This window comes from Gastrolobium bilobum, unplaced genomic scaffold, assembly GCF_033153095.1.
Source record: "Gastrolobium bilobum isolate Gb01-03AN ecotype WA unplaced genomic scaffold, APGP_CSIRO_Gbil_v1 utg35430, whole genome shotgun sequence".
NCBI classification, from domain to species: Eukaryota; Viridiplantae; Streptophyta; class Magnoliopsida; order Fabales; family Fabaceae; genus Gastrolobium; species Gastrolobium bilobum.
Genome location: NW_026896674.1, coordinates 89,088 through 233,266, shown reverse-complemented (window position 1 = coordinate 233,266; position 144,179 = coordinate 89,088). Strand labels below are relative to the sequence as shown.

The following is a 144,179-nucleotide window of genomic DNA, read 5'->3' as shown; positions in this document are numbered from 1 at the left end:
ATTCAAACATGTTTCCGTTTTTATTTCCTATTAATTAGGATTGATTATGATTGATTAGGATTGATTATGATTGATTAGGATTAATTGTGATTGATTAGAATTGATTGTGATTAGGATTGTGATAGGATTGATTAGTCATCGCTTAGTCATTCTTAGCGATTCTTTCTTGTATAAATACTCACTCATGTAATTTATTCAATATCAATATACAAAAACTTCTTTTCAATAGATAAATATTAGATAAAGTTATCTGGGATAGGTTATTTTACTTATCATTTTTTCTGCCTACCTTTATCTATCACTCTAATAGACCGTTAGATCAGAATCTAAAGAGGAGAGAGAAAGATAAATATTAATTAAAATTCTGATCTAATGGTCTTTTAGAGTGGTAGGCAAAGGTGGGCAGAAAAATAATAGGTAGAATCAATGTTGTTAAAATCGAGATCTTAAGTAAAATCGGATGAGAATTAAAAAATCGTAAAACGTACAATCGTAATGTAAAAAAATCGTAAAAAATTGTAAAACCGTAAAAGCGTTTGGAATATTAGTAAAATCGTTTTGATGAAAAAAATTGTAAAAATGTAAAATCATAGTGATAAATCGAGATTTTAACAACAATGGGTAGAATAACCTATCTCAAGTTATCTAAAGTAACTTTAGAAAAAACGGATCATTTTTATATATAAATAAAGTTGTTTCAATCAAATGTAATTATTTTTACTTATAATAAGGTTATTTAATGATTTTTTATAATTTTTATACAACAATCTTAAATAAAAAATAAAAAAGGAACAAGTAGAGCATTATATACAATACATAACACTAATATTTTAAAATAATTATACACTTATCATTTCAAATACTTTTCATGTACAGTAAACGTTTATCTATAACAGCTTTAAAGATTTGAGATTATCAAAAAAGTAAGTCTAATCCGTTCGATTAAAATTTGAAGTTAACATTTAATATTAAGATTGAACAATATCATCAACAATTGTTTTTGTTGCTTTTATTTTGTTAGCAATATATCAGTAGATATATTTTTTTCGCTTAAATTCTAATCATTTGTTTTAAAAACTACCATTTCTTGTCCAGTCCAGTTTGTTAACCAGTTAATTTAAAACCCTCATCTAGAAAACTCTTGATCCACTCTAACGAACAAACAAATTCAACGTTTAGCATCTTTTTTTTTTTTTTGGGGTACATAAAGTTTAACATCTTTAATATTGCGGATAGGGGTCGCAAAAAATTCTTTTGAACCAAATCAAACTATATCTTAAAACTTAATTGAATTGAATCACAAATAAACAAACTATGTTTTGAGGGAGCACAATTTTTGTACTACGGGAGAGTATGTACTCTCTTAGTAAAAATAGAAAAAGGTAGGACATAGGTGTCAATAATTATAAAAGAGTGAGTGAATTGGTTATATTATTTTTTTACCAAATTTAATAAAAGATTTACTAAGTCTTCACTATTACAGAAGTACCAAATATATTTTCATTTTTCGGGGAGTGTGATGGTTTTTTTATTAGATGTTTTCATTTTAAGTCAACAAATTTTTTTTTTACTGAATCTTTCATGTGAAATTAGTTAAACTGTTAATTTAAAAATGTTTAATATTATCAAATGATGGTAGCTCAGTTAGCGCATGAGAGCTAAGTAGATAGGGATGAGAGCATGTGTTCAAATCTCTCCAGTACTATCTTTAGAAGGGATTTAAAGCCTTAATTCTGGACCCGCACCGAATCGAATTAATTGCGAAACAATGAACCGATTGAAATATTTTCAAATAAAAAAATGTTTAATATTGCACAAAGCTAAAAATGGATCAACAATACTCAAACTCAGGTACAAAAAGGACATTTAATAGAAGCTCCACCACTAATTCACTGTTAACATATTTTTATTATTTATATAATATTTGATTATTTAAATAAATATGTAATACGGAAATATATTTAGGTTACGTGACATAATATTATAAAACATTTACTAATTCTTTATTTATTTAACACTTCATTTGTTATAATATTATTACTCATGTAAGTAGAAAGATGTTCCAATTTTAAATTAATGATTTTTTTTTTTAAATTCTTAAGTAGCTGTTAGTGGCAACGAGTTTCAATTGCCACATGACATGAAATCTTAGGCCACCAAACTCGCGATCACTGGCAGTGAGTTTTTGGTGGCCTATCGTTTCATGCCACATGGCACGAAATTTTACTGTAAAATTTAAGAAGACTATAATTTTGAGCTCGAGTGTCTGAATCTGGTCAAAAAATATCCAGAGATAATTTGGTCAAAAAATTTAAGAGACTAAAATTTTCGAGATCTATGCGCTAGCAAATATCCAGAGAGAATTTGATCAAAATTTTTTTTCCAAAAAATACTTCAGTGTGCTTCGTTTGACAAATTTTATCTCTTTAAATGACGTTATTTAATTCCTATTCTTATTTTACCTTCCCACACTAACAAATAATCCTCCATGAATTTTCAGCGCACAGATCTCAAAAAGTCATGTATGTGAAATAAAAAAAATTTGGACACCCGAACCAAAAGTTATGGTCAAACGGTCTAACAGGGGCTTACGCCCAGCCTATAGTAGGTCAGTCTCGACCTATTATATATAGTCAAATAGAACAAACTCAGATTTTTAAAAGAGCCTATTTATAAAGCATATCATAGGCTTTTTGTTACTTGCTGAACTTATAAGCTTACAGGCCAATCTATATCATATATATTATTTTAAATAAAAATATTATTTTAATAATTTTGAACAATGAAGTAATATTATTTTAATTATTGAATGTTTAAAACTAGCCTATGTCAATACTTTTGCTTTTTAAATATAAGTCATGCTAGACATATAATTTGGACCTACACAAGGTTAACAGATCAGGTCAAGTCTAAAATATTTTATACAAGTTTTGTCTATTTAAGTCAAAGTACAGCCCGACCCAACTCATTTACACTATTACTATCAACAAGTTTCTCTAATTCTGCCATGTGGTAGTTGAAACTCGCTGTCACTTGACAATGCGTTTTTTACCGTGCTATTTTGACAAAAAAATTATCCTCTGATACGTACCGTATATTCTTTTGGAAAACATGGCATATTGGTCCATGTTCTCTCTTTTTTTATTAAAAATTAAATAATTTAAGAATGAGGGCTTTTAATTATTTTTTATAGTGATTTTAATTATTCATTATTTATTGTAAAGCTTTTGAGCTTTCAATATTAAATTCATTCACTTTTTCCAGATTAATATAAATTAAGAATTTATGAAAATATTTTATTAATCTAGTGTTGTTTTTGTCACTTCCTTTTTTGTCATATGTTGCAATAGGCAATGTGGAGTTACGTCATCCCATCTCCATATACAAATACATGCTAAACCACGTAAGAGGCACAAATTGGATAGCTTTTTTTTGTTTTTATTTTACCGGCAACTTTAGTCTTCTCGATTGCTTACCAGGTCTTCTAGTGGTGTTTCGATCCAAATCTTTCGGTTTAATTATTTAATAAATTTTTTTAAAATCTGATCCAATTCAATTATTTCATTCTGTTTGGATTGGATTGATTTTTAATTTTTTTAAAAGACTAAAATTTCAGTCATACAAATCACTAGCTATATCAAAATAAAGTTAGTCAAAGTTATAAACTACTAAAAAATTTAAGTCTTCAAACTAAAACAAGTCTTAAAACTTATGAAAACTTAAAATAGATTAATAGACAATAAAAAAACTAAAACAAGATAGTTTGCTATCAATAACATCCATCTTCAAACTAAAACAAGTCTTAAGTTTGGGGCATAGCCCCTTCCTATTATCAAAAAAAAAAAAAAAACAAGTCTTAAAACTCATAAGATTTAAAATAGATAAGATAGTTTGCTATCAATAACATCCAAGATTTTAAGTCACCATCTTTCAAAAATAATAAATATAAAATACATTGAGTCGGTTTAGATTTGATTGTTTTTCACTAACCAAACTGAAAGCCGATCAAATCCAATTAAAATATGTCATTTTTCTTTTATTTTTGGTTTTTCAATTTTTGATTTATTCAGTTTATATTTTTCGGTTCGATCACTGCGATTTCAATCGGTTTGGATCAGTTGTTGATAAACACCGGCCTACTCCAAGTCCATGCTTTATACCGTTGTATCTTCTATTAATTTCAAATGATTGGGTTTCGTTTAAGCAATTAAACATATCTTCCCCTTGAACAACAGTAATTAAGAGGGTGTATTGGATTGAGATTTCAAAGGATTTTATCCCTTGGTATTCAAGATTGAGATAAAGTCATGTGGTATTCGATTAGGATTTTAAAAGATTATTTTAGAGTTCGTCCGTCTAAATTCGGTGGTATTCAATCAGGATTTTAAACAAAGGAAAAATAATCTTGTGGTAATAAAAAGTCTAACAATTTTAATGGATTTTCTATTGGTGTGGATTTCGTGAGACTTTTTAGTGAGAAATATAAATATGATGTCTCTCTCATAATCTCACCCTAACCACTAGGATTTTTTTATATTTCTCTATTGCAGTGTCTTCTTCTTCCTTTGGCGGGTTGACCCGCTCGAAATCGAGTCCAGCCGTGGGAGCTTCGTCAAAGCTCAAGAAAGCATATTCTTGAGCGATTTTCATCACAAAACAACCCAGAAACAAGAAACCAACAAGATTCTAATATAATCCATCTCAAAAATAGCAGATTTTTGAGAGTTTTTGGAAGTTTAAAAAAAATAAATTTTTCAAGCTATGAGTCGCGATTTTTCTTGGCACAAAAAGATATGTTTTTTGTATTAAAAATAACATAAAATAGTGGAAAAACAACGGAGGAACTAAAACCATCAAACTAATTTTCGTTTTACATCAGTAAAATAAGATCAATTTAAAGAAAGATTAAAATTTTCAGAATATAAACTCTATATTTCGTAACAGTACATTCATGAACGAAATTCCTTCGCAATAGGAAACGATTTCAAACAAATTTTGTGTCAATAGATAACTAAAAACTTATTTTTCAAAAGCCTCAATGTTTCAATGTATTGATTGAAAATAATTTGAGAAATTTTCTTAACTTTCATGTAATAAAATTCATAAATTCAGATTTGAAATTTTTTTAGAATACTCAATGAAAATATGCATATGATATATGGTTAGAAAACTCTCATCACGTAGAACAAAAAATCCAAGGTTTTCAAGATCAATTGCAAAAAATTCCAAACGAAATTTTATTATGAACTTTAGGTTCTGTATGCAAATTTAGAATTATTTTAATATTCTATATGAAAATTTAGAATTATTTTAATAAATAAATTTTTTTGGAGTCTTATAATCATATATGCATAGCTCTGATACCAAATGAATAAGATGTTTTTCAACCCATTGGTCAGACCTAAGAGCAGGAATGAGAAAATGCTAATGCATGTAGGACTAATATATGTTTAAATATGTGGAGAGCTGTTGCTAAATAATTTTGAATGTTTATTAAAAATTATATTACATTTTCTTGATTGAGAAAATTATATTAGGTTTTACTTTTTTTTATTAATATCATTGCAAATCTTTGTTATTTTTTTATTGACTCTTGTAATTTTGAATGTTTGTTAAAAATTCTTATGATTTTTTAAAATCTTATAAATCCATATTATCCTTTCAAATATTATAAATTATATTAAAATCTAATTTTATGAAATCTTGATTGTAAAAAAAGTCTTTAAAGTCCTTCCAATTCTAAATAGTCTTCTAAAATCTATAAAAAAAATTATCTCAATTTTTTTTTTAAAAATCCTAATCCAATACACCCCCTAAGATAATAACTATCACTATTCAAATTTTAAATCAATTTAAATATCTCTCATTTCATGATACGATTTAAATTTTAAATTTTAATTGAAACTTTCTTAATCCGTACTAAATCATCAACTGTAGGTGAAATATTGACCTTCTATATTATTTTTATATAAATTGCACGATTCTCAAATTAGTTATTCATCTAGAAAATCCACTAGGATTAGCCTAGTGGTGGGGTGTGTGAGTTAGGTGTATGTAGTGTAAGGATGTGTGTTCAATTCTCATGTAATGTAAAAAAAAAAGTTATTCATCTAGAACACTATTTTTCTAGTTAAACATACAAATAAAATCTTCCAATATAATAACAAATTATCTTAAACCCTGATTCTAGATCGACAATCTCATAGCGATATAATTATAATTCACAATCTGATTCTGATATCAAGATAATTCAAATTCAAGTATCAAGGTGCGTATGTGCCGACGTAAATGTTTAATTCCTACCCCCAAACTCTCACATCTTTTTACACACCTTATAGTCCGGATTCTCTATCTCTGGCACACATAGAAAATCTTTTTATTGTCTCTTTTCAATTACATATATTGCTGCTTGGAAGTGAGGGTTCTATACCAAATAGATTGGTTTAAGTAGTACATGTTTAATTTCGCTTAAGTAAGGTTTTGGGTTCAAAATCACTGTGAATGCAAAAAAATTTCTTTGAGAGAACTAGTCCCATATAACGTGGATGTTTCCGGTTCAAACAGGATTACCTTTCATGGAAGATAGTGTCGTTCATCCGAAAAAAATAAGAAGTGAGGGATCTATGTGCCCTAAACTTCTCATGGTGGAGCATATGGCGAAGGATTATATGTCCAACTTGCCCGAACACATCATTCATGATATTCTTGATCGAATTACCATGCTAGATGTTGCTCGAACCAGCTGTGTATCCAAGCCATGGAAAAGCTTTTCTGTTTCATATCCCTATTTGAATATCAACCAGCAAGACTTTAATCATGTTCCATGTGATCTGTTCAAGAATATTATGCAGAAAAAAGTGAGGAGCATGAGCATCCAGGAAGAAGGTCTGGTTATATTCAAGTTCAAGCTATGCATGGATTTTACGTATGTACGAGAAGCCATAGAGGAGATTCAAAGGTGTGTAAGACTAGTATCCAAGACAAGCACTCTCAAAGAGTTCGATTTCCAAATCATAAACGGTGAATTTGGGGATATTGATAGCCGTTTTTTTCATCGAATCTATTATGTCGAGACCTTAACTATGTTAAGGTTAAGTGGTTTGACAGTCAGAGTCTCCTCTAAGGATATAAAGCTTTCAAACCTTCAAATTCTAATATTAGATAAGGTAATGTTAAGATCAGAAAGTACAATGAATTGGTTCTTTACTAGTTTCTCTCTGATAAAGGAATTAAGACTTGTTAAATGCTATGGTTTGGAGCATTTGAAGGTATCTGGTCTTTGTCACCTCGAAAGGCTTGAGATTGGTTTTTGTGAGATGCTTGTGAGTGTTGAAATCCAAGCACCAAGTCTAGAAAAGCTTGTCTTAACCGAGATTAAGAGAGAAGAACATGATGAATTTCACTTAGCTTTGAGCATAGACTCACAAACTTGTGAAACCTTACGGGAATTAACATTGTGCAATTCCAGCTTGAGAGGCAAAACCTTCAGCCAAATGTTTTCTGGATGCTCAAACGTTGAGTCTTTGGTGCTTGACAGATGTAAGAATTTTTATGGGATAAGCATTTCAAGTCAGAAGCTGAGGAAACTTTTATTCATAAGATGTTTTAATCTTATTATGACTAATATTAAAGCTCCAAATTTGACTTCATTCAATTTTAGCCATAATCTACCTCTTGAATATTGGTATTATGATGATAGTGATGCTGCCTTTTCAACATTACCGGGTCTACGCCAATACTCTGATGAAATCAGCCATCTACAAGAAAGCACTCTTGACTTTCACCAAATGCTTGGTACCAAAAATACATGGATATCTCTTTGGTTTTATAAATTTAAGTGCTCTGTAGGCCAAAAGATGGTTATCTTTTCAAAGGTAAATTAACTTGCAGCCAATTCTTTTATTGTTTATTTCATTTGAATTATTAAATTAATGTTCATCTAATTCACGTTCTATTTTGTTCCAATGGATTTAGAATGGCTGGCATGATGTTATTGTGTTAGAAGATTGGAGTTCGATGGCACAACTTCCACTGATGACTAAGATAAGCGATGTAGCAAGAAGAACAATCATTACAACTATGAGTTTTAATGATCTAGCTGATTACCTGTTTGGGGACAGTAAGAACATCTATAATGTTTTAGCAATCTCATGTACTGATAGAAGCAAATTTTATGAGGTATCAGCACTCCTTCAATCACTTCTGTTTGAAGACTATATTCTTTAGGCATAATTTCATAGGCTTTATATTTTTCAAGGGGATAAGTTATTCTACCTATCTCTTTTTTCTGTTTACCTTTGCCTACCACTCTCTAATATCATTAGATCAGAATCTCAACTAACTTTATCATTTCTCTCTCCTATTGAGATTCTGATCTAATGATATTGGAGAGTGATAGACAAAGATAAGAAAAAAAAAAAAATAGGTAAAATAACTATACTTTAAGAAGTTACTTTTATTAATTGCTATAAAAATAGCGTTCAATAAAAAATTTAATATATACAGGGGTCGGTTATATTGCTTACCTATTTAATCTTTCTACCCTTATTATATTTTTGTATTTGAGACTTTTGATTTAATTTAATTTGCATAAAACCACTTGAAGTGTTTAAGCCTTGTTATTGAATGTCTGCAGGTCCTAGAGAAAAAGCCTAAAATATCATGTATCCAGCGCAGTTCTATGGTCGTAGCAAAAACACAAATGGATTCATTCTTGCCCACTACATGTTGGCCCTCGTACTTTCATGCTAATGGTTTCTTCTACCAAGCTCTACTGGAGGCAGGGATGGCTGCAACTTTAAAAGCAACTTAGTTGTTACTTAAGCCTAAGTATTAAAAGTTTTAACAGTGATGTTAATTCCAAGGTTTCTTCTATCATGCTCTCTTGGAGGAATGGATGACTGCAACTTTGAAAGCAACTTGGTTGTCAGTACAATAATTTGAACCATATATGAATTTAATAAAGGACGATCTGGTGCCCTTTCAGAGACAATTGTTATTTTGTTACTTGGAAATTTTTATTTTATTGTGGTATAAATTTTTTGACTGTTTTTTTGAATTCTTTATATACTACTTGATCGGTTTGAGAGTTTAGGGAGTAGATTTGTTTAGTATGTCAATACAGCAGTGAATCGGTGAGATAATACGAATTAGAACTCAATAATGGAATCACCTTGTAGAGTCTCAGGCAAGCTATGGCTGAAAATCGAGAGGGAGGTGAAGGATATGATTGGCTCTATAAAGATGAAATCCAATAGAGTAACAACAATAAATAATGGTATACAAAAGGAGACTCTCAATAGTGGAGTGAGGTATTTCTAGGGAAGAAAACATGGATTTATCATTTATATATGACAAGAAGCATTCTGAAGACAACTACTGACTATGGATCCAAAATGGTCTAGAATATGCAGCATAACCAAGTAATGAATGTTACGATCCTTACATGCATCAACCTCCACAGATCAAACAAAAGACCAACTATCAATCAACATCACCAATAAGACAATGATGTTGCTTTGGTACTTCCAAAGTAAAAACATCACCAATCTACTAAGCAGCTATCTCACCGAGGACCCATTTAACCACACTCACAATTCAGTACGACCTCCAACAATTCAACGAGAACCAGCCCCTAAAACAGAAGATTAAACAAACACAAGCATTCTCTTCTCATGGTCATAATCAATATCCATAAGAAACAACCAGATTTTCACATCAGACATGGGGCATTGAAATCCCCACAACCAACTTCTACACAATAGGATATTATGTCTATCATTTTTTATGCTTACTCTATTTCTTTTATCATCTCCAACACTGTTAAATCAAAATCTCGAAGGAGAGAAAAGGAGGTAAAGGTGAGTTGAAATTATGATCCCTAATAATAACAATAATAAAAAGACAACCTAGTGGTACAAAGCTCCCGCTATTATGCAGGTCGGAGTTAAGAATCAGATCCATTGTGAGTCTACAATAATTGCATGAATTCAACCTGTAAGGTTTACCTTCAAACTTCTACGCAATAACTAAAAAGAGACAAATTCAGTTGAAAATAAATATACACACAACACAAACCATCAATTCTCATGGTTGAATACACAATTACAAATGTTGGGCCGTACACGGGGAGCCAGTGGCAGGGGAGAGACCATCAATCATGGGTCAAGTGAGCAGTAACATTAAGTGGACTCAGAACACCACAATCAAACCCAAAACATTAAGGCACTAGGTGCATGGGTTATTCCATTTGCTTTCTTAGTCCATTCTTAATTATTGTGGGACTTCACTCACTCACACTTGGATTCCTTAATATCTCCCCCTCAAGTCGTAGGCCCACATTCTTTCCCTCTCAAACAGAAGCTGCTTCTTCGAGTATTCAGGGAATTCATCAATCAGTGAGACTTGGCTACACTCATCAAGATCTTGGTCTCCCATATCTTCAAATACTTAAATCACCACAGTCCAATCCACCATTGGCTCTGATACCACTTGCGAGTCAACCATGGTCAAAGTGAACAGTAACATTAAGTGTCGGAACAATACAATCAAACCTAAAACCTTAAGGTCACTTAGTCAATTCTTAACCAATATGGGACTTCTCTCACTCACTTGAATTCTTCAGCAACTAAAATTCAAAATATATTTGATCAGTTTGGATTGAATCATTTTTCACCAACCAAATCAAAAAATAATTCAATCCAATTAAAAAATATGATTTTTTCGGTTTTTGATTTTTCAATTTTCGATTATCAATTTTTCGGTTTATCACGGTTTGAATCGGTTAATGAACACCCGTAATATATCCTATTGGCAAACATAATTTTATTACGAATACCATTATATTTTACAATTTTCATTATAGACATTAATGTATCAATATAATTTTTTATCAAACTTTAAAAATTAAAATATATTTTTGAGATAATTTTTATGAATACTGATAATTTTATTGAATTATTAAATATTTAATTTTATTGTTGCATAATAAATGTTTATGTTTTTATAAAATTCATAATATATTAGTGTCGTTTCCTTGAAATTGAAACATATAATATTTTTCGTAATAAAATAATTATTTTTCTTTTAAGCTTACATAGGCAATGACAAATTTTACCAGCAGTGCACATGCTAAGCATTTGAATATTGATAATATATTTTTCAAATAAAAAAATGAATATATTTAATAAAATAAAATTTTAAAGTGTATTTTATATTAAATAAATAAAAATATTATTAGAAGATTCGCTTAAAAAAATAATGAGAAATATATATGGGAATGAGATGACGCAATTTCGTATTAAGCCTTGTAATATAGATGACATGAAAAAAATACGCGTAACAAAAAAAATATTAATATTATTTTAAATATTTATTTTTTAATTAATATTAAACTGATGGAGAAGAAAAGGGAATGATGTTATTTTTTGCTTTTCTCGGGGTTTAACTTTTTGGCCCAATGAAATTGGGCTAATTCTGAATCAAGTCCAACTTGTCATTTTTTGTTCATTATTTTGTCAGAAGAAAGGGGCAAAAAAATAAATAAATAAAAGAAAATAAAAGAAAACTTGCCTAGTTACCTTCCTTCGCAAAAATTAAGACGGTACAAGTAGCCGGCCGCAGCAAAAGAAAGCAGAGTGCAACTGCGAACTCATTCCTCCTTACTCAAACCCCTAATTGCTTTATTGTCTTCCAATCACAATGGCCAACGACTCGTCGTTTTTATTCGCCGGCATTCGTTTCGATAGAAAGAAATTCAGCACCGATATTGCCAGGTTCCAGGTACCAATCTCTCTCTCTCTCTCTCTCTCTCTCTCTTTCTCTTCTTCCCGTACGCTTATTCACCTTCTTCTTCTTTTTTCCACAGTTGATGCCAAATATTAATTATTATTATTTTTTGGTTTATAATTGTAAAGAAAAAAGATAGCGATGATAGCTCGGTGAATATTTCGAATGCGGTTGAAGATGAAAGCGAGAAAACAAGAGAAGCAGTGGAAGAGAGAGCACCGTCTGCGAAGAAGAGGAAGCGCAAGGGAACGAAAGAAACGATTGAAGGATTCAATGTGTTCAGAAATTCGACATCTGAGACACTGTCGAACGATGAAGTTCGAGATGATGATGAGTCCATTCAGCTGAAGAATAAGAAGAAGGAACTAAATAGGCAACTTGAGGTTCCTTTTCGTTTTGTTCAGTATGCATTATTCTCAGTGTTCTTAAGTTTGTGCAATGGTTTATCATCATTCACTTCCATTTTGATATGTTTTCAGCGCGATGCAATCTTCAGGAAGAAACACAACATTCATGTCTCTGGTTATAATGTGCCGTCACCGCTTCAAAACTTTGATGAGTTGAGAACAAGGTATTCTTAGTCTTTTAGGTTAAAATATATCTTTGATCCCTATACTCATTTTCAATTTAGTCACTATAATAAAAATACAGTAAATTTCAGAAGCAAGTTGAAAATGAGTATCACTTATAAGGTGGATAAATACTATATTTTTTATCCTTATACTTTATTGTCATTTTCAATTTGGTCTCCATGCTTAGAACTCCATGCTAATATCATAGTCTTATAATGGCAACAAATGTTAGGGACGAAACTGAAAACCATTGTACATGTAGGAACCAAATTGAATTTTTTTTTTATATACATAACGACCTAATTAAAAAATAGGTATAATGTATAGGGAGCCATAAATATATTTTAACCTATCTTTTATGAGAATATTATCCTATTTATCTTGTATTATGTTTGTTATTTATTCTGCTCATTAAAATTACAAGATCACTATGGTTCAGAATCTTAATTAATTGTTTACAGATATAAATGTCGATCATATTTATTGCGCAATCTGGCAGAACTTGGATTCAGAGAACCAACACCAATCCAAAGGCAGGCTATCCCAATACTTTTACATGTATGTACTTTCTATCAAGTTACTTGTCCTATAATTATTTTGCATCTGGTATTTTGATCTTCAGAAGATCGTTAGTGAAGTTTGATCATTATTTATGTTCACTTGATATTGTCCCCAAGTTAGATGTTAACATAATATTGTTTTTGTTGCTATATTCTTTCAATTATTTGGATAGGGCCGTGAATGCTTTGCTTGTGCTCCAACTGGCTCTGGAAAAACCTTTGCATTTGTGTGTCCCATACTTATGAAGCTAAAGGTATTGCTTGTTTTCTCCATATGCATTAGTAGTCCGCAACTTCCCATGTCTTGTGTTCCTATAATCAACTGTGTTTTACAGGATCCAGCTAAAGGTGGCATTCGAGCTGTTATCCTTTGTCCTACCCGAGAATTATCTGCACAAACATATCGAGAGTGCAAAAAGCTAGCTAAAGGCAAAAAATTTCATATCAAGTTAATAACTAAACAGCTTGTAAGAAATGCTGATTTTTCGAAATTTCCATGTGATATACTTATATCCACACCACTTCGTTTACGCTTGGCTATCCGGAGGAAAAAGATTGATCTCAGCAGGTTTGAGATGATGAATATTTAGTCTTATTCGTTTAAACTTAAAATACTTGAACTACTAATCATTACATTACATGCATTTTGGGTCCAAAGGGAGTACCTTAAATGCTTGTGGATATGTTTTACATCTGGTCTCTCTGTGTCACTTATAGTGTAGTTCTCTGATGGTAAATAATTGATTGATTGAACTATACTTTGCTTTGTTCATTATCAATCAATTGCATACTAGATATAAATGTTTTCCTGGGATGGTGTATATGATAACCTTGAGGAACATTTTACCTGTTAGTATTCATTCCATTTACTGCTTTTTATTTAAGTTTACACTTCACTTTGATATGAAGTAGTCTTCTGTGCTACATGTGGTATTGTCAAAATAAATTTCATTAATTTGGTGATGAAATTCAACTTGGAAACAGTTATGGTTATAATGTAGGCTGTTTCTGAAGATCAATAAGCTATTGACCTGCTTTTTTCTTTTCTAATTTTATATCCAAAGTATATCGTCATAGTATCCGCTACTGGTTAAATTCAATCCTGCCCAGACTAGTAGGCACAACTGGTAACTATTTGCTCTATTACCTTCCTTTTTATCTGAGCCTATGTACTAAATGAAGTAAGCAAACACTAATAATAAGTTGATCAGTCAGTTGACTACCATAGACTCATACAGCCAGAACTTCTTTTAAAATCTGACTAGTTGCTTTGTGTTAAGTCATCAAGGCCTCATGGGAGATGTAATGATAAAAGTATTTCTCAAGGAGAATGCTCTCATACAAGTTGGGAGAACCCAATATGTATTGAATATTCCACAATTATTTTGTGTATCCTTTGGCCCTCAATTAGGGGTTATGTAATGTAATGATAAATTTGATTGCGCATAACAATTAAAATGCCATGGTTGAACTGCAGTTGGTGTAGCTTACTTTATAGGTCAACTACTTATTATGCTTTAAGCATTACAAAATTTTGCAGGATGCTTTTAGCTGTAAATTACATTGTGTCTACAGAGTCAGTAATAGATATGTGATGTGATTTAAATAGCTCAATACATTGATATTTTTCTTCCAACTATTTTTGGTTCTGCAGAGTTGAGTATCTTGTCCTTGATGAATCCGATAAGCTATTTGAGCCTGTATTGTTCAAGCAGATTGATTCTGTTATCAAAGCATGCTCGAACCCCTCCATAATACGCTCACTGTTCAGTGCTACTTTACCTGATTTTGTTGAAGATCGAGCTCGAGAACTAATGCATGATGCTGTTCGGGTAATTGTTGGCAGGAAGTAAGTTCATTGCAGAAATTTACAGAACTTGAGACTCCTGAGCATTACCTTAGTATGGTTTTCCTCCATATTATTCTTGTAGTTGATGTCTAATGCTTTTATGTGTATCAGGAATATGGCTTCCGAAACAATAAAGCAAAAATTGGTTTTTACCGGAAGTGAAGAAGGAAAACTTCTAGCAATTCGTCAAAGTTTTGCAGAGGTAAAATGCTAATGTGAATGCTTTAAATAAATAGCATTAGTTGGTCTGGTTTTCTTATTCGTCAAGAGTTTGTGTGTCTCACAAGTTTGAAAGAAATTAGAAACTTCACACAATGTATCATTAATATGTATTTTCCTATTATTAATTTGTCTTGTTTGTGGTCTGATGTTTCTGTTGCTGATTGTGTGCTGCATATATATTAATCTCATATTCAGATATTCTGTTTATTCTGGGTTTAGTGGTTACATAATGTATTGTGAACATAATATGAAATGACTTGGAATACTCATCGCTGTAACTTATACCTTTGGAATTTGTGGAAGGCATGTAACACTGTAGCACCTCCTATCAGCTTATTCGTTGTGGTATTTTTTAGTTGCGTGCCTTTGTTGACCTACTTTTTTTCTGGCAATATTTTGTAGAGTCTAAATCCTCCAGTATTGGTCTTTGTCCAAAGCAAGGAGCGAGCCAAGGAGTTGTACGGTGAACTTGCATTTGACAACATTAGAGTTGATGTCATCCATTCTGATTTGTCTCAAGAAGAGGTAGTTCTCAGCCCCTTTGAACAACATAAGTTTCATGTAGGAAAATATGAAGAAAATCTGAAACAATACCCCCTCCCCTCCAAGAAACACCAAAACAAAAATGAAAACTGATGAAGTTTGTGATCAAGGTCTGGTCCTTGCTAGTTGTAGGGTGGAGATGTCAAATTATGGTATTCCTTGTGACTGCTATTACTCACCATTATCATATTGTTCAAGACAAACCTGTTTTAATATTCAATTATGTTTTAATCTCTAGTTATCGTTAGCAATAGGTACTCCAATACTAAAGCATACTTGTTATTTTATCAGTTATTGTGATTTCCATTATTCTAATCCTGAGTTGTATACAGCGAGAAAATGCTGTTGATAACTTCAGAGCTGGAAAAACGTGGGTTCTGATTGCTACTGATGTAGTGGCTCGGGGCATGGATTTCAAAGGTGTGAACTGTGTGATCAATTATGATTTTCCAGATTCTGCTGCTGCATATGTCCACAGGATTGGTACGTGCAGTTATATGAATATTGTTTTAGATTTGAGAAGAAATGTTTAGATGGGTAATAGTTGTATAGTCTCTCATGGAGCCTTGCGTTCATCATATCCTTAAGTCCCTTAAATTTTGTTAAATTGATTTTGTTTTGCTAATAGAAGATGTTGATTTTTCATTAGGTCGTTCTGGGAGAGCAGGGAGGACTGGAGAAGCAATTACTTTTTACACAGAAGAAGATATTCCGCTTCTGCGGAATGTAGCTAATCTTATGGCAGCATCTGGCTGTGAGGTTCCATCCTGGCTCATGGAGTTGCGCAAAAAGAAATGGAAGAAACACCGCCCTAAAAGAGATTCTATATCAACCAAACCAGAGCTATAAGCCTATGGAATGGGAATATTTTTAACCCTGAAAATTTGGGTAATGTTTATTTCTTAACAGGCCAGGCAGCATTGTGTTAAGTAAGATTTTTTGTTCTCTATCCCAAAAGAAGTAGTTAACGCGATGAAAAGGGAAGGGGGTTGGGTGGCAATTGTCGCCGAGAGAGAATCATCTTTTAGGTGAATGCAATACGGTTGCGGACATTGTTGCCTACACAAGTCTAAACCATGGTAATACGGCTCATTTTTGTTTTGTAGAATTGGACCTTCAATTGCGAATTGTTGCAAGATTTTTTTGGGCCCAAATTCATTATTCTGATTTGCTTCCTTCCTCACTGTATAATGATGATTGACCCAATGGCAGGGCAGTCATTGCTTAGAACATATGCGCAGTTTGTAGTTTATGTTAATTTTTTCTTTTACTTTTTTGGTTGCAAAAGATGCTGAAGTGTAGGTAAATGGCCTACCTAGAATTTGATTTAGGGATCAAATAGTATATAAGCAGAAATAACTATAAACAATTGTTTCTAGTTATTATTGATTTATGACTTGTTTAAGAATAATGTAATTAGTTAAAGCCTAAAACTATTAGTTATAGGGATGGATTGGGGTTTTATGACGAAATCTGATAGAGGCTATTAATACCATCATTAATTACGGAATCACTTTAAGAATAATTGATTATATTATTAACTATCAATTTTATAAATAAAAAAATGATATACATGGATGCTTTAAATTTAATACTTGAGGTGGTAATTTTTTTATTTTATACATAAATATTAAGTATAAACTTTAATTACTAATTTTAAGAAAAACTTATAATCAAAATATTTAAAGAATAAATTTTGGTTAAAAAAATACTAGTGTGAAATAAACTAACGTAAACATACTTATAGTTTCATAAAATATAATAGAAAGATCCATATTTTAAAGTTTTGTAATTATATGACATAGTTTTGCATTGTTTATTAGTAATAATATTTAGATACACTTTTAACTTTATATACATAAGCTATTAATTTATTTGACATATAAAGTGAATTTTTTTAGGACATATAGAAGTTTTATAATACTCACTCTTTATCTTTATTAAAATAGTTTTCTAACTTAATCTTAATTATTTATTGGGTTTACTTTTTATAAAGTTACTTTAGATAACTTTGTCTAATGTTCACCGAAACGACGTCATTTTGGGGTGGAAATCATGGTGTATTTGTAATTTTAATTTATTTCAGAGTTATAATAGTATTTATCATTCTATTTTTTAAATTTTTTAACCCGAAAACGACATCGTTTTGGTGAACATTAGATAAAATTATCTAAAGTAACATTAGATACTTTTTCCCTTATTTAAACTATTTTACAACTTTCTCCAGATAAAAGGGACCGATGGAATTAAAAGAATGTAACTAAGGAAAAGCATACCCCAGACAGACAATGCTAACAGGCGATGTATATCTTGTTCAAGTGGAGCCTGTATCATCCTTTTTGTCTGGAAACAGCTTAGCTTCAACTACATGTTTCAAACTAGACTACCCATCAAATGCTAATGCTTAACCTCTGGCAAGGATCATAACCATCATCCAGCATCTGCAACCATAACTCTTCAAGCATTGTGTAGATTTTGCACCTTTGCGGATGTGAACTATCTTCTGAGAAGAACACATGGATCTTGTCCTTAACTTCTATCCAACTTTGACCAGGAACCTTTTGTACACTCATTTGCTTCATCATGTTCCTTAGTTTGGCAACATCTTCCCAATTGCCGGCAGAAGCATGTATATTAGAAAGTAGCACCAGGGCAGCAGAATTGGAAGGGTCAAGCTTAAGTATATTTTCTGCAGCTCTCTCTGCAATGTCAACATTACCATGAGTTTTACAAGAAGCAAGTAGAGTTTTCCATGTAGTAATGTCAGGGTCAAATCCTGATATCTTAATAAAAGTCTCTGCTTCATACAAGCATCCAGCACGAGCAAGCAAATCAACCATGCAAGAGAAGTGCTCTCTTGTTGGTGGAATCCCTAGTTCCACTTCCATGGTTTTATATAAGTGCCAGCCTTCCTCCACCAATCCAATGTGACTGCATGCACTGAGTATCCCCAGATATGTGACCTCATTAGGCTGAACACCAAGATTCCTCATCATTCTATAGAGATTAAGAGCTTCATGTCCTAGTCCAAACTGAGCATGACCAACAATTAAGCTACTCCATGAGACAATATCTGGGTTCTGGGTTGAATCAAAAACTTCTTGAGCATGTTTAAGTGATCCACACTTTGCATACATGTCAATCAAGCCATTGCTGACAGAAACATCAAGTACAAGCCCACTTTTAACACTGAAGCAATGGACTTGATTCCCAACTTCTAGAGATGCCAATTCTGCACAAGTTCCTAATAAGTTAGTTAGGGTGATATTATCAGGCTTATTTTCAGAAATTAACATTAGTTTAAATAATCTGAAAGCCTCTCCTGCTTGTTTGTGCTGCAAGCATGCTGACAAAATTGCATTCCAAGAAACTAAATTGGCATTTTTGCTTATATCTTTGAAAACATTAAATGCATCATGTAGATTTGAGCATTTTGTGTACATGGTTAGCAGAGAGTTGCATACAGCTGCATCCTTATCGAACCCCGTCCTGATAATGTAAGAATGAATCTGCATGCCTTGTTTGAGTGTCATGGGGCTCCCACAAGCACAAAGTAAGGAGAGAAAAGTAATGCTGTCCGGGATCAATCCCACATGCATCATCTGACAGAAAAAAGATATGGCTTCATTAGCATCAGCACTGTCAGCAAATGCTGCAATAATTGCATTCCATGACACTAAATCAGGGCTTTCAATATGATAAAATGCTATTTTTGCTGAAGGTAAGAATCCAAATTTCGCATACATATCACAGAGGGAGCATCCAGCAAAAACGTTTCTCTCTAAACCAAATTTAGCACACACTACATGTATTTGCCTTCCAAATTCTGGTTTTAAAAGGCTGCTGCAAGCACTGAAAACACTGCCGAATATAAACTCATTTGGCTGATAAACACCCTGCCTGATCATATCTCTGAAAAGATATAAAGCTTCTATCTGATAACCAAGTTGGGTAAATCCTGTAATCATGGAACCCCAAGAAATTAAATCTTTTGTGGCAATCATAGTAAACACATCTGAGGCGTGTGCAATTTGTCCAAACTTTGTATACATTGAAATAAGAGCATTTTGTGGAATCAGATGACGCCCAAATCCTGACTTAATGACATGGGCATGCAGTTGCCGGCCTAAATCTATATCCCCCGCAATGTAGCAAGCCTTAATTATGCTTCCAAAGGTTAACTGGTCCGGGAAATGACCTGATCGCAGCATTTGAACATACATGATAACGGCATCATTCTCTTGACCGTTCTGTGTGTATCCAGAGATCATTACAGTCCAAGAGATCACATTTCGCAGCAGCATTGCATCAAATACTTTTCTAGCATCGTTCAAAGAACCACATTTTCCATACATATTAAGAATATGATTCTGGAGAATGATGTCTGGCTGATAGCTGGATTTTAAAATGTGATCATGGATTTTCCTGCCGTATTCAAGAGATCTAAAGTTGGTGCAAGCCAAGATTAAATTCTTATAGGTGCTTGGTTCTAGCTGTATGCTCGATTTCTTTAGATTGACATCAAATGCTTCAAGTGCTTCTTTGTAATGCCGATGCTTGCACATCAAGCTGATGTAACTGTTGCTTGGTACCTCTGTACTGAGATTGGAGGAAATTGTTGGTTGTACAATAGGTCTTACACAATTACATAAAAATCGAATTTGGCTTCGAATGATCATGGACATGCAATGTAAAACTCTTGTTATAGTTGAGAAACTTGTTGGGTGAGATGGTTTAAGGACAGTATAGTGGTCACGAATGAGGGTTTCTGATTAAGGAAACAAACAAAAACAAAATCCATAGTTGGATGAACCTATTGGGAGAACTTCTGTTTAGCCAGGTATCAAATATAAATTAAGAGAGTGAATGAGTATAAGGTAGTACACTGGCTAAAGCCTCCATCTTGATCTACCTTCTACATCTATATGAATTCAAGAGCCAGCAGCCATTAGAGTTTGATGTTCTCTAAATGAACTAAAAGACATCCACAAATCCAGAAACATCATCAACCAGTTGAGCCATGCCGATAGTCAAAGATGTTATCTTTATTGTTTGACTAGACAATCAAACTGATATTGAATTTCATCCAATCCATCATCAAATATTTCTGCAGGAACCAAAGATAAGCATAAATTTTTTCTACTTATACATCGTTAAATTTATGCAACTAACATAATCCTCGTATGTACTTCTCAAATGTCAATGCGTGTAAGATGAACACGAGGCATGTCAATGATTCAGCTATTTCATGCTCTTGATGACCATTTTTCAAACAGCGAGTATGCAAAAGAAGTGCATTCTAAAATTCTAACACAAGGTGTTGGAAAAACTGTGCTTGCTCATCAATGACATATATGAAAATAGTTTAACGATTAAACATAGAGAAAATTCATCGGTGAACATTTCCTTCCAAATTAAAAATTCGTACGGCATAATAAGATAACTGAAAATAACGCACCTGAAACTAAAACCTTGTAGTCTCTGCATACAAACAGACACTAATAAACGACTCTGACTGCACTCAAAAGTCAAAACATTAGAAACAGAACAATACTTGTTTGTGTTCGCTTCGTTTGCAAAAGTACCCGACAGAACAAATAGTTTTTTTTTCCCCCTTCTTTTGAAGACAAAACTGTTTGTATGTAAATCTTGCGATGGGGCTAAGTGAAGGATGTTCCTTAATGTGTAATGCTTTGGATCTTAGCCCAAAACTTGATTTTTGTTAACAAGACAAAATAAATTCATTGGTGGGAAAGGCCCACAACTTTGAAGGATCCAAACCCACATATTATAGAGGTTACTTCTCACCCACCCTAATACAATAATTCCATAACTAACTTCCAAAAGATTCATTATGCTCCTAATAATTGCTTTTATAATCCTATTCTTTTTCAGCAAAATCATAATTATTCTGACAATAGATCCCAATGTCATTTTTAAATTAATTTTTTTTACTTAGATTCCTTTTATTGGACTGGTCAACCCCAAATTAATAATTAAGCCCCTAACACTATGGGCATAATCACTAATATTGTTGATAGATGGATGGGTACCATCCCAACAGCTATTTGGTGTTAGATAGCAACTCATGGTCGCATTTTTATTTTTATTTTTATTTATATTACTTTTACTTCAAGTGACATCCAAGTGAAGCAATCCATTACCAATGAAAAACCTCCAAAACTAAAGCTAGGCATTCAGTTTGGTAGTACCAATCATAACCTCATTAGTTCCAACGTTTTCCTTAACAAATATGAGGTGTCCTTAAAGCATCAAAGTTTATATTGCATTACACGGTCCTCTTCCTCTTCATTCTGTGCCAACAACAACTGGTCATTTCATTCAACCCTGAAGAAGATGGGTTCAGTAGAAAGATCAAAGAAGAAAACTCATTTATGGAAGAAAGCCATGCTCCATTTTTCTCTCTGCTTTGTGATGGGGTTCTTTACGGGGTTAGCTCCAACAGGTAAATCTTCATTCTTTTCTAGCAAAGTTGCTGCATCAAATAGAACAACAGAATTTGCACCACAACCTAGTGAAATGTCTCCCCGGACAACAAATGTCAATAAAAGTTTGATAGCTCCAACGCCAGTGACCGTGCCGACACACAAAAAAACAACAACAACGAAATTGCATGTAAAAGCACAGCCCCAGTTGAAGCCCAGAAGACTTATAATCATTGTAACTCCGACAAGCACGAAACTTCCCTACCAAGCAGTGTTTTTGAGAAGGTTGGCAAATACTATAAAGCTAGTTCCTCAACCATTGCTGTGGATTGTTGTGGAAGCGAAAACTGATTCCACGGAACTCTCAGAGATACTAAGGAAAACAGGCATCATGTATAGGCATGTGGTTTTCAAGGAAAGCTTCACAGACTTAAAAGCTGAACTAAATCACCAGAGAAATCTTGCACTTAAGCACATTGAGCACCACAGGCTGAACGGGATTGTACACTTTGCTGGCCTTTCCAATGTTTATGATCTCCAATTATTCCAACAGCTTAGAGATATTGAGTATGATTTTTCCCCCTTCTATTTGCTACACTAATTTTAGTTCCATTTTTATATTATTTACATTGATAAATCTTTTGGGCTTTTATTTACGAGTGAGGATATTCTAACTATCAAAAACTCTCACTACTAACTTACTACCCATCACATCACCATTAGATCAAGGAGAGAGAATGTTAAAAAGTTTTTGAAGAGAGAGAAAATCTTAATCTAATGGTGATTAGATAGGTAGTAAGTTGGTAGTGAAAAATTTTGGTAGTTAGAATATCCCTCCTCTTTATTTATTTGTTTATTTTTGTTTTGATGGGGTGAGGAGAATAAGCAGAGAAGAGAAAGAGAAAATGTGTTACCTAGTGTCTAGTGCTTATTTTTATTATATCTTACATCTATGTAGTGGGTGAAGGTTATAAAATAAACAATTTTTCAAATCTATGGAGAAAAGGCTAGTGGGGAAGAATCTTTAGGTGTACCAAATACAAGTGATAATAACAATGGTAACAATCATGCATTTAAATTTCACTCTTCCAAGGTAATTTGTCATTCTACCATGTCCCTTATTAATTATGTATTCATTTGGAAACTGAACAGGGTCTTTGGAACATGGCCAACGGCATTGTTAGCAGCAAATAGGAAGAAAGTGATAATCGAAGGACCTGTATGCGATTCATCACAAGTCATTGGTTGGCATCTAAGGAATATGAACAATGAAACTGACACAATCACTCCTCCCATTCATATTTCAAGTTTTGCATTCAATAGCTCCATCCTATGGGACCCTGAGAGATGGGGTCGCACTTCCTCTGTTCAAGACACCACTCAGGTAAATATTATGATAATATATATATTTATATATATATATATATATATATATATATATATATATATATGCGCGCGCGTTTATCGTTTATGCAGCCGCCGTAGACAGTATTATAAAAAGTGGGCCCCACAGCTTTAAAAAAAAAAAAACAGGATCCGGAAGCGGATCCTGGCTAGCTGTATGTGCAGCTGCAGAAATCATTTTACCTATATATATATATGATAAAATGATTTCTGCAGCTGCTGTACCTACATCGAGCAAGGATCCGCGTCCGGATCATAGGATACGGTAACGGATCCTGAGTTTTTTTTTTTTTTTTAAAAGCCGTGGGGCCCACTTTTCTGTGTCAGCTGTAGATAACACTATCTACGGCTGCTGCAGAAATGTTAAGCCTTATATATATATATACCTTATGAATTGCAATCTAAATTATTTTTCGCCCGTAAAATAAAGCACCAGTGGCATCCTTACTAGGGGTGTTCATCAACCGATTCAAACCGCGGTGACCGAACCGAAAAATCGAAAACCAAAAAAAAACCGCAATTTTTAATTGGATTGGATCGGTTTTCGGATTGTTTAATGAAAACCGATCCAATATATTAATTCTCCTCTACTTACTTTGGTCTTTCTCCAATCGTAATCCAAAAATTTCTAAACCCAAGACCCATTAACCCATCAACTAAACCCAAGAAAAAACCTATTTACTTCTCATTAACAAAATTTCATCTGCGTAGAGCTTCATATCTCATTGTCCCAAAAAAACTATATTATCGTTTACTGATGCTTTTGTATTTCAATTTTTTTTTACAAAGCCAATATATATATAAAAGATGTTATCTGCATGAAACAAATTTTAGGATTTTCAAAAAATCGAAATCCGATCCAATCCAAACCAAAAAAAAATGGATCGAATCGGATTTGAAAAAAAGTCCAAACCGAATGGATGATTATATGACCAAACCGAAGGAATTGGATCGAATGATTTTTGCTTCCAAAACCGATCCAATCCAGATCGCGAACACCCCTAATCCTTACCGTAATGCTTATCTACCAAAAAATTAGATTGGGTCTATTTGGTCTTTTCAAAATAAAACTTTATCTTTAAAACTAAAAAATAATAACAATTGGAAAATTTTGTTAAAACTCATTTTAAAATAGGATATGGATAAATTCCAAACCTTAACTTTAATGAACATGATCATGATCATGCCTTCACTTTAAAATAGGAGATGGATATATTACTTACGTTTAGTTAACGTTTGGCCAACCTCCAACTACACCAGAAAGGAAAAAATCAAAGGCGAAAAAAGTGTTAGATATTAGGTAATATAATGACAACCTGATTGACTCGATGAACTAATCAGAATACTAACTATGTAGTTTTTTCTACTCCTACATAATATCACAGATAACGCATGCTGTTTCCTTTTACTCTAAGATTGAACCCACTTTCAATATTATCTCAATTAGAAAACTTAGTCCGTTTGAAATGACAAATGACAATATATATATATATATATATATATATATATATATATATATATATATATATTGAGTTTGCTTTTTCTATAGTCAATGTAAATAGTTTATCTATATTGAATTCAAAACGATGTCGTTGTGAGACGGAAATCAATGTAGTTTTGTAATTATAATTTATTTCAGAGTTATAATAGTCTTTTTCATTATAATTTTTTAATTTTTCAATCCAAACAATGTCATTTCGAGAGCAAATGTAGATAATTTATCTACAATGTAGAAATATTAAAGCCATATATACTTATTAAAGGAAATATAATATAAAATTGTTAATGTAATTTTACCTATTAAATTAAACTTTTGGATTAAATTAATTTTTTTTACATAATATTATAATCTGTGACCCTTTGATCATGAATTCGATTCTTAATCTAAGTGGAAGGAACCTCTGCATTGTTTATCATTCAATTTCGATGGCTTTTTTTTTTTTTTTTTTTGTTCTTGTCCTTATTATTGGGCTTCTCTTTGTGGTTACCTAGAATTCAATAAAGTTCGTGAAGCAAGTAGTTCTAGAAGATGAGGCCAAGTTAAAGGGAATTCCACCAGAGGGCTGCTCCAAAATCATGCTCTGGCGTTTCAACTTACATGCTCGTACCATTTCAAATCACTAATTTCTGACTACTACATCCGATGTTAGCCAAAGTTAAAGGGAAAACACAGAAAATAACGAATGTTGGAGCAATCCTACTAGACTACCACTATATGAAATTTATACTTTTTTTTTTTTTTTTTTTACTTTTGCAAATTTCTTCCGTATGCATAATTGATAGCAGTTTTATTGATTCTTACTGGTTTCAAAAAATTTTGCTAGCTTATGTAAGTGAGAAGGTCTTCTGTTAAAAAGCAAAAACATTTAAAGCATACATGATGTTTTTTCAGAAAGATTCTCGAGTTTATAGCAAATTTTTTATGAGTATACAAGTAGTAGTAATTTATTGGATCAAGGTTGGGCCTTCTCTTTTGGACCCGAATAGAAATAAACAAAAGGCCTATTGGGCTAACCACATGTAACCTGGCTAGCCCGCGAGAGGACCTGGCTATACAATTGGCTATATGAATCATTTATCTAGCGGAAAATGCTAGAAATGTAATTTTGAAAGAGGAAAAAAAGTGTGCAAAAGTCATTGTTTTTGTTTTTGTTTTTTGTGAAACAAACTAACAAAGCACAAGCTCTTGTATAAAGAATTTGAGTTTCATATATGCATAAAAGAGTGTTAGTATGATCCTGTATGGATTCTGTGATGAATTTGAGTTTTTGTTTCTTTATATTCGTTAAAATTGTAAATAACTTGAGCTGAACCAAACTTCGATTACCTCAACTCAAGCTGAACTTATTCAATTATACAAATTAGTGGTGTGAAACCTTTTGGAATACTTTACGGGATTAGCATTCATCATTAACATAATAACAAAAAGTTTCCTACACACACAATATTTTGTGGGGTTTACATTTTTTGAAGCAAAAAAAAATAAAAAATTACGACACGAAAAACGAATCTCTATAACATAACACAATCACTTTTCCTACGACATAACTTTTATAAAACTCATATTTTATTCAGGAATTGTCCTCATAGTTTGAGATATTTGTATCTCATCCGAAACGACATAATCGATATTCGCACGTGATTATATTTAAAGAATTTTATATTTTCTGATAACAATTCCTATTTGAAATATCGTCTATTCACGGAGAAAATATATTTTCTCGTTGTATGATTATGTTAGGTAAAGATTCTTGATCATTAATTTACAGATTAATGGTTATAGTTTTAATTAAGGAATTTTTAAAACAAAAAAGTAAAAATTATCATTTTGATTATTAGCTATTAATATATAAATAACTAATTGAGATCTTTCACACAGAATATAATTATAGAAGATCCATCTCACAGCATGATTAATTATATGGATTGTGGACATTAAGGACTACCAATACTATCTCATGCTTAGCTGGTAGACAATCAATCAGCTAACGACTAATTAGCGATGGTTACCGTTGAGGGGTGTGATTCAGTGTGGCGTTGCATAGTAGCCGCTCGGCACTTAATTGAATGTTCGTTCAAGTATAGTACCTGAATACGCATAAATAGAAATAAATTAAGTTACAGAAACAAAAAAAAAAATATGAATAAGATGAAATAGAATTAGGATACCAAAAAAAAATAAAAATGAAATAAAATTAAATAGCGGCATAACTTTCTTGGAGATTATTTATTGTGATCGGGACCACTATTTTTAGGTGGTCTCTTAGTGTAAATGAAGGGGTAAAATAAGAAAAGAGAAAAAATAGTAGGAGTAAAAAGAGAAAGAAAAAATTGATGATGTGAGAGGGAGCACCAGATAATTGGGTGATCCTGAACCATAATAAATATTTCCATTTTTTGGGCCGTTTGTGTGACTGACTGACTACCTGTCAACCTTTGATGCGCTTCACATGGAAATTTCTAAGGTACAACAGTGGTATCCTTTTTTCGATGGAGAGCACCAATAAAAAATGTAGAGAGAATGTAAAACTGAGATAAAAAAAAAATAAAAAATAAAAAAAAAATAATAATCCAAATGACAAAATTTAAATGGAAGTTGTACATATGACCGTACCAAAAGTTTGTTCGCTTCACATGTCTAGCTTGGGGAGCGTAAATTTATTATTTATTCCCCTAATAGCAATGCACAACATTATTATAATAATATACACCTCAAGTTCAATTATTTTTTTTTTTTTTTGATAACAAGTTCAATTATTTTTATATATTCATTTGATTACTTTTTTTAACTAATCTAATCTCTTAATTTTCTTTAAATGACATTATATTTTTTAAAAAACAAATTCAATTTATTTTAAATTATTTATGGACATTTTTATGATTTTAATGCTTTTAAATCTATATTTTCCAAATGACATTAAATTAATTATACATATTTATTTATAATTTTATATATATATATATATATATATATATATATATATTTTGTTATAAACAATTTATCGGTTGTCCATATTCGTTATGATCGTCGGAGACGTTGTGACGGTTGAAGATATTATGACCATTGAAGAATATTTCAGTTGTTGTAACTTTTATGTTTTCCGAAGAATATTTCAGTTGTTGTAACTTTCATGTTTCCCGCGATATGGCAATACTTCATTGAGTCTATCTCTTTTATCTCTTTCTCTTCTAGTTATTATTAATTTTACAACACTTTATTAGCACCACTATCTCTGCCATCTAAGATTTTAATCTCTTAACCAAATCGCTTACCAAACAAAACCGAGCAAAAGAAAAAGCTTATAGCTTTCAGTCCAGTATGTAATCCATTGAGTCTTTGTGATTTTTCGATTTATTCCCTTGCTGCTTCAAAACCAAATATAGGCAGAGACCAAATCTAGGCAAAGAGGTATTGACTTCTGGCGAACAGGGCCTCATCTCACAGCTTCTTCCGGCGATTCCATAGGCCAATAACCAACCATGACCAACAACATGCGAATGTGACAATGATGATTACCAAAGATAGACGACCACATCCATGGTTATGGAAAGGATCACAAGGTAAGATTTTTTTTTTATATTCTGATTAAAAGTGCTCAATCAAATCGTTTCCATTTCAATGTTATGAAAAAAAAAATCATTTTTTTTTATGGTTCCAACTTGCGGATATGGGTATAGAAGTGATGTGACCATATTCAAAATAAATAAATAAAAATGACAGTATTTGATTTTAATAAAAAAAGAGAGAGTTACCAAGTGATTTAATTAAAGCACAATTTGATTCATGAACGTGTTATTTTATTTCACACAAATGCACTCAGTGTACCTTAAGCTATAGTTATTTAAATATATATGGTAGTTAGTCATTCTACTTTTCATTGTTTACTTGGCACAAAGCATATTATTTGTTCCACATTTTGAAAAATTATAATTAAGGGCCTGTTTGGTGTGATATATAAGGTCTGATAGTATAAGCTTATACTATACGTTATGACATTTTCAGTTGTTTGACATTTTCAGTTGTTTGGTGTGACCATCGTATAGTATAAGCTTATACAGCAGGACCTCTTATAACTTAATCCGGCCTAGGAGTGGTGGATTAGGCCTGATAAGGGGTTGATGTATTAATATTGCTTACAAGTACAATTCCTAAGAACTAATATATCATTTCAATATTTATATATTAAAATAAAAAAATTTAATATATTAATTTTTAAAATATTGTTGGATATTATCTTATACAATATCATACCAAACACTGGATAGTATTAAAATTTAATCAGGTCTTACACTACCAGGCTTTATTTTATACTATACACCAAACATGCCCTAAGCTACTATTATGATAATCTAGTAAAGTTAATTTTTTTATTTTTTTACGAATAAAAGGTTGGAAGGATATTATTTGATGGCTAAGGTGCAATGTATGTTTTGAATTTGAATGTTCGACCTATACACTACTTTATATGGGTAATTGCGCTGTTCTAAATTATATACGAGGGATTGTAGAATTAAATGAACTATAATATGTTATGGCTGAGTTTGATTTATGATGAAAATGTGTGAAACCTTATTATGTTTCAATTAAATTCCTTGGAAAAAAAATTTTGAAGTTGTTTATGTGATTGGAAAATAATGTATGAGATGCATAAAGTATACCATATGTTGAACTTTATATGAATATCCTATATACTCTTCTTATGTGTGTAAAGGGGCTGCCACCATTACGTGAATGAGTGAAGTGCTATTGAACTTTTGACAATATATATATATATATATATATATGTATGCAGGATCCTTTGACACCAGTGCTTACAAATCAGAGTTGTTGATCTTTTTTTATCTAATGACTCTCAGATGAGATGTCAAATTTCAAATTTGACACTGGTGTCAAAGGATCCTACCTCATATATATATATATATATATATATATATATATATATATATACCCATATTTGTTGATATATGGGTATGCATAAAACCCATGTGTTGATATATTAGACAGGTTTTGCTTATAAATTACAAGTTTGTATATATCTATCTCAACCCAAACTTTCTTTGTATTACTTGGTCTTAATGGATTTCTTATAGTTATAGTTGTATTGTATATATATATTGACATACTGCAAATTTAGAAATTGGTCGTATTTATTGGAAAAATTTGTTGATTGATGCAATAGTTTATAGAATGACCCAACACACTCGTTACTATACAAATATGGCCAGTGGTGATTGTATTGGTATTGGTTTTGGCCAGTGGTGTTTTTTTTTTTCGGTTTATTTGTTGTTATTATTGTAAGGTTTATTTTGTGCCTAGTGTTGCTATAATCTAACTTCTTGTGTAACTTGCTGCTTCTTGAACTTTATGTGATGCTTATTGGTGGATAACATACTTCTGTTTGCTGAGCTTGAAAAATAGGATTTCAAAGTGGAACTATACCTTTCTGTTTGATTTCAAATGAAAGAAAAAAAAAAAACCCAAAAGAAAACAACTATAATACATTTTCTTGTTGGTCTCAGTGCTTTAAAACTGTTGCTGAATTAGCTCTGTATCATTGTATTAACACTATATTACATCTATCACACCCTAGTTAACTGATCACTATCTTTACAAGTACCTTTATAAGTCCAGTGTGGGCGGTTGCAACTTTTGATTTGCATAGTTTTGTTGCTTTGGTTCTAAGATTGCCTGCGAACATCTATCAACTAAATAGGTCTGGCTTGTGAGTTTGCTGAACTGTTAATAATAATTATAACAATTCTTATGGTATATTTCTTTAAAAGTTGGATTTAATGTATGACCATACTTGAATCACTCTATGCATATTATTATATTTATTATGTGTATATGACTTAAGATGTTTCTTTGAAATCGTGGCTATTATATTTTTATTGGATTGATTATTTAACCAAAGTGTAATAGTTCGAATTCATGAATGATATCTACCAATATGGTTTATAGCATTAATCAATTTGGCCTGCCATTGTTCATTGGATGTATGGCACAGGTCTTACTAACAACACGTTATTAAATGTGTTTAATGCTCAATTTATAGTATGAATATTCATAATGATTCTGAATCATTATGAATATTCATATTTATTATATTATTTTTTCATATCCGAATAAGTGAAAATAAAATATAATTTTAGACCCATTGTTTAAAAGCGCCGAAAGCAAACGCTAAATCTGTGAAAGACTCTAGCTATTGAGAGCTATGAGCATCGGGTCAAATCATAAAAAGAAAAGAAGCCAAAAGAAAGTGGCTAATGAAATGAATATGGCAAATTAAAATAAGGGCAAGTGTTATGAATTTCATGTCATTGAAATTAACCTCACTTTTGAGGCTAACAATATATTTGTTGGTTATTGCTCCCGAAGTAGCAAAATCTGAATTATTTTATCATTTGCCTATATACAAAATGATTTTAATACCCCATATGTGATGCATATGCCAATTTCAATACAATAATTGGCAATATAAAAAAATTAATTAAAAGCTCTAGAAGAGCTAATTTGTGATTACCAAGGGAAATCAAATTGGCTAAAATGATATCACATTGAGATCACAAATTGTGGTAAAATTGACTATTATTACAAATATAATTTACCTGCTTTTCGCATGATTGAAAAACATGCCTTGTTAAATCAAAAAGATATCGATTATAATAACTTTATTATTTGGCATGACCGGTTGGACCATCCTAGATCAAATATGATACGAAAAATTATTGAAAATTTACATGATCATGCATTGAAGAATCAGAAGATTCTTCAATTTTATTGAAATTTTCGTACTGTTAGTTCTCAAGAAAAATTATCACCAGCTAAAGTTGAGATTCAATCTCTTGCATTTTTAAAATGCATATGGCGTGAAATATATGGGCTCATTCACCCATCATGTGTACCTTTCAAATAATATGAAGTTAATAGATGCATCTACGGCCACATGTTTGTCTATCTTGACATTTGTGAGATTGTTTGCTCAAATGATAATATTAAGAATACAATAAAGATAATTCGTCTTCATAATGCTGGTGAATTTAAATATTAGTGAAATTATTTATTAAATATCTCCAATTGATTACTAGAACATTGCCTATGAGAACAAAGCTTCATATTTTTGCATGGGAATATGTTATATTTTATGCTGCAGTACTTGCACGCATCATGCCAATAAGTTATAATCTCCTCATTAAATTGGCTTATGGTCAGGAGCCAAATAATATTTTTGATGTGCGATTTATATTCTAATTACTCCATCACAACGCACAAAGATGAATCCCAAATATAATTGGGAATATATGTTGAATATGAATTTCCTGAAATAATGACTGGAGATTTAGTGGATTATTCATGAGGGGAGAGAATAAACAGTTGGAAAATTTATTATTATCTCATATAGATCCTCGCACAAAGTAAACATGAGAAAATATATTATATATCAACTGCCAGATGATTTCACTGTCCAATAAGTCTAATAATCCAACTGTAAATGCTCCAATTCATATTGTACATAATATGGAGACATAAAGACGTAACTTTGATCAAACCTCAAGGGAGGTTCAGGTACCTGAAAATAAATGAAAATGAAGATATCTCTATTGGTTATGTCATTACAAGAAAAAGTTGGAACCGTAAAGATATAGTTGTCGACAATATTTTTGCATAAAATGAAATGATGAAATAAATCGAGGATCTTAAAGATAAATTTGTTGATGATGATTGGCCAAATCATAAAGACGCAATAAAATTTCAAAGGTTTTTGGATCTATAATCCAAACACACGAAGGTGTAAATGCCAATGGGGTACAAATGTGCACAGATTATAATGAAGTTGTTGTAGTACAAGAATTTTACAAAAATCTGGCATCTATTATATGAAAATACATTCTCGTGTGGTGGATGATAGGGGTGTTCATCAACCGATCCAAATCGATTTAAACCGCGGTGATCGAAAATCAAATAAACTGAAAATCGAAAAATCGAAAATAAAAAAAAAACGCAAATTTTAATTGGATTGGATCGGTTTTCGGATGGGTGGATGAAAATCGATCCAATCCAAACCAATCCAATATATTAATTTTCCTCTAACTACTTGAGTCTTTCCCCAATCATAACCCAAAAATTTTTAAACCAAGACCTATTAACCTATCAACTAAACCCTAGAAAAAACCTAGTAGCATCTTATCAACAAAATTTTATCTGTGTAGAGCTTAATATCTTATTGTCAAAAAAAAACCATATTATCGTCTATTGATGCTTTTGTATTTTAAAAATAAATAAATTTACAAAGCCAATATATACAAAGGATGTTATTTGCACAATAATCATTAAACAAATTTTAGGATTTTAAAAAAATTAAAAATCGATCCAATCCAAATCGAAAAAATTGGGTTGGATCGGATCAAATTTGAAAAAAATCCAAACCGAATGGATAATTACATGAACAAACCGAAGGAATTGAATCATATAATTTTTGCTTTCAAAATCGATCCAATCCAGACTGCGAACACCCCTAATACAAAGGCCTACATGAAGAAACATGTTGACCTCAACAGGCGCGTGTCGATAATTAACATTTTATTAAAGAAATAGAAAAAGAATGGTAAAAAAAACAATATTATATTACCTCGATTAGCTAAATTTGATATTACTTATTTTTATTTTTTATAAATAAAAAATTGATTCTCGGAATAATTAAATACATGTATTAAGAGTATTAATATACGAAGGCAAGCAAGTGTTGGATTCAAAGCTGGTGTTAAAGATTATAAATTAATTAACTTGTGATCTCTCTGAAATTTAAAAAAAAAAATTATTAATCCTTCCAAAAGGACTAATATAAATATTCTTTTTAAGAATTAAAATAGGTTCTATATTTTTAACTCTTACCTCAATCAATGGGAAGGCGATAAAGTCGGTTGAAATAAAGTTAATAAAATATGGGAAGGCGATAAAGTCGGTTGGAATAAAGTTAATAAAATAAATATTTTAAATAATTTAATATATGAATATTCTATTTAAATGTACTTATATTTGCTTTTTAATTAAAAAAAATTAATGATTTTTCATTTTATTTTTATTCAATAGATAAGTTCGAATTCGTGTACTCATAGATAATTAGAGTTCGAAGGAATCAAATTAATTACTCATATATATAATGCAATTCTTTAGTTTTGGTAATAAATTAACTATTTTGAATTTTTCATAAATTTTCCAAACTTTAATTTTCTCAAAATTAACAAACAAAATTTAATAATTAACTTCATTTTTTTAATTTTTTAAAATTCATAAATTAATATTTAATATTATAATAAATGAATATTTTAAATTCAATGATTTTCATTTTACTTTATAGTTAATAAAATTTATTCATTCAATATAAGATTTAATATTAATTTATTAAGTTTAAATAATTGATAAAATTAAGATGAGTCAAGCTTTGAAGTTCAAAACAATAACTATTTTTGTATGTATCTCTATTTTGGAAGCCTTTTTTGTTTTTTATTTGTCTCTCTTTAATGCTTCAACTTTCTCTTCTCTTCTTCATGTGATGCACTTCTTCCCGAGGAAGCACGGACACTTGTAAAAACAGGAAGAGTCGGGTCCGACACGCTCCGACACGGCGACACGCTCCGACACGGTGTCGGACACGCGGTTGACTTTTTCCGACACGTTGACTATTCCGACACGCGAATTTGACCGTGTCCGACACGGTCAAATGGCATTTTCGTAATTTTTTTTATTTTTTATTTTTTATTTTTTTTAAAGAATTTATTTTTTCTAAAAAGTTAAAATATATTAATAAAGCTTCCACCTGATCATATCAATTTTATCTTTTTGTCTTTTTTTCCCTTAAGTAGATAAGAGATCATCTCAGCATCATTGTTGTCAATTCCCATCACGCTATTGTTGTATCTCTCTCTAATATGATTTGATCTCTCTATCTGATATTATATATCTCTCTCATCCCAGTTCTTATTTTTTTTATTAAAATTTCCATCTTTATAACGTGTTGATGGGTATTATTAATTTAGTTTCATTTTTTTGTTAAATTATTAAATATTAAATGAAATATACACTATATAAATTAAAAATATTATTTAATATTAAAACGTGTCCCAACGTGTCGAAATCCATAATTTTTTAAGATTGACGTGTCGGAGTATCGTGTCGTGTCGTGTCACGTGTCACGTGTCGCGTGTCGTATCGGTGCTACATAGCTTCTTCCCCTCCCTCCCTCCCTCCCTCTCACTGAGGTCCTTTTATCTTTCTCTTCAAAGAGAACAATCATGTCATAAAAAGTATTATGTTCACTTTTTTTGGAGAAAGTTGATGAGTAAGAGTTACGAATATTTGGTTCTTTTGTGACATATATGTTACACAGCTTTACGATGCCAATATTTGTTTATTTCGTCAAAAATGTGGAAAGCGACCATCTCCTTTGCTCTTCACACTATGTAACATCTTTTTTAAAACTAAATTAAATTTATTCATTTCAGTCGAGATTTAATAATAATTGATAAAATTAATGTGAGTGAGACACTCACATTAATTTTATTCATTCACAGTACTGTAGGGTGGATCTGAGTTCTAAAATATGTAATAGTTATATTAATTCATAAATGAAATAGCTATATATGTATTACTATGCGGGATATACACAAAACGTGGCTCATTTTGAGAATGGTTTAGATATCTATATATATAGTAGCTTATTAACATCTACATTAATAAGCCACTTTTTAAAACTTTTTCGTAATCATTAACTTTATAAAAAAAAATTACTTATTTTTGTGCCATACGTGATTTTTTCTTTATGGATTCTCATAATATTATTAGAAAAGTTTTAATTTTTGACGGAGAATATTTTATCAAAATTAATGACGGAAAATTCGACGAAAAACGTATTCTGTTGATGTTTTCGACATAAATAATATTCCATCAAAAATTGAAGAATGAATTTTAATGGTTTTCGACGTAATTTTTTAATTGAAAAAAAATAGCATGGAAATTCAAAACAGTTATGGATTCTTAGAATTTATATTCAATATTACTGAATATATTGTAATTAGGGGTGCTAAACGAGTCAGGACCTTACAGGGCCTTTGGCTCGGCTCGTGAAGACCTGGGCTTACATGTCTAAAATTGATTGTTGGACTCAGACTTGGACTTGTATAAAAACTCGTTTAATAAAAAAGCATCAGGCTCCAATTCAAAAGCTCGGCCTTAGAGCCTCTCAGGCTTGCCTGATATATTATTTTTTTATTTATTTTTTTATTTTTTATATTACTTGTGATAGCCCTCTCTCTCTTCTCAATTCATTTCATCCTATTTTATTAATTAAACAGACTTTTTAAATGATTTTGTTTTATATTATGCTATTTGGATATACATTAAATTTATGAATATTTACGGAATTACTAGTGCTGTTGATTATATATTTTCTTTGGATAAATTTTTGTTGTCTTATTTTTTTTTTTAAACCGGCTAAACAAGGCTTTTATTTTTTGTAAATGAGTCAGGCCGCAGGCTGATATTATATTCGTAACAGATAACAGGCTAAGGTCAGTCTGATATATTTAAACACAGGCTCAGCCCGTTAAGATCAAAGCTCAGCTCAGCTTGGCTCGACTCGTCAACGCCCCTAATTATAATCTGTATATTAACAGCAGAGATATCGTTCGCTCGGGACACGAGGCCTGGAATCCCTCACTTGTGACACAAAGTTCCATGAAGCTCTGCAGCAACAGCATCATCGGAAACAACAAATAGTCATATCGCAATTTATTATTTATTAAGGGAATGCAGTTTGATATTTCCAAAAAAAAAAAAGGGGAATGCAGTTTGCTAACATAAAGTTAATGCCAAGTAGGTCTTCAAAAAAAAAAAATTAATGCCAAGTAAACAATTTTACATTAAAACTGAATTAATAGTGTACATATTTAACATGAATAGCTGCTGAATATATTTAAAAAAATTACCTTTGCTTAAATAATTAAATGTTTATAATCATTTTTTTACCTTATTTATTATAAGCCTACAATTTTTTAATCGTAGTAAATGCTTAGAGTTTTAATATATTTTAAGCAATTAAAAAACTGAGATTACAGTTTTCAGCATTTAGTATTCAATACTGATTATAAAAATTCAAATATGCCCTAAAATCTATTAATTTGGAAACTCAATTTAGTCCTTAAAATGAAATAATTAGTAATAATAAAATTGAATTGGCATTTTTTTTAATACTTGTGCAGACAAAACATTCCAATAACTCAAATGTTCCATTAAACTAGGAGCAATTACACATATATAAAATCTTCAACATGCAGGAAAGATACACCTTTCCACTAACTCGAGAGTACACACAATAACAACAGTTCAAACTAACTCGAAAGCATACACAGTTTTAGTAACTAGAAAATTAAAGTAAAATACAAATCCACTCTAACAGAAGCAATGCATAAAGGAACCAACCCCAGAAATAATTTCCATATCCAATACAAATGTAAACCACTAACACAAATGGACTGCCTTCAACTTTAAGTGAGATAAACTTATGCGAATTTCCAGTACGAGTTGTCCATTAGAATTGAAAAATTCCAATGGAATCAAAAGAAACTTTGTTGATGAAGATATGACAAATGTGCGGCCTTGAATGTTTTTGGCAGAAGAACGGTAGTGTAGAAATTTGTTTTCCACCTCAGACTTTGTTTTAATTTCATAATGAGAAACCGGGTATAGTGAATTAGGTCCAATGTGACAAATAGTCACTGCATTACCCAGATTCTCAAATACCTTATTTTTTAGTACAAACAGTTTGCCATCAGTTTGCGCTTGAAGAACAATGGTGTCCTCATTACGGCTTAGCAAGACAGAGAAAAATTCATCATATTTAAATGATTTAATTTCCTCATTCATATGATTTTCCTTGAAGTGGAGATATAAGTCGTTTGACATGGCAACAAAGTTGCAACCTAGTTGTGGACATGAACATGGTACGTAGATGCATGTCTTCTCATGCTCATATTTCTTGTTGTACCTTATTATCTCATCACAACCATATGTTGCATTTTGGCATGCTGTTTGAAGTGACACTAGTACTTTCTCTATAGCAAGGCAACGGTTGTAATCAATTGGCATTGTGCAGAAGGGACACTTATGCACAAGTTTGGAACAGCATGAGGAGCAAGCAATATGCCCATTGATGCACTGAATTGAAGACACAATCACAAAGAAATAAACTATCATATTAGATTTTGCATTGTATAAGATAATCAACATAAAAAAATAAGTTAGTAGTCAGATGTTCAAAACTCTGAACAAGAATCAAGCCAAACAACAAAATAAAGAAACACACAATAAATGGGACAAAATAGCGCCAGAAAAACCATGACCAATATAAAATATCATCAAGTGTCAATATCAACAAATGACTAACAAGTGAGGGGTGTTAAAATCTAATAAAAATTTCTCATGTCCTCCACTTCAGTTCTTATATAAAAACTATTCCCGTTAAATTCGACTAGCGAATATAGGGTGGAAGTAATCCTTATACGCGCTTTACCCTTTCATAATTGCAAAGAGGCTATTTTTGACCTTTCAGTCATAAAAGAACAGTTTTACCACTACTCCGGTTCGCATCTTTGTGCATATGTACATGTAATATACACATGCAAAAATATATGCTCCAACGTATATTTAAAGATAGGTTGTTAGAGGTGCTCAACAGTAGGCTTGGCAAAAATGAGCCAACCCATCATAACTCAGCTAAAATGAGCTGGTTGGGTTAGGAAAAATGAGTTAGTAACTCGAGTCAGCCCGACTCGTTTCAACTCAAAAAAATCGAGTCAACCCACGGGTCAAACGGGTTGGCTCGTGGGTTATGGTTTTTTTTTTAATATAAAAGTATAAAAATTAATGGAGGTAAAGTGGAAAGCTAAAACCTAAAATCCCAATTTCAAAGACCCAAACGAAAATATCCTGCAGCTGCCAATAAGTCCAAAACCGTGCATTAAGGACCTTTTTTATAGTATGTGTGACAGTGTGAATGTGGTGCCAACTGCCAATAAATCCAAGTCCAAATGCAAACGAAATTTTCTATGGTTTATCTGTATAATGTCTTTGTATTGAATGAATTAATAATTTAGAAAAAAAAATTAGAATTTATAGTATCAATGAATTTTATTTTATTTTCCATTTTTTCGAGCCAAGGGTTGAGTTTTCTGACTCGTTTTCGAGCCAACCCTAACCCGGCTCGTTATTTCGGGTTGAACGCGGGTTGAGCCGGGTTGGCCCGTTTTGGCAACCCTACTCAGCAGGTAGTAGTTCTGGTGGTTACATAGAGTATTTTCGGTTAGCTGATGTACAAGCTTATATAGGGGTCTTGTACTCTGATGTATGCATGTATGAGAAGTATACACAAATTTATTAGTCTTACACCTGTGTAAGTTGATCATATCCCTTAAAATCTAATATTTTGATGGAGAATTGGCAAGTTGTCATTGACTGTCATATTTTGTTTCATGTTCCACGCGAGCTGCCTTCATTTCATGGAATGGATCATGCCACTCATTTGCTACAAGATTCCAAGCCTGTCACAGTAAGACCTTATCAATACCTTCGTCATTAGAAAAAGATTGAGAATGAGGTTATTGAACTACTATAATCTGGATTCATCCAACCTATTACAAGCCCGTTTTCATCATCGATGCTTCTTGTCAAAAAAACAAGACGGTAGTTGTAGAATGTGCATATATTACCATGCACTAAACTACATAACAATGAAATATTGCTTCCTAAAATGCACGATTGCCAAATTGTTAGATGAATTGTTGGGTGCCACCATGTTCACTAAACTGGATTTATGTGCAGGGCATCACTAGATTAAAAACTTGCCAAATGATATGCATAAAATTGTTTTTAGAATACACAAGAGACACTTCAAATTTTAGGTTATGCCATTTGGGCTAACTAATGCTAACGTTCCGAGGGGCCATGAACACCATTTTCATGCCATTCCTTCATAAATTTGTCATTGTCTTCTTCGATAACATTATGATATGTAACAGTGATCCTAGTCTCCATGGACAATATGTTAGCATGATTCTCTAGTGTCTCTCTCAGCATTATTTCTTCGTTAAACTCTCATAGTGTGCCTTTGGGGTTCGAGAGATTGAATACCTCAGTCACATGTTGTAACCTCAAGGTGTAAGTGTGGACCCAAATAAATTTTTGCAATGGAAGAGTGGCCCTAACGAGCCAATGCCAAGCAACTTTAGATGTTCTTGGTTTAACGGGCTATTGTCGAAGATTTATCCTCCATTATGCAGCAATGGCTTCATCAGTAACCAAATTATGTAAATGTGAAAAAGCAATGTCAAAGACTTTCATTATTTGAACAAATCACCAGAGTATTAAGGATATGTTGTCTCAAACAATTCAGACACCTCCACAACATAAGAATGTTTCAAAACTCCTTAATTATAGCTTTACCATAGAGTATAAATCTAGTTGCACTGATATCATAGAAGATGCCCTTTCACGACAATTTGATGAAGATCTGGAAAGTTCGTCCCTAGCCATGTGCTTAGAACCTATCTTCGATATAGTTGTTCTTTGACAAGAAAATAACCTTAATGCAGACCTTATAAAGGTTCAACAATAGCTTTTAACTGACCCTTGTGCATATCCTGATGCCATGTTTAAGGGTGACATTTTGTTTCACAAGAAAAGATACAAATCTAACACTTTATTTTACTCGAATCTCATTCAACTCCTATGGGAGGCCACATTGGTACCCCACACAAGTTGCTTTGCCTTTTTGCTTTGTACCATATACCAATGCATTATGACATCCACATAAGTTCCAATGGGACCCTTATCATACCCATTCCCATACCTAAAGGCGTGTTTTAAGATTTAACATTGGACTTCATCACTAGCTTACCAATTTCAAGTGGTTTTACTTGCATTTCAATTGTTATTGATAGGCTAACAAAGTAAAACCTTTTTGGTCCCAAACTTCCTATATATATATAGCTTGTGTAGTCTCTAATCTTTTTGTTGATATGGTCATTAAAATCCTTGGTTTCAAATAAAGACAACATATATTCAAGTCATTTTTAAAGGTAATTGTTCAAGTTGAGTGGCACAAAACTTCACACAAGTTCAACTTATCATCTTAAATCTGACAACCAGACTAAGGTGAGGAATCAATCTCTTGAGCAATACTGAGAGCCTTCTGCCATGATCACAACTTCAAATGAGTCTCCTTCTTAAGATGGGCAAAACTTCACTACAATACTACAATTCATTCCTCAATTTGAATTTATCCTTTCAAAACCCTCAATCGCCAACCACTAACCTTTATTTCCCATTACTGTCATGGCTTAGTTCAAAGACAGGCCATTGAATGCATTCTTTGCTATCAAAATGATCTTTTCCATAGCCTCAAACTCAATTCAACTCGTGCTCAGAACCAAATCAAGAACCAGGTAGACAAACACATACGTGAAAGAATTTATAAGAAAGGTGATTTGGTGCTGATTAAACTCCAATGTATCAGAAAATTTTAGTTGCTCATTGATACAATAATAGCTCTCTAAGCAGTTTTTTTTACCGCTTCCCGATAGAGAGATATCAACAATATTGCGTATCGTTTAAAGGTTCTTGACAGATGTTAAATTAGCCCAACGTTTCATGTTATCGTCCTTAAGCCTTTTCTTGGTTCATCATCCACTTCCGTTATTGAATTACCTCCATTTACTTATGATAACAAAGTTGTTGAGCTTTTATTACTGTTGTTGCTTTATGCATGATACAGGTTAAGGGACGTGACTGGCACCAACACCTTATTTATTGATCTCACGCAATGCGAGAAGACAGTACCTGGTGTTGGTGAGGCCAACATCCGGCCTTGGCAAGTCCTAGTATGGGGTCATAGTCAGATCAAACCATGGTGCTTGGGATGGTAGAGGTAAGTAGAAAGAGTTGCGTGCTGATTAATAGTTATAACTTTTGGCCTAGTGGTAAGCGCTTGAACCAACACTTGGTATTAGAGCCAAGGTCATGGGTTCGATTACCTGTGATGACACTGTACAGAAGACAGGAGTTAGGGGGAGTATTGGTGAGGCCAGCATCCGGCCTTGGCAAGTCCCAATGTAGGGTCAGAGTCAGATTGTAAGCGCTCTAACTAAAAGAATTGCGCTCTAACTAAAAGCTATAGTTTTTGAGCTAGTTGTAAGCGCTCAATCCAACACTTGGGAACCCTCGGATGAGCTTTGTCATGTGCATCAAGATCTTAACCTTAATGACAAGGTTAATTTAGAAACACAGGGATATGTTACATGTTAATTAAGGAAATCTGCACATGAGAAACGAGCCCCAACTTAGAAGAATGATTACCCATAGCACTATGTGTAGGTGTTATATGCATATGCAAAAATATATATGCAAGAATATATTAGGAGATAGGTTGTTAGAGGTGCTCAATGGATAATAGTTCAGGTGGTTCCGTAGAATTTTTATTAGCTGATGTACAAATATATGCATGTACGAAAAGTTTCTACAAAATTTACATTGTTGTTGCTAACAACTTGATGGATCTTTTATTATGTAGAGCACAAATGGAAAAGTTGACGGTGTTCTAAATTGATCATTGATTATAGCCCCATTTTGAGATTCAAGATAAGTTAAGTATATTAAGAATATTGACACTAGGGTTACTGATAATCAAATATGTGGCTGCCTACACGTTTTCCTTATGTCGCGATCACCTTTCCACTTTACCCACCATTCACAAACCCTAGTCGCCTTCCCAAGTTCCAAAGCAGTCAATAAAAGTAGCACCAACATTAACCACATCATAAATAAACAACAAAAGACCCCAAATATTCACAATTCAAAGAGAAAAGATTAAGAATTGATATGCATGAAGGAAACAAACCTGGAAAACTGGAATAGTCAAAGGTTCAGAACAGATGTAGCAATCAAGCACGTCAGGGTCATAAAGAGTCGCTTGAATGGACTTATCTGAAACCTTTGGTTCAAAAGTTGGCACAACAACTTTTCTATCAACACCTGCTACAACAAAACCATCATTGGCCTCATCATTGTTCATATCTTCTTCCGCTTCATCACCATCATCCTCTTCATTTACTTCTTCATCATCAAATTCTTCTTCTCTCTCCACATATTCTGCTTCTTCTTCTTCTTCTGTATCACTCAAGTAACCAAGCATTTCCAATTCCTCAATCGGGTTCCTCGGACGCCGAGTGGTGTTGATGGTGCTGCTGGAACTGGTTCCTTCCACATTTCCCTGTTCATCAATCGGGGGTTTCTCCATCTCACAAAAAGTAACGCTCTTTGTAATTTTATGACTATTTGTTCCTGTCCTCAAATAACAAAAGGAACAGCAATATGTATTGTAATATATAGTAGTTATATTAATTCAAAAATAGAATACTATCATTTTATATTATTGTAATATTAAATAAATACTTGTTCACCTTATGTTCACATGTTGTAATTATGACTGTTATTGACCAAACACAAATTAAAGAAGTTACATACATCTTTAAATTATTTGTAATTATGACTATATATTGTTATTAACATCTACCATAATAATCCACTTTTTAAAACATTTTCATATACAATAAAATAAAAATGCATTGATTCCTTTCCTTATATAATAATAGAAAGAGAAATATATGTACTATAATATACGAAAGCAATATTTATTAAAAAAATTAATATATCATTTTTTGTAATAATAATAATAATAAATTAATACCTTTTCAGCCTGGCTAAATATTATATTGATCAAATACACTTTTTTCATAATCAATTAATTTTAAACGGTCAAATAACTATTTTCTTTTTTAGAAAATATAACCGTTAGAGCTAGTTTCCATAAAAATTATAATTCTTATTAATTATATTTATATATATTTATAAATAATAAAAATTTCACACACAAACTATGTAATATGTGAAAATAATTTACAAAATTAAATTAGAGCTTTGTGTTATTCTATATTTCAGAAAAATATATAATTTGAAATAACGCATTGTGCTGTTAACTTGTTATGGCTAAGAAAACACATTAAATGACTAATATAATTTTGGAAGAGCAGCTCCCAATAAATTTAAATTGTATTAGTTAGGCAATTGATGAACCAGTTAAAAGAATAAAAAAGGGGCTAACATAGTCTTGGGAATGACACCCAATTCAATTGGTCCGACAGTACTAGAATTTAGACTAATTAGATAAATCGGTTGAAAAAAAACTAATATAAATTTGAAAATATAATGGATATATGATTAAATAAAATTAGTTTTAGTCAAAATCCTGCCACCTGTCCCTTAAGCTATGCAGATTTGGAGAAAAAATGTTATGGTCTGGGCCCATAGAATTGCTAGCTACTCCCACTCACATGTGAGAGGATAAGAATGGAAAATAAAAATTAAAGCAGGGATAAAACGGGAAAATCAAAAATTGGATTGTGAGAGAGACCACGAGAATTTAAGATGGGACGGGAGCTTAAATTTTTTTTTCCGCAAATTTGGTCACAAATTTGGACGGAGTACTAAAGTAATATTTAATCTTATATTAAATGAAAATTTAAATTTAATGGCTTAGATTTTACTTTAAACTTAATAAAATTTATTCATTTAATATAGGATTTAATATAAATTTATTAAGATTAAATAATTGATAAAATTAAGATTAGTGAAGTTTTAAAGTTGAAAACTGTAACTGTTGAGTAGGTGTGAGCTCTGAAGTATTTTGGAAAAACTTCATAAATTCTCCGATAATTTTGCTTATAATCATTTACCCCTCCTCAAAATTTAAATAAGGATGTAAATGATTCAAAAAATTTATGAGTGGGTAAGTGATAATTGAGAAAATTCATAGGGAGTTTTTTTGAAGTTTTTCCTAAATATTTTTGTGTGTATCTCTATTTTGGAAGCCTTTTGTTTTTTACTTTTCTATCTTATTTAATACTTCAACTTTCTCCTTTCTTCTTCATGTTATGCTCTTCTTCCTTCTTCATGTTATGCAATTCTTCCCTCCCGTAGGTCCTTCTCTCTTTCATTTCAAATGGAACAATCGTGTCATGAAAAGTTCTACTGATCACACTCATATTTTTGGATAAAGTTAATGAGTGATGAATTACGAATATATATATGGAAAAATGAAAATTCAGTCACTAGACCGTCCAGTGCACTAAGTTCTCCCGCGAGAACTTAGTGCACTAAATATTATAATGGTGTTCTCCCGAGGGAACATAGTAACAAATTTTACTATAACTGTGTTCTCGTGAGATAACTTAGTGCACTGGACCAAATTTTACATCCAGTCACTGTATACTCACTAAATCCATATATATATATATATATATATATGAGGTAGGATTCTTTGACACCTAATCTGATAGCCGTTAGATTAATAAAGATCAATAGTGTCACATGCTTGCAAATCAGAATCGTTGATCTTTTTTGATCTAACGGCTCTCAGTGTCAAAGGATCCTACCTCTCTCTATATACATATATTGAAATAATGGAGTGAGTGGAAATAATGGTGTCAGCATCCCTAAACCATTCCAAGCAATTCAAATAGTGGAGTGAGTGGAAATAAAATCAATCTTGAATCTCAACCATTTTAAGAGATTCAAACATTGTAGTTTTAGCAATAAAGCTCAAATTGATTTCGTTATCTTGTCTGATTTTTTAGGTTTCGATCACGGTTGGTTCTTAAAATTAGACTTGATGTTTCGTTATCATTATCTAAAGTAACATTTATTTTTAGGTTGAATGTATCTCCTTCCCTTTTATAATGATTGAGGAGAACCTTATCTTTTGAGAAGACATGTCAATGAGACTATGTCTGGATCTTGAATTTGATTGAAGACTTTTTGTGCTTGTTCTGTTTTTTCAACGTTCTTGTTCTATTAGCATCTTTGTAGATCTCCACGGGAGCATACAAAATAGGAGTAGCTGTGGGGCAAAAGTTGTTACTAGGCTTAGAAGACTTGGGCTCAAAAAAGCCCAGCCCATCATAACTTAAAAACTGGTTAGCTAAGTTTATTTTTTGTTAGGGGGCGTTTGGTAGAGGATAATTTTTTTTTGTCCGGAATCTCGATTTTCAAAAATATGATTTTTACATTCAGTTTATGATAATATTTAAAAATTTAAAATTTAAAAAAAATCAGTTTTCCGAAAATCCTACCAAAAGCCACGTACCAAACCTCCCCTTAGTGTGTTACTTTTTCAGTTAGTTTGTTAGCTAGTTCGTTCTCCTCGTTTATGGAGCTTGATGTATATATATTCTTTTCCTTCTTGTATTTTGTGGTTGAGTTTTTAGATCAATACAATTCAGTTTTCACACACTTTCAGTTCAAGCCGATTCTATTTGTTCTTGCATGTTGGATCTGACCTCATAAAAAAAGTTGAAGTTATTCATCTCATAGGGGTCTGTCCTTCAAGCCTCTCAATCTTGAACTTGCTAGTGACATTCTCGGTTACACCATAAGTGCTCAAGAACCACAACCTTGATCCTTCCTTGGTGATTTCCTTGCTGATTTCTGCCTTTCTCTCTGGTATGCAAATCTTGAACTTTTTCTAGTTACTGATTTGTGGACACGAAATAGAGAATATATATCTCTTAAGTTTACTTTTGAATTTTACTTATGCTTTGTGTAATTGGTTTGCAGATATTTATCAAGGGATTAATGTTTATGTACTAGACAAGTTTATCTCCTACACGTACATAAAAATGTATGAGTCGCATATTTTCTTTTTCTTTCTCTTTTCTTCACATGGTCCCGCATCGACTCTATACACTTTTATGTGTGTGTAGTGTTGGGCAAATGACTTTTTACACAAGACACTTGCGGAACACCTCGGGGGTCAATAGGTATTCTTACTTTTCAGAAAAAACTTTTTGCTAATAGATCTTTAAATTTGTACAGTCTAGACAAAGTTGAACTATTGAGTTCAATCAGCACACCAACACGTTTAGATTGACTTTTCTCAAATTAATTTGCAAATTCACTTCAGATTACAGTCACACAAATATAACAATTTTACTATTTTACTTTAGGTCCCTATATATCCTATTAATTTCTATAGATGTATATTAATAGAACACATACCACTTGACCTTTTATACAGAGTAATTTTTCTATAAATGCAACAACAAACTTTCTTATGGAAAATGTAAACAGGCAATTTTTACAGCACTTTTAATATAACAGAAAACATAATTGATAAACCAAAAATAATGTTACTTTCAGTCTCTATACAGAAAATTCAGAAATTAAATCACAAAAAAAAACACATAATATATCTTGGTTCACACCCCTTTGTGTAAAGGGATGTTACATCCAAACTAAAGCACCTGCGATATTTTATTGAAAAATAACATTTTAGAAGCACGCATCACACACGCTATTAATCAAATTACCAAAAACTTTCTTAGTGCTTAAACTACTCCAAGCTTCAAGAATTTTCTTACGAGTTCACCAACTCCTCTCACACAAGAACTCCACGCTCCCTAGTGGAATCTTGAGGATTCAAGCATCGAGAAACAATCTCAAACCAAGCAAAGGGTCGCCAACTTACATACCTAGGACAGATTTCTCACACACACAATCACTTCACTTTAACAACCAATACAGACTTTCAGATTTATCACAAGTGAATTAATAAAAAATTACAGTGTCCTATCACACTAGATATATCACATATAGCACAAACCAAGCTCCAAGATTATATGATAAATGCAGAAAATCAAGATAAGGATATATGTATTAAAATCTCTAAAATTGATGCAACAAAGAACTTGGATATATCACAATAAAATTATTAAACCAGTATACAAATCACGAATTCTAAGATTCAACAATATACATAATTGAAGTCACAAAATCAGATTCAAAATACTTACTCAAGATATCTCATAATTTTAGAATAATTCTTCTAATCAAAGAATAACAGCGAAAAATGAGTTTTCTTAGAATATACCACAATGGAGATTCACAAGGATCTAATTTGAGTTGCTTATACAAGAATCCAAAATTTCAACAACAAGAACAGAGAAATGTAGATTGGTTCTTGAATTTAGATTCCAAAAGAAATGCTTCCAATTTTCCAATATTGAAGAACAATGAACAAAGTTACAAATCTCATAACAAGACTCAAAAATTGTGCAGAAATTTTAGCAACAAGAACACCGAGTGCTTAGGGTTCAAATTAACAAAAATCTTGATGAAGATTTGGAGTTTTCTTGGAGAAAGATGATGGGAACAAGAGATTCACTCTCACACACTTATAGTTCTTACACAATGGAGCTTCAATGACTTTAATCTCACAAAGATGGCTTTTGATTCTTGAAGAATACTAAAAATGATGAGAGAGATATTTTCATAGAGAGGGAGTGATTTCTGAAAAGTGTTGTAAAGAATGAAGAGAGAAATGTGTTTTAAATGATTCACGACCCTGCTCGTTAGAATGCTCACTACATCAAGTATTTCATTGAGCTGAATTATTCATCTTGCAAGTTTGCTCGCTACATCGAGCATTTTATCGAGTTGAATTATTTAGCTTGCTAGTTTGCTCGCACATCGAGCACATTATCGAGCAACTATTGAAATTCATTAAACTACGAATTTTCAACTTTTAAAGTCATATCTTTACACATTCTTATTTTTTAATATGAAATGCATTAAATACATGTTATGCAACTTAGGATGATAGATAGTGATATAACCAATGTGTTACAAAAAAATCTATATGCATCTAACCCTTCTTGCTTTGCTTCAATCTTCAATTCTTCAACATGTAGTAGATAAATTAGTTCCATTCATTAAAAAAGTTTTTACAACAAAATAGAACAAGGGTTGTTCATATTGCACAGACATATTAATCACTGGCTGCGACGATGAAATTACTTTTTTCCCCTTTTCAACACAATAGCAGTTGACGGGGTGCGTTCCTATTAGTCTGTTGTACCTACACATGTAATACCCTATAATTTTCGCAATGGTGCATGCATTGGAACCGGATGGTCATCAATTTTCTATAGAGCATTGCAAGATTGAGAAGGCTATCCTTGAGAGGCTCTTGTACAAGTTGTGTATGGGTGATCAAACAAAATTGGTTTATATATTGCTAGTCTATATAGCAGTCAGAATTGTCATTATGAGTTAGACGGTAGTAGGAATGTGCATCATGTATTGTTTCTCATGTTTCAAAATTATATATCTTCTTGTGTATTGAATTGGAATATTGTTGATGAATAAATCATTAATAATATTATCAATTTTTTGTCGTGAACTTATCAACGTCTCTGATTTATCACCTTATTCACAGTAACTGGGGTATATATGAGAATGAGATTTCAAATAATTAATGTGTTGTCTCTAGCATACAATTGGGTTTATTTTATTTGGAAAAAACATAATATGAAGGTGGAAAAGTGAAATAAAGCTCCTTCTAGCCGATAAAACAAGAAGGAAAACGTTATCGATAAGTACCAAAAGGAAGAGTTTTGGAACCATGACACAAATAATTGTGAAAGCAAAAAAAGAACCAAAAGCTAGCCAGGCCTACAACCGAAAGTAATAATCAAATCTTATATGTTAATGGTTGCTTCCATTTCATTTTCATTCTTCAAAAGGGCAACATTACTCGTCTGCTAGCTTAATGTTAATGGTGCAAGTAAAGCACATTTAATCTGTGCACAAGGAATGAAAAAAACCACACTAACAAATAAGAAATTAACCAACACCAAAGAATGATTTCCTCCTGTTGAGACCTATGGACGTTCATAATGTGTAGCACTGTAGTTGCGCTTAATGCAAATTTCCAATTTGAGAGGATATTTAGAACCACCAAAATAATTCGAAGGAATCATAAGAAACTCTGATGAGAGACAAGCATCTAAAATGCACCCTTGAACGTTCTTAGTAGCAGCCTCTAACTTCAAACTGCACCCCGAAGACTTAGCTATGATATCATAATGATGAGAGTTAGGCCCAATGCAGCTAATATTGACTACATTACCCAGGCGCATAACATTATGGTTGAGAATAAACATTTTGCCATCAGTTTTCTCTTGAAGAATAATGATTTCATCATCATCAGACTTCAATGAGACATAGAAAGAGTAATTGTATGAAAATTGGGTTGATGAAGCCCCATGTTCATGGCTGAAGTGAATGGATAACTCCTTGTATGAGGCAACAAAGTCACAACCTGAAATCGGACAGGAACATGGTACATGTATGCATTTCCTTTCATGGTTATTCTTGTCACTGTAACTTAATGTCTCTTTGCAACCATACTTTGCATTCTGACATGATATTTTAATAGATTCCAATACTTTCTCAATGGCTCGGCAACGGTTGAAGCCAATGGGCATTGAGCACATGCCACACTTGTACCCAATTTTAGAACAGCAAATAGAGCAAGAAATGTGACCGTTTTCACACTGAATTGCAACATGAAAATTAATAAAGTCATGTTATAACCAAAGTTTGCATCATAAGCTAGAGCAAAATAAATTAAGAAAAAAAGTTGTTTTCCTTTTGAATAGGCTTGCGAGTATTACCGTCAAAAGATCTGAAATTATAAAAGAAGGGAAAAATGTTTGTGTTTATAAAAAATGTTTGTCTTAAGATGGAAATCAACAATTATGATTTAAAATGATACAAAATTTTATCCTTAAAAAAAATAAAAGTTTTCCCCATAAAAGAAACACATTCACACAAAAAAATAACGATGTATTGCCGAAAAAAAACCTTGGCCAGTGGAAAACATCATCAAGCTATTGTCAATTAATACTAAAAAAAAAAGCAAATAGCAATCCAAGAAGACAATATTTAAAGTATAATGTTAATAAAACAATAAACATTAAAAGATTTAATTTATATTTAAAAATGATATTTAAAGGTGAATTCAGAAAAAATGATTTTGCTTAAGTAATATAAAAATATAATCACTTTTAAATATAAAATTACATTAAAATTAATATAATATAAACTTCAAATTAATATATATCATACTCTTGGTTAAAATTCAAATTTATATGCTATGCTACTTTCATTATTAAACATGCATTCTGCTTTAAGACAAAATCAGAAATGCTTTTAAAACAGAAATACTTTCCCATATATCATAAAAACAAAAAACAAAAGCTTGAAATTCTTGCTGCCATAACACGAATTTACCTATCCCATGCTCATGCAAAGCACAATCTTAACAAGTTTATTACAGGGTAATTCAAAAAATAATTAAAGAAACGAAATTTCCAGCAAAATAATGGGAAAGAAGCAGGGACAGACCTGGAAGACAGGAATAGTCAAGGGTTCATAACAAATGGAGCAATCAAGCACGTCAGGGTCAGAGAGCGTCACACAAATAGAACTATCCAAAGCCTTTGTTGCAGAACCAATAAGGTCTTTACTATTAACTTCTTCTTCCTCTTCATCTTCCAGTTGCTCATTATGAACCATCCGAAGCCTTTTGCTGGAACTCTCCCTGTTATCGAAACGATTAGCTGAAACTTTTCCCATCTGTGTGTCACAAAGATAAAACCAGCACGCTCTCTATTTATATATACATATACATATACGAGATGAAACATAGTCCGTTTTGCGCTAGGGTTAGCTTCTGGAAGGTGCCTTTTCAATTCATCGGGTACCTTTTCAAATTCACCATGAAAAGTTGTTCGTATTAATTATAATTTGATTTATACATTTACATCAATTAATTTGTAACGAAAACTTTAATCCATCTTCAATTTTCCTATATGCCCCTGCAGTTCTATAATTAAATTTGTATAATAATTATAAAAGCTGAAATAAGGGTTCATGCAGTAGAAGAATTTGCTCGAGGGGAAGTAGTATAACTTATTTGTATAATCAATTTCTTTTTTTCTTTTTTTTTTTTTTTTTTTTTGGTACATCGTATAATCAATTTCTATACTTTACTTTTTCTTCTCCTGAAATGAAATAAAAGAAAAAGGTGAAGGATATAACTATATAAGAATAATAAATTTTATACGTACTTAATTTTTATAAATTTAACGATTGTGATTTATTATTAAGTTACAATCATTAATTATTTATTAATTTTAATAAATAATAATCTTAAATATACAAAAATCAACGGTTAAAATTTAATGTAAGTTTTATTATTTTTATTTCGGTATACATTATTCTTATCCAGTGTTGTTAAACCCGACCCGGACATCGACCCGGGTACTGGGTCACTGGTCGAACCGGTTGACCCGGATATATATAGATATATAAAAATATGAACATATAAATTCAATTATATTCTTCATATCTTAAATGAATTAAACAAGGTTCACTAAATAGGCTTAAAAACATGAAGCATAAATAAATAAAAATGCATGCTATTACTATGTCAATTTAAATTGCAACTCAGAATCCTCATAAACATACCTCTCAATGACATTGAACTCATATTTTTCAAATTCAACTACACTAAAATGACATATGTCACATTCTCTAATTTATTATTCCACAAATTGCTTCAGTATTGGAAACTAAGAAGTCATTGTAGAAGAGTATACTAGCAAAAAAAATTACAAAAAGTTTTTAAAGTGAGTTTTACATTTTTTTTATAAGACGAAACAATTTTTTTTAAAAAAAAAAAATGCATGACCCGACCGGGTCACCGGTTTTGTCTGAGTTTTGACTGGGTTTGACCGGGTCGATGTATAACCGGTCCAATGCTTGACCCGAACCGGTTTGATGACGGTTAACCGGGTCCCGGGTCGACCCGACCGGATCGGGTCGGGTTTTACAATAGTGTTCTTATCTCTTTTTACAATATAGAGGTTATAAATCCAAGGCATATATACTCTTGAGTAGAGTATTATCGATCAGACATAGTGTAATTTCCATATACATATGAGTATTACCGGTCAGACATAGTGTAGTTTGTAAGAGTTTGTAAATATAACTTTCATATATATATATATATATATATATATATATATATATATATATAGGGAAAAACATTTCTCAAGTAGCTTGAGATAAGTTTATCTCTGGCATCCCAAAATTACGTCGTTTTATTTATTTATTTTCTTATATTAATTGATTCACCTTTGAATGGTTATGATTCCCTTTTTCTTTCTCTTCCTTTATCACCATTGATCCATCTTTGTACGGTTATGATTTAGTAGCCGGAGATAAGATTATCTCAAGCAGCTTGAGAAATCATAAGCTCATATATATATGTGTGTGTGTGTGTGTATTTGGATATTATCCCCCGGTAATCCCAAGGTTCATTATGGATTAATCCGGAATTCAGGATGAGTCTACCATTAAAGCTTTAACCATTTCTAAAGATAGTATTAGAAAAGATCGAACACATACTCTTACCACGTCTTCTCAGCTCTCATACATCAATTGAGCTACTAAACATATTTTTCCCCCTTTTATTTCTTATTTATTTTCGGTTTTTTTCTAATACATTATTTTCCCCTTATTACCAAAAGATCATGATCGCCTATTTTCTCAACTTTTTATAAAGGGAAAAGTTCACAAATGCCCCTGGGGTTTGTTTCAGAATAATCTATGCCCCTGTGATTTTTTTTTATCATATATGCCCCTGGGGTTTGTAAAAAATAAAAAACCACAAGGCATATGTGATAAAAAAATATATCCTTTTGCAAATCACAGGGGTATAAGTGATAAAAAAATCACAGAGACATAAGTGATTATGGAAAAAACCATAGGAGCATTGGTGAACTTTTCCTTTTTATAAATTATGCATCCCTTTACGAAAAGCTGTAGATTCATAACAATTATTCTTATTTTTTATTTATTTAATTTAAATCAGCACAGTGGCGGAGCCAGGTTCTAAATTTAGCCCGAGCCAAAAAAATTTACATATCAAAATATTTATCGTAATTACATGAATTTATTAGGGAAAAAATTTACTATAAATTCTAGCATACAAATCTAAATTATTTACTAAATAATCTCACCTCTGTCAGAAAACACACTGAATACAAAAATATAAATTACATTTCACTAACATGACTCAGATTAAATACTATAAAGAAAAACTCATTCGTACACATTTTTAATAAAATCCTAGAAGAGTGGCCTGAATATCTAATTCTTCAAACTTAGAATTGTAAAATAATATGCTTCCTGAAGATAGTAAGAATGTAAAACCCAAAAACAATAGATAAGCATATGCTATTTTAAGGATATGACAAACCTGAAGACAATTATAAGGAGCACCATTATGTAAAAAAGAATTTTCGCTATCCGAAATTTCTTCTCAGCATATTAAGTACCCTAAACACTTCAGTAACATCAATAAGATGCTTCCTTTTCACATACCTGAATCATTAAAATTAAACAATAATTAACTCACTAGAAAACATAACAAGTTCATATTAAAAAGTACAAATAAGCTAAACCAAGAGTTTATATATTTCCATCTCCATGTAACTTGGCTGATGATTTGCAAATAAAAATATCTGACATGTGCCCATTGTCCACTAATAGATGATTTAATTCTCCCAAAACAAAAACAAAAGAGAAAATTTTATTACATTTACATTCACATAATATTCTATTCAAGTGTCTTGGTGGTAGATCTAACTTTAAATTTGAATAAAAAGAACTAAATAATACTCTTTAAAAAACCCACACCTAAAAAAAAATAGAATTAGCATCATCGAATCCATTATATATAATTTGTTACTGCTTAGTAGGGACCAATATGTTGTTCAAAATGTCCAAGGGTCGCAGGCAAAAAGAACAAACAGATATAGCAAAGATGATAAAGGGCAGTGCCATAAAATGATAAAATAATAAATAGTCAGCTAAGGTTTTTGCTCCCACTTTGAGGAAAGTGGTGCCTTTATCAGCGCTAAATTGGCAGAGAATAGAACAAAAATTGAAAGAGAGGCATCAGTGCTAAATTATCAGCGTTAAAGTGGTGCCTTTCCACTATGAACTTTTTATTGGGGAAAAAAATTGAAAGAACAAAAATTCCTAAAAACTAGTTGGGTTAAAGGTAGGAGCCTTAGCTTGGTCCATTGGCAGAGAAAAAAAGCTGAAAACGGGAAGAAGAAAAAAACCAAATACCTGGTGAGAGAGAGAGCCTGACCTTAGAAGTTAAAGAGTGATAACTTTATTAAATATTTTTAAATTTTATTATATACAAGCTGAAATTGAACACATAACTTGATACAACCTACTCAAATCCTTCATCAAATATATTTTAATTTTAGCTCGGGCCAAATTACAATTTTAATCCGGGCCAAATTATAATTAATTATATAATTATATATAATAAGTAAAATTTGTTAAAATTTAGCCCGGGCCCAGGCAACCCCCAGCCAATACGTGGCTCCGCTACTGAATCAGCAAACGAATAAATGAGATGAATAAAACAATTTTTTTTTCAACTTTCCTACTTTGAATATATAAAAATAAAGAAGGTTATATTTATAACTTATTTTTCACATAACTTCTGTAACACCCCGTGTATACTCGGTTTGTTATCAAATCATCGTATTAAGCAGCGCTTAATTAAAATGCGGAACTAACTTTTTACTTTTAATTATGACGTCATTATTATTAACCAAGTTGATTACTTAATCACTTTTCAAAATAGTGCATGTATGTAAATTGCAAATAGACAGCTATCTACACTGAATAACCTCATAATATAAATAAGTGTGTATCTAAATCACGGAACTACAACACGTAGTCCGGACCATAATCCTGATACAATTATACAACTCAATTCTAAAATAAAACAGAGTCAATCAATGTGGCATGGACAACCCCCATGCTCACCAAATATGGCAACAAAGCCCAACAGAGTCTCAACTCAAATAACATGATAATAGATAAATATAGAACATGTCAGCATCCAATCATAACAACATAAGCATGCATAAACAGTCAACTAAGCTCCGGCCTCCTGCCGCCCGAGGTCTCAACCCCCGAGGTACCTGAACCTGAAAATATGCCCCAAACGTGGGGTGAGATCTCTAAAAAGAAATCTCAGTAAGACAAGGGGTCCCCAAGGACTCTTCCATCCGAAGCTCACTTACAAGTATAATATAAGTTCAAAAACAGTAATTTCAATGCATGTTCATGTTAAGACATTTTTATCATGACAGTATAATCTCTTGCTCAACGAGCTAAATACTACGATTCATTAATCATGTGATGTATGCAAGTGCGGTTTGACTAGCCAGAGAACATGATAGGGTTTATACACGTCTGTTACTTACCAACATGAGAGATGCTGCCTCATGCCTTGCACACCAGGGTTGCTTCCTGATCGTACAAGTACTAACATCACATTCATACATTACTTCAACAGCTATATCCACATGTCTCAGTCATATATCAATGCATATATCATTTTCATAAAAGCATACATGCATATAAACCACCCTCCTATGGAGGTCGGGGGAACAAGCAACATATCAATCCGAGGACACGAAAGCTTACATCTCAAGCTATCCGTCCAAACCAAGAGTTCACATTGGCCCAAGGTCACCAAACAGCACAATCACAGTCTGTTTATATCAGAAATATCATCAATATCCATACTCTAAAGGTTCATTTCATTATGACAACATTTTCTTTTTCGTTTACATCTTTTCTAGTTCATAATTATCAAGCATTAAGTCCCTCAATTAAAGGTATCACTGCTTCCCAACAGTAACACAAACTTCCTAGGACATCATGCCCAAATGGGGACTTTCCTACGCATTAAAACTGGTTTCTGGTCATTTTGACAGGGGGTAATCGCTTACCAACCGATTACCCAAAACAGAGTAATCGATTATTGAACATGGTAACCGATTACAAACGAAAAGTAATCGATTACCACGCGGGCAGAACATATTTCTGTAGAATTTTTCTGCATAATCCGAAGTGGGAATGGCTTCCATTGATCCAAGGTTCGGTTTTGTACCAAAATAGATGTTCATAATCACTTATCAACCCTATATTAACAACCCTAAGCTTGAATGATTAAAGTTATCTCTTTTCATGACACAAACAAGCTATTTTCATGAAATTTCAAAGGGAATGTTCAAGGAATACCTATGGGGGCTCAAACTCAGCAGAAAAATATGCTCTTGGAGCTCTCAAATCTGTCCCAAAAATAAAGTTCTACAAAGCCACGAAATGGTAACCAAAGCTTGTCCTTTCTCTACCTAAATGGCACCTTGAAGCTTCAAATGCCAAGTGAATGGTCTTCTCTCCAACAACTCAGAAAACAACCCTCACACACTCAAGAAAAGAGGCTACCAAACTCAGAAATGCCAAGACTTTCACCCACCCAAGCCTAGAGCACACTCATACAAGGAACTTTTGTGAAGAAACCAAGAGAAAAGATGGTCTCTTGGTGCTTCAATGGAGGGGAGAAGGTGGAGGAAGGTGGCTGCCTCAAGAAGCTCAGAAAATTCATGCAAGGTTTATGATTTTCTGACCTAGGATCATGTGCCCTTTGTATTTATATGTGCGCTTAAGTTTAATCGCGCAGTACTAGCGTTAATTGCTAAGCTTATCATTTTAATCCCAAACTTCATATTCTGAACCTAACCATTTTTCTAAGATTTTTCATATTTTAATTTTAATTTTTTGCAACACTTTTTTGGTACGCATTTTCACGCTGTCAGTATTAAATCTGACACCAGTTCTCATTATTTTGACTTCAAACTTGATATTCCAGTCCTAAATATTATTCTAGGAATATTCATACACTTATTATAATTTATCGGGATACTTCACCGACGCACTTATATCGCGAAGCAGAACTGGTATCTGCATTTTTCGTCAGAAAAGCGACTTCAATATTATTAAGCACTTACTATAATTATTTAAGTCTTCTAATAATTATTCAAGGTCAATTATGCAATTCTTTCCTAAACTCATAATTAATTATTTAAATTAATTAAATTCCTAATTTAACAGTGCGGGTTCTTACAACTTCTCTCATAATCTTTTTATTTTTAATTAAAATTAAATTAATAGCTCTCACCTAATGTTATTTATAATTATTGATTAATTTTAATTTAAGAATAAAAAATAATTGTAAAAATTTATTAAGAAAAATAATTGTTAAATATAATTTCATTGATAGTATAACAAAGGCAATATCTTCTTCTAAGATCAACATTTTGTGGAATGGCAGCATTACTGAGGAGTTTCAGCCATCTAAGAGGTATTCGTCAAGGGACCCATTATCCCTTTATCTTTTTGTTATGGCAATGGAAAAATTGTCTCATATAATAAACACAGCGGTTAATGGAAATTTATGGAAGCCTATTACATTTGGTAAGGAGGGTCTAAAGGTTTCTCATCTTATGTTTGCATATGACTTAATGCTCTTCGCAGAAGCTAGCATGGAGAAATTACAAATTATTTTAAAATGCTTAGAGCTGTTTGGGGAGATATCTAGACAAAAAGTTAGTGATCCAAATACAACCATATTCTTTTCAAAAAATACTCCAGAGGAAATTGCTTCAAATATTTCTGGAGCTGCTGGTTTTAAAAGAGTTAGAAATGTGGGGCGTTATCTTGGGGTCTGGATGCAGCATGGTAGAGTCACTAAGGAGTCTTATGCAGCTATAGTGGACAAAATGAAAGATAAGCTTACAGGATGGCAGTCTAAATGCTTATCACAAGCTGGCAGGGTTACTTTATCTCAGTCTGTGTTGGCTGCAATTCCCTATTGTCAAATGCAATGTGGAAGGTTGCCTAAAAATGTTTGTATGAAGATTGAGAGAATTCAAAGAAGATTTTTTTGGGGGATACAGATAGACAAAGGCATATGCATCTTATTAATTGGGATACCATCACAAAGCCTAAAGTGAAGGTAGGTGTGGGATTAAAAAAAGTGGAGTACATGAATGATGCGTTTATGGCTAAGTTAGCTTGGGTTGTTTATTCTCAACCCCAAGCTTTATGGGTGCAAGTGTTAAGAGCTAAATATGCTAACAATAGAGAGGGGACTGATATCTTTGGATCTAAATCAGGGGACTCAAGATGTTGGAATTATATATGCTTAGCATGGAAGAAACTAGAAAAAATGTTGGTGTAGGAAATCAGAGATGGATCTACTGTTTTGTTTTGGAAGGATAATTGGATTTGCAACACAGGTAGGTTGTTAGATCAGTCATTAACTCTGATTCCTTGGGAAGAAGTGAATAAAAAAGTGAATCAATATGTGGATGAATCTGGTAACTGGAATTTGGAGGGGCCTGCTAATTGGTTGTCTAATGAAATTATCAACCGTATAAAAAGCTACTTGCCCCCTGCCACCAATGATGGTGTTGATCGGCTATCTTGGCATCTTCCTGGGCATCCAAGGCTGTCTGTTAAAGGAATTTATGAAGCATTCACTGATTCTGATAGTAATCAAAGTAGTCCAATAAACCCCAAAGAATTAAATTTTTCTTATGGAAAGTTGGTCATGGGCGGTTGCCTACCAAAAAAATAACTTGTAGGTTTCAAATGGGGGATTCACTATGTTCTGTTTGTGAAAATGAAGAGGAAGATTTATTACATGTATTGAGAGATTGCAAGTTCATCAAGGAGGTATGGCTTAAACTTTTTCCTTATGTCATGTCTAATTGGTTTTTTTCTACTGGTTTGCATGATTGGTTAGTGAACAATTTGAATCAGAAAATGAAAGGCCCTTTTAGTATTCCCTGGGCAATAGTTTTTGCATTAACAACTTAGTTGTCTTGGAATTGGAGGAATGAGAAAGTGCATGGTTCTAGTGGGGTAGATAATACATATAAGATTGAGGTGATTAAAATCAAAGCTGTGGAGATTTTTAATGTTATATACATGAGAGACAATTCTGTTGTGAATAATATTCATTCTGAAGTCTTAATTTCTTGGGTTCCTCCTGAGAATGGGTGGGTTAAGCTTAATACTGATGGTGCTTTGAAAGGTAACCCGGGTAGAGCAGCTTGTGGAAGAATTTTACGTGGTTCAGAAGGTCGATGATAGATGCTTTCTCTTACCGAGTGGGTTTCTGTAATGCAATAACATCTGAGTTATGGAGAATTCTTAAAGGTTTGCAGTTGGCTTGGGAAGGAGGATGGAGAAAGGTAATTCTTGAAAGTGATTCGTTATCTGCTATCACTTTGCTCACCAAGGTTGGTGATGCATCCTGTGAGTCGCATCTTGTGGCTCGTATACGAGAATGGATCTCTAAAAGATGGACGGTTCAACTAGCTCATACTTACAGGGAAAGGAACATATGTGCAGACAGGTTGGCAAATTTTCCGCTGGATAATCCGGATCAGGAGGAGTATATGACATTCCTCTCTCCCCATAAGGAATTAGATGACTTTTCTTTTCTGATTTCAGTTCTGTTTTTAGAGCTAGGAACATTTCTGTTTCTGTTTCGAGATAATTTGTATCTGTTTGTTTGGGCTTGAAGCCTTCTTGTTCACCAAAAAAAAGAAAAAAGAAATAGTCATTCTGCATAAATGGTTAAAAATTATAGTTTTATCATGTGTACAAAAAAAAATATTACATTTTTATTTTCTTGTTTTTGTATGTAACTCCGACAATATTCAAAAATCGGTTCACTTTTTAGAGCCTGGTTGTATCATTTCTTTTATTTTAGGGAAATACTAGTCTCGTATTATAAGAGATTAGTATCTCATGTCATTCACACAAAGCATATAAGACCCGCTTATTTAAAAAATAAAAAATAAATAAATAAGTGGACCCTACATGTTTTGTATCTATGACATGAGATACTAATCTCCTACAACATAAGATTAGTGTTTCTCTCCTTTTTTTTAAAAGTAAAAACTACTTTTAAGTTAAAGTTATAAAAAATTAAAAAAAAGAGTTAAAAGTTATCCATGGTTACATAAATATTTTAAGTTAAAACTTACTTAAAAGCTCAACTCTCATTTTAAGAAAAGTTACATAAAAAAACTCTTCCTGTAAGTTTTTGACTTTTTTTTTTATTATAAAAAAAATTATTATAAAAGTTTTTTAAAAACTTATTTGCTCTGACTTCTGTTTATAAAAGAGAAATTATAAAAAAGAGCATCCACAAGCACTTAATCTATCTAAGTGGAATAAGATGGTTTTTTGACCACTGTAGCCTTTAATTAATAATTAATTACATTTTCACCCCTCTACCAAAATATATCACTCATCTGCCCCTGTTTTACTGTTGACACAGTAAAATACCTGGGTACATAAGTGGTTACTCGGGTATAAAAAAATAGCACTACCCGAGCACCCAGGTGGACTACTCGGGTATTATTCATAATCTGGGAATCAATATGAATTATTTACCCAGGTAGGGATGGGGCTATCCGGGTAAATGTCGCGGGTAGGGTTTTTTAAAAACCCAGTAGCCCCCAATTTCAAAACCCACAAAGGGTTACTCGGGTATAGCTGATGAAGGGGCAAATTAGGTTATTCCCTCACCACTTTTGTTGGACAATCTTCTTCTATTACGATCATCCTTCGTGCACCATCATTTCTGCCTTCAACCGATTGAAAACCAAGAAAGGTACATTTTTTTACTTTTTAATTTTTGATAAACCCTAACCTTGCATTCTGATTTTCGTTTGTGGGTTTCTTTCAAGTGCACAAATATTGTTTAATCGTTGATTACATTTTGCATTTTGATAGTGATTGGGCTGTTATTAATTTAATTTTTTATTCTTGAAATTGATTTTAATTTTTTGTATCCACAATTGATGTATGATCTTTTTGAGTGTTAATTATTTTGTGATTGGTATTTATACAGGTGTACTTGTGTTTTTTCAGTTTCATATTGTGACAAAATGACTGAGAGACGCATTTCGAATAAGATAGGGGTGGATACTGAGAAGAGGACCAAGCACCGACATGATGGGTCGTCATCCTCTCAGCCACAGGCTGCTGTTCATCAAACTCCGAACTTGCCTTTCAGATATTTATTTGAGGATGACACTGATGCACATGAGAGGTTTGTGAAGTCCTTCATGAGCCGCAAAATATGTAAGCCGAAACCACTGGATTCAGCGTTCTTCAACTTGGAGCAGTTCGACATTGGGCTACTTCTTCATCAGACACATCTCCTAGTGCTTGCGGAGATGAAGTGCCTGTATTCGGAGGTTTTGGTGAGGGCTTTCTACCAGAACCTCAACTACCTACATGGCGAGCTGGCTTGCCGTGTCTGCGGGATTGATATTGTCTTTTTTTCTCCTATATGGACAGAGCTCCTCGGGTTTGACTTTGATGATATATGTAACACCCCTTGTATACCTGGTTTGTTAACATGTCATCGTATTAAGCAGCGCTTAATTAAAATGCGAAACTAACTTTTTCTTTTCATTCAATTTTGACGTCATTATTATTTACCAAGTTGATTAATTAACCCTTTTTTATAAACATTGCTTGTATGTAAATTGCAAATAGACAACTACTAAAATACCTAATATATAATGTGTTTCTAGTCACGGAACTACAATACGTAGACCGGACATAATCCTGATAGTTTATACAACTCAAATCTAACTAATCAAACATAGTCAATGTGGCACGGACAATCTCCATGCTCACCAAATAAGGCAGCAAAGCCCAAACAAAGTCTCAACTCGATAATCATATAGAGATAAATATAACATAACAACATCTAAACATAACATCATAATCAGCAAGCATCACTCAGCTAAGCTCTGGCCTCCTTCCGCTCGAACTATCAGCCCCCGAGTTACCTGAACCTGAAAATGTGCCCCAAACGTGGGGTGAGATCTATAAAAAGAAATCTCAGTAAGACAAGGGGTCCTCAAAGATTTCTCCACCCCAAGCTCACTTACATGTGCAATATAAGTTCAAAAGCAGTTTACAATATAAGTTCCAAAAGCAGTGCAATGCAGCATATAATCATGTCATGTGTGTCAAAATCCTACTGGCCAGAGAATATGCAGGAATTACATACGTCTACAACCTACAATCAGTGCAAGACGCCACTTGCACTCCACACACAGAATCACCATCTTGTATGATGCCACATACTCAGGCTTACCGTCTAGGTGGAACAACACATGCATATCATAAGCACTTGCACTTAACAGCTCAACAACATCTCAAATATCAATACATGAAAACACATTATGCATATAAACCATTCTCCAATGGGGTATGGTGGAACCAACAATGGCAAAACCGAGGACACGAAAGCTTACTTCTTAAGCAATCTATCCAAGTCAAGTCCACACTAGCTCAAGGTCCACAAAAAGCACAATCACAATCTGTTTTAGACCAGCAATCATATCAGCATTCATCATCTAATAGTTCAAGACATACGACAACATTTTCTTCTTCGTTTCATGCCTTTAGGCTTCTCACAAAGCCATAAGCCCATAATCCCCTTGATTCTGACTTAGTTAATTATTACCGAGGTCCAACTTAACGAATCATGGGTCCACAAACCCATAATACAGTTATGTATGAACAGAACAGCCACTGTCTCGAAATTCCCAGAATATCCGGATATTTGTCGGGGTCATATCCGGATATCCATATCCGGATATCTAAGACCCCATATCCGGATATTTCGCGACAGAATGCAGTTTTGCATCTTCGCGAAGATATCACTCAAAGGTTCAACTTTTAACCCATATTAACGTCCAAGCATGCATTTTTATACATATTTAGGTTCATGTTCTTGTTGGTTACCTATACATCTCTTTTTACATGCCAAGACTCAACTTTTATCCATAAAACTCATGATCAAAGGTTCAAGAACATACCCAAGGCTCAAAACAGAACAAGAGGGGTGCTCTTGGAGCTCTCAAGTTAGCTTCAAGGTGCTGGCTCCAAGGGTTCACGAAAATGAGCTTCAAGATGAGTCCTTTCTACACAAAGATTTCTTCTTGGAGTATCAACTACCAAGAAAATGGCTTCAACCACACAAGCCAAGGAACCCAGCCCACACACTCTCACTAGACAGCAACCAACACTCAGAAATGGCTGACTCCACCCCCACCAAACACTCTACTAAAGGTTTACAAGGTTTAAAAGGGAAGAATCAATAGAAAAGAGAGAACTTGAGAGGTTTCTCATGCATGGAGAACCATGGAGGAAGGTGGCAGAAGCCCACACTCAGAAACTTCACGTAGGCACAAGGAAATATGACCTAAAAATCTCTGCCAAGCCTATTTATAGGCAGTTTAAGTTTAATCACACTGTATTAGCACTAATAGCTACACTTAACATTTTAATCCCAAACTTAGGATTCTGAACCTAGCCATTTTTCTAGGATTTTTCATATTTTTATTTTATTTTTCGCAGCACTTTGCCGGTACGCGCTTTTACGTAGCCGGTATCAATTCTGACGCCAGTTCTCATTATTTTGACTTGAAACTTGTCATACTAGTCCTATGTATTATTGTAGGAATATTCATGCACTTATTATAATTTTTTGGGATACTTCATCGGTGCGTACTTATACCGTGAGCAGAATCGGTATCTGCACTTTTCGTCAGAAAAACGACTTTCAACATTCTTAATCACTTACAATAATTATTAAAGCCTTCTCATAATTATTAGAGTCAATTATAGAATTATATCATTAATCTCATAATTAATTAATTAAATTTCTAAATTAACGGTGCAGGTTCTTACAATATACCAGACGCAACCTTGTATGACGGAGACTCCCATCATATATGTAGGTGTAATGCCAATGATTACACAAGATTAGGCTTTTTGAGATGGTGTGATGAAATACAATTTTGATGGCTGAGAATAGAGACGAGAAATGAGAGAGATTCGGGGATACAAAACATATAAATGATAACAAAGGTCGAAACCCACTGATATTGGGGTTTCTAGCTGACAAATACCCGGGTAATTGGATGTGTACCTAGGTAAATAATAGCATACCCGGGTATAAACTCAAGTCAAATAAGAACAGTTATATTCCGTGAAATATTCTCGGGTAATTGGGTCTCTACCCGAGTAGCTACGTGGTCAACGGTCAAACAATGATAGATTAGTGTTATGTTTGTTGAAAAAGTTAAATTTTTGTAATAATTTATAAACAGAGTTAATTTGATAATTTATTATTAATTAAAGGATATAATGATAAAAAAGCCGAACTAACGTAGATTCACTTAAAAACGACAAATTAAGCTCTTCCAACATTCCCACACATTTTTTTTGTTTTTTTTTTTAATTCACAATATCGGAATTAAAGTCTTTTTTTTCTCTTAAATTAAGTCCTTCTGATTGGGAATAACATGAGTAAGTAAAAGTTATAGTATTTTTTGTTAGCATTAAAAAAAGATGTCTTTTCACTTGGTGTACAAGTGCAACAACAAAGATAAACCCAGAGGGTCTCCGCATAACATAGACGAAAATCCAATCAAATTCAAAACGTTTGAACCAAACATGTCAGTTTTTCAGAACCAATGGCTATGTCGTCCTCTCACTCAACCCCTTTTCTGCAACTTGTTTTCTAGAACCTATGCAAAAGTGTTACCCCAAAGACTAGGCATCGTTCGGTGCCATTCACTAGCTCGTGCCACCAACGTACCCTCCCCTCCAGGTACCTGTTCTTCTCCTCATTCTACCTCGTTTTTCTTTTCCTAGCATACCCTTTTTCGCCATTTATTTATAGTGTTAATGGTTTGAATTTTCTGGCCAGCCAAATGCTTTCTTTTCTTTTTTCTTTGAGTTTCTCTGACATGATTGTTTGGATTGTTTTGGAAGATGATGTGGAGCAGGTTGTGGACAATACCTTTGGTTCACCTAAAGTGAAAATTTTGAAGCAGAAAATGGAAGTTATTGGCATTACCTTGGACAACTCTTGTTTGCCTGGGCTGTTCCATAACCTGTATTGTCCAAAGGTATCACTTTTTTTCTAAATTTGTAATTAAATTTCTTGACCAGGTCTTTTTGTATGAATTTACTTTTCAAGTGGGTTTCTGAATCTTGTTTGTTTTGAAATCCTAGTGCAAAGGTGGGAAATTAAAGGAGAGGAGTTTGTCTTTTCATATTGTTTCTGATGGGTAAGCAAGCTTCTTCTACTTGCTCTGAGGATGTGGTGATAATTATATATGTTTTGGAGTGATGTGTTCTGGAAAATGGTTGTTGTAGTGAATTTGCAATGTGGAGGTGTTTTCAAGCTAAATGTGGTTGGGCTGGTCAGGTAACATAACATGGCTATATAAATGTGGAGCTGTGGCATACTAACTGTACATGATTATTTGGTTATAGGTTTTTGCAGATGACAAGGAATTGTACAGTAGGGTTTGTGCTAATGGCAAGTCTTATGAACAAATGGCTGAGGAGAGCTTAGGATTGGAACCACTTGGTCCTAAGGTATTCAAATTGCTTTTATCAATTCTAGTAGCTAATAGTACTAGAATAACTGCCAATTTCTTAGAATGAACTGAGCTGTCCCCTCTTTTCGTTGTTAATTGTTATTATGCTAGAGGTCTTCTGAAGGTCTCTTATTCTAATGAAGTAGAAAAAAAATTAATTATCTTATTAAGAGTATTCATCTGCTTGTTGTTCTCTAAGAACAAAGTAAGCACTCTTATGAGTATTCAGGGTGGTAATGCATAGTATTTGCCATTTTAGCTCAAGTAGACATAGGGTTTGACTTTCATATGCTTTTGACATTATTCTTCTTATTCTTAATGGGCATTGTCTAACTAACAGAGGCTTTGCTTGAAATATTGAAATAAGATTCGGCACTATCAGCCTCTCCTTAATATTAAAGGTCAAATTTATTTAAATAACATAGTAACTTTTCTATGACTGAAAGTTCATAGGTTCGAATCCAGGAAATAGCCTCTTTGCAATTATGAAAGGATAAGGCTACGTACAAGGATTACCTCCACCCCACACTCGCTAGTCGGGTTTAACGGGGAGTGATTTTTTTTTTTTTTAACATAGTAATTTTTCTCCCAATATGGCCCATAAGCAACTAATACAAAGTATCTCTGCCAATTTGCTTAACTAGTGGCTTGTTAATTAATATCACAACATTTAAGATTCAATAGAGGTCTAGAATAATAACTTTGGTATGCTCAAGTGGGAGCAAGGAAGTTAAAGCTACTGTCTTGAAAGAGTATAAATGTATATTCTTATTAAAGCCAGTTTCTCTGTGAGTATCCATGTTATGTCAATATATTGCAACTTTCAAGTGTTAGTTGGATTATTTGCTTATGTATTGGTTTTTTCCCCCCCTATTTTAGCTTGTTGCTTACTTTAAGGAGAGACTGATATCAGAGAAAACTCTAAGCAGAAATGCTGTAAGGCAAATGTCTGGCGATCAGGTATTTTCAACAGTGCTATTTTTAAAACCTCCTATTTCTTGTTTTATGAATGTAAAATTTGTTCTTTTAATTTTTTAGAAAAACAGAATCCAGATTGCCGATGTCTATTTGGTGTTCGCTATCCTGTGCTCTGTGGTGCTATATACCATTTGCTTTGGACATAATATTTTCTTATCTGTTAAAAATATCAAAGCAATAGAGACAAAATATAGACTGATAAATATCTAGAATGGTGTCAGAAATTATAACAATAGTTATTATGGCTTTGTAAATGATAGGAATTTATGAAGCATTGGGAACATTAGGATCCTAGAAAATAGTCCAATTCTTTGTTATTCTTGCAAATATAAGTTGTATTTATTTTTCCATGTATATAAATATCAGTATGCTGAGTGCAAAACACTCAAGCAATTCACCAAAATCTCTCTTGAAACTCATTCTCCAGTAATGATTTTAGAAGTAAACACCTGATTTTGTACACAGTTATGGTGACATACTGAAGGGAAACTATGCAATCAAGAAACATAAGGTTTGGTCATTTTAAGCAACATAAAATAACGGTAAAGGTTATTAAGTCGGGGAATAAAAGGGTAATTTATTTCAGAAATAAAATTTCTTCAGTGATCTTACATCGTGAGCATAGTCTTGAAAACTGAAGCAAATGAGTGATGTTAAGTACGGAAAGATTGGTACAGAATGGTTTTGGATATTCAACCTAAAGACAATGGCTTATGAATATAGTTGTTGATGGCAATATAGTAATGACCATATAAACTTATATTGATATTTGATTAATAAATTTTAATTGGGATTAAGCTTTAAAGCTGGTGTTCTGTTGGCAAACTTCATTATTTGCTATTGAACTGATTACTGCCATTTAATTAATAATACTGACTGAAAAAGATATCTTCCATACGTATGCATCACTCTTACATTTTTGTGTAACCAAGAGTATGAATGTGTTTGTCTCCTTGAAGTTGAGACAAATATTATGACAGATGTGCACGTTTTAAGGGTTAATAGTACTGCTAACAAGTGATTTGAAGAAGTAACATTTAGGAATTTAAGATGTTAAACATAAAATTTGTGTCTATGTTTCAACAAGACAAAGCTAAAAAATGTTTCTAGGCTGTTTTTTCATACCTTTAATTTTTTGGTATGTGGTTGTTTATCTTTCCCCACTAGTCTTAGTCACTGAATGTCACCTTCGAGGTGAATAGTGGAGAAAATTACAAATTCTCTTATTTAAACCAGAGAGAGGCAGTGCATATATATTTTTTTCTCTAAGAAATGAACTTTTCTTTAGATTTGTTGGGTTAAAGATCATGAAGTGTGTAACCAAAAATAAAAAAAATCATGAAGTGGATCATGCCAATTATCATAACCATTGTTGTTTGTTCTCTTTGCTGTCTTTGTTGTTTTTTATTTGGTATTTTTTTTAAACATTTTCTGTACGTGGTTTTATTTCTTTAGAACTTTACTAGTTAGAAGTTCTTAACTTCATTGTGTATTACAAAATTTATGCAGACCGTCATTGCTTTTACTTATAAACAAAATGGGTTGCTTGTTGGTTGCAAGTACAGAACAATGGATAAAAGATTTTGGCAGGTAATGTTTCCAGTTTGAACCATGTCTGGATGCTAATGTTTTGCTTTAAACTCGAGTAACCTCATAATATAATTGTCATTGAAACAATAATAGCATTTAGTTTATACCCACTTAAGCTGTTGATTCCTTTATTGATGTACATTGGCTAATGCTAATAACATAGGTGTGAAAATTCACCTGATCAAAATAATTGATCCAAGAAGGCAAACATTGATTAGTTTTCCAAAACAATGATGATTCAAAAAGCATTCATTATAAGATGTGTTATGAAATGACCACAAGCATGTTATATACATTTGATGAAGTAAAGGTGACTATGGTATTGAAGACAGAGACAGAAAGGATGCTGGTTTGAAGCTTAATTTTTCTCCTGGCCTACACATCCATTTGTAGAAAATGTGCAGGGGGAGTTGAGTTATAGATATCTATAACAGAAAATTCTGTCAACAGCCAATATCCATTCCTTGATTCTATCACTCACCAATCAACCCTAATTTAGCAATCACCAGCCAATAAGTCATATTTTATCAGAAGATCTATCAGGGCTAGTTGTTTAGAGATAAATTTATAAAACATGGGAGCCTATAATTGTTATCTGGAACCTTTGAATGCTAAGCTGATTGTATATGGATTAAAGTTTATGCACATTTTGATATGAAAATAAATTTTGTTACTAAATAATCTGATGTTCATTCAAATGCTAAATTGGATGTTCAGGGAAAAGGCTCGGACAAGATACTGTATGGAATCGACGACATTAGTCATGCAGCTGAAATCATCATCGTAAATTTTGTTCATTTATTTCCCGATTCCAATCTTCTTTTGTTGCCAAGCCCCAAATTAAAAATTCAAAAAAAAAATTGTAGATATTCTTACAGTCAAATGACGAAAATAGGTTGAGGGGGAAATTGATAAGCTTTCACTTGAGGAAGCTGGCTTCCGGAATTGTGTCAGTGTTCCAGGTGGTGCACCAGGAAAGGTTTCTTCAAAAGATTTGCCACCAATAGAAAAGGTTTGTGGTATTGTTATAATTTCTTTTCACTTCTCTTTTAAGGCTGAGGGAATGTCAGTTTAATGCCTTAATGATGCAAAACTCACTAAATCAGTAATATTCCTTTTTCTTCTTCATCAAAATCTATCTATTGTCTATCTATTTATCTATCTATTGATCTATCCATCTATTTTGGTTAGATGTGGTTTTAGGTTCCTAATGAAAGGCAATTGGCCCCTCTGCAGTTTTGTCCATGCATTCAATTATGAATTGCCTGAAATAAGTCATGTGTAAATTACCCTCTCTAACTTCTTCAGTATCAGAACATAGGTACACCTTACTTGTAAAATTTCAATGAAGTATTTGAAATACCTATATTAATCGGCTCTTATAATTTTTTTTATTATTCTGTGGTAGTTGAAAATGTAATAATAAGGACAAATCATTTAGTGATATAGATACTGTTAGAATATATTAGATGTGATTAGATATGATTAGATGTCAAGGCCAAGGTAGAGGTCGGACAAGCTTGTCCAATCCCACGAACTGGAGCTTTGGTTCCATCAGCAAGGGTAAATGAAGGTAAATGATCAGAATATGTAAGAGATGTAAAGAGTTCCTTATTACCACAGAGATGATCAGTAGCACCTGAGTCAAATATCCAAGTGCCAAGTGATGTAGATTGAGAAACACAAGCAACAAGATTACCAGTATATGGAGCGGAGGGCTGAGACTGAGGAGAAGCCTTCTTGAGAAGAGTTTGGAGTGCAGCATAGTCCGCAAGTGAGAGAGAAACCCAAACCAAATTTCAGCCAAGCCGCGGCGAACCACAGCCGACACCCCCCCCCCCCCCCCCCAACCCCTATCAACTACCGTACCAACTACCTCTTTGTTTTTGTTTTCCTCTTCTTCTTCTTCTTCTTTTTCAGCCATGGCTTCCTTTTCTCTCTTTCTTCTTCTCTGTTTCTCCTCAGTTATGTGCTTTGTTTGCAATAATACCTGTCATGCTCAAAGCTCCTCTTTTGTTCTCCCTGTTACAAAGGATGATGAAACCCTTCAGTATTTGACCACCCTTTCTTATGGCACCCCTTTTGTGCCCACAAAGCTTGTGTTGGATCTTGGGGGTCCACTCCTCTGGGTTGATTTTGCATCCACAAACACCCCTTCATCTTCTCTTCTCGCAATTCCTCACCGTTCAATCCAGTGTCTCACTGCAAAAAGCCATGAAACTGAGCCTCAGACATGGCTTTCAAACCCTGTGACAGATCAAGACCAGCCATGTCAGATTCTCGCAGAGAACAGCATCACAGGGGGAAAAGCCATGGAAGGAGAGCTTGTAGAAGACCTTGTGGCACTCAAGTCAACGGAAGAGTCAAAATCAAGCAAGATTGAACCCACACACAAGGTTTTCTTCACTTGTTCACCCACCTTGCTCTTTAATGGCTTAGCAAGCGGTGCTAGAGGCATGCTAGGTCTTGGTAAATCTCGCAGATCTTTCTCATCACAGATTTTCTATTCTTTTAGCACACAGAGAAAAATCACTCTTTGCCTCTCATCTTCTTCTGGGTTTGTCCTATTCGGTAGCATGACCTATGAACCTGAAATCCTTAGATCTCTCACGTTCACACCACTTGTCACCGACCAAAACAAGATACACGCTTCACAGGAAATTTCATCAACGTTAACTCCATCAAAATCGGCGGCAAAAAAGTGTCTTTTAACCAAGAGGGAAATGGTGGTACTCAATTGAGCTCGGTTGTGCCTTACACCACTATGCAGAGTTCGATATATGCTAACTTCGAGAGTGCTTATTTGAAAGCTGCTATGTCTATGAACATCTAATCATATCTAATCACATCTAATATATGTCTATGTCTGGGAAGGTGTGTCATCTTCGGATACTAACTGTTTCAAAGGAGATCTTTGATTTTTGGGGCCATTGTCATTCTAAGAAATATTGTGTTATAATTCTGTATTTTGAAAACAGTTCTGTTCTTGCTATTAGTTATTAATCTAATCACAGCAAATTGCATTTTATTGCAAAATATCCAAATATAGCGTGCATATTCTTGGGAAATCTGCTGTGCTGCCTTCACATATAAATTCTATTTATGTTGACTCTATCTTTTATGGTTTTATTTTAAAAAATAGACTATGCATAACATTGAGCTATAGACATTTTTATAACTTTATATGAAACAGTTTTTATGCCACCTAGAGGTCATGAAATTTGTCACACATAAGTTTCCTATGATTGCACACAAACAAAATAAAATTGCATCCAGTAATTCTTTTTCTGGCCTACGATCTCATTCCTTTTTGTCTTTCTACATCCTCATTTAAAGTACATGATATTGGACCACAAAAAAGTACATGATATTCTGGTCTCAACTTATTATTTAAACATTTTTCCGACCAATAAATTTATCTCTTTAATCTATTAATTTGTGCATGCTTGTCTTTATGAAGTCAGGACACTGCATATCAATACATGTGGAACTGCAAAGAGTATTTGGATAAGGTACATATATTAGGTGTCTTCCCTTTCAGTTGGATCTTTCTAGAGCAGAAGTGAAGAGCTTAGTAGTTTGGTTTTCTCTCTCTTTAGGTAGTTCGCATTATCCTGGCAACCGATAATGATCCACCAGGTCAAGCTTTAGCTGAAGAGCTGGCACGGCGCCTTGGGCGAGAAAGGTTATTTATTCTCTCATTTTTTATTTTCGTGATATAGGGATGAAGTATAGGGGTCACCGCCCCCTTGCAAATATGTAAGTGTAAGACTGCATACAAGAATTGTCCTCACCCCACCCTTGATAGTCGGGGTTTAATGGAGAGTGGTTTTAGTGATGAAGTACACAATATACTAGTAGAACTCAAGACTTGGATGTGTGCATATTATGTTGTATGGGTAGCTTGCACAGTTGCACGTAAAACCTAAAGCTTGGTGATCAAGACACAGATATTCATGGTATGGGAACTACTTAATGCATTAGGTTTAAGTTTGATGCCTAAATTGCAGTTTCATCATGAAATAACTTGTCAAATTAGGCAAAGCTGTTCATATCCAACTAAATACATCAAGATGCATGCAGAATCTAGCACTCATATAATGGTTCTAAAAGTTTATTGGATCTGAGGACAGGTTACACATTCTGTTTTGTTCACTGGACTTGGGGCTTGTGGACTAAGTGCTCTCTTTTGCTTTTACGTATTAATTGCATCTTGTTCTTTGCATTTACCTTCTTATTTTCTTTTTCTTTTTGTGGACTTACAGGTGTTGGCAAATACACTGGCCAAAGAAAGATGAATTCAGCTCTTTCAAAGATGCAAATGAGGTATAACTCTGGATTTTCATATGTTATCCCTTTTTTTTTTTTTTTATAAGTTCCTTATAATAATTTGTTTTGGAATGAAAATAAGTCAATAGACAACCTCTTTGGAGCTTCTAAGAAAATGAACTTTTCAGGGCTCAATTATGACATATGATGCTTGTATTTTTTGCCTTTCAAACGCAAAATATGCATTCTTCTTGATATAATTATTAAATTGTGGTTCATGGGCATAGGTTCTCATATACATGGGAGCTGGTGCTTTGAAGAGTATAGTTGAAAATGCAGAGCCATATACAATTGCAAAATAGGTAATTCCATCTAACTATATGAAAATGGATATAGATTTTGGAATATCCTTCATCAAGGTTGTATAGTATGAGTTTGTAATATATGGTGAAATGGATGTCAATTTTGCATTATTGTTTAACAATTGCAACTTTTTGATAATATTGACTTAACTCTTTCAGTGAGTTATTCTAAACTCGTGTGTGTGCGCGTATACATAATTTTAATCAAATTAGTTATAGAGATATCAGATTTATATGGTAGCAAGATTTATGCTAGTTTTTAAGTGTAACGACTCTAATGATTTCTATTATGTTCTTCTTAATTTTATTTTATTTTGCTTTTGACGTGATTTAAATTGTTAAATAAATCACAATTTTTCGAGTATGGCCTTTAGTTGACGTCTTAATCAAACGGATATTACAAGTCACTTATTACATGGTTGGATTATGTAAATACTAGCATATTGTCCCAAAGTTTTTGCCGATTCAGAATGATTTGTATGATTACTTTGAGTAAAAGAGAAAATTGACTCTATAAGTTTCCTGATAATAGTGGGATAAGAATATGTAAAGTTAATTAGGAAGGGTTGGAGAAACCAATAAAGATCGGATACGTGATAATCTGATAGATTGACCCGGACAATGTTTTAATATGAAGTTTCCCAAGAAAAGGAGGGTTTGTTTTTTCGAAATGAAATTAACACATAAAAGATTTTTTTTTTTTTTTTTTGTATAAGTATGAAAATTAAAGCAAGCAAAAACTAGTTACAGTCTGGGTCCATAAAACCCAAACAATCATCTACCACTAATTTACTACACCCAACAGGGGGAAAACTATGCCAAATAGTATTCCAGTCCAAAGGAGAAGCATGTGCAGCCATCCAGTCTGCAACTTTATTCCCTTCTCTAAGAGTATGGGATATTTTCACCTTCCAAATTTTCCCAAGAGCTTCTTTCATTCTGTCTAGCAGCGAGTGACAGGGATGATATGCAGGACATCCTTCCTGGACAATCCTCAAAGCTTCCATAGAATCTGTCTCAAGGTTAACCTGCTGATAACCCAACATTACAGACCATTCTAATCCAATAACCATGCCCCAAAGCTCAGCCAATAACACATTCCCATATCCAATCTTTTTTGAGAATCCAGCAACCCATTGACCAGCAGAGTCTCTAACTACACCCCCACAACTAGATGCACCTCCTTTAACACAGCAAGCTCCATCTGAGTTGATTTTGATCCAATTAGGAGAGGGAGGTTTCCAAGACACTACCACTTTTCTTCTTTCAGGAAGGAGGCCAACCTTCAAAAACAACTCATCAGCCACCACCATATCCAAAATAAATTTCGAGGTTCGATACACCAAATCAATGGGCAGACATCTCGAATTATTGAAAATAAAATTGTTCCTTTCCTGCCAAATTAACCAGCACATGACCCCAAAGAATTTCCTCCATTCCAAATTAGCTTCCCTCCTACTCAGGTTCTCTTCTAACCAATCTTTAAATCCTCCAGCATTATAGAGACTAGTATTCTTCCCCTTGCAGACCAACCTCCAAATATGTTGGGTCCACTCACAGCCTCTGAAAATATGATTACAATCCTCCAAAGGGTCATTGCACCTACTGCATCTTGCATCCACACAGAGATTCATTCTATTCCTTCTGTCATTAGTAAGAAGATTCCCACCTATCAGAAGCCATAGAAAGGCTTTGATTCTTTGGGGTCCCTCCCAGTCCCAAGCCAAATGCCACTTTATACAGTCATTACTAATCAGAGGGGGGGATAGGAAATCATAAGCTGATTTTACTGTAAATATACCTGATGAAGACTGGCTCCATATAACCCGATCAGGACCATTATCAACTGAAGGAGGGTGAACATCTTTAATAATACTGATAATCCCATCATCAAGAAACTGTTCAAATTTAGAGTAATGCCAATCTCCATCTTGATTTATACAGTCCACCACCAGCCACTCTTTATCACCTTCTGGAATTGGACTTGTTACTTTATCAATTAGTCTTCCCACTTCTGGAACCCAGCAGTCCCACCAAAATTTTGTACTGCAGCCATTACCAATACAAATTCTTGACCCATTATGAACACAACTCCAATTTTTGTAGATCCCTTTCCAGATGCTAGACCCATTCCTGTTTTCCTTCAACACAGGGACCAGATCACTGCTCACCAAGTATTTACTTCGCAGGATTTTAGCCCAAAGAGCATCCTTGTTGGTCATCAAACCAAAGCCAATCTTCATGGAGTAGGCTTTATTGACAGTTCTCTGATCTCTCAATCCTAGCCCTCCTTCCTCCTTCGGTCTACAAACTTTACTCCACTTAACCAAGTGCATCTTCTTTTTCTCAGAATTTGATCCCCAAATAAACTTTCTGGTCACCTTCTCCACCTCATTACACACATTAGCAGGAATGATGGTGGACTGCATTGTGTAAGCAGGGAGAGCCTCCAAGACAGATTTTGCCAATGTAATTCTTCCAGCCAAAGAGAGAGAAGACTGGTTCCAAGATGAAAGCCTACTGCTTACTCTCTCTATTACGTTGATGAGAGAACTTCTAAAAGCCCTTTTATGACTCAAATTGACCCCCAGATACTTCCCCAGATCATTAGTAATCCTTACTCCGAGCTTGTCACCAATCTCCTTAGCTCTAGCCACACCCACATTACTTGAAAACATGACTCTTGATTTGTCTACACTAACTTTCTGCCCTGATGCAGCAGAGAACACCTTCAACACCTGGTTAATGATAAAAGCTTGGTTCACAGAAGCTTCTGCACATAAAATAATGTCATCTGCAAAAAACAGATGTGACAAAGGAGGAGCCCTCTTATTAAGGAAAACAGGTTTCCAAGCCTTAGAGTCCACAGCTAGCTGGACTAAATGAGCAAGTCTCTCAATACATAAAACAAACAGGTAAGGAGATATTGGATCTCCTTGCCTAATACCCCTTTTCGGTTTAAATTCCCTGGTCATGCTACCATTCCATAGAATGTTCAACTTACTAGTAGACACACAGTTGCAAATAAGATCAATAAGTCTATTATTGAATCCTATATCAACTAGGGTCTCCTTGATAAAACTCCAGCTAAGCCTATCATAGGCCTTCTCCAAGTCCACTTTCAACATCATCCACCCCTTACTCCCTTTCTTCTTTCTCATAGAATGGACCACTTCTTGAGCTATGATGATATTATCCACACTTTGCCTCCCTTTGATAAAGCTGCCTTGGGTAGGAGTCACCAGCCGAGACATAAAACCCTTCAGCCTTTCAGTTATAATCTTTGTCACAGCTTTGTAGACTACATTACAAAGACTTATTGGTCTAAAGTCCTTCATAGTCTCTGGACTCTCCTTCTTGGGGATAAGACACACTAGAGTCTTGTTAACCTCCTCCACTCTTTTAGGATCCAGAAAAATCTTAGATATTAAGCTACAAACAGAGGTTCCCACTATACTCCAGTGAGAATGGAAGAATACTGCTTGAAGCCCATCAGGCCCAGGAGCTTTAAACTTCCCCATTTTGAAAATAGTCTTCTGGATCTCTTCATCAGTAGGAATTTTGGACAATTCATCTTTCTCTTTACCACTCAAATTAGGAAAGAAGCCTTTCACAGGGTAAGCATCTACTTCTTCCTCTTCAGCAGAAAACAAATTTTCAAAATACTTAACTGCCAAGTTGACTAACTCCTCTTTCTCAGCAACCCAGGCTCCCTCTTCATTTCTAAGAGCAATAATTCTGTTGTGTCTCCTCCTAGCCACTGTGGATGAATGAAAGTACCTAGTATTCTTATCACCATATTTTAGCCAATTACACCTGGACCTCTGGAACCAGGCTAGCTCTTCCCTCACCAGAATCTCTTGAAGTTCTGACCATAGCCTTTTTTGGAGAATTTCCATGCTGTGATCATACCATCCAGACTGATAACTATCAATGCCACTAAGTCTGGCATAGATTTTGTTCTTCCTTTTGATATTCTTCCTATAGACATTAAGATGCCACTCCCTGGCCTTTCTCTCAAAATTACTCCTAGCAAAAATCCAGTCAGGCTGGTTACTCCAACTATCCTTCACCACATCCACAAAACCTTCCACTGTCATCCAGGAAGCCAAGAATCTGAATGGCTTATCCTTATCCTCCAACCTACTGGCCTGATCTTGAATTAATAAGATAGGCCTATGGTCAGAGTTAAAATAGGGCAGATGAGATAGAAAACTATTAGGCCAGCTTAAATTCCAAGCATCATTCGAACAAGCCCTATCAAGTCTCTCTTGGATTTTACCCCTCTTCCAAGTGAAATCTGGACCTTTAAACCCCATGTCCCCAATATCACAGCTAGATAAGCAACTCTGCATGTCAATGATGTTACTGCCAGTGATTTCCCTGCCCCCAATCTTTTCAGAAGCATTCAAAACTGAGTTGAAATCACCTAAAACTAACCAAGGGCCAGCTATTTCCTGAGCAATAACTTCCAGACTCAACCACAAGGATTGTCTCTCCAACCTTCTAGGACTACCATACACAAATGTGACATACTCATATTTCATCTTATCCAAATAAAGCACTTTAGTATGAATAAATTGATGTTGAGCATCAATAATTTCCACCTTCACCTTTTTCTCATCCCAGAGTAACCAGATACCCCCTGAGAATCCAACAACATCTTTTTTGAAGTTTCTAGCAAAGCCAAGTTTCTTTATTAATCTGTCCCCTCTATTGCCACTAATTTTAGTTTCTAACAAGGCCAGAATACTAAAATTAAACCTATATCGCATGTCTCTAATTAAGGCAGGGAATTCCTTTTTCCCCACCCCTCTACAATTCCAAGAGCAAATAAACATGACTTTATTTAAGAGGGAACCCACACCAACCAATTAATGGAAATTCAGAGTTCTAGCCCCCCTAAGGGAGTTAGAATTCAGCTCACGCACCTGATCCACCTGCACCATATGGACCTCTCTAGACACAGCAGCTAACCCCACTCCTTTCCCTTTGACCTTAGCTTGTTGAGATTCATCCATTGGACTACCACATCCCATTGGCAGATCTTTGTTTCTGCTACTCTGCTTATGCCCAGAATCAGGGGCGCCCACCAAAACATTAGGTGGCATATTCTCCATCTCACCCTTTTTCTGAGACCCACCTTTACTATTCTTCACACCACCAGTTCCATTTTTGCTCCTGTTCTCCTTAAGCACACTTTTCTTCTGTCTACCAGCATCCAATTTATTGATCTGAAGGGAAGGGCAAGGATTGGAGTTACCAGGAGTGTCCCCCTTAGTAGATAGACCACCCTCTATACTCTCAGAACCCCTACTAGGAGCACCAATGGGATTTTGAACTATAGTAGCCTCTTCCTTGATGACAGTAATATTAACACTCGGGATATCAATCCTAGCCTCTCCCATAGTGGCCTCAACTTTCTCAGCATCCTGATTCACCGTGACTACCCCAGGATCCTCATTCACACCAACCACCTTTTTCATTGGCACAACTTTGGCTTTCCCCCCTCTTTTAAATCTCTGGATAACCATCCAGCTGCCGAACGCTTCCTCCTCTTTCCCTTTCTCCCTAGCACTATCAATTGCTTTTCCCTCCTTAGGATTCTGGATCCCTGGTGCAGAACCCAACTGTTGACCCTGGTCCCTAAGCTGGTTGTCCACACACTGATCACTCATGTGGCCATACATGCCACACCTGAAGCAAATTAAATGTAAACCTTCGTAACCCACTTGGTAAACCTTTTCCCCAATCTTGAACTTCGACAAGAAGCTTCTTCTTAGGTCCACCTCCACACAGATTCGAGCAAACTTTGCTCTCTCTGTAATGACATTATCACCAAACTCACTTCTGCGAAGTGAATTTCTATCCACTTTCAGAGTCCTTCCAAACAGGTTCCCAATCTTCCATAGGTACTGAGCAGTATAGAATTCAATAGGGAGACCAGGAACCCTTATCCATACGGCCAGTTTCTTAAACCCATCATCATAAGGGTCAAAAAATGGACGCCATCTCTGGATCACAACATAATGATCCGCGACAATCCACGGTCCCTCCTCCAGCACATGCCGATAATCTCCCTCATCCTGGAATCTCAGCAGGAGATGACCATTATCCAGATCAATCAATTCATACGTTGATACCAGATTCCACAGCCTCTGTAACCGAGCCATTAGGAACCTCGCACCAATCCTTTTCCCCAATAGCTTGATGATTAGGGCTTTCCTCCATTGACGACAGTCTTCCTTATGCTGACTCTTGGAAAATTGCAGCGATGGGCAAAGAGGATCATCCTCAGCACCTTGGATCAGAACCTCCTCAGCACCATCTTCCTCTTCCTCCCTACGCTGGACCTCTTTCCAGTCATCTTCGTCAGTCTCTGATATGTTGTCACCTCCATTTAACCTGATTAGCTTGTCTCTGTAAGAGATAAACTTCTTATCAGGCACTTCATGCATGAGCACCACCTTCTCCGGGAAGGAAGATTTGGCACCCTCACTGTCACCAGCCTCCTGCTTATCGAGCATCTCATCATCCATGCTCACATCAGCCATAGCCTCACCTTTCGCTTTCTTCAAACCTCTCAGGATCAAGTCTTCCTCCTCCACCGTTCTCTCACGCGCTCCACGCGCGCCATCCTCCTCTGTTTCCATCTCAGATCTACTTTCTCTCTCTAGCTTCGTTAGAATTCAATTACACATAAAAGATATATACTACAAAAGAATTATGGAAGTGGTAGACTATAAAAGTATATTCTTACAAAGGGTGCAATGCAAATAATAATAATAATAATAATTAAAATTATTTTTTAATTGCGGTTTGGTGATGATAGAATAATAATTAGAATTTATTAATATTATATTAGTATATTATTAAAAACAGGCGTAGAATGTTTTTACAATAATATATTAAAGGATTCTCTTTTTCTGCGGTTACTGCAGATAAGTCATCTGCAGTAAGCCCTATAAGACGTCGTTTTGAGGCGAAAATCATGATGTTTTTGTAATTTTAATTTATTTCAGGGTTATAATAGTCTTTATAATTATAATGTTTTAATCTTTCAATTTTAAAAAGACGTCGTTTGGGAATAAATGCAAATAACTTATCTGCAGTAACTGCAAAAATATTTTTCTGTATATTAAAACTAGGGTTTTATAAGAGTTATGTTGTAGGAAAAATGATTGTGTAATGTTATAGAGATTCGTTTTGCGTGTCGTAATTTTTTTTTTTTTTTGCTTCAAAAGTGTGGGTCCCACGAAACATTGTGTGTGTAGGAAAAAATTTTGTGTAATGTTAAATGATGAATGCAAACCCCTTAAAACTAGGGGAAAATGTATGTCATTTTAAAGGATGTAAAGTTGTGTCATTTTAAGTGAGAGAAAGAGATAGATCATGGGAGGAGAGAGAGTGGACAAAAAAAATAAAAGTGTGGATCTCACCTCTTTGTAAGAGTGAAATGACATAAGTTGTGTCATTTAAAAGGATAGACATTTTTTCCTAGAACTAAAGTCCTTTTAGTAACGAGATAAAATGTATGTTCAAGGGCGAACAGTTTTCTAAAATTGGTTAAACAATATTCCCATGCATAACAAGGGAAATGTTATACTTATAATTTATTTTTGATTTTAATGTTTCTACATTGAATAATGTAGATAAGTTATCTATATTCATTCTCATAATTTTGAGTTAAAAAATTATAATAAGAAAGACTATTATAATCTTGAAATAAATTTAATTATAAAAATACTTTGATTTTCGCTTCAAAATAACATCGTTTTGGACTTAAGGTAGATAACTTATTTACGGCAGAAAACACAAACCCTTTATTTTTTGTTACAATTTTTTATAACTATCTTTATTTTTGTTCGATCTAATTCAAATCCACAGTTACTAAATGATATCATGTGAGAGTCATAATAATAAAAGTGATTGTAAGTAATAAAATATTATAAATATACTTCTTTCGTTTGACAATAATTATCTTATTTTATTATTTCATTTTGAAATTTATAGAACGATTATAAATTTGTCACAGTTAATATAAAACTAAAAAGAACTGATAATTGTACCCAAAAGATAATAATAATAATAATAATAATAAAAAGAACTGATGAAGAATAATGCAACTGAAATCTTCAAAAGTTTTTTTTTTTTTTTTTGGGTACACAAGTCTTCAATAGTTTAATGTGCGTTGACGAAGGGGATTATATTTGGGCCGGGTAAAGTGGTAGAAGGCCCACCAACCTCTTCCAAAACCCATTTAATTTGAATGCGCTTTCTTTTTCTTTTTCTTTTTTTTATTTACAAGTGGCTTAAAGCGCTTTCTCTTTCGCTCTAATCTTAAACTCAAAAGTCGACCGTTGCAATCTGGTTGTTGCTTCTTCATTTTCAGTTCAGTTCTTCTGAATTCACATTCCTCGTTCACTCTCTCTTTGCATTTTTTATTTTTTCGCAATGCGCAATAGAACAACAAAAAAAGCAGAATCTTCCAACGCTTCTTCTTCTGAGCGTCGAAACTGGGAAAACATCTTCAACTTGTTGGTTCAGATGGTGAGAAACCAGCAAAACCAGCTTCAGTCCCTCGCCAAACAACACAAATTTCTCGAAGATCGCTTGCAAATGCAGCACGAAAGATGGGCCTCCGATATTCGCCTTCACAAGGATCAAATTTCCCAGGTAATTATTATTTCTCTTTTAGGGTTTCCCTTATTTCTTCTGAAACCCCCAAAAAAAAATTATTTTTTTTGCCTTTTTTATATATATTTTTTCGATTGTTGTGTAGATGAAGGGGATTTTGATGTTTGAGGAGAAGAAGCGGTTGCTCGAGACGGCGAAGGCGGATTTGACGCTGGGTTCCAAGCACAGAGAGGCTTCTATTTTCAAATGGATTTTGGGTTAGTGTCTTTTCTTTCATGCCAGATATGGGGCTTTTCATGCTTTGATTAATTCCTTAATAATACGTTTTTTGTCCCTTTTTCTTGTTTTTGGGTAAAAGAAAAGCAAGTTTGCGTTTTGATGTTTGTAAGATGAAAATAGGGTTGTCTTTTCTGTTCTTGGTGTTACATCCTGAATTTGATGTTGAAAGTTGGTTTTCTTGTTTCTAGTAAGTAAGCATGGAGAATGCTTGGTCCTTTTTGTTATCATTGGTAGATTGTTTCATAAAATAATTTAGATTTTTTTTTTGTATAAATGTTTGGTTTGAATTTTCGGGTACACTAAAGGCTAATATAGACATGCATGCACTCTAACCTCAGACTGGGATTATTTGCTTAGGAGCGTGGTTAAACTTACAATTTTCTTGAATGCGAATAAGTTTATGTGACCGGTGACCATAAGACTTGGGTTAGAAGGTGAAATTCTCCTACCGATTCTGGATAATTTCTTCTGTTAAAGACACACCACTGACTCTAGTAATATACTTCAAGATTGGGATTATTTGCATTTTCCTAAAGTGGATAACTTTATATGATACATGATTGTAAGAGTTGGCTTAGATGGTGAAATACCTGATTGGCTGATCCATTTTTTTAAATTTTCTGGATTATATCCCGATGGATGATGGATTAGTCCTAGCTTGCTATGAAAAGTTTTTATTTTATTTTATTATAAATGTTAAGCAAATTTAAATTATCAATAATCGTGTCTTCATTTTGGCAACTCAAGGAGAAGTTTTGTCAATTGTCAAAATATAGGAGTTTTAACTATTTTTCAATTTGAAATTATTCTAACCACATTTCTTGACTTCATATTCATTTATCTTTTAATTGCAGAGCTTACAGAGGACGAGTTGGCGGATTTTAAAGCTATTTTTGAATGCCTTTCGCGTGAATCCTCTAATGGAGAAGTATGTTAGTTGTTGCATACTTGTTGAGTTTTCTGATATTTTTTATGTATTGCATTATGCTGAGCAGTCACTTTATAACAGGACCAAGGAACAATATCTAAGGATACTGACAAGAGGAAGAAAGGAACCACAGATAGTGGGAACAAGTCCACTTGGAATGGTGCAGAAAAAGAGAAGTGTTCCAACGATATTGAAGATGAATTAAGAAGGTTAAAAGGCGAACGTGAGAAGGTTGCTTTAGAAAAAAGTTCTGAGGTATCGTCACTCTTGGCAGAAAATACATTTGTGTGGAATCAATATAATTTAATGGAGAAGGACTACACAAATAAATTAAGGAGTAAACAAGCTGAAGTAGAAAAAGCAAAAGAGAAGATAACTATACTTGTTTCCAGCATGGAGCTACTGCAGTGTGAAAATAATAAAAAGGATAGTACAATTTCACAGTTACAAAGTAAAGTGGCTGATATGGAGGCTGAGACAAAAAGATTAAACAAAGAAATATCAGGACTTTCAGTGGAGTTAGAATCTTTAAGAAAGTTCAGGAACAACCAAGTTACACCTGTTTTAAATCATTGCACGGAAGGAACTAAAGCATCTGAATCGGGAATCATTACGAGCAGTAGAAGTAGAAGAAATATCACCTTGAAGAAAGAAATATGTACTCCTGATGCCCCTGCTCCTGTAAAATCCTCTGAAAAGGTATAGCCTTTGCTTTTACTAATTGCTTATCTTCACTTATTGTCCTGTTTATTTTGTCTGCATTGTATCAGTCATGCCCCTTTGCTGGTAGCGTCATTAATTAAAATCTGCTATCTTTTTTTGTGGGCCGTGATTTAGAGTTCAGGATTTTTTTCTTGAAACACTGTATGTAAGTGGGAGAATTGCCCGTTTACAATACACAAAAAATATTCGAGATGAAGTTTAACAAGTGCATGCTATTGTAGGCCTCGCATAAACCATGACCTGTGTGTTAGGCTAGTATAATGAACATGGGGCTGTGTCTGCTAAAAAATAATGTGAATTGTAGGAGCACCTTCAATTCATTGGATTAACATCTGTGTATTTATTTCTATAAAAAAATAAGTGTATCTATTGTAGAGTTGTTCCCATCTGTGATTTGCTTTTGAATTGTCAGCAAGTACTGTCTTCTGCTGTGTTTGCTATCGAGTTGTAACATTTGCATTTTCATGCATTTCACAATCACTTGCTAACCTAATGCGGCCAGTTTAGCGTATACATTGCTTATTGAGCTTCATTGTATTGGCTATATGAAAATAGCTTCACCAGTATATAATGTTTCAGTAGTCAAGGGTGGTATTTTTCAATATGACTTGCTGGTCCTGTGTCTATTCACCAAATAGAAGTGATGTCATGTTGAGCCTAGCTTCCCGTGGGTTGGGTGGGTGAAAGTTTACATATAGAAGGTTTTAAGGTCTGAAGTTTGATTTCATTTGACAATTGAGAAATGAAGGCGTTCCTTATTGTTTTATTTGTTTTCTCTTCCCTGAATCTTAATGTCCAGGGAAATAAAAGCCTGAAGAGGAAAGAAGCCCCAGTTATTCCCCCCTCAGAGACTCCAAAACTGTTCTCTTCCAGCTTCAAGGTTCCAAAACTGAAGCCCTCTTTAAGGGTCAGATGACAGATGACGTCTTTCTGTTAATTTTTAGCCTACTAGGAGATGGTAGGCCCTGTATCTGTATATGGTTTTTGTATGATGCTCTTTTTATGTAAATTATGTATGAGCTGTATTTGTGTTTGGAATAGGTCCGTGCACAGTTCTTCTAATTAACATCTTTGGTGTAAGTTTGTATGAGATTCGACTTGTGAGGTAAATTGTGTATCGGCTTTTAGCTTGGGACAAGTTTATTCATAATTCTTCTAACCAAAATGTCAGATATGTTATTCGTAATAGGATTTTATAAGAGTTATGTTGTAGGAAAAGTAATTGTGTAATGTTATAGAGATTCGTTTTGCGTGCCGTAATTTTTTATTTATTTTTCTTCAAAAAGTGTGGGTCCCACAAAATGTTGTGTGTGTAGGAAAGTTTGTTGTGTCATGTTAAATGACAAATACAAACCCTTTCTTAATATCATTCAAACGAAGTTGGTATAATAATGTTTGTTTCGGTTGGCAAGGACTCTGATAGTTAGCAATCCGGGCTTATGATGCTAAGTTAGCATCATAAGCCCGGTGAAGAAACAAAAGAAACCGTTAAGGACAAACAAATAAAAATATCAGGAGCGCACGAGTTCTGAAACGATTGATGAAGCTTTGATAGCAGAATAGCATGAATGAACAAACAAATATATATGAAACTAGATGATGGTAAAAACGAAAAAGTAAAAATTTGCAGCCATTTTGAAATATTTAATGATTAGCATTTCCTTGAATAAGAATAACAGTTATTGTAATTGTAAACTCCTGCATTTCGTCTCCCAAAAAAGGAGAGAGAAAGAGAAAGAGTAAACATGAACTTTAGGTAGTGTTTGGTAGTAGAGTTCACAAAAGATACCCATGCATCTTACTTTGGTATTTTGTGTAATCCATGTTTGGTACAAGATATTCAAATATTTTTTCAAGCAAACTTATTTGCCTAGTCTTTGAAAAATGTTTGTAAAATGGGATAAAAAGAACTGTTCTAAATGGCACGAAGATCAAGAAAGTAACATTGTTCTTTGACGTTGCAATCAATGTTGAAGACACAATCACTCATACTGTATACGAGGGTTATTCATATTCAAAAAGTACAAAAGGGTTATTTTAGTTTTTTTAACTCATTATCTCATTAATATTTTACTTTCAACCAAACATAGACTTAGAAAATTTAATCGCATTTCTCCAGTAATATTTCAAGTGTCCCCATAAAGCATGTTTGGGTGACTAAGCATGTAGATTAAGTGGCATTCACTTGTTTTAGTTTAATCAGTGATCTTGAGCATGATAGTTAAAATATCAATTTATTAATATTTTAAGCACTTTTATGTTTTTACGATTCTTTTTACGTTGCGGTTTTTTACTCTCTTTCCGTTTTTATGTAAAATCTCATTTTTAATTACTATGATTTTGAGTTCGAGTTCTGGATATACAGTTATGTTACAAACTTGGTATGGATAGAGCTTTGCCACCTTTATGGTCTTAGCTAACTGGACTGAATCAATCGATGAATCTGTGGAGATATTAAAAAAACTTGTTTGGACCTCAAGATTAATTTAAGGGATTAATGTTTCTCATGTTGGAGGAGATAAGGAGATAAAATTATCTCCTATACACACATAAAAGTGTGTATGACTCCATGTGAAAAGAAGAGAGAAAAAATATTTATCCCACATATTTTTATGTGTGGGTATATTATCTCCTACAATATGAAACACCTAAAGTTCATGATAAAATTTCGTTTGAAATTTTTTGCAATTGATCTTGGAAACCTTGAGATTTTTGTTCTATGTGATGAAAATTTTCTAACCATATATCATATGCATATTTTCATTGAGTATTCTAAGAAAATTTCGAATATTTTGGGTTTTATTACATGAAAAGTTTAGAAAGATTTTCAAATTATTTTCAATCGATACATTGAAATCTTAAATTGCTTTGAGACTTTTGAAAAACAAGTATTTAGTTATTTATTGATACAAAAATTGTTTGAAATCGTTTCCTATAGCGAAGAATTTTCGTTCACGAATGTATTGTTACGAAATATAGTGTTCATATTGTGAAAGTTTTAATTTTTCTTTAAATTGATATCGTTTCATTAATGTAAAACGAAATTTGGTTTAAGGGTTTTAGTTCCTATGTTGTTTTTCCACTATTTTACGTTGTTTTTAATACAAAAATCACACACTTTTATGCAAAGAAAGATTGTGACCCATAGCTTGGAAAATTATTTTTTAAACTTCTAAAAAATTGCTCAAAAATCTGCTGTTTTGAGATTGATTATATTATAATCTTGTTGGTTTATTGTTTCTGGATTGTTTTGTGATGACAATCGTTAAAAATATATGTTGTTTTTGAGCTTTGACGAAGCTCGCATAACGGAACCCGATTTCGAGCGGGTCAACCCGCCAAAGGAAGAAGAAGACATTGCAATAGAGAAATCTCAAGCAATTTTAGGGGTTAGGGTGAGATTATGAGAGAGGCATCATATTTATATTTTGCTCCAAAATCTCAAAAAATTTATACCAACAAAAAATCCATTAAAATCGTCAGATTCTTGAATACCACAAGATTATTTTTTTCTCTGTTTAAAATCTTGATTGAATACCAACATATTTGGATGAACTCTAAGATAATCTTTTAAAATTCCAATAGAATATGATGTAACTTTTTTTCAATCTTTTAAAATCTTAATTCAATATCAATGCACTTTTTTATCAAAAAATAATTTATTAAAATCATTTGAAATTTGGATCCAATACACCATTTAGTTTACTTTTGCTTAAATATTAATAACACATTTTATTCTTAATTTTTCTTTTTGTAAATTTTAAATTTAAATGAAATATAAATACCTTCATCAGAAATTCAAACAATTTTTATTTTATCTAAATATAAAAATATAAATTCCTAATCCTTTTTTTTTAAAAAGTTCCGAAGCTGTCAAATTGACACCCTACTTTAAACCAAAACCCTCTTTGTACCTTGACGCTAACACTGTCAATGAACACAGCACACAAACACACACACAGTCACTCTGTGGAAGAAGAAGAAGAAGAAGAAGAATATAAAACAAACCTTTTTTTCCTCAATCATTCATGATTCATTGTTCTCAGAATATGCACCTTCGTTATCCTCACACTCTTCTACGCAACCTTCCCTTATTCTCCTCTTCAAAACTCACTACCATGACCACCCAATCCTTGTTCCTCTCCACTCCATTCTCAAACCTCAAAAAGAGCCTCTCACCTCAAAGGAACTATTTTTCCCCACGCAGAGCCTTCTTTACTGTGTTTTGTTCCAAACCCATTTCAAAAAATCGTCCATCGCCGCTCAGAACCAATGGCTATTATGGTACTTCTCATGTCAGTGTCCCTAGGCCAGGTAAGGTACCCTTTTCTATTGGGAACTAAAGAACCTTAAATGTGTATCAAGTTACTAACTTTTTCTGTTGCTGGTTTCGTTTTCTAAAGCTCATTTGGAAAACCCTGATGAGAATAGGTTGGGGTTGCAATTCAGTATGTTGCAAAAGAAGTTGGAAGCTGTTGGAATTGAAACAGGATTATGTGTACCTGGGCAACATAACCGCTTGCTTTGTCCAGCGGTACCCCCCCCCCCCCCCCCCCCCCCCCCCCCCCCCCCCCCCCCCCCCCCCCCCCCCCCCCCCCCCCTTTTGTTTCTTTTTATTTTAGTGTTCTTCAATGTTGAATGCTTTTTGAACAGTAGAAACTTTTCAAGTAGAAGTTATCAACTGTAGTGTTTTTTTATACATTTGAAAGTACTTAAATTCTATTAGATCTTCTCCCCGAACAATTGTTTCACCTGACCATCATAACTAGGTTGAGTTGGCTTTGGTCTGAAAATTTTGTCTTTCCCTCCCACTGACACACTTCAACTATAGTATGCTGTATATTCATTGCTATAAAGACATAAAGAATTGTGTCTTTGTTTTGGTCATGTTTCAGGTTTGGAGTTGTGTGAAATTTTCGTTCTAGAAGATTGTTAAGAAACTGAGTCTTTTCCCTTTTTTTTGGTATATATTAGATTTGATTTAAAATTTTTACATAAAGTAATTATTTGAAAGGGAATTTTTAATTTGAGTCAAGGGAGTAGATTATGATGTTAAAAATGACAATCCCCGAAATATTGAATTGAAGAGTGTTTATTACTTATTTCAAACCAATGTATCTAACTTGAATTTCTATTGATAGATGAATTTCTTTTTCTTGTTTTGTTTTTTAATCTCCATTTTACTTTGGGCTAGTAGAACTGCACAATGAGAGTAGTTCATTCTCCTTGCATAAATCCCATTTTACATTTCCCAATGGGAGTAGAAAATATTTTTTGTGTTCAGCTTTGTATGTGCCTTGTAATACTCTTATTTTTTGCTAGTGTCAAGGTGGTGAAACAGGAGAAAAGAGCTTTTCTCTTTACATTGCACCAGACGGGTATGTTAGATATCATTTTTCATAAACTTACCTCATTCTATTTGTTTGCTGGTCATACTTCTACTTGTTTTAATTTTGGCGATTTTTGAATTTAAGGGGGTCTGCATCATGGTTGTGCTTTCGCGGAAAGTGTGGGTATAAAGGCAGCCAACAGGTTAGATATTTTTCATTTTAAAGCATGTCATGTTCTGCTTAACACATGTGGATGTGTTAATCAGTTTGTTTTTCTTCATTCTATTGTAGGCCTTTGCTGGTAGTAGTTCATATTCTGCAACACTGAGTCAAGAAACCCACGTTAAAATAAGAAGACAGATTTCAGAGGAGGAATTGCAGCTAGAACCACTTTGTAATGAGGTCATTAAATTTTACCTTACCTAATTTTGTCCCTTCTTTTTATGAATTGTATGTTCTATACAATTGATATCTGGTGCAGATATTGGTCATGATAAAAATCTGTCGTCCGTGGCTTACTATCTTATTTTATACAACCGAATACACTCCTTTATAGGAAATAAAGATCAACTTTTCAAGGGGGCTAGCTCAACCCCCTCCCCTTGTATAATGATATAGAAATATTTGATTTCCTGAACAGCTGAGCCTTTTTTTTTTGAAATGTTAGTGATAGACAACTATATCACCTTAAAGCTCAAGCTGTTGGCCATTTTAATAATTTTATATTAGACTTCTCTAGCACACCCCTTACACAAGAGCCCATTGTGCTTGAAGGGTGGATAATGCACAGGTCCACCTACCTTTGCTAAGAAATTCCACAATTAAATATTGAGGATTGAACTCGTGACGAGTTGGTCATTGGCTGTGACACCATAAAAAACAACCATCTCACCTAAAAGCACAAGTTGTTAAGTGAAGGCCTCTTTAATGATTTTATATTAGACTTCTCTATCAATTAGCAATAGAGATTGTTATTTTCCTCGGTCAAACTACTTGGTTCCTTCCATGACAATTTGTGTGTTTGCTCATGCCTATGAATGATGTAATAATATTTCACTATTCATTAACTTACAAAACAGATAATGAATCTTGAATTTCACAGTTGGATTGTAAGTTTTTCACCACCTACTTTACAAATCATATGCATGAAATTTTGATTAATAGATGTATGAAATATTTCATGTAGATACCATTAATTGAAATAAGGATGCTTCTCCAATCTCTTTCTACATTGAGATTGGCAGCTGCTATATAGTAAGCTTTTTGGTAGTTGTAATGGGCTGTGTATATGTCCACATAGAACTCTTTTTTCCTTTTGTAGAAAATCAGAATCCAAACATGTTTCCGTTTTTATTTCCTATTAATTAGGATTGATTTTGATTGATTAGGACTGATTGTGATTGATTAGAATTGATTGTGATTAGGATTGATTAGTCATCACTTAGTCATCGCTTAGTCATTCTTAGCGATTTTTTCTTGTATAAATACTCACTCATGTAAATTATTCAATATCAATATACAGAAACTTCTTTTCAATATGGTATCAAGAGCGGGTTCGTTCCTACCCTAATTCAAATCTGAAATAACCATCCAACACTTCCATCACCGTCAAACACCTCCTAAACACCTCCTTGAATCTGTCCAACACAGAAACCTAGTCTACTGACCTCCGATCAAGAAAGTGAGGTGACCATTCGACTCAGAAGGATCCGACGAGTCGACCGCCGCTGGACCCATCGCCGTCAACCGCCGCACGCGCCGCCACGCGCCGTCACACGCGCGGCCAGTTTCCGGCGCGTGAGCTCCACGCGCCGCCTTCCCAACGTCTTTTTCTGCCGCGACTTGCACAGACCTTCTCGCCGGCTTCTCCCCTTCCTGTTCCAGAGGTCAGATCAAAAATTTACAAAACTTGATTTTTCATCAACGGTCAACCCTTCTCTTTCTATTCATGGCTTCCTCAAAACACTCTTCCTCTTACTCTGATGGTGTCTTTCTTAGCAAGACTAAGTTTGAACAACTTCAGAGACTTTTGACTCAACCTCCTAAGGCCACTAGTCATGTGGTCCAGCAAGGTACAACTTTCCATGTTGATAGTCAAAATCATTGGATCCTTGATTCTGGAGCCTCTGATCATATGACAGGTAATCTTGGCTTGTTTTGTTCATACACTCCATATTCTGAACCTTCTCGGGTCAAGATCGCCGATGGCAGTTTTTCCCAGATTGCGGGACACGGAACCATTAAACTTTCTGAGCTGATTACTTTGACATCAGTTCTTTATGTTCCTTCTCTGACTTGTAATCTCATTTCTATTAGCAAGCTCACCTCTGAGTTGCATTGCTTTGCTAAATTCTTTCCACATGGTTGTGTTTTTCAGGAACAGGACTCGGAGAGGATGATTGGCAGTGCTAGAGAGGATGGTGGACTTTACTACTTTGAGGAGGATGTGACTCATGAAGCTGTTTTCGTAGAAAAAAACTCTATGTTTCCTTTTGATTCATGTAATGATGTTATGATGTGGCATCGTAGGCTAGGCCATCCAAATTTTATTTATCTTCAGAAGTTGTTGCCAAACTTATTTATTCATAAAAGTCCAAGTTTGTTTTCTTGTGATATTTGTCAACTTGCCAAGCATACTCGTGCTCATTATCCTTCTAAAGTTCACCATGACTCTTCCCCGTTTTCCTTAATTCATAGTGACATATGGGGTCCAGCCCGTGTTAAAAATATTTCAGGTACTCGATGGTTCATTACCTTCATTGATGACCATTCTCGAGTCTGTTGGGTGTATCTTCTAAAGGATAAGTCTGATGCTGCATCCGTGTTTAAAAAATTTCATGCCATGGTTCAAACTCAATTCCAAGTTGCTATACAAATTCTTCGTACAGATAATGGCAAAGAGTATTTTAACTCTATTCTTGGAGAATATCTTTCCCAACATGGCATCCTTCACCAAAGCTCGTGTCCTGACACACCCCAACAAAACGGAGTTGCGGAAAGAAAAAACCGACATCTCCTTGAAGTTGCTCGGGCTCTTATGTTTACCACGAGTGTTCCTAAATATCTTTGGGGAGAGGCAGTTCTCACTGCCTCGTATCTGATAAATCGAATGCCATCTCGCATTCTGAAATTTCAGTCTCCTCTTTCTAGTCTTGTTCGTATCTTCCCTTCCTTCCGAGGTGTCTCCTCCTTACCTCTCAAGTTATTTGGTTGCGTTGCATTTGTCCATATTCCCTCCCATCAACGGTCTAAGCTTGATCCTAAGTCTCTCCAGTGTGTCTTTATTGGTTATTCTCCTACTCAACGTGGCTATAAATGTTATTCACCCTCTCTTCGTAAGGTCTTTGTCTCTATGGATGTCACTTTTTCTGAAAATGACCCTTTCTTCCCCTCGACTTCTCTTCAGGGGGAGATAGGAGTAGATGAAGATCAGTCATGGGAACCTACTGATGTCACGGTATTACCTCTAATTTTGGAAACAGGGGGAGCTACAGAATCCTCACCATCAGGAGCCTCCTCAAAATTGGGACAAGTTTATAGCAGGCGAAAGACTCCTCAAAGTGTGAATAACCCAGAGCCTCTACACTGCCAGGATTCTGAACCATGTTCTAGTTCCAGCACCCCAATACTTGAGTGTCATGGTGAAAATGATCTACACTTGCCCATTGCTCTCAGAAAAGGTACTCGATCTTGTACTACTCATCCTATTTCTAATCATATTTCATATGGAAAGTTGTCCCCAGGGTTTCGTGCTTTCAATACTATGTTGGATAGTACAAAGATACCGAGAAATATACATGAGGCTCTCAATGATCAAAAATGGAGGGATGCTGTCTTTGAAGAAATGAATGCTTTAAAAAGAAATGGAACTTGGGAGATAGTGACCCTACCCAAAGGAAAACAGGCAGTAGGATGCAAATGGGTGTTTACAATAAAATTCAATGCAGATAATAGCATCAACAGATACAAGGCAAGATTGGTTGCAAAGGGTTTCACTCAGACTCATGGGATAGATTATCATGAGACTTTTGCTCCGGTTGCTAAAGTCAATACCATCCGAGTTCTCTTATCTCTTGCTGCCAATCTAGATTGGCCTCTGCAACAGTTAGATGTGAAGAATGCATTCCTAAATGGTGACTTACATGAAGAAGTCTATATGGATCCTCCACCTGGTTTTGAAAAGGGAAATGGATCAGTGTGTAAACTAAAAAAGTCTCTATATGGATTGAAACAGTCTCCTAGAGAATGGTTCGACAAATTCACACAAGCAGTCAAAAGAAGAGGCTTCATTCAAGCACAAACTGATCATACTCTCTTCCACAAACACTCTAAGGATGGTAAAATTGCTATTCTTATTGTATACGTAGATGATATAATTCTTACAGGTGATGATATTGAGGAATTGAACACCTTGAAGAAATTTCTAGCAGCTCAATTTGAACTCAAAGACCTTGGCACTCTCAAATATTTCCTTGGTATGGAAGTTGCTAGGAGCAAAACAGGCATCACTCTAACACAAAAAAAATATGTTCTAGATCTTTTGTTGGAAACAGGAATGTTAGGGTGTTAAACCTGCTGAGACACCTGTGGAACCTAATACCAAGTTAGGTATTGAAGATGGGAATGAGGTGGATAAAGAACAATATCAGCGATTGGTTGGTAAACTAATCTACTTATCTCATACGCGTCCTGACATTGCCTTTGCGGTGAGTATGATTAGTCAATTCATGCACTCACCCAAGGAGAAGCATCTTAGTGCAGTCTATAGGGTGCTTAGATACCTCAAGAATACTCCAGGAAGAGGATTATTCTTTAAAAAAGGGTATAAAAGGACAATTGAAATCTACACTGATGCAGATTGGGCAGGCTCATCAGTAGACAGGAGATCTACCTCAGGCTATTGCACCTATGTGTGGGGAAATCTTGTTACTTGGAGAAGCAAAAAACAAACAGTGGTTGCAAGAAGTAGTGCTGAAGCAGAATTTTGAGCTTTATCTCATGGAGTTTGTGAAGGAATCTGGTTGAGAGGACTTCTTCAAGAGTTGAAGATTTCATATTCCCTACCAATAAAACTATATTGTGACAACAAGGCAGCTGTTAGCATTGCTCAAAATCCTGTGCATCATGATCGAACAAAGCACGTGGAAGTTGATCGTCACTTCATCAAAGAAAAATTAGATGATGGAAGTGTGCGTTTGATATATGTTCCAACCAAAGAGCAAACGGCAGATATCCTTACCAAGGGCCTACACCGTCCAGCATTCGAAGACTTGATTGGCAAGTTGGGAATGATCAATATTTACCTCCCAACTTGAGGGGGAGTGTAGAAAATCAGAATCCAAACATGTTTCCGTTTTTATTTCCTATTAATTAGGATTGATTTTGATTGATTAGGACTGATTGTGATTGATTAGAATTGATTGTGATTAGGATTGATTAGTCATCACTTAGTCATCGCTTAGTCATTCTTTGCGATTTTTTCTTGTATAAATACTCACTCATGTAAATTATTCAATATCAATATACAGAAACTTCTTTTCAATACCTTTTCATTCTGAAATTTTGGGATAAGAAAAGAGATCAAGGAAGAAATCTGTCTCTTTGCAGGGATGTGGTGCAATTGGTTAGAGTGTATGCAACCAGAGTGTCTTCTCCTTGCAAACTATGTGGGATCAAATATATATGTCTTTTTCCTGTGGTGTTCAGCTAATGATTCCTTTTTGTTCCTTTTCTTTTTGGGAAGGGGTGGGGGTTTCCTTTGTTGGCATGCCTGGAATCAAAGTGCTGCTTTTAGCTAATGGCTTTCTCTTCATTGTTGGCCTTGCTTTGTCTCTCTCTTCTTTCTGATATGAATATGTAAAGTATTACAAGATCTAAAGTAGATGTTTTGTTGTCAATATATCTTCTTGATAGTTGCTTATGTTATTAAATGTTTAATTTTGGGTCAATGTGTTTAATAGAGGCTAATTGATTATGTAGTGTATTCATTGTTCTTCACTGCTTACTCTGTAAATATGCAGAGCATGGTTTGTTTTCCTTTGCCATCTTTATACACACACACACACACACACAATTGTGTATCTATTGAACAAGCAACTAATATTGATTGCTGTATAATTGTTGTGCATTTTTATTTGTTGCACTCAATTAAAGTTTCTTCTTTCTTTTCCTTGATATCTGTCAACTGTTTTGGCAAACAATTAAAGTTGATTGCTAATGTCTAAGAGGCTTGCATTTACTCTTAATGTCTTGGCAGCTGAGTCACCATTTTTTAATATTGTTTCTCTTGATTATCCGAGTTTTTTGTATTTAGTTATGGCCTGTTTGTTTTGGATGTGTGGAATGTAAACATGTGTTTACTTAAAGTAAAAAAAGTGAAGCAGTGGGACATTTGCTCCCCATCAACAGTAATTCAAAAGAGCCTTTAGTCATTAAAATTGATATTTGATATATACTCTAATTTGTGTGTTATGCTCATCGTATGGCTTTTATATTGGTAGTAAATTTGATAATTTATTTGTTCATGTCCAAGCAATATAGTGAATAAAACTTTATTTGCCCAATTTCAGCTGCTTGCGTATTTTGCTGAGCGCTTGATTTCAAAGGAGACTCTGCAGAGAAATGCTGTGAAGCAGAGAAAATATGACGATCAGGTGCACTAAATTATGAGCTTAATATGAGTGACATAGGAAATTTTATTTTAGAATAACAATAATCCAGTTAATAAACAAGGTAAGTTTGCTGCAACTGTTATCAAGACAGACAGATTGTACATACTCTTTTTCAAATGATAAAAGAATTAGGAATATAATATTCTAAATATTAATATGTATCTTCAATGTATTGGTTTAGGTAAATTCTTATATTTTCCTTCTGATTATTTGGTTTATTTTGATGAAAGAGAGATCAAAGAGCAAAATTCAAGGTTGGTTTTACTAGAAAAATTATTCATGGCATATATGTAATAATTTTGAATTTGTTGATATGACTGATATTGGTTACACTTTCTACAAGCTGATTAAAAAAGCATAGTGTTAAAATACACAAATTTAACTATTTAATATTCACTTGAAAAGAAATGGTGTTCTACTTATTGATCGGTTAGGCAAGGATTGTCTTTGACTTTTATTTAATGAAGATGATATGTTGAATGTTCAACTATATCCGAGGGCAATATATAAACAATTACTCTCTTAATGGAGCTAGTGTCCCATCCCCATTCTTTTACTTTACAAGTGACTGATCTGTGTTACTAATTGTTTCCTTAACATATTTTTGGTAGATTGTTATTGCATTCCCATATAATCGTGATGGAACCCTTGTTGGTTGCAAGTATCGGGATGTCCACAAGAACTTTTGGCAGGTAAAAGCAGTTGCTGGTGCTGTGCATATTTAAATTGAGTGTTAAAATTGATATGCTGAGATTTAATTAGTTTGAAAAAAAATCAGTGATTGAAAACATCTGAACATATTTTGATGAGCATAACTAAATGGCAAACATCTCTACTACTAATAATGAGAACATAGCAGCTTCCGGTTAAGAGTATTAGTGTTGTTGCCTTTTAGTTATTGGCATGTGGGCTGAGTTTATACTGTTACACTCTTGCAACAACAATTTATGTATATGAATTCATTCGTGGGAGATTCTAATAATTTTGATTAGGGCCTCCAATGTTTATGTTCTCTCTCTCTCTCTTCTTTTTCTGTATAGGAGCTTCACAATGAGTAGCAGTTGGTGAGGACATAAAATAGTTGCACAACACTCAATGGGAAAGCACATTTTATTTTCTCATTCTCTCCCCCTCCCCCTGCCCCCCAATATTTTGACCCTAAAGTTCTAAAAATGTCCTTATTATAGCATGTTGGTTTACTAAAGAAATAAAGTAATGTAAATTTAGATAACTACCCCCAACTTTTTCTTTCTGTTCTCATTATTATTATTATTATTAATTATTATTCAATTTTTGGTAAGCTGACCATTAGGCTAGTAGGCCATTGCCCCACTCCTTATTGTTCTCCTTCTTCTTTCTCCATCCTCTTTACTTATTAATACTTTTGCATCTTATTGTATAATTTGATCATTCTTGAAGTTATTTTGTCATATTGTCATAACATCCTTTTTTCTGTCAGTTGTCAAATTTTTGGTTTTATGCTTGTATCATTTTTGCTGATTTTATGACTATTGCATCTTTTTCTTTTCCCACAATATCATTTTATTTCAGGAAGCGAACACTGAAAAGATCTTTTATGGATTGGATGACATAAAGGGGAAAAGTGATATTATCATTGTATGTATTCTGCCATCTGTAGAAATTATGCAAAAGGTTAATGCTTTGCTTTATTCTTAGTATATTGATTTTATATTATAGGTTGAAGGTGAAATGGACAAGCTGGCAATGGAAGAAGCTGGCTTCCGCAATTGTGTCAGTGTTCCTGATGGTGCACCTCCATCAGTCTCCTCGAAGGAGTTGCCGGCTAAGGAGAAGGTCTTTTTTATGCTTAATTTGCTGGATATATATATATATATATATATATATATATATATATATATATATATATATATATCATGATTCAATGATAACTCTATTTGTTATTTTGCAATGTTAGAAACTGATGCTTTTGTGATAATTCTCATTCTGCAAAGCTAGGATACAAAGTATCAGTATCTGTGGAACTGCAAAGATCAACTACATCAGGTCGGTAATTGTTATTATTCCTCTCTTTCAGATGTACAGTAAAAGCTTTTATCAACTTTGCTCATTTGTTTTCTCAATGTATTGTATTGATAGGCATCCCGGATTATACTTGCCACTGATGGGGATGCACCTGGCCAAGCTTTGGCTGAGGAGCTTGCTCGCCGCCTTGGGAAAGAAAAGTTCGAAATTTTGTCTTGATTTTACTACTAACATAAATTCTTGTTGATCTATTTGAGAAAACCTCTAGCAGTTACGCTTTCAATCCGCAAATGATACCATTTTCTTGGGAGTAGTATCATTTTAGCTTTTTACGTGCTGTGTAATTTTTGAAAGAATTGTTTGTTATATTAAGATAGGTAGTGCCCTTATAAATCTTTATGGTTGTTTATTCTTTGGCATTCTTTTGATTCTTTATATATTGTTTCCAAATTTTCATGGTCACATAAGACACTGGATTTTTTCACTAATCTACTCTGTAGTTTGTTCATTTTTCAATTTTTTTAAATTAATGGGAGGATTTATTTTCTTCTATTTACACTTGTGTCATATTTTCTGTTGATAACGTTGTTCTGCAAGAATGAAGAATAACCTTGCTTTTGTGTGCTTGCAGATGCTGGCGGGTCAAGTGGCCTAGAAAAGGGGCGGTCGATCATTGCAAAGATGCAAATGAGGTCAGATATCAATATGCATGCACAAGTTCCTCTTCACCTGCGCCTTTACTTTCAATCTTCCCTTAAAAAAAAAAACGAAAATATAAAAAGAAAATGATGCATGTGTAAGTTTTCTCTAGACAACTTTTATTTGGATACACTGAACAATGTCAACTGACAATCAAGATGCATGTAATAGACAAAATTGTATTGGTTACTCTTCTTAACCCACTTCATGTTTACATGCATTAACATCTAACATTAATATCACCTTTATCCTAAACGAATAGTATCGGCGGTTGATGCCCAAATAAAAAGCAAAATGTTTACATGCATGGTCTAGTTTATTATTCATCAATACATGCCTTGTTATTGTTAATGTTTATATTGGTTCGATTAGAATTATACATTTTCTTTTCTGGTGCATGCCATTTATGTTGGTCTAGCGCTTATGGTTTTATTGACATATATATATTACTCTGTTTTTTCCCCTTTCCTGGTTTGTTTGTGTCAACTTATTATGCAGAGCCATTTGAAGTTGTTTGTGTGAAATTTTTGCTCTTTGATAACTGAAACAATCTTATCACATATTTACAGGTTCTCATGTATTTGGGCCCTGATGCACTGAAAGAAATGATTGAGAATGCAGAATTATATCCCATACGTGGATTGTTTAACTTCAGAGATTACTTTGATGAGATTGATGCATATTATCATCGAACTTTAGGATATGACATTGGTGTCTCAACTGGGTGGAGTAATCTGAATGAGCTATACAATGTAAGGGCAGTTTATTACATTTCTCTATCTCTTTAATACGTGTTAGATATGTAATATAAAACCATTCATGTACCTTCACCAAATAGTTTAAGCTTTTGGGAGAATTGGTTCATCGCATGGTATTTGAGCCTCTGTCACCAAGTGGTCTAGAGTTCAATCCTTGCCGCCCCTATTCTCCTAGCGAAAAGTTAAATTTCAGCACAAGGTAGGTGAGACTGTGCATTGTCCACTCTTCAAGTTCAGAGGACTTTTGCATGGGGATGTGTTAGCAATGTAATATAAAACCATTATCGTACCTTTACTCAACTGCTCGAGCTTTTGGGAGAAGGCACCTAGATGGTTTTATTATATCTCTAACTTATTTATATTATATCTAGCAATATGATACTAAAATTTTGTTGTATATTTGTTTAGTTTTAGTTTTAGTTTTAGTGTTTTTTTTTGGGGGGGGTGGGGTGGGGTGTTAAGAATTTACCAAACAACATAATGAACCACCCTGAATGCAGCTTGTCCTATTTACGTGGCTAGATTAACACCCGTCTATAATCAAAGAAAAAATTTGAATCATGTAATAAGATATCAATGAATTATTTCCATAAAATGGGATATTAGTGTCTGAATTGGGATTGGAACACTATATTTTAAGTTTAATTCGAATATTTTTAGAATTAGAATTGGTTCAGAATCTTAAATTTTATGCTTGTGTATGCCAAAGAATTAGGATGTGAAATTGTACTTCTGAATTCAATTCTAATGTTGTTTTTTAAATGTATGATCAATGATTTTAGAAAATTATTTACAAAATAAAAAATAATATTAATACAATAATTTTTTATAATATAAGCTATAACTGTAATATTTTTTTTCCTCATAAATAGTATTTTTATAAAAAAATTGGAGTATAGTATTTTTTTATATTATAATAATTTTTTTATAAGAGAGATATAAAAATAATTATAGGTAGGTCAGGATAATATCAAAATATATTATTTTAAACATTATTATAATTATTTACTTTAAAAACTTAAGCTATAAAAAAATATCAACTGAGTACAAAAGTTTCACTATTATTTACAAATAAAAAAATTATATATATATATATATATATATATATATTCAAATAATAAATGTATAAAAACTTAGGTGCTGATTTTATAATTTATAAAAATATTAGTTCTTTAATTTTTCATAGTATAAATTTTTGAAGTTTGAAATTATTTTACTGTAAGGTAAATTATATTGAACATATTTTCAGGAAAAAAATTAATGGAGAGAGAGACTTTAATTTTGAAATTTTAGAATTGACAATTCTTAGGGTGTGTTAAGAATTTAGTAGGACTTGTGTTAATTGTTTTTCAATTCCATGGAATTGGTTTATGGAAAAACAATTCAAGTATGACATGTTAAAATTTGTATGAGACATTAGTTTCACAAGCTAGAGTTGCAACTTGGTAGAATTTTACGTAACTGGTTTTCCGTGTATATATTATATTGATTTATTTCTCATAATTAAGAAACAATGAAAAGAAAGACCCAAGAGAATAGCATCCACTGGATGTTTAAACGCTCTGAATTCCAGAAGTAACTAAGAATATCCAGAAGATATTATATATTATTAAACTATATCTTAATATAGTTTAGAGTATCCCAAAGGATCACTTAGGATTAGTTTCCCTATTTCCTGATTTGTTTCGTTATTTTAGGATTCTCCTATTTAGTATATATAGGATTATTCCCCTATTTAGTATATATAGGATTTAGTGCTTTGTCTTTTGTATTATTGATTCTTCTTACTTTAACTCCATCTATAGCTTGGACCCAATAATTTCAATATGGTATTAGAGTGACACTATCCTTTGTGACATGTCCCGTGACTATTCCGTTGTTGAGTTCCCTTGAAGTTCAGAGCTCTACCTTTTTTCTTTTCTTTTCATGAATGTGTTCCTACACCAGTTTCATTCTCCACTGCTGTGTCTTCGTTCCAGCTACAACTTGCATCTTCTGGCCGCTATCCGCCGCTGACCCTTTGTCGTGTCGTCTTTCCTTCAACTTTCTATCGATTGTCTCAGTTGATGCCTGGTCTCGTTGGATTGTCCCAATTGCTGTCTAATCCATTGAGCTTTGGGCATCCTAAGTTTTCTTATGGTTTGAAGCTTCCAAATGTTGTTCTTCATGACCTTAGAAGAGAAGTTTTAGTTCTTGTTTTGTATACTTGCTTGAAAAGACAATTCTGCCGATGGTTATTAGCAAAGTCTCTTTTCCTTGGTCAAGCTATATTTTGACCAGCTCTTCAAGGTGATCGTCATTCTAGCTTATTGTAGTATAATATAAACCATTAAAAAAGCCTTCACCCAACAGCTTAAGCTTTTGGGTTAAATTGGTTCCTTATATGGTATTAGAGCCTCGTGTCCCGGGTTCGATCCTTACCACCCCCACTTTCTCTTGTGGAATTTTTTTAGCACGGGTAAGTGGGCCTGTGCATTGTCCACCCTTCAAGCCCAGTATAAACAACTTCAATTTTCTGTTGGAGTATAATATAAACCATTAAAAAGGTCCTTACCCAACAGCTTAAGCTTTTGGGTTGAATTGGTTCTTTACATAGCTATACATTTCTGCTGATTGTCATTGTTGGACAAAGGGCTTTGTTGTAAATATTGGTTATTTTATTATTATTAGTATTTGTTGTATTGGGCCAAGCCCATTAGGTCAAGTATTAGGGTTTTTATTCTCTATAAATAGAGACCCCTTTGTACAGATTATACAAACAATTATAATAATATTTTCTGATTACTCTTTTCAAGTTGGTATCAGAGCTCTCGATCTTGAGGGCTCTGCTTCCGCACCTACGAAACCTTTTTATTTTCCAGGAACTTCTTGGACCGAGAGATCACTGTGTCTTTTATTTTTTTCTTTTCTTCATTACTCAGTAACAAGATCAGATCCTTTTGTTTTTCCCTCACTTTTCATCAGCCACACCACTGTTCATCAAACGCTCAAACAACGCAAACAAGGCAGAATCCTTCTCTTCGCGTCTTGGTCGTTTTCCGGCCGTTTTTCAACTTTGACCGACCACAGACAGGATCGCGACCGTCGGACGACCGCACTGCAGAAAAATCAGCTCCGGCGACCACCGCACGCGCTGTCACGCGCCACCACCTTCCCGGCGAGTGAGGCCCACTCGCAGTCACCTCCACCGGCGCGTGTACCACCTTTTTGAGCTCCGGCCAACACTGTTCTGATCGTCTCTTCATTCTAGTTCTAGATCTGTGCTCTTCCCTTTGATCGAACGTCGTTTGGTATTTTTTTTTCGAATTTTTGGCTTCTTGGAGCCTTTTTCGTTGACTGTTTTTTGTGCAGTATGGCCTCTTCTCAAAGGAGTTCCTTTACAAAGTTCTATGATGGTGCATCTTCTACACCTAAGAGAGATGATCGATGGTGTTCTTATTGTAAAAGAACAGGTCATATCAAGGATTTATGCTTTCGCCTTCATGGAAAGCAAACTGTCTTAGAAAAGATGGCAAGGATGCGTGGTCGAGCGCATTTTACTTCCTCTGAAATAACCCTTGCACCTAATGAGACCCAACCTGCATTTCGTCCAGATGAGTTGGAACGGCTCCGAACCATCCTTGATTATATGAGTAAGCCATCTGATACTAGTGCTTTGTCTATGACTGGTATGAGCTCCAAAACTCATTCTTTCCTTTCTTCATGTAATGATTTTAAACATTCTTGGGTTGTTGATTCTGGTGCTACTGATCATATGGCTTGTTGTGCTGACTCCTTTACTTCTTATCATCCTACCATTGGAACTCATACAATAGCCATAGCTGATGGCTCACATACATCAGTTGCGGGTTCTGGTGACATAAACTTACAGCAGTCCTTACATCTTAAAGATGCTCTTCATGTTCCTAAACTCTCCACGAATCTTCTTTCTATTCATAAAATTACAAAAGATTTGAATTGTACTGTAACCTTCTTCCCTACCCATTGTGTTTTTCAGGATCTCGCCACGGGGAAGACGATTGGTAGTGCTAAAGAGCAAGGTGGGCTGTACTATCTGGTGTCACAATCTCCCGCAAATAAAGTAACAAATCACATCTTGATGTCTCATGGTCAATCAACTGCTGATTCTTTGATTTGGCTTCATCATAAGCGCTTGGGACATCCTCCATTTGGTTTACTCAAATCTTTATTTCCGTCATTGTTTTTGTCTAAGCCTGTTGAGTCTTTTCATTGTGATGTTTGTGAGTTTGCTAAGCATCATCGTGTGTCTTTTCCTTCTAGTAGTACTAAGAGTGTTGAACCTTTTGATCTTATTCATTCTGATGTTTGGGGTCCTTCTAAAGTCTCTCATGCTTCTGGAAATAGATGGTTTGTTTCTTTTATTGATGATTGCACTCGTGTAACTTGGGTTTACTTAATGCGTGAAAAGTCTGAGGTACCACAACTGTTCTTTCAATTTTATAAAATGGTTGAGACCCAATTTGGTAGAAAAATCAAGAGACTAAGGACAGATAATGGTACTGAATATGTTAATCACAGTTTTTCCCAATTTATACGAAATTGCGGTATGATTCATGAACTTACTTGTGTTGACACCCCTCAACAGAATGGGGTTGCTGAAAGAAAAAATCGTCACCTTCTTGAAGTGGCTCGTGCATTAATGTTTCAGACACATGTACCCAAATACTATTGGGGAGATGCTATTCTTACTGCAGCATTCTTGATCAATCGTCTACCCACTCGGGTCCTCGATCATGTAAGTCCTATTCACTCAATGACTTCTTTTTTCCCTTCTATTCCAACTTTGCAAAGTCTTCCTCCTCGAGTGTTTGGGTGTGTTGTCTTTGTTCATGTTCATAAACAGCATCGCAGTAAGTTGGATCCTAGGGCTCTTAAATGTGTCTTCCTTGGATATGCTCCTGATAAGAAGGGCTACAAGTGCTATCACCCTGGAAGTCGGAAATTTTTTGTTTCTATGGATGTTACATTTCAGGAATCTGAGTCCTTTTTCCAAGGTCCTCATCTTCAGGGGGAGAATAATTCACCAGAAGACTCATCACCTTCCTTCTTTGAATCTTCAGTGTCTACTCCTTCACCTGTGTCAGTGTCTCTTCCTCTTGTTCCTGTTCCTAATGTGTCTATGTCTGATCCTCCTGTGACTGATCCTCCTATGACTGATACATCAAGTACACCAGAGATACGGAAGATTGTAACACCTGAATTGGTATATCAAAGAAGGAAACAACCCACATTGCCTCAACAACAACCTCAATCGTCTGAACCACTGGTAAGTCCTGAATCTCATATTTCCGATCATGATGTTAATACTTCTGATGACTTACCCATTACTATTGCTTCTGATGATTTACCCATTGCTTTAAGAAAAGGAAAAAGATCTTGTTCCAAGAAATCTTGTTCTTCTTGTCCCTCTTGTACTCAATACCCTATCTCCCATTTTGTTTCCTCTGCTAATCTTTCTGTGCAGCACAAAAGCTTTGTTTCAGCACTAGATTCTACTTCAATCCCAAAATCAGTACATGAAGCTTTGAAAGATGGGAATTGGGCTCAAGCCATGCAAGAGGAGATGAATGCGTTGGAGAAAAATAAAACATGGGAGATTATTGATAGACCCAACGGAAAGAAAGCAGTAGGGTGCAGATGGGTTTATGCCCTGAAATATAATTCTGATGGCACTCTTGAGAGATACAAGGCTCGATTAGTCGCCAAAGGTTACACTCAAACCTATGGCATTGATTATGAAGAAACCTTTGCTCCAGTTGCAAAGATGAATACAGTGAGAATCTTGTTGTCCCTTGCTGCCCATTATAATTGGGATATAAATCAATTTGATGTGAAAAATGCTTTCCTCAATGGTGAGTTAGAAGAAGAAGTCTACATGGAAATCCCGCCTGGTTTTGATTCTGTGAAGGGGAAAATAAAGTTTGTCGATTAAAAAAGGCCTTGTATGGATTGAAGCAGTCACCTCGTGCTTGGTTTGGAAGGTTTACTAAGGTTATGATGACCTTAGGATATAGACAGAGTCAAGGAGATCACACTCTTTTCTTCAAGCACTCCCAAAATGGGAAGCTTACTGTGCTCCTTGTATATGTTGATGATATTATTATCACAGGTGATGATTTTATGGAGAGACAGATTCTGCAGGCACGACTTGCCTCTGAGTTCGAAGTCAAAGACCTTGGGAAACTGAGATATTTCCTAGGGATAGAAGTAGCTCATTCAAGCAAAGGAATTTTTATCAGTCAGAGGAAATATGTTTTGGATCTTCTCAAAGAAGCAGGGAAGCTCGGGTGTAAACCCTCTAATACTCCTATTGAGCAGAATCACAAGATAGGCTTTGAAGAGGAGAGTCCTCCAGTTGATAAAGGACAATAGCAACGGCTAGTTGGAAAATTGATATATCTGGCTCATACTAGACCAGACCTAGCTTATGCTGTTAGTGTTGTCAGTCAGTTTATGCACGATCCAAAGGAGAAACACATGCAGGCAGTAGAGAGAATTCTGCAGTATCTTAAAGCTAATCCTGGTAAAGGATTGTTGTTCCTACGTGATGGCAATCTCTCTTTAGAAGTCTACACTGATGCTGATTATGCTGGATCCGTGACTGACCGTCGTTCTACCACTGGTTACTGCATGTTTCTCTGTGGTAACTTGGTGACATGGAGAAGTAAGAAACAAGATGTGGTTGCCAGATCAAGTGCAAAAGCTGAATTTCGAGCTATGGCTCAAGGCATTTGTGAGTTACTGTGGCTGAAAATTATACTTGATGATCTCAAAATAAAATGTGAGGGACCTATGAAGCTGCTATGTGACAATAAGTCTGCTATTTGTATAGCTCATAATCCGGTTCAACATGATCGGACTAAACATATTGAGGTCGACCGCCATTTCATCAAAGAGAAACTTGATAGCGGGTTGATTACCACTCCATACATTCCCACTGGACGTCAATTGGCTGATCTATTGACAAAGGGACTTCCTCCAGACAGATTTCAAGAACTTACTAGCAAGCTGGGAATGATAAATATCTATTCCTCAGCTTGAGGGGGAGTGTTGTAAATATTGGTTATTTTATTATTATTAGTATTTTTTTTTGTATTGGTCTAAGCCCATTAGGTCAAGTTTTAGGGTTTTCATTCTCTATAAATAGAGACCCCTTTGTACAGATTATATACATAATTATAATAATATTTTCTGATTACTCTTTTCAAGTAGAGATGTCTTAGCTAAAGTCGTGGGTGGACCTATAAAGGTATAGCTCGCACTGAACAGACCCACAAAGAGACTCTGAGGAAATCTCACAGATAGTATCATTAGAGTAGTCTCTTTATATTTGGGTATGTCTTTCCTTAGACCAAAAGTTATTACCTAGACTGTGTTCTAGAAGGCATGCTTTGATTGTATACCTCGTCTGCCTGAAACATGGAGACTCATAGGTACACTGTTGGGCTTGTCCTGAAAGAGCACAGGGCTAGGGTGATAAGTTGAAGGAATTTGTCAAATCTCTGTGAGAGATTAGGTTATCTATAAACTGGAGAAATCGGGATGACATTTACTGGGACTTGGATATAAGAACCATTGGTTGAGTATGTCAATACCAGTTTCGGATTGAAGTTGATGCTACAACTCTAAAATTTCGATTTCGTAAGTTATTTTGCGAATTTAATAACTCTAGCTATATTTAACCAAATGATTAATTTTATACCTTTCTAGAAAGCCCTAGAGGTCTAGTTTCACATACTTAAGTATTAGAGTTAATAGTTATGTTGATTTGGTGTATGGAAACCTCATTAACATGTCTATTAAAGAACGTTATGATATTAAGTAAGAATTTAATTATGATATTAAGTAAGAATTTAATTATTAAGCAACGTCACACAGTTATACTTATCTCATTGGTTATTTAAATAGGTATTGCTTAAAAAGGGAAAGGAACAAGGTTTTAGAAAGAAAAAGTTTATCCGTGTTTTAATTGAACCAATGTGATTGTAATTGCGCTTAATATCATAAAACAATGATAACAAACCGGTTCTAGAACGGAGTGTTACAACTTGCGTCTTTTTCTTAAGGACAACATATTTTGTAATAGCTTAAATGTATTATGTTTAGTACAAATCAAATTTTTATGCGGGCAAACATATTGTTTTAATTTGATTGCTTACTTTGCGTGATAATTAGAGCTACATATGCTTTGCTAAAGGAGCTTAATGTTAGGATGACTCCAACTTTGCATCTAGACAATGATTTATGTCCCCTTGACGCAGATTAAGCCAAAGGGAATTCCATTCCAGGAGGGGGTCGAGGGTTGATCCGACGGGGTGCAGGGGGCCATTGTTGTGCTCGAAGAGACTTGATATTGTTATAGGCTTTAGATTACTTTGTAATTTTTTTTTTTTTATGCTTTGTAGTTTTGACTTAGGCTTGTTAATAGCTGTTGAATTTTAGGATTTTCTAAAGCGATGTGCATTATAACTAAAGCGATGATAAGAATATAATAACGGACTTGCTGAACGTAGCCATATATTGGAATGAACTGAGATAAATTGTGTCGTTAGCTTTTTTTTTTTTTTTTCATTTGCGATTATGCGTGTGGTTCAATCGGTGGTTACACTTATTACATTTGATTAGGAACCTATTGAACTGTACATGCATTTTAGGACTTATTTTTCATTGTTAACAATACTTATCGAATAGAAACTTAATGCGAGCCATAGGAATTGAAAACTTCAGTAAATAAAAGACTCAATTGTCATTTGTCTGCAAAATTATTTTCCGGCGACGAATATCGCACTCACCTTAATCAATTGTGCAAACCATTTAATTTTCTGCAGAAATAAAAATAGTTATTTATTTCAATCGTGATTTTTTTTGTCATGTTTAAATAGTATACATACTATCATCCCTTAAACTTTGTGTAATAATAATACCGAATTACATATGCTACTACCCATTAAAATATAATTAAAACTCTCTAGCAAAAAAATATACATATAATAAAACTTAATTAAGCAAGAAAAGATGAAGCTGCGGCATTTATTAAATAAAAAGGTAATTAAAAGACGGAAAAGTTGTTGGGTTGTGAATTCTCTTTCTGTTTCCTATAATAAATGCTACATCAATCACCGACAATTTTCTCACGAAACAATCATGGTAGGACTCACTCACTTATAAAAAATTAAACTACACGAATATCGATAGATGTATAAAAAAGAAAGCTACTCTCCAACAGCATGAGAGTAATTTTTCATATATATATATATATATATATATATATATATATATATATATATATATAGGAAAATGTTATACTTACTACCTATTTTTCTTACTACTTGTTACTACCAAATCTTAACCGTTGATTTTCGTAAATCTAACGGTTGTAATTTATTGCAAATTAATAATTAGTTAATAAGTATGATCCCATAAATTACAACCGTTAGATTGACGAAAATCAACGGTTAAGATTTAGTAGTAACAAATAGTAAGAAAAATAAGTAGTAAGTATAACCTTTCCCATATATATATATATATATATATATATATATATATATATATATATATATATATATATATAGGGGAAGATTATATTTATAACCTATTTTCGTTTATAACTTTTTACAACATATCTTAACCGTTGATTTCCGTCAATCAATGGTTAAGTTTTCGCAAATCAAATTTATTATTTAATTATTAATTCATAATAAATGACAACTGTTGATTGACGAAAATCAACGGTTAAGATATGATTGTAAGAGTTTGTAAACTATTTGAGGTGTAAATATAACTCCTCCTATATATATATATATATATATATATATATATATATATATATATATTTGTTATGGACAACCATATATATTCTATGCAATGAGGTACAATTTGTGTAACATCTCGTTTGCAATCGGAGTATTATCATTATATATAGCATTAAGCGCAACATAGTTAAATAATAAAATTGATATTACATTAAAAAGTATCACTATTATACTTCAGTGAATATGTGAACTAACTTTTTCCATTCTTACATATTGTCATACATCCTTTTTGTTGCATTATTACACAATATATAACATGCTTTCATTCAAACTTCCCACTTTTATAATATGTAAACCTTTACCAAGCTAATAACTATGGTTAATCACTTTAAGACCTCACATTATTTTGGAATTAGTTATACTACTTCCCTAAGGTCTCTTAACATTAAAACTAGGCGCCAGAACTCATTATAAGTGGATTTAGACCTTTCAAGGAAGGAGTAATCGATTATAGCATGAAAAGTAACGTATTACTCCACTGTATCAACAAGTAATTGATTACCTGCATCCGAATAATCGATTACTGGCTCAAGTAATCCATTATTTCCCTGAAATTAATCGATTACTTTTATGATAGTGACTCGGGTTGTGCTACTGACAGGGAACTATCCAATTACTTTTGGGAAGTAATCAATTACTTCCTGGGTAGTGAGCAAAATAACCCTGTTTGCCATATCTTTGTATCATATTTCATACATAATATTAGCCATTTCAAGGCTTTAATCGTCTAATCCATCCATGGATTTTCACATCAAAGGATTCATGCCAATAATTTACATCACTTGCAATATTACACATAATCCTTCATGAAATTATTACAACTAACATAATACAACATTTGAACATCATATTTACATCAAAAAGTGTCCAAATACCTAAATACTATTCATTCAATATTTACAATCCTTAATGAAAATTATATAAATCTCTCTCAAAAATGTATAAGGCTACACAAAAGTGTATGGCTATGCATCATACTCCTCAAAACATAAACATATACATCCACATATCAAATCTCTAGCATATGAGCTATCGAACTCTATGTTGCAAACATGGCATGTATACCGGTCGTTTCTAAGTAATAAAGTGATGAGTGAGTATCGTTCCAACGAGGACTAATTACAAGCAATAATTCACTATTCTTATCTAAGTTAGACAATTCAAAAGTGGTTTGAATAGGTAACCACAAATTGATTAAAAATCGAACAACAAAGGCAATTAAAGAAATTATTAAAAAGATGAATTTAAAATTAAGAATAAAGATGCAACTAAGGTTTACTCCACCTCTGATCCCCTTTAAGTGAATTAAATTAATTCAATAAAATTCGAACTCTATTGTTACCAAACGATTCATCATCTAAATGATAGTTGGTTAAATCCCTAATGTATTAGTTATTCAACCCTTTAACCTAATTAGAATGGCTTTTTGACCCTTTTGCCCCTCATTAATTAATTAATAACCAATTTGCCCCTCCCCCAGAACTATCCACCATCCTGCCCCCATTTAGTCGATCAAGTTGCACTTTTAATCGACTAAATGGGCAAAATTCAGAAATCAAGAAACACGAATTTTAGTCGACTAAATATTCACCTTGATCGACTAAATGTCGAGCACATTTAGTCGACTAAGGCCATTATTTAGTCGACTAAATATCGCGGAAAACCCTATATCCAGACCTCTCTCGGTCTCATTTGCAATATTTTCGAAATCAAAACCCTTCTTTCTCTTGTTTGTCAGTTGTGATCCTTCCAATCACCCTTCCATTTCATCCCACCATCTCTAAAGCATAGTAACTGTGAAATCATTGTCATTTCCCTTATTTTCTGATTTGTTTCCCCCAAATCCGAACCCAAAATCCTAAAATCCGATTCCTACCCCCAAATTCGTGTGAAAGATGAGCTCAAGTCCAAACATGTATGTTACCATGATTTACTATGATGGAAAGCATTATAAAGGCCCCAACGGTGTTCAATTTGAAGGAAAAATGAAAATGTTGAAAATCAAACGGGACACTACGTACAATGAGCTTAAGGGGAGGATTCACCAAAAATTGGGGCTACAAGGCAGCCAGTGCATTCAACGGATGATCGCCAGGGTAGAGTCTACAGTTGGTAAGGATGCTATATTGTACATTGGTAATGATATATGTGACGATGAAGATGTGGAATGTGTCATAGATGCAATTGTGGACCGAAAATTTCAAAACTTTATCGAGATATATGTTGAAATAGACTGTGGCCAATCTTCATCTGCACCTATGCATGAAAGAAGTCAAAGTCAAGAAGACAGAGTGGTCGGTTTATCTGCTCCTGCACCTGTCTTAAGTCAGATAACACTGAGGGAAATAGACGAGGATAAGGATGAGCATGAGGAGGATATGGACAGTGAAGACGATGGTGAACCCGAGAGTGTTATTCCGCTGGGTGACACCTCAGATACGGACGTAGAGGGGAATTTTGACGCTGACACTAGTTCAGGAAACTTGAGTTCCCAGGTGATGCCACCACTCCGTGTTGACCCTGTTAGCAGTGGTAAGATAGTAAATTAAAGTTTTTAAATGAATATTTCCTATTTGTGTTATCAATTGTACTGACGGAAAACTCCTGGAATTTGGACGTAGGTTCCGATATTGAGCCGTTTTGGAACGAAAGCCCACATTATTCCTTCATTAATTGGGCTCACTCTAATGATGAGACAGAGATATTGTATGGCGACGATGGCTTCCACGATAGCTGGCATTTAGGGGATCCATTATATTTGTACCAGGAGTTTCGAACTAAATCTGAAATGCAACATGCAGTTAAATTATATTGTATGAAGTCTCATCGTACTGCTGTGGTGGCAAAAAGTGATGACCATAGATTTGTGATGAAGTGTCGACACCATATTGATGGTTGTCCCTGGTACGTGCGGGCTATGTTGCCCAAGAATGGAAATACTTGGGTTGTTAGTAAGTGGGGTAAAGAACACACCTGCCTAAACCAAGGCCTTACCCGGGACCATAGACAGCTGGATTCTGATGTAATCTGTGCAGCCATTATAAGTGTCTACACCGATAAGGCTGTCTTTCGCAGGGTATTGAGGCTTTCAAAATTGTAAACCCATAATCCAAATTGACGGCACGCACCTGTACGGGAAATACAAAGGTACCCTCTTGATTGCTACGTCACAGGATGGTGATGGATACATTTTGCCTATTGCGTTTGCCATTGTTCCACTGGGTGAGAGATTGGATGATTGGTTGTGGTTTCTTAGCTTGATGTGTTTCCATGTCACACAAAGGCATGGTATATGTCTAATATCCGATCGTCACCCCAGCATCATCAGGGCTGTGAAGGATCACACAGGTTGGCAGCCTCCATATGCGTATCACGTGTTTTGTCTTCGTCACATTGGAAGCAACTTTAACACTAAGTTTAGGGACGTGGAACTGAAGAAAACGCTGATGAAACTAGGTAAGCTATTTTCATGAATGTGTACATGTTGTATGTAATGCTGTTTATGTATAACTCATTCAATTTGGGTTTATTTTTTGCAGGATACATGTGTTCGAAGATTCATGAAAACGTTTTGCGAAAATAATTTCTGAATGTTTTGCTAAGTGCTGATTTATAAACAGTTTTGCGAGTTATGTTATGAGGGGCAAACGAACTTTGATTTGTTATTATTTTATATGCACGCAGAGCCTCAGACGTGCTCCTTCTATATTACAAAGAATATTTTTGTGGATCGTTGAACTTGATTTTATACAAATTTTTCAAGACATCAACGTCTGGCAGGAAAATAATATTTTTAGCAAGTTAAGAAATTTTAAAAGTATACTCTGATTTTTCGTAAGTAACCCAATTTCAATTATAAGTTTAATTAGCAACGTTGTGATTATTTTTCAGCATTTTAAATATGATGAAAACACTCTAATCCGCTTAGAAAACAACTCTCTTGGATGCATAGAAGGGAGGGTGTTATACTTAGCATGTTGGAGCTAGTAGCACCACCGTGGCACCACTAGTGTGTAAAGAGAATTTGGCACTTAATGTCTTGGCGCTTCTAGCACGGACAATTAGGGGAGGCCTGGGCAGTGGCACTAGTAGCTCCATTCTGGCACTAAAGGTGTGGCAATACATAGACAAGACAATTGATGGCGCTGGAGGGCCAAAATGGTGCTCCTGCCATGCTCTTTTCGTGCTTTCTTAAGCTCTCACACTTGGTTTTCTCGTGGATCAAAATTCTTACAAAAACACAAGAATTTTATGAAAATATTACTGAGAATACTTAACACTTAAATCACAATTATAATGTCTTTTGATTAATTTTAAATCAATTACATGCTCAATTTGACCCTTAATACAAGTATATTGGAAGTATATCACTCTATGTGGGCTTTTTACACTATGAGGTCCCACCTCCTTCAACTGAAGTACCTAAAATATCATTCCCCAAAAAAGGTGAGATTACAATCTAAGTAAACCCAGGGTTCTTGGAGTATTTCTCCACCCATGAGTTCATTTTCTGCATGAAATGTTAGTTTAAACATGGTATGAAATACATCATATATCTAGAGACAATAGTGGAAATGATTAAACCTGTGCACCCAGTACACTCAGATCGCTCCAATGAGTTATATCCCAAAGTGAGCGTCCGTGTGGAACATCCAATGGATATGTTGTGCACCCACTACAGTTATATATCACTTTAATAAGATGTCTCCCAAAGCTAATATCCATCTTAGGATAATATGAAAGAAGGAAAAAAGAGTCTTTTGGTAAAGTGAACATTTGACTAAAGTCAAAACATGATTAAGACACTTAAGCATAATCATTTCCTCACAAATCTTCATCTCCATCAGGACACTTCTTTTCCCTTAGCTGCCTCCACCATTGTTGCCAAGCTAGAAATACCCATTAGTGAGATAACCATGGAAAGGACTAAGTTCCTTCATGAGAGTTGTTTAGCTTTTCATAAGGAGTAAAACCTACCTATTATTTTCCACTTAGAAGCTTAGTGGAGGAAGAAAATTCATTTCAAAGTTTTGGGAAGCTTTTTGATTTTGGTGTAGAAAGAGTGTTTCAACTCTTTAAAGTTTGTAAAGCCTTCCTTTTATCATTCTAAAGAGTTTAAGTGTTGAGCCTAGTGATATCTTGGTGGAAGATCAACCCCTTGGAGCCTTCCATTGGTCAAGGCTTAGATTCTTGATGTTTCAAGAATTGGATTGTCTTAGTGTGGAAGTAGGAGACATTGTCTATTGGATATTGAGGAAGCTTTAAAAGGAAGTCTACAGGAGGTAAACTCTTAGATCTTGGGGATTTATCTCTTTTGTTGTTCCACTATGCTCCTTTGGAGTTATTTGAGATTGGATGATTGGTTATTTGTTAATTGTGTGGTATAACTGCATTCATATAGAGTTATTGTATCATTGGTGAATGAGCCAATGGACAAGCACCTAGTGACTCGATTGTATAATTAGTAAAAGGACTAATATAAAGTTGAAGCTTATGTGATGATTTATTATTTAGTTCTTTGGCCAGTGGAAAATGTATAGTTGAACATGTGTATGGACTTCCCTTGGGGGAAATTATCCTAATATGGACATTCACTTTGAGAGATAACTCATTGGTGTGATCATAGTTCACCAGGTGCACAAGTTCAATCATTTTTGTTTTGCCTTTAGATATATGTTGCTTTTATGCCATGTGTACTAATCCTTTATGTAGGAGGTGAACTAATGGGTGGAGGAATACTCCAAGAACCCAAAGTTTATTGAGATGATTATCTCACTCCGTTTAGGGATTATATTTCAGGTACTCCAGCTAAAGGAGATGAGACCTCTCAGGGCAAGAAGCTCATATAAAGCATGAGAGCTCTTGAGTCATGGATTTGGCCATGTAGATGTATATATATACGTTTTTGAAAAACATGTTACATAGCCATTTACATTTTATATATCCTTGTATTTTGGAAGAAACATGTACAATTAAGTTCAAGGCTTGTAATTTGTTATATATATGTAATTTTTTGATTTGAGCATCATACATGTAATTTTCATGCTCATATGGTGTATGTAAGAAACTTATGATGTTTCCATGGAAGTTTATGAATGGAAGTGTAAATGATGTAAAATGATGGCTAGAAGCTTTATTTAATAAATCCATGGATGGATTAGATATTTAAAGCTTTGAAATAGCTAAGATTATGCATGGAATATGATTTAATGTCTATTAGGTGGTGGAGAAGAGGAAATGGTTAAGCTTGATGACGAACACAAATGAGACTGTGTGCTACTGTAACACCCCATGTGCACCCGGTGTATTAAACATACAATGGTAATGGTGCAGTTAATTAAATGTGAAAGCTAACTTTTTCTTTTCAATTATGACATCATCATTTTTAACCAAGTTGATTACTTATCCCTTTTACAAAATATCGCCTGTATGTAAATTGCAATAAATAACTACACTGAATAACCTCATTCCATATATGTGTATCTAGTCACGGAACTACAACACGTAGACCGGACAATATCCTGATACATTATACAACTCAAGACTCAAAACATAAACAACATAAATGTGGCATGGATAACCCCCATGCTCACAAAATAAGGCAACAAAGCCAACAATGTCTTAATTCAAATAGCCATATCATAAATAACAAGGCATGTTTAAATCCAAAAGCGATAATAGGTAGACATACATATATTAACTCAGCTCTGGCCTCCTGCCGCTAGAGATATCAACCCCCGAGGTACCTGTACCTGAAAATATGCCCCAACGCGGGGTGAGATCTCTAAAAAAGAAATCTCAGTAAGACAAGGGGTCCTCAAGGTTCTCTCCACCCCAATCTCACTTACATGTGCAATATAAGTTCAAAATCATAATATCATCATCATTTCAAATCTGTGCAATGCAGCATATATCCATGTCATGTGTGTAAATAATCCTACTGGCCAGAGAATAAACATGTAGGGATTACATACGTTTACAACTCACATACAAGGAACACCACTTGTACATCACCCACGGAGTGCCATCTTGTATGTCTCAACATACTCAAGATTACCGTCTAGGTGGTACACTACATACATATCATAAGGCACTTGCACTTAATAAAATAGCTCAATAGCATATCAAGAAATCATCATTTAATTTCATAAAACACAGCATGCATAAACCATCCCTCCATGGAATATGGTGAAACCAACAATGGGCAAAACCGAGGACACGAAAGCTTACCTCACAAGCTAACAATCCAATTAAGAGTCCAAACCAGCCCAAGGTCACCAAACAGCACATTCACGGTCAGTTTATAACAAGAATATCATCAATATTCATAGCCCCAAAGTTTCACTAAGTGTTTAGGACTTTCCAACTTGTTTTAAGTGATTTTAGGCTTAATCTGCATGAGGTATTCGAATACTCCTCGATGAGTATTCGAATACTCCATGTCGCCAGAAAGTATCCGAATACTTTCCTCGCAGTATCCGAATACCACAAAGTATTCGAATACTTTCCTCACAGTATCCGAATACCATCCGAATACTTTCACTACAGTAGTCGAATACCACCAAGTATTCGAATACATTTACTAAGGTATCAGAATACTTTTCTACCCATAAAAGTATCCCAATACTCCTTCATGAGTATTCGACTACCTGCTGATGAGTATTCGAATACTCCACGAAAAATATTCAAATACTTATTAGACAGAATGCAGAAACTCGTGTAGTTTCTGCATAATCCCAATTTTAAAGGTTCTCTCATGATTTGGAGTCTAATAACTCCACAAACAGAAGTTCATTACTGTATTTTAAGCATAGCTTATCAACCTTTAACTTGAATGATCAAAGCTTCACTCTTTAATGACTCAAACAAGCCAAAACCATGAAATTTTAAAGATGGTGATCATGGTTTACCTCTAAGCTCAAAAAATCAGAACAAGAAACTGACTTGGAGCTTCCAACAAAGCTCAAAGATTCTAACTTTGCAATGCCACGAATTTGACACACAAGTTTGGTCTTTTACACTTAAAAATATATTCTTGAAGCACCAAGTGCTAAGATGACTCCCTCACAACCAACAGTGAAGTCAGCCCCTAACCTCCCCCAAATAGCAGCTTTTACTCAGCAAGAAGGTGCATTTCTCCTTCACAATGTATACCCTCAAGTGCTCACAAGGTGGAGGAGGAAGAATCAAGTGAAAAAGGTGATTACTTGGTTGGTTTCTTGGTGGTTTTCAAGAGAGGAAGACCATGGAATAGTGCAAAGGCTGATCAGCAACCAAGGAGCCTCACGTAGCATATGAATTATGGCCTAGGGTTTTGGGCCCATTTAATATTTATAGGTCCATTAAACTAATACATTGGTATTAGCGCTAATAGCTCTGCTAATCACTCAAACTTAAGATTCTGCACCTAGCCATTTTTCTAAGATTTGTCATATTTTCATTATAATTTTCGTAGCACTTTGCCGGTACGCGTTCTTACGTAGCCGGTATAAGTTCTGACGTCAGTTCTCATTATTTCGACTCCAAACTTAATATACTAGTCTTATATATTATTCTAGGAATATTAGTACACTTATTATAATTTTTTGGGATACTTCATCGGTACACTTATACCGTGAAGCAGAACCGGTATATGCACTTTTCGTCAGAAAAGAGACTTTCAACGTTATTAAGTCCTTACAATAATTATTTAAGTCTTACCATATTTATTCAAGGTCAATTATGAAATTATTCTTTAATTTCATAATTAAGTTATTTAAATTCCTAAATCAACGGTGCGAGTTCCTACAGCTACTGTTTTGGCATGTTAAAACGCGTTATATGGACGTTTTAAAGCCCAAAACTTGGGAGAACAGAAATTGGTTACCATCTTAACACGTTAAAATGCGTTGGGGATAGCTTTTTAATGCTCTGGGCATTAAAACGCTATACATGGGTGTTTTAATGTGCTACTCTAGCAGCCAAATACCCATTTCATGAGTTGAGATTCACGTAGTAAAATATATATATCTTTAGTTAGAAAGCTCCAAAATGTGTAAGATTTGAATCTATGTAAAGTTTACTCAAAGACCTATAATTACACAAAATCTTAAGAACTTTAGATAAATGAATAAATTTGGGTTGTAGTTGATTACTTATGTTTTGGAAGGCCTAAGTTCACTTCTAATGAGCAGTGGTGCCCTGTTTAGTGTTATGAGACTTTAAGGAGGTTAGTTTGGCCCATCCCACTATGACTTGATGTCTAAACATAATTAACCATTACTTATGTTTTGGTAGGGTTAAGTCCTAGAAGTGGGAAACAAGTAAGTGAAAGTAATGAATACTTTGAATAGAAATGAAGTGAGTAGGGTATATTGCCATATCTAAAGGAGGGAAAAAGTAGTTCACATTTCTACATATGCATAATTGTTTAGTTACAAGCAAATGTAACGATATAAAAAGATATTAATTATGATTAATTGTTAATTAATTTTGCTACGCTTAATATCATGAAAGAGATAATACGTCAACTGCAGACGGGATGTTACGTACGAGCATCACTCTACTGCACCTAGAGACTTTGTTGCGCGAAGAAGAAGCCATGTACAGAAGTAGTCATAATGGATAATTGTATACGCGATGCAAGTGGTTAGGGAGTTAGGAGTTGTTACTTGTATAGTTATAAAGTTATTACATGGAGTACGTTGTTACTTAGCTGCATAACCAAATGTGTATAAATAAACTTGTGTAGCAGAAGAATGGTAATGAATGATTGAATGATGATGAACTCTGATTTATTTTGCTTCTTCTTGTCATCTCTCCTTCTCTCTGTTATGTCCCTTAATCATCCCCCGCCCAATTTTACCGTTTTCCCATATTTCATCCTTGCTCTTTTTCTTCTTTCCCTCTCTTTCGTTTTTTGATTTTGATTTTTTTTTTTCAACTTCCTTTCTCTTATTTGTTTGTCACTAACTTTTATTGGATCTATTTTATGTCTTATTCATACAGAGGAAATTCAAAAGAACAAGTTGGAATTCATATAAAAGTTTTTTTTTATTTTTTTACAACTTTTCAATTCCCATATATAGGCATTTCTCCCTTTCTGAGGGAAAATGATTGGTGTGGTAGGAAATTTCTTTTCAATCAATCTGAACTATCGAAATCTAGGTCTATATTTTGAGCGTAATGCACGTAATTGTGAATTTTCTGGTTGTCATTTCGTACCGTTAAGTTTACTAGTTGAAATTGTTGAATTTCTTTTCGCAATTGTTGAAATTCTCAAATATTAATGCTGACAATTGTCAATTGTCTTTATCAGTAGTTATTTCAGATTTGGTTGACTATTGACTTTTAAGTTTACTTCACGCGTTTTAGTGATGGACTAGAAGAAAAACATTGGTGTATTGAGAGCTGCGTTGCACGGACACGCACTTTTTAAAGAAAATTACGTGTCTGACACGGACACATTCTGACACGCGATCAATATTTTATGATACGCGATTAATACTCTGACACGTTTTGACACATTTTTTAACACGAAGTCAATTTTTTTTGACACGCAGTCAACACTCCGACACACATCCGACACGTTTTTTTTTAAAGAACTAAATTTTATTTTATATGAAAAAATAATTTCTAAATCAATTTTTTTCTGTATGAAATTTGACATAAAAAATTAACAAGGTACGAAAAATTATTTTTGTTTATATTTATGTTATAAAATTTGAAAATTTGATTGGTTATATGACTTATTATGGGCTGTTATATGTATTAAATATAAGTTATATTATATATATTAAAAGTATTATTTAATATCAAAACGTGTCCCAACGTGTCGGAATATGACATTTTTTTAAAATTTACATGTCGACATGTCGTGTCGTATCGCGTGTCCCGTGTTAGTATCGGTGCATCATAATTGAGAGTACTGATTCCTGTGCTCCTTTTTACTAATTTTTTTTTTAGAATTTAAAAGAAAATATAAAAAAATATGAAAAAAACATTCACTTTTAATTAAAAGGGATTATTGAGTTTGGTGCTACTAGTGCACCAAAGTTTTTCTCATAGTTTTTCTCATGGACTAGGATAGGGAAGTGAGACATGTGTTCCTATTTTTCTTTTTTAAAAGAAAATAGGTGACAATAGAGTTCCCTGATATGTTCTCTGTTTTGTTGTTTTGTTGCTTCGATTGCGGTTTTTTTCCTCCTTTTTTTGGATGATTTTAATTAAGAGCGTAATGGGTTAGGTTAGACCAGACTTTGGTTATATAGCCTAAATTTATGTAAAATTTTAGAATCTATATTGCTCTATTAGCATATTGAAGGTGTAGTTTATAGACCTGTCTTGTCTATTGTAAAAAAAATAAAAAGCCTAACATAACGTACATGGTCTTCTTGACCTGCAAAGTTGCAAACGAAACTAAAATAAAATTGTCAATGTTTCTAATTCATTAAATAATATTTTTTGCAAGAGTCAAATTATAAAAATTCTCAAATAATTTTTTTTTTTTTGGATGTCTTCAAATAATTTTTTTTAACAAGAGTACAAATATTTTTAAATATTATTTATAACAACACATGAAATAATTATTTTTAGAAATTTTTCTTTGCTATTAGCAATTTTCTTAAATATATTATTTATATTAAAAAATAAAAGATCAGCCTGGAGACTTTTAAGTAAGACTTTATAAATTGAGTCTATTATCTAATTTTTAAATGAGTTTTTCTAAAAATACAAATCTGCTCAATTTTTTAAATAAATTAAGTAAAGTCAAACATAAAATAGGTCAGGCCGTAGGTATAGGCTTTCTGACTCTTTTACCTCCCTAAATTTTCAATTGTAGTTATCTATAGAGATCTCGTTCTAATTGGTAATGGGACGGCAACTGCAAAGAATGGGATGAACAAAAAGAGGTAAAGGAATAGTTGGTCTCTTTCGCACCTTTCCTTTCAGACCTTGTTAAATAGTTGCTCCGCACTTAAGTTAGATAAAAGTGTGATAAAAACATAGTATAAAAGTGCGTCTACTATATATATATGGTTATGGGTGCTGTGGCTCATCACAATTAGAAAGGCTCGAAAGATGTCTTACTTACGCATGCTAGTTTTTTTCCTTGCAGTTATGTTGTTCACCCTTGCGAGGCTTGCTGAGCCTCAACTACAAAAGCCATCGCCTCCGTTACATCCACATCCCACCATCGTCATCCCAGATAAACCGAAAATAACTTTTCCGCAAGTAAAACCCGTTCGGCCGCCACCTGTGCGTACATAGTTATAGTTTCAAGAAGGCATCGGTCTACAACATGTACAAGAAGACACCTTTGACGTATTATGGTTGGCATTTCCCTACAACATGAACTCCTTTTTACAAATGCATTTGCGTCTTTTACCTCTCTATTAAATAAGAGCTGTAGCTTCATCTTTTCCGTCTTAATCAATTAGCGTTTTATATTTTAAAAGATAATAGCATCTGTATTTTGGTATTGTTATTGGGTTATTTTTATAACGAATGCAAATAAGTTACCTGCATTGAGTTCAAAAAGACGTCATTTTTTAAAAAAAATCAAGGTATTTTTATAATTTTAATTTATTTCAGGATTATAATTGTCTTTATCATTATAATATTTTAATTTTTGAAACTCAAAACAACATCATTTAGTGAATACATATAACTTTTCTACCGTCATTGTATTAGTAATTTGTTGTGGCTTAATGGTTAATTAATAAGTTGTCATAAAGAGTTAGTAGCTGTGACAACCATCTTTGTGTTGATAATAATAATAAAAAAAAAAAGTGTGGAAATCAAAACCCTCATTGAAAATTAATTTCACACCAATACCAAATGTTAAAATTGAGATTGGAAAAGTCCTACAGAGATAAAACAGCCCTATTTAAACGTGTTAAAAATAAAAAATTATTTTTATTTAGCAGTTTGATTTTCTCATGTTGCATGAGAATTGAATTCTCATGTTGTGACTCAACTAGTGGTGGGCCTCACATTTATTAAAATAAGAAAAAAAAAATTGCACGCAAATCGAAGGAACACAACATGAGAATTGAATTCTCGTACAATATGAGAAAATATTTTTCCCTTTATATTATAGCAGAAAATTAAATAGTTTGCACAATTGATTAAGGTGAGTGCGGTATTCATCGCCAGAAAAATAATTCTTTAGACAAATGACAATCAAGTCTTTTATTTACTACAGTTTTCATTTCCTATGGCTCGATTAAGTTTCTATTGGAAAAATCATAAGTATTGTTTACAAGGGAAAAGAGTTCTGTTTGGTCTTGTTAAATTGTATAAGGATACCTTATGGTATGCGCTCAAAGATATCTAAGAGAAGATATATGATTGACTTATAACTAATACTCCAATCACTGCGCATTATCAATGGGCATGTAGCTAAGACGTGGGTGTGTGTACAGTGTTGACAGTAATAGTAAATAGGTCAAAAATGTGTATCTGGGGTCTTTAGCCTTTTATTTATAAAGATTACCTTCACAGGCTTGAGCCTTTGAGATCTTCCAGTTGATATGGAATCTGCCTTGATTGATGGGGATAGGGATCTTATCCCTTGATCCTCTCTAGATTATATGGTTGCGATATCCCCATCCAATCTTGCTAGTAATAGGGTTGTTAGGATATAGATCCAGTCCATAACAGTTGCCCCTCAGCCCGGCAGTTCGGAAGCTCGGACTGCTGGGGTGCCTAAGTCTGATTGATATAGGTCGACCCTACCGAGGTACTATGATCCTGCCTTGGGTCTGATGCGACTACCTCTTCTTGGTTTGACTTTTTATATTGGCTTCTTTTCTCTTGAAGTCTCTGAGTGGTGAGGCGGTGTTTGCCTCTTTTTGACTTTGAGCTTGGCTTCTCTTGCCGACGCTCTTTAGTTTTGTAATATCCAGGAAAATAATAATAATTTATAATACAATAAATTAATAATAGTAATAATTATAAATTAGTAATAATAATAAGAATAAATATCCTTTTTGGTCCTCAGGAAATTTCACAACATCCGTTTTAGTCCCTAACAAATAAAAAGGCCCATCGTGGTTCTTAAAAAAATTCAAAATGGACCTATTTAGTTGAAATCGTGATCCCTCACAAATTCAAAAAAGACCTATATTAGTCCCTAAAAGGATTAAAATGGGTTCATTTTTAATTTTTTAGGGACCACGATAGACCTTTTTATTTGCTAGGGATTAAAGCGGACATCGTAAAATTTGCTGAGGACCAAAAATGGTATTTACTCTAATAATAATGTGTGATAAATTGTGATTATTTTTGATTGATCATTTATGCTTTAATGTTTGATTATTTGATTGGTAATGTTTGATTGGATTAGGATGAGTCAACAAACATAATTTGATTAGATATGATGAGTCAGCATTGAGTCAGTAATGAGTTAATGATATTTTAAGCCATAATAAAAAATAAAAATAAATAATGAATGAAGCCAATATCTGAGTCAGATACATCAATAAAGAAAAAGAAAATAAATGCACGAAACCCATATCTGAGCCCAAAACTTCAACTATAAATAGAGGCCTAGCCTATCCAAACCAATTCACTCTTCAACATTTCTCCTCTACTATTCTCTCTTCTTAGTTCAAAAACTTAGTTTATTTTATTTGTTACCAACCGGTTCTCTGGCCCAAATTACTCTTTTCTCTAGAAGTTAGCGAAAACGAAGACCAGGTAATCCTAATCCCTATGTTCTATTAGGGTATTTTAGATGTATGAGTTGAATTTTATTTGAATATTTTAATACTTTTGAATAGTATGGAAGTTATGATGACCTTGAGTTATGAATATATTGAAAGAAGAACTTTTCAAATGTGATAATTGTGATATGATGATTGAGTGTGATTGTAAATAATTAATAGTGGGAGGATAGCTTTGGGATGGTACCTCCCAAGGTGATGAACACAACTTATGGGCTTTATGCCTTCGATGTGAAACTGATGTGAAAAAGATTACATCCGTTCTTCTAAAAGCGGTGTCTTGCAGGGTTCGTCAGGATACTAGTAGCAACTTTGGGAAGAGGTGTGCACACTAGGAAGATGTGAATTGATTATGGCCAATGTGATTTGTTTGTGACTGGCAGGGTTTCCCGGGTCACAGGGTAGACTGGCAGGGTTCCCCGGGTCTACTATGGTTCTCTTCCCACTAAAGAAATTTAATAAATATAATTTATAATAATAGATTTAATTATATATATATATATATAAATGATGAATATTAATTGTTATTTGTGTCCGCTGTTATTTGATTTCATATTTTATATTAAGTTATATATTTGTTTTTGATTAAGAATACCAGCTCTGCTGACTTTTGTGTTTGTTTGACTGCAATGATCCTGCGGCTGCGGGGGAGCAAATTTTCAGTAAATCAGGTTGTAAAGAATCGGGCTAGCAGTGGACAGTGAGGATAACTACTCAGATATTTTTAGCTAATCCTAAATTTTATGTATAAGACATATCTCTGATTTTATTGTAATATTTATGAATGTAATAAAGAGCCTTGCACTTGTCCCTGTACAGGTGCGGCGGTAGCACTTCCCAAATTTGATTATTTTGAACTTCCGCTGTTATTTATAAAATTATTGAATTTATTTATGCTATTATAAATTGTTAAAATTTGGGGTGTTACATTATTGTATGATCAGTGCAATGACTGATATACAGAAAATTGTGAATTGTATCATTAGTGCAAGGATTGATGTACAATAAAATTATAAATTGTGTTAATGATGCACTTAGTTCTATACGATTTGAACGGTAACATGACAGAATAAACTATTAATAGTTAGGGAATGTGTACGAGATTGTGAAGAGGATATGAATTATTATAATACTGACTATGTTATAAACCAGGCCCAACGGTTAACCAAAAGAAAAGTAAACTATCAGTGAGAAGAATTGAACGAGAGAGTAAAATGAATTGACTTATATGTAATAGGTGTATATTATACCACTACTACTATTATTATTGGGGGTAGCCCATTGTGAATATACCAAAGATATTTTGCCGTTAGATACGGATGTGATACAGACAAATTTGTAATATGGTTATATTATTACCTACAAATTAGCGAAATGCAACCATAACCTATGGAAAAATTTAAAATATAGTGAATTAAGAGGTCATATCACCGGAATAGGCAAGTATTTTTGAAGGATCGAGAAACGATGAGTACCACAAAAATGAGATTATGCCTGTGACGAAAGTAAAATGGTAAGGATACACACCTGAGGAGGCTACTTGGGATCAGGAGGATGAGATTCTCCGGCTGTATCCTGAGTTAGCGGACATGTATGATTTAATTTTGCGGACAAAATTCTAAAAGGAGGGGTGAATATAACAACTCTCATTATCAAGTTAGGTTAATTAAGGAGATCAAGCATGAGTTTAGTAGATCAAATTGTGTTTAAGGAAATTGAGACAAATTACGTCAAGAAATGGTTCATTGATCATGAAATTATCATGATAAGACGTACAAGGATACAATTCATGTCAAGCAAGTCTAATAAGACCCTAATATTAATAATTAATAAGTTTTAGAGTCAAAAAGTAATTATGAGAAAGTTTAGGGGTTTAATTATAATTAAACATAAACTAGTCTAATTTTAATTAGATGATGTAATTAAATTCCTTAGGGAATTTTAAGAACTTTAAGGGGTTTTAGTTTTGTTTAAATAAGTCTAGATTAATTGTGAAAAATAGTATAAAGTGTAGATTAAATTAATTCTTAAAAGAAGATAATCTCATAGTCTTGAATTTAATTAGTTTCAAGGTTACTAGTATTTGTTGGTGAAAATTTAAATAAAAAAATATGCTCCCTTTTTGACTCATTACCAACGCTTATAGATAGTATTGAGAGTGCAATTATATTAACCAATAAGAATCAATTAGAATAGGTAAAACTTTTGAAAGTTTAAATTTGCAACCTATTGTTTTATCTATCAAAGTTGGTCCCGACCTTAAATTAGCATGACCGCCTTTGTCGTCTTTTTTTTCCCTTACGTACAGACCAAACAAATTTGGGTGGGAATGAATCAATAAAAAAATGAATTAATAGATAAGAAAGTCAATAAAGCAACTTAGACAAGCCTTAGTTTTTTTAGTCGGTTGTCTTCCTTTTTAGACATCAAGCATCTGCGCTTTTTCTTTCTTCTAAACCGTAGCAGCCCTAGAAGCTATGGAAAAGGATGAGTTTCCATCCATACATCCTGAGCCTAGGAGGGGCTGTCAACATTAAATTATTATGTTGTTGTTGATTAATTGATGGATAGTTCATAACTTGTTCTCTTCAAGGTATTTAAGGTAACTAACCTCTCTTTTATTATATATTTTAGCATGTATTCAAATTTGGGTACATTTCTTATGAGGGCTGTTATGGTGGTGATTTGTTATGTCCAAATGCCAAGTTTTTAGGTTTAATTGATTAGGTATATGTCTCTTGTTGTTGTGATGACATATGGTTAAAAAATGATTGAAAAATAAATTATGAAATATCCTAGTGAATCCTATAATCATCGACCTAGGAGAGGAAATTTATGAAGGTTGAGTGTTTGTGTTAATGCCCATGTAAAATAAAAATATATGTATGTTGGAATTAAAGTTTAAGTGTTATAAGATTTGAAGAATTTTCCTTAAATCTAGTTATAGTCAAATTGGCTATAGGATGGTTAATGCAAGTGAAAATGGTTTTGTATGTTAAACATGTTACATAGAGTTATTTATTAAGTATTTAAGGATACATGAATAGGATTAATTGGTATAAAATCTAAGAAGTCCCTATAGTTCATGTTTAGTAACATATTCGGCCTTCTTGATGAAATTTGGTATATGTTGATTTAGTATTGTCCTAATGATGAATTAAGTTATTTTAGTATGTATTAGGGTGAATAAAAGTAAATTCAAATAAGTGTTTGGTTATATTTAGCAAGTAAATTCAAGTATATGTTATGTAGATTGTTAGTTTGGAAACTTGTAGTTATGAACGATGTTTTAATATGTATTAAATCTTGAAAGCAGTGGGGTAATTGTCTTTGACTTGTGTGGTGGCATGAATTGGTATTAATTGTAATTTGGTGGTCCGTAGGTTGAAGAACAAGTTTAGAAGCATTGAATTAAATACGTGAAATTCAAGTAAGCGTGGAATTTGGCTTTTTACAGGTAACCTCTTGGTACTGGGGCTTGTTCCCCTTGTGTGTTCCACCACACCTGTTGAGGGTGATGGTAGGAAGTGTATATGAGTAGTGTAGAACATCATGAGCATGCATGTAGCATTTATGAGGGTACTTATGTACCGAGTCTCTGGCCAGTAGACAGTGTAGCCTTCGGGCAGTGCAGACTTCCACTGGATAGGTCTCCGAGAGGGAGTTCCAGTTGACCTAGGGTCGTGGTGTGTGATCCGGATAGGAGCACACTAGGAATGTCTCGGGTGTATATGGATGGAAGGGGTACCTTGGTAGTGGTTCTTGGAACACGCCTTGGATTAGACCCGTAGGCTTATATGCCGAGGACGTTGCGTGGTATTGGTAGCTACCATTCCAGCTTCGTCGTATTTTATATCCCAATATTCCTCAGTTTCTCTAAATCCCTTGCTTTATCCCGTTTTGAAAGTGGTTGTTTTATATTATTTATATGCATCGAAGTGAACCATTGGGCAGAGTTTTCTCCAGAACCTATGGGTTACTGAGATATATCCGTATATCTCACCCCGTCTAGGGGCACTATTTCAGGAGGTAGCAGTGGCAGTGGAGCGGCGGGCAAGAAGCCCGTAGGATGACTAGTGGGAGCGTCTTTATCATTTTGCATTTTGTTGGCTATGTGGCCTAGGCTAGACTTAGGGCATGAACATCTCATATGTATGTAGGATGAGTTCATTGGCATATTTGTTCATGTCATTTTGCCTAAGTCTAGTAGTATGTCATTCAAGCTTATGTTTTGATTTGTAATCAAAGTTGTAATATTGTAAGTTGTAATTTAAGTTGAAGTTGTAAGTGGTAACATGTAAGTAAATGTTGTAATTGTACCTTGGATGCATGATACACTATGATGGAAGGGCTTTAGGCCTATTTTAGGTTTATGATTATATGCTTATGTTGAGAAATTGCATGTAAATGGACTTGGTGATTGAAATAAGTTAAGGAATTATAAAGTGAGCCATATAATATGAAATGTGTAATAACTATAAACTGAGTTGGGTTGTAAATGCCCCAAGGCATTGTTGGTCCTTGTGTGTGCCATCCATTGGATTATTAGGTACATTTGAGGTACTAGTGATCATTAGCAATTTGGGGATTTTAAGAAAAACAAAGGAAACTCTGGCGAATTTTCTATACAATTGGCAGTTTTTAGACAAACTTCAGGAGAGCATCTCTCCCTCCACAGAGGTCCGATAGGGACATATCATACGCCATTTTAAAGCTTGAGATGTCCCCTACATGGTGTTAAAATATGAGCAAATTCTGGGTTGTACGCCGACCTGTAGGATATATTGAATACGGACTGTCCAGAACCCCCTTATGCAGGGGCTGTTTCTGGAAGTTTTTGGGAAATTAATTCCCGCTTCGTTTCTCAGTCAAATTAAGCGTATGATATATCAAATTGAAGGTTGAGGTGTCTAGTTTGTAGAATAAATATTTGAGAGAAATTTGATGATTTAATTTGCTGCAGTAATTCGTGGAGTGAGAGAGGTTTTGAGCTGTTTTGGGGTTAGTTGGGTGTTTTGTTTATCCAACTTCAAATGGCGATAGTCGGAGCAAACGAGCTCCGATTTGAGTGTGTGATAGCTTATTAGAAAGGGAATTAAGTAAGACAAAAATATAAATTGAAAGAAAGGTATGTTTGTGAGCAGTGTGTTCGCAGAAAATTAATTAGTGAACCATGTTCGGAAAGGTAAAACGTAAATTTGTGAAATTGGCTAAGTGGGTTTATGGGGACCCCTTAGTAACTTATAATAACTAAAGTAAGTTATAAAAATAGTTTAAATAAGTCTTCCGCAAGAGTTTACGGTTACGGTCACAGTTTTTAATTATTACGTTTTTTTTATGTTTTACATGCTCGCGTAATAATCGGAAAAAGTTTATTCGCATTTTATAAATGAATTGTTGTGATTTTAACTGCGCTTAATATCATAATTAATGTTAGCAATATCAGTGTACAACGGGCTGTTACACAAAATGGTATCAGAGCCCCTGGTTTGGCTTGGGGTTTGCTTTTAATACTTACTCGAGGGATCAAAGATCCCTGAGTTAAATAAATACAAAATAAAAAAATAAAAAATACCGAAAATTAGGAAATAAAATAATAGGACATAGGATAAATAAATAAATCGAGATATGTGGGTAGTGAAAGGTTATTTTTCTTGTCCTTTAAATGTGATTTATTTCTTTGAAATTTTGATGATTATATGTTTGGAATTATTTTGTGATTTAAAATTATTATTGATATTATTCTTTAAATTTTTTTTATACGCTATCTTTCTAACTCGTTCTTATTTTAATAAAAGTAATTAGCTTTCTTTTAGAGTTATTCTTGAATTGATTAAAACTTTTCTAGCAAATGAAAGATAATATATGCAATAAAAATTTCTATTTGTTTAAAGAAGATAATCAGTTTCGATTTTTTTTTCATTTAGCTTGGTTAAAGTTAACAATTCATTAATCTGTAGTGTTTTAAATTTATTGTATTCTATGTTGTCTTGTTTGCTTGGTTATGTATGACTCTTTGTTGTTTGCTTACTTTTTTTTAAGGGGGATTCAAAAAAATAAAAAATCAAGTTTCGAGGACGAAACTTCTTTTAAGGAGGGTAGAATGTAATATCCCATATTTTTATTAACTTTAACCTTATGCCTTTTAGTTAATTTGAGAAGCTCAAACTTTTAAGTTTCGAGGACGAAACTTATTTTAAGGAGGGTAGAATGTAATATCTCAGGAAAATAATAGTTATTTATAATACAATAAATTAATAATAGTAATAAATTATAAATTAGTAATAATAATAATGTGTGATAAATTGTGATTATTTGATTGATCATTTATAGTTTAATGTTTGATTATTTGATTGGTAATGTTTGATTGGATTAGGATGAGTCAACAAACATAATTTGATTAGATATGATAAGTCAGCATTGAGTCAGTAATGAGTTAGCGATATTCTGAGACATAATAAAAAAAATTAAAATAAATAATGTATGAAGCCAATATCTGAGTCAGATACATCAATAAAAAAGAAGGAAATAAATGCACAAAACCCATATCTGAGCCCAAAACTTCAACTATAAATAGTGGCCTAGCCTAACCAAACCAATTCACTCTTCAACATTTCTTCTCTACTATTCTCTCTTCTTAGTTCAAAAACTTAGTTTATTTTATTGGTTACCAACCGGTTCTCTGCCCTAAATTACTCTTTTCCTCTAAAAGTTGGCAAAAACGGAGACCAAGTAATCCTAATCCCTATGTTCTATTAGGGTATTTTATATATATGAGTTGAATTTCATTTGAATATTTTAATACTTTTGGATAGTATGGAAGTTATGATGACCTTGAGTAATGAATATATTGAAAGAAGAACTTTTCAAATGTGATAATTGTGATATGATGATTGAATGTGATTGTAAATAATTAATAGTGGGAGGATAGCTTTGAGATGGTACCTCCCAAGGTGATGAACACAACTTTTGGGATTTATGCCTCCGATGTGAAACTGATGTGAAAAAGATTACATCCGTTCTTCTCAAAGTGGTGTCTGGCAGGGTTCCCCGGGATACTAGTAGCAACTTTGGGAAGAGGTGTGCACACTAGAAAGATGTGAATTGATTATGGCCAATGTGATTTGTTTGTGACTGGCAGGGTTTCCCGGGTCAAAGGGTAGACTGGCAGGGTTCCCCGGGTCTACCATGGTTCTCTTCCCACTAAAGAAATTTAATAAAGATAATTTATAATGATAGATTTAATTATATACATATATATATAATATATAAATGATGAATATTGAATTGTTATTTGAGTTCGCTGTTATTTGGTTTCATATTTTATATTAAGTTATATATTTGTTTTTTATTAAGATTACCAGCTCTGTTGACTTTTGTGTTTGCAATGATCCTGCGGCTGCGGGGGAACAGATTTTCAGTAAATCAGGTTGTAAAGAATCGGGCTAGCAGTGGACAGTGAGGATAACTACTCAGATATTTTTAGCTAATCCTAAATTTTATGTATAAGACATATCTCTGATTTTATTGTAATATTTATGAATGTAATAAAGAGCCTTGCTTTTGTCCCTGTACAGGTGCGGCGGTAACACTTCCCAAATTTGATTATTTTGAACTTCCGCTGTTATTTATAAAATTATTGAATTTATTTATGCTATTATAAATTGTTAAAATTTGGGGTGTTACAAGTTTTGACTAAGCTTATTGTCAGTCTTTTATATAAGCGTTCGACTAAGTTTTAGGATGGCATGTCGTTCCTCTTTAATAATTAACCCGACTTTGCACTTCCTGGCTTTAAGTGTCGCGGTTTCAGATTTGGCTCGATTTCGCATACCGATATCTCTATTAGCATGGATTTGACATTTTGCAAAGGTGTATTGTAGTTTAGGGAGCACAAATTTTCTTATTGCGACTTCCTCCTTTTGGATTTGGCTTGTTGCCTATGTCTTAATTTTGGGAAGGTCTTTCGTGCCTTGTTCAACGATTAGTCCGGCTTCGAATACCATGACTTCTCTTGTTTTTTACGGACTTGGCTTCTTTTGCCATAGTCTTGGATTCTTGAAGGAGGAGTTCACCTCGTCGACTTTAAGCCCGAATACTTATATCGTGGATTTCTTTAAATTGACTTGGCTTTTGCCTTGTCTACACTTTTGAAGGCAGTATCTTTGCCTTTCTGATTTTAACCCGGCTTAACTTACCGTGGCTTTACTGTTGGACTAGACTTTTTACCATATTTTGTTTGAGCCCGGCTTCGCATACCATGGCTTTCTACTTTGAGCCACGCTTCATTAGTTGTGGCCTTTTTATCTGAACCCGGCTTCTTACGCCGTGGTTTTCTTATTTTGAACCCCGCTTCATTTGCGGTGGATTTTTAATTTGAGGCTGGCCTGTTGGGCCACAAATTTTGTCATTTGGCTTTGTTGCCAAAATCTTGAATAGGAGCCCGACATCATATGCCGCCTCGATGTTTCTTTTATCTCAAATTCCTTTTATCTCTCATTTTCTGTCTTCATTTTGATCTCGGAGCCTGAAGTTATGGCTAAGGCTGAGTTGAAGCTCAAGGCCGAGGTCAGACTGTTAAACTTGAAGCCCTTGGCTGGGCTAAGTTGGAGCTCAAGATCGAGGATGAGCTATTAAACTTAAAGCCCTTAGTTGGGCTGAGTTGAAGCTCTAGGCTAGGGTTGAGCTTTTAAAATTTAAGCCTTTCGTTGGGTTGAGATGATGCTCAAAGCCGAGGCCGAGCTTTTAAACTTTAAGCCCTTAGCTGGGCTGAGTTTGAGTTTAAGGTCGAGACTGAGCTATTAAACTTAAAGCCCTTATTAATTGGGCTGAGTTTAAGCTCTAGGCTACTGAGATGATGCTCAAGGCCGATGTCAAGCTTTTAAACTTTAAGCCCTTAGCTGGGCTGAGATGAGGCTTAAGGCTGAGGCCGAGCTAATAATCATGAAGCCCTTTATTAGGCTGAGTTGATAATCATGAAGCCCTTCACTGGGTTGAGTTAAAGCTCAAGGCTGAGGATGAGCTTTAATCTTGAAGCCCTTAGCTAGGCTGAGTTGAAGCTCAAGGCTGATGTTGAGCTATTAAACTTAAAGCCCTTAGTTAGGCTGAGCTCATGGCCTAGGCTGAGCTAATAAATTTGAAACCCTTAGTTGGGCTGAGTTGAAGCTCAAGGCTGAAGCCGAGCTTTTAAACTTGAAGCCCTTCGTTGGGCTAAGCTTAAGGCTGAGGCCGAGCTAATAATCATGAAGCCCTTCACTGGGCTGAGTTGGAGCTCAAGGCTGAGGCTGAGCCATTAAACTTAAAGCCCTTAGTTGGGCTAAGTTGAAACTCTAGGCTAAGGCCGAACTTTTAAACTTTAAGCCCTTCGTTGGGCTGAGTTGATAATCATGAAGCCCTTCATTAGGCTGAGTTGGAGCTTAAATCTGACGCCGAGCTTTAATCTTGAAGCCCTTAGTTGGGCTGAGTTGAAGCTCAAGGCCGATGCTGAGCTTTTAAACTTGAATCCCTTCGTTGTGATGAGCTCAAGGTTGAGGCCGAGCTAATAAATTGAAGCCCTTGGTGGCCTTTTTTATCTGAACCCGGCTTTTTACGCCGTGGTCTTTTAATTTGAGCCCCGCTTCTTTTGCGGAGGCTTTTTTAATCTGAACCCGGCTTTTTACGCCGTGGTCTTTTAATTTGAACCTCGCTTCTTTCGCGGAGGCTTTTTTATCTGAACCCGGCTTTTTATGCCGTGGTCTTTTAATTTGAGCCCCGCTTCTTTTCGCAAAGGATATTTATCTGAACCCGGCTTTTTATGTCGAGTTCTTTTAATTTGAGCCTCGCTTCTTTCACTGAGGCTTTTTTATCTGAACCCAGCTTTTTACGCCGTGAACTTTTAATTTGAGCCCTGTTTCTTTCGCGAAGGTTTTTTTATCTGAACCCGACTTTTTATGCCGTGGTTTTCTTATTTTGAACCCCGCTTCATTTGCAGTGGATTTTTAATTTGAGGCTGGCCTGTTAAACTTGAAGCCCTTGGCTAGGCTGAGTGTAACACCCCGTGTATACCCGGTTTGTTAACATGTCATCGTATTAAGGTACGCTTAATAAAACTTGCGGAATATCTTTTTCTTTTCAATTATGATGTCATTATCATTACCAAGTTGAATTACTTAATTAATTTCCAAAACATCGCGTGTATGTAATTTGCAATAAAACATCTAATTGAAATACCTCATTAAAATATATGATAAATTTGTCTCTAGTCACAGAACTACAACATGTAGATCGGACAACATCCTAATAGTTATACAACTCAACAACTACATACTAACATCAATGTGGCATGGACAAACCCCATGCTCACCAAATAAGGCAACAAAGCCCAACAGCGTCTCAACTCAATAATCATCAAAAGTACAGTAAACATAACAGCATCCAATGTCCAGTCATGTCATCATACAACATATAATAATCAACTAAGCTCCGGCCTTCTGCCGTTAGAGGTCTTAACCCCTGGGTTACCTGAACCTGAAATAAGCGCCCCAAACGTGGGGTGAGATCTTTAAACAGAAATCTCAGTAAGACAAGGGGTCCTCAAGGATCTTCCACCCCAAACTCACTTACATGTGCAATATAAGTTCCAAAAACAGTTTAACAGTATAAGTTCCAAATCAGTGCAATGCAGCAGATAATCATGTCATGTGTGTTATAACTAATCTACTGGCCAGAGAAATGCAGGAATACGTCTATTATCCACTCAGTACGCGCCCATGTTGTACCTGCCCACAGGATCACATCCCGTCTAGGAGAACACCACATACATATCATAGGCATTTGCACTTAACAGCTCAACAACATATCAATAAATCAATACATGAAAACACATCATGCATATAACCATCCCCCCATGGGACATGGTGGAACCAACAATGGCTAAACCGAGGACACGAAAGCTTACCATGCAAGCTAACTATCCAAGCCAAGAGTCCAACCAAGCTTAAAGTCCACACACAGCACAATCACAATCCGTTTGGACCAAAATCATATCAATATTCAAACACAACAAGCATATGACATAAAGACAACGCCTTCCTCTTACGTTTCAAGTCTTTAGGCTTCTCACAAAGCCATAAGCCCTTCATCCCTTAGATTCTGACTTAGATTACTCATTACAGAAGTTCAACTTAACCAATCTAGGGTCCACAAACCACAAACACAGTTCTGTATGAACAGTACAGACACTGCCTCGAAATACCCAGAATATCCGGATATTTGTCGGGGACATATCACAAGACCCCATATCCGGATATCCATATCCGGATGTCATATCTGGATATCCATATCCGGATATCATATCCGGATATCATATCCGGATATCATATCCAGATATTTCGCGACACAATGCAGTTCTGCATTTCGCGAGATATCACTTCCAAGGTTGGGTTTTTAACATCTTTAAACGTTAAAGCATGCATCTTTAAGTCTCTTTAGACCAGTTATCACGTTGGTTACTTGTTCATCTTATTAAACATGCCAAGACTCCACCTTTAACATTAAAACTCATGATCAAGGTTGAAGAGCTTACCCAAGGTTCAAAACAGAAAAGAGAGGTGTTCTTGGAGCTCTCAAGTCAGCTCCATGGTGCTGATAACAAGGGTGCACGAAAATGTGTAACGAGGTTGGCCCTTTCTTCACAAAGGTCACTTCTTGAAGCTCCCACAACCAAGGGAATGGCTTCTACTCCTCCAACAAGGAAGTCAGCACCCTAAACTCAGAAACATAACCCACTCACCCCCTCAAGACCTCATTTTCTTCCCTCACAATGCTTGATCACACTAAGTGTAAGAACCCGCACCGTTAAATAAAGTATTTAATTAATTAATTATGCAAAATTAGGAAATGATTCCATAATGAACCTAATAATTATTATGAGACTCTAATGATTATGTTAAGTGATTAAGAATGCTGAAAGTCGCTTTTCGGAAGAAAAGTGTAGATACCGGTTCTGCTAGTCGGTATAAATGCGTACCGAAAAAGTATCCCGGAAAATTAATGTAAGTGCATGATACTTACTAGAGTAATATGTAGGACTTGTAAAACGAGTTTCAAGTCCAACTAATGAGGACTGGTGCCAGAAACTGATACTGGCTAAGAAAAGCACGTACCGGAAAGGTGCTCAGAAAAATATAATAAAAATATGAGAATTCTTGTAATATTGAGTAGGTTAAGAATCCAAAGTTTGGGATTAAAATGCTAAGCGTAGCAATTAAAGCTAATACTGCGTGTTTTATGCTTATGTGGCTATATATACTCTAATCATTGGGTACAAAACCCTAGATCAGATTTCCTACATGCCTCTATTTTTGCTGAACAACTCCAGCCACCTTTTGCCACTCTTTTCTTCATTGTTGTGAGCCAAGGAGCCTCCTTTCTCCTTGGTTTCTTCTCCAAATACTTTGGGCTTGTGAGAGCTTGCTTGGTGAGGGAGTGTGAGGGCTTTCCCTGAGTTCCAGCCTTTGTGAGTGATGTGTTGAGGTTCTGAGTTTGTGGTTTGGGTGGTGAAGGTCTTGTTCTTGACTTGGGGCTCCAAAGTGTCAACCTTTGTGAAGAAAGAACCCTTCTTGGTGTGCATTTTCATGCACAGTGTTGAGGCAGACTTGGGAGTTGTTGTGTGAGCTCCAAAGAGCACCTCCATCCTCTGTTTTGGCTTGTAGTATGATCACCACCTTTGAACTTGAGTTTTTATGGTTAAAAATGGAACCTTGATGCATGTAAAGGCTTAAAGATGATAACTTAACATTGGGGTTGGTCAAACACACCTAGAAATGCATGTTTAAGTATCTTTAATCGGTAAAAACCCAACCTTGGAAGGATATCTTCACGAAATGCAGAAACTGCATTCTGTCGTGAAATATTCGGATACTGCCAGTGCCATATCCGGATATTGGGAATTTGGATATCCGGATATTGGATATCCGGATATGGGAATCTGTATATCCAGATATTGCATATCCGGATATTGACAGTGAGATATCCAGATATTGCATATCCGGATATGTCCCCGTGGAATATCTGGATATTCTGGGATTTCGAAGAACAGTAGGTGTGCTGTGTGTACAGTAGGCTATTGGGGGTTTGTGGACCCTAGATTGATGAAGTTGAACTTCTGTAATTAATGAACTAAGTCAGAATCATGTGATTAAGGGCTTGTGGCTTTGTTGGAAGCCTTAAGACGTAAATCGTTAAAGGAGAACATAGTCTTTATGTTAATGCTTTTGAGTTATGTATGTTGATACACTTGCTGGTCCTAAATCAGATTTGTGATCTGCTGTGTGTTGGACTTGAGCTGTGAGGACTCTTGGCATTGGATAGTGAGCTTGCAAGGTAAGCTTTCGTGTCCTCGGTTTAGCCATGTTGTGATTCCACCATGTCCCATGGGGGTATGGTATATGCATCCTGTGTTACATGCTTTTGATGTTTTGAAAATGTTGTTGAGCTGTTATATGTTAGTGCTTTGTTGATATGCATGGAGGTGTTCCACCTATACGATAAGCCTGAGTATGTAGAACATACAATATGGTGAGACTGTGGGTGAGGTGCAAGCGGTGTTCCTTGTACTACATGTAGGTATAGACGTATTCCTACATTTCTCTGGCCAGTAGATAGTGATAAACACACATGACATAGATATATGTTGCATTACATAGTTTTGAGAACTTATATTGATAAACTGCTTTTAGAACTTATATTGCACATGTAAGTGAGCTTGGGGTGGAAGATCCTTGAGGACCCCTTGTCTTACTGAGATTTCTAGTTTAGAGATCTCACCCCACGTTTGGGGCGCTTATTTCAGGTTCAGGTAATGTTGAGACCTCAGGCGGTAGGAGGCCGAAGCTGAGTTAGATTGCTGTATTTATGCTGACATGTTGGATGCTGCCTTATGTTTTTAGCTTCAGTTTTTGATTATGTTTTATCTTGTTGAGACGCTATTTATTTGGTGAGCATGGGGATTGTCCATGACACATAGACTGGTTTATGTCTTAGTTTGATTTGGAGTTGTAATAATGTATCAGGATATTGTCCAGACTACGTGATGTAGATTTGTGATTTAGATACTCACTTTATATATATATATATATATATATTGAGGTATTTCAGTATATGTCTTATTGCAATTTATGTACAGACGATATTTTATGAAATTGATTAAGTAATCAAGTTGGTAATTGATAATGACGTCATAATTGAAAAGAAAAAGAATATTCCACATTTTTAATTAAGCGTAGCTTAATACGATGTAATGATAACACTACCGGATATATACGGGGTGTTACACTAAGCTATGTAGTTTTGGTGAAGGAAATGTGAAGAAATGCTACATGGAAGGTCAAGAAATGGTGGAGAAGGAAGAGCAACAGCACACACACTCAGAACCCACGTAGAGAGGCTGATTATGGCCGAGGGTTGTGTGCAAAATGAGTATATATAGTGGTTTAAGTCTTAAACACACAGTATTAGCACTAATAGCTACGCTTAGCATTTTAATCCCAAACTTAGGATTCTGAACCTACTCATTTTTCTAAGATTTTTCATATTTTTATTTTATTTTTTGCAGTACCTTTCCGGTACGCACTTTTACATAGCCAGTATCAGTTCGTGCACCAGTTCTCATTATTTTAACTTGAAACTTGAAATCACAATCCTATATATTATTCTAGGAATATTCATGCACTTATTATAACTTTTTGGGATACTTCATCGGTACGCACTTATACTGTGGAGCAAAATCGGTATCTGCACTTTTCGTCAGAAAAGCGATTTTCAACATTATTAATCACTTACCATAATTATTTAAGTCTTCTCATAATTATTAGGGTCAATTATGGAATTATCTCATTAATCTCATAATTATTTAATTAAATTCCTTAATTAACGGTGCGAGTTCTTACACTGAGCTTAAGGTTGAGGCCGAGTAAGCTCAAGGTTGAGGCCAAGCTTTAATCTCGAAGCCCTTAGCTGGGCTAAGTTGAAGCTCAAGGTTGATGCTGAGCTTTTAAACTTGTAGCCCTTCGTTAGGCTGAGCTCAAGGCCAAGGCCGAGCTAATAAATTTGAAGCCCTTACCTGGGCTGAGTTAAAGCTCATGGCTGATGTAAGAACCCGCACCGTTAATTAAGGAAGTTAATTAATTATGAGAAATTAGGATATAATTCTTTAATTGACCTTAATAATTATTATGAGGCTTAAATAATTATAGAAAGTGAGTAATAATGTTGAAAGTCGCTTTTCTGACGAAAAGTGCAGATACCGATTTCGCTACTCGGTATAAATGCGTACCGATGAAGTATCCCGGAAAATTATAATAAGTACATGAATATTCCTAGAATAATTTATAGGACCAGTAAAACAAGTTTCAAGTCAAAATAATGAGAACTGATGCCAGAACTGATACTGGCTATGGAAAAGCGCGTACCAGAAAGGTGCTGCGAAAAAAAATAAAAATATGATAAATCTTGTAAAATTGAGTAGGTTCAGAATCCTAAGTTTGGGATTAAAATGTTAAGCGTAGCAATTAGTGCTAATACTGTGTTTTAATTCTTAAAACACTATATATTCAACTTATGGCACATTGTGGTTCTTGGAACACGCCTTGGATGAGACCCGTAGGCTTATATGCCGAGGACATTGCATGATATTGGTAGCTACCATTCCAGCTTCGTCGTATTTTATATCTCGATATTCCCCAGTTTCTTAAATTCCTTGCTATATCCCGTTTTGAAAGTGGTTGTTTTATATTATTTCTCCGGAACCTCTGGGTTACTGAGATATATTCGTATATCTCACCCCGTCTTGGAGACTTTATTTCAGGTGGTAGCGGTGGTTCAGAAGCGGCGGGCAAGAAGCCCGTAGGATGAGTCATTGGAGGATTAGCACCTTTCTGCATGTTGATGGCCATTTGACCTAGGCTAGACTTAGGGCATGAACATCCCATATGTATGTAGGATGAGTTTCATAGTCATATTTGTTCATGCTATTTTACCTAAGTCTAGGTACATGTAGTTTATGTCATTTAAGCTTATGTTTCATGTTGTACATTAAAGCTGTACTATTTGTAAGTTGTAATATTGGTATGAGATGTTGTAAGTATACATGAATATTGATGTAATATGATGGAAGGGCTTTAGGCCAATTTTAGGATTATGATTATATGCTTATGTTGAGAAATTGCTTGTAAATGGATCCTTGTGATTGAAACAAGTTAAGGATTTTAAAGTGAGCATTATAGTATAAACTATGTAATAAATATAAACTGAATTGGGTTGAAAGTGCCCCAAGGCATTGTTGGTCCTTGTGTGTGCCACCCATTGGTTATTAGGTACATTTGAGGTATTACCCAAGCCATTTTTCTAGTAAAAGGACCAAACTTGTAGTGTATTTTCGTGGCCTTGCAAAGTCAGAACCTTTGAGCACTATTGGAAGCTCCAAGCCAGTCACTTTTCTGAGTTTGTGAGCCTTGAGGTAACCCATGATCATCCCCTTTGAAATTTCATGGTTTGAGCTTTTTTGAGTCATTAAAGAGTTAAACTTTGATCATTTAAGTTAAAGGTTGATAAACTATGCTTAAAATACAGTAATGAGCTTCTGTTTGTGGAGTTATTGGACTCCAAATCGTGGAAGAACATTTAAAATGGGGATTATGCAGAAACTGCACGAGTTTCTGCATTCTGTCTGATAAGTATTCGAATACTTTTCGTTGATTATTCGAATACTCATCAGCAGGGAGTCAAATACTCATGAAGGAGTATTGGGATACTTTTATGGGAAGAAAAGTATTCGGATACCTTAGTAAAAGTATTCGAATACCTTGTGGTATTCGAATACTGTAGGAAATATATTCGGATACTGTGTAGTATTCAGATACCGTGGGAAAAGTATTCGGATACTTGGTAGTATTTGAATACGTTAGTGAAAGTATTCAGATACTTTCGGGAGTCATGGAGTATTCAGATACTCATCGAGGAGTATTCGAATACCTCCTGCAGTTTTAGTCTAAAATCACTTAAAAGAAGTTGGAAAGTCTTAGACAATTAATGGAACCTTGGACTATGAATATTAATGATTATTTATGGTATAAACAAATTGTGATTGTGCTGTTTGGTGACCTTGAGTTGGTGTGGACTCTTGTTGGGATTGATTGCTTAAGAGGTAAGCTTACGTGTCCTCGGTTTTGCCATTGTTGGTTCCACCATATATAACACCTCGCAATTCTAAATTATATATTAAAATATTGAACATGGATTAAAGGGAAGGATTAGTGCAAATCTTGAAAATTATGTCAAAATACAAAAGAAGGATAAAACAGTAATTAGCCAACACGCAACCCTAGAAAGGTAAAATTGAGTAGCAGGTCTTAGATGATAAAAATAACATTGGAAATGGTTCAGAACGAAAAATTGAGTGGTTCGGCAAGTTTCAAAAAATTCAGTGAATAATGTTTTTACCGGGTAAAAATACTGCGGTACAGTTGCACTGTAAAGCATGCTGATTGAGTTTTGAGCTCTAGGTTTTGAATACAAGTTATAAATGGTTTATAGAACTAAGAAATATGATTTCTGATGAAAATTGATGGAAATTAGTAAGTTTGGGGAAGCGTGCCTACGGCGCGCGTAACAACTTAAAACAACATTTTCTCCGAACGACCGGAAAACTCCGGATTCATCTGATCAAGGGTAATTAAAGGACAATGGTTAATGTTAAAAATTAGAGTTTCTAAATAGGTTGTGAATTTATGAACGTTTAGTGGAATCAGAGGGAAATTTGAATTAGTTTGAAATCGCGTGAGGTGGCGGTGGGGCCCACCTCACTTAAACCATTTAAGCCACTTGTCCAAGTGGACTATTCATCTTCATTTCCCTCTTCTTCTTTCTCCTAGGGATGAGCTTCTCCATGGAAATGGGGCGAGAGTTCTTCAAATTTTAATCTCTTCTAACTTTCTCTATACACCACCAAATCAACCAAAGTTTGTGAGCAAATTTGATGGAAACCACCACCCGAACCCGTTCCACCGATTAGTTTTCCTTGAAACCCTCTCTATTGTGTGAAAAGAGGCATATGCAGCCACAATTTCTTGGGGTTTTTGTGATTTTGGGGTTGATTTCTTAAGTCATTGCTTGTGAGGTGCTAGGAGGAGCCTTGTGACGTAATTGTGAGTAAGTTTCTTCACCTTTTGATGGTTGATTGATGAGTTTGAATTTCATGAACCCTAAGCTATGTTTTGATGATGTGTGTTGTTTCGACTCGGCAAGTGCACCGATTGTGAAAGTAATAAAGTGTACCGGAGTACGAGATCGTTCCCACAAGGATCAGAATTTCAAGCACTAGTTCGCTAATTGCGTTTTAGTTGGACAATCAAAGGTTTGGTTTGAGAGAATTTAGATGAAGAGAGTTGTGTTTCAAAGAACTTAAAATTAAAAACAAGTAAAATCATGCAATTATGAAAATTCAGAATTAAAAGAATGAATGAAGATGATGTTTGATTAAGATTTAAAAAGCGTAGTTAAGGTTTCGACTTCCCCCAATATCCTCAATATGTTATGAATTAAAAAGCCAAGAATCCGTTTCTTAATATATTGCCAATCAATTCTATCTGAGTTAATTACGGCTCAATTCCTTGTTACCATAAATCTATATAATCTTGACCGAACTCTAGTTCCCCGATTATTCCCTAAGAAAACATGCATTAAGATCAAGAATTACAAGATTGCATAATTACCCTATGCCTATTCCTAGATCACAAGGATTATGATAAATTATCAAGTCAGGGATCATGCATTAACATCCCTATTGTCATACAGTTCCCCAAAATCATTCTATAAGGAACAAACTCATAGAAAGCATTAAAGACAGATAATTTATTCAATTATAAAAAGAACAGGATTCAGAGACAATTTAATTCATAAACATAACGATTCAATTGGGTTCCATCTACCCTTAACTACATAAAAAACTACTCTAGCATGCTGAATTGAAAAGAAATAAGAAAGAAAAGAGAACCCCAAGCCTCCATTGGTGTGATGTTGACTTGGTTCCTCAGTGTTCCAGCGCTCCGCAATAGGATTCCTCCGTGTGACTTGAATGAGTATGAATGAATTGGTATTGGTATGAACTGATATTTTTCTCTGATCACAAGCTCCTTATTTATAACTTTTGGAGTTGTTACCGTCATTAAATCTCCCAATGAATCATATCAGATTTGTATTTGATTTCATCTTTGTTTCCTTTTTGCATTTGATGTCTTGGAGATTGGTTGACGATTTTGAGCTTTGAATCTTTGTTGTGATCTTCCATCACATCTTTTTATTGAAGTTATATCTTATCTCAATCAAGGTTGAGGTATTTCCTCCTTATATCTTATGGAATCTGCTTGCATATCTTGATCAAATCTTTCCTGGAGTTGGCTTGACCGTGCATGGACGTTTTAACGTGCTGTTTGTGCGCTAAAACGTGCTTGATGTGTATTCTTGTCTGCCTTCAAACATTTTGGCGTCCAGTAGCACGACAAAACGTGCTCTTCGAAAGGTTTTGGATGCTTCAGGAATGTTTTGGCGTGCTGTGCGTGCGCCAAAAGATTCTCCTCCAGGGAGTAATGGTTGTTTTCTTCCTTTTGTGCGTTTAGACATGGTTTATGGACGCCAAAACGTCCTCCTTCAGCTGGTACACACTTGGAATCTTGCTTCTTAAGGCTTCAACTCAACTTGATGTCTTCCTTTGAGCCCAAAATGCCATAATAAGTGTCAAAAACCTTTGAAATCAGAATTATGACAACATGTTAGCAAGATATTCAATTACTGTGACTTTACAATATGAAACCCTAATTTCCTTGCAATTCATGATGTATATCAATCATAATTAAGCCTAAAAACATGGTAAACCAATGGTTTATCATGTGTTGTTAGAGAGCTCAAATGGAAAATGTTTGTAGATGAATATGTCTTAGAATGATGTGTAGGAGCCATAAATGCAATAAAAATTATTGATGAAAAATGAGTTTTAACTTCGGAAATTTTTGGGTTAATGCCATGACTTTGTGTTTTGGAATTGTGTTAGGATTGTGTTGGTGAGTTTTTGTATGATTGAATCATGTTATAATATGA

The 144,179-nt window shown here is 34.2% G+C and overlaps 7 protein-coding genes and 1 pseudogene across 8 annotated transcripts; 6 read left to right on the top strand and 2 right to left on the bottom strand.

Moving 5' to 3' along the window:
* The first annotated feature begins 11,612 nt into the window (after window positions 1–11,612).
* LOC133301392 (DEAD-box ATP-dependent RNA helicase 57) lies at window positions 11,613–16,766 on the top strand. Its single transcript, XM_061501023.1, has 11 exons — window positions 11,613–11,781; window positions 11,916–12,170; window positions 12,267–12,358; window positions 12,821–12,917; window positions 13,093–13,173; window positions 13,255–13,487; window positions 14,574–14,768; window positions 14,880–14,970; window positions 15,393–15,515; window positions 15,866–16,016; window positions 16,183–16,766. Exons 1-11 carry the CDS (start codon window positions 11,701–11,703, stop codon window positions 16,380–16,382), a joined length of 1,599 nt encoding a protein of 532 aa, XP_061357007.1. The 5' UTR covers window positions 11,613–11,700; the 3' UTR covers window positions 16,383–16,766.
* Window positions 16,767–17,761: 995 nt separating this feature from the next.
* Window positions 17,762–20,212, bottom strand: LOC133301391 (pentatricopeptide repeat-containing protein At3g53360, mitochondrial). Its single transcript, XM_061501022.1, has one exon. It carries the CDS (start codon window positions 20,210–20,212, stop codon window positions 17,924–17,926), a length of 2,289 nt encoding a protein of 762 aa, XP_061357006.1. The 3' UTR covers window positions 17,762–17,923.
* A 1,678-nt stretch (window positions 20,213–21,890) lies between these two features.
* On the top strand, window positions 21,891–25,541 carry LOC133301394 (beta-1,4-xylosyltransferase IRX9). Its single transcript, XM_061501025.1, has 3 exons — window positions 21,891–22,546; window positions 23,132–23,363; window positions 25,376–25,541. Exons 1-3 carry the CDS (start codon window positions 21,891–21,893, stop codon window positions 25,505–25,507), a joined length of 1,020 nt encoding a protein of 339 aa, XP_061357009.1. The 3' UTR covers window positions 25,508–25,541.
* Window positions 25,542–37,403: 11,862 nt separating this feature from the next.
* On the bottom strand, window positions 37,404–51,520 carry LOC133301390 (uncharacterized). Its single transcript, XM_061501021.1, has 4 exons — window positions 51,240–51,520; window positions 49,720–50,386; window positions 42,835–43,277; window positions 37,404–38,099 (listed from the first exon to the last, which is right to left on the bottom strand). Exons 1-4 carry the CDS (start codon window positions 51,468–51,470, stop codon window positions 37,404–37,406), a joined length of 2,037 nt encoding a protein of 678 aa, XP_061357005.1. The 5' UTR covers window positions 51,471–51,520.
* Window positions 51,521–65,274: 13,754 nt separating this feature from the next.
* Window positions 65,275–73,617, top strand: LOC133301393 (primase homolog protein-like). Of its 2 annotated transcripts, XM_061501024.1 has the most exons (13): window positions 65,275–65,502; window positions 65,667–65,803; window positions 65,910–65,965; window positions 66,054–66,105; window positions 66,174–66,278; window positions 67,160–67,240; window positions 68,768–68,848; window positions 69,566–69,631; window positions 69,744–69,860; window positions 72,313–72,360; window positions 72,448–72,533; window positions 73,114–73,174; window positions 73,405–73,617. In XM_061501024.1, the coding sequence occupies exons 1-13, from the start codon at window positions 65,346–65,348 to the stop codon at window positions 73,477–73,479; spliced, it is 1,122 nt and encodes a 373-aa protein (XP_061357008.1). In that variant the 5' UTR covers window positions 65,275–65,345; the 3' UTR covers window positions 73,480–73,617. The 2 variants fall into 2 exon arrangements, 1 of the variants encoding a protein (XP_061357008.1); XR_009750186.1 differs by lacking the exon at window positions 73,405–73,617 and having other exon boundaries at window positions 72,309–72,360; window positions 73,114–73,164.
* Window positions 70,771–71,681, top strand: LOC133301396 (probable aspartic proteinase GIP2; annotated as a pseudogene).
* Window positions 73,618–81,844: 8,227 nt separating the features above from the next.
* Window positions 81,845–85,113, top strand: LOC133301395 (uncharacterized). The gene is made up of 5 exons (XM_061501026.1): window positions 81,845–82,155; window positions 82,262–82,373; window positions 83,250–83,323; window positions 83,405–84,022; window positions 84,846–85,113. The coding sequence occupies exons 1-5, from the start codon at window positions 81,934–81,936 to the stop codon at window positions 84,960–84,962; spliced, it is 1,143 nt and encodes a 380-aa protein (XP_061357010.1). The 5' UTR covers window positions 81,845–81,933; the 3' UTR covers window positions 84,963–85,113.
* Window positions 85,114–87,997: 2,884 nt separating this feature from the next.
* LOC133301389 (primase homolog protein-like) lies at window positions 87,998–101,784 on the top strand. The gene is made up of 14 exons (XM_061501020.1): window positions 87,998–88,360; window positions 88,450–88,580; window positions 89,369–89,424; window positions 89,521–89,578; window positions 89,668–89,778; window positions 95,946–96,029; window positions 96,659–96,739; window positions 97,599–97,664; window positions 97,746–97,862; window positions 98,025–98,072; window positions 98,166–98,251; window positions 98,683–98,743; window positions 99,320–99,502; window positions 101,488–101,784. The coding sequence occupies exons 1-14, from the start codon at window positions 88,075–88,077 to the stop codon at window positions 101,782–101,784; spliced, it is 1,665 nt and encodes a 554-aa protein (XP_061357004.1). The 5' UTR covers window positions 87,998–88,074.
* Window positions 101,785–144,179: the final 42,395 nt, after the last annotated feature.

Bases quoted from the DNA above. Each gene is read 5' to 3' on its own strand.
- LOC133301395 (XM_061501026.1), top strand. From the start codon at position 81,934: ATGCGCAATAGAACAACAAAAAAAGCAGAATCTTCCAACGCTTCTTCT. The intron at 82,156-82,261 runs GTAATTATTATT...ATTGTTGTGTAG, and splicing joins ACAAGGATCAAATTTCCCAG to ATGAAGGGGATTTTGATGTT. The intron at 84,023-84,845 runs GTATAGCCTTTG...CTTAATGTCCAG, and splicing joins CTGTAAAATCCTCTGAAAAG to GGAAATAAAAGCCTGAAGAG.
- LOC133301389 (XM_061501020.1), top strand. From the start codon at position 88,075: ATGATTCATTGTTCTCAGAATATGCACCTTCGTTATCCTCACACTCTT. The intron at 96,030-96,658 runs GTGCACTAAATT...TATTTTTGGTAG, and splicing joins AGAGAAAATATGACGATCAG to ATTGTTATTGCATTCCCATA. The intron at 98,252-98,682 runs GTTCGAAATTTT...GTGTGCTTGCAG, and splicing joins CGCCGCCTTGGGAAAGAAAA to ATGCTGGCGGGTCAAGTGGC.
- LOC133301390 (XM_061501021.1), bottom strand. From the start codon at position 51,470: ATGGGAAAAGTTTCAGCTAATCGTTTCGATAACAGGGAGAGTTCCAGC. The intron at 43,278-49,719 runs GTCCATAGGTCT...ATTTGAGGACAG, and splicing joins CAGTGCTACACATTATGAAC to GAACAAATAGTCATAAAATT. The intron at 38,100-42,834 runs GTTTGTTTCCTT...TCTTCAATTCAG, and splicing joins TGACTATTCCAGTTTTCCAG to TGCATCAATGGGCATATTGC.
- LOC133301391 (XM_061501022.1), bottom strand. From the start codon at position 20,212: ATGATCATTCGAAGCCAAATTCGATTTTTATGTAATTGTGTAAGACCT.
- LOC133301393 (XM_061501024.1), top strand. From the start codon at position 65,346: ATGTCAGTTTTTCAGAACCAATGGCTATGTCGTCCTCTCACTCAACCC. The intron at 66,279-67,159 runs GTATTCAAATTG...CCCCTATTTTAG, and splicing joins TGGAACCACTTGGTCCTAAG to CTTGTTGCTTACTTTAAGGA. The intron at 67,241-68,767 runs GTATTTTCAACA...AAATTTATGCAG, and splicing joins GGCAAATGTCTGGCGATCAG to ACCGTCATTGCTTTTACTTA.
- LOC133301394 (XM_061501025.1), top strand. From the start codon at position 21,891: ATGGGTTCAGTAGAAAGATCAAAGAAGAAAACTCATTTATGGAAGAAA. The intron at 22,547-23,131 runs GTATGATTTTTC...GAAACTGAACAG, and splicing joins CAACAGCTTAGAGATATTGA to GGTCTTTGGAACATGGCCAA. The intron at 23,364-25,375 runs GTAAATATTATG...GTGGTTACCTAG, and splicing joins CTGTTCAAGACACCACTCAG to AATTCAATAAAGTTCGTGAA.
- LOC133301392 (XM_061501023.1), top strand. From the start codon at position 11,701: ATGGCCAACGACTCGTCGTTTTTATTCGCCGGCATTCGTTTCGATAGA. The intron at 12,171-12,266 runs GTTCCTTTTCGT...ATATGTTTTCAG, and splicing joins AACTAAATAGGCAACTTGAG to CGCGATGCAATCTTCAGGAA. The intron at 14,769-14,879 runs GTAAGTTCATTG...TATGTGTATCAG, and splicing joins CGGGTAATTGTTGGCAGGAA to GAATATGGCTTCCGAAACAA.